At 38.7% G+C, this 144,179-nt stretch overlaps 2 protein-coding genes across 5 annotated transcripts in view; both read left to right on the top strand.

Moving 5' to 3' along the window:
• The window catches only part of OTUD6B (OTU deubiquitinase 6B), a 10,274-nt gene extending 7,345 nt beyond the window's left edge, over positions 1-2,929 (top strand). For all 4 annotated transcript variants that reach the window (XM_075704567.1, XM_075704566.1, XM_075704568.1 and 1 more), the window contains exons 5-7: positions 841-902; positions 1,591-1,697; positions 2,226-2,929. In XM_075704567.1, the coding sequence (XP_075560682.1) occupies positions 841-902; positions 1,591-1,697; positions 2,226-2,310 (254 nt within the window). In that variant the 3' untranslated portion in view covers positions 2,311-2,929. The remainder of the gene's footprint in view (positions 1-840; positions 903-1,590; positions 1,698-2,225) is intronic.
• A 26,187-nt stretch (positions 2,930-29,116) lies between these two features.
• Positions 29,117-104,621, top strand: SLC26A7 (solute carrier family 26 member 7). The gene is made up of 18 exons (XM_075704565.1): positions 29,117-29,309; positions 44,227-44,337; positions 48,487-48,659; positions 58,261-58,425; positions 65,408-65,560; positions 66,971-67,053; positions 69,207-69,354; positions 75,872-75,985; positions 79,168-79,245; positions 80,706-80,801; positions 87,748-87,854; positions 90,081-90,171; positions 95,468-95,605; positions 97,385-97,433; positions 100,130-100,230; positions 102,117-102,171; positions 102,261-102,364; positions 104,586-104,621. Exons 1-18 carry the CDS (start codon positions 29,117-29,119, stop codon positions 104,619-104,621), a joined length of 1,995 nt encoding a protein of 664 aa, XP_075560680.1.
• The last annotated feature ends 39,558 nt before the right edge of the window (positions 104,622-144,179 follow it).

The following is a 144,179-nucleotide window of genomic DNA, read 5'->3' on the forward strand; positions in this document are numbered from 1 at the left end:
TTCATTTGGTGACCGGTGACTGTTGTGAAGTAGGAGGCATCTTTCCCATGTTGTCAGATATAATTGTCACAGGATAAATGTGTCCCAAGAGAAGACTGAATGAAGTTTGCAGAGCAGCAGGGAGTTGTGGTTTTCTTATGCCTCTTAAGTCTGTTATAAGGGGAATGTATGAAAAACAATTTTGAGCAGTCTTCAGAAAATATGTTCGTTCTTTATGAGAATCATAGGGTTTAGAAGCCTGAGGGTTTTAAAAGATTGGTTTCTGTAGAACATGATCTGCAAAAGGTTAATTTAGCTATTAACAAAGAAACTATTGGGAATAAATACTTCAGAGGGTAAAAACAAGGCTAATTTGGAAATTTAAAAAACAAAAACAACAAAAAACCCAGCTGAACTACATACAGTTAGAAGACTTTAAAAACGTACCTGGCACCTAGCAAACATAAGCATACTACTTGCTATTGTGTTCTTTTCTAGAGTCTCGAAACAACACTCTCTAAAACTTAATGGGAAGAAAAGTGTATGCAATTTCATGCTCATTGTTAACAGTTCCCTGAATAAAAAGTTTAAAATACAAACACGTACTTCTTCTTATTCCCATACTTGTTTCTATACTTGTCTTCAGTCGTAATTTTTCTTTCTGAAACAGTTAAGGGGCTTTTTTTTTGCCTCTGGTGTTTTTCTTTTCCTTTTCTTCTTTTCAGTGAACATACATATTTTCCTGTATAATGTGTTTGGACTTTTCAGATTCTAGTTCTTCATTGTACAATCACTATTTTTCCTCAGTTGCTTGTTCTCAAAAAAGAGAAGTACTGAAAGTTGTCTTTTCTTTCCCTGCAGAGGAATTTGAAAAATACTGTGATGATATAGCAAATACAGCTTCATGGGGTGGACAGCTGGAAGTAAGTATTGTATTGGTATTTTTTATTTGTGAAGTTTTGAAGTGGGTGAATATACCTTCAAAAAAGGGCTTCTTAAGAAAGAATACCTGAAGGCATAAGGGAACATAGTCATAAATAGTTTATCAAGACCTTTGTCCTATGGTTATAATTGTTTTCCCAAATTAGTAGCTTTTCTACAGCACTGCTGTTCTGATGTATTTGACGACATGCAAGTTCGCGAATTCAGTAGTTCTAAATATCGTTAGAAAGACTGACAGTCCAGGTGGGGCAAGACTTTCTAAGGAGAAAGTATTTTACTATGCAGACTTGGATGGTAGCAAAACTGACTAGAGTGGAGTAATGTTAGATTTTTGTAATGTAAACCAGAACTTGATCTTAAGAAAACACGTATTTATTTTAGTTTAGATCTTATTTATTGTTTTATGAAAGAGTAGTTACCAAATTACTGAAACTAGCCCAATGTTACCTGTGTTGTATCATCAAAACAATGATTAATTTAAGGCAACCTGTTTTCAATTAAAGTTTTAAAAATTAAAATAATTTTGCTTATTTTAATAAAGTTTATTTTCTAACAATATTTGAAATATTATGCCTAAACTCATATGTGCTAAAACTAAATGCCATGTCTTCCTCTCTCCTCCCTACATTGGCTTTAACCCTATTGTTTAATTTTTTTTATGCCTTAAAGCTAAGGGCTTTGTCGCACATTTTGCAAACACCTATTGAAGTAGTGCAGATGGATTCCCCCCCCATTATTGTTGGTGAAGAATATTCAGGCAAACCAATAATACTTGTGTAAGTATGTAGTTTTATCCCTTCTTAAAATTAATGCACTTATTTCTATATCAGAGGGCTCAGCTTTGATTTGCACCTGCTTTTTCTTTTTCCTGTTACATATCTGATGTTCAGATGCTGCTTGAGTAATGGTCTTGCAGGTCAGAAATTATGTTTGTGATTGACTTACTTAGTTTAAAGGTACTGTAATTAGAGTTCTGAAAATGCTGACCATCTGTCTGAAGTGTGATTCAGTCACTGCTTTACAGAATGCTGCAAGGTTGTTTTACCTGTTACATAATTACAAAATAATAGTGAAATTGATATAAGATACAGCAGGAAACTTTTTTCTCTTCCAAGTTTATGTCAATCTGTGCCTGGAAGTCACCAGAATTAAAAACTGTATTAAAACTCTCCTATTTAAAGACCCTATATATTTTCTGTGCTAAAACTTGAATTTACTTAAGCCATCTTGCTGTGCAGTTAATGTTTGGCATGATGTATACTTTTAGTTAAACTGAGCACTAATTCTGTAATTTTTTTTTCTAGGTATATGAGACATGCCTATGGATTAGGAGAACATTACAATTCTGTAAAACTTGTAACAGATGCTGCTACAGAAAACGGCAGCTAGCATACAAAAGTCATAAATCCACATGGATAACAGTTGCATCTTGATGTGTTAGGCTCCAGACAATTCCCAGAACGTAAAACTAAATGGAATGGATTAAAAATGAAAAAAAGATATGCAAGGTTTGACTATAAATCAGAAATAGCTCTTCATTTAAAACAAAACCAAACCAAAACCACACAATAGTGTTTTGAACTTGTTGGTGTTGATCATGTTTAGAAGATTGTCTCTAAAATGGTGGCTGTGTAGATCAGAAATTTTTTTTAACAGAGCTTCATCCCATGCTGCAGTTAAAATACCAAGTTGTAAATGTTTTGGTTAATCTGCATTTCTGCTGAAGAATTAAGGTTACCTGAAGGTTGCTGTTACATTGTTTCTGGCAGATTTTGATGATCATGGAAGACCTAAGGCATTTAAAATAATTGATTTAATTTTGATTGAAATATCCTTTATAGTGGGTTTTGGTTTTGTTTGTTTTTTTTTTTTTTAGTTCTATCAGGATCTAGCTTTAACACTGTAGTAGGGGTCCCCTTCTTTGTTTGGGCAGAGAAGAGCTGGAGGCAAATCCAGTAGTAGAATATCTTGCTTGGCTGAAGGAATTGCACAATCTTTTTATTTCAAAGACTTACATCCGAGGTATTTGCCAAGGTTCGAGGACGTAACTTTTTTTTTTTTTTGCAGTTGATAGTAGGAACTGAATGGTTGATGCTGTTCCTAGTAGTGAATCTGTAGGAAGAGCATTGTTGTTTATGACTGTCCATGATAACATTGGTACAAGTTCACTGTGCTGTTCATCCTTCATAGTCTTTTCATCTGTGCATTTTGATGATACAGAAACCTTACAAACAAAAAGTTCAATGTCCTCACTTCAGGTAGTGAAACTCGTCTGAACTCATCGTTTATGGATCTGCTGATTTAAGCACTTTCGTATGAAGTGCGATGTTTTATAATTCTTAAAACAGCTGGTTGCATACAGGTGTAAAAATAACCACCTTGGGTTTTTTCAGTAACTTTAAAGGTGATCTGCAGAAGAATTAAGTTTATTTTCATTGCTCCTTATGATGCACAGAGACTTGAAAGGTGTTGGTTTTTTTAATATGGCTTGACTTTTTACATTAGAAACATAGGTCTTTAAGTCACTGCAAATGTGACTCCAAAACTAGCTGCATACTGAAACCAAAGTTGTAATGTAATTGTTTTTTAATAATAGAAATGATTTTTTTCTTTAAAGCCTTAGTCAATAACATGATAATTGTTTGCATTTTAGTGCTGATGAGTTGGTTTGGAGAAAAGCGGTTCATGTCAAGTTTAAACACCTTTGCCCTGATTTGAGGATTATGAGCTAACAGTGTGCATCTTGTAGTCCTTCAGTAAAGCTAGCCAGCAGATTGGCATACCTGGGACTTTCCAATTAGAAAGAAAAATCTGCTCTTACTTAGAAAGGAGATAAGTGTTCACTTTATGGATCAGATTATGTCTGATTTAAAGCACTTTGAGAGAGAGGGTGGGGGGAAAAAAAAAATCAGACAGTTATAGCAGGGGGTTTTGGACAAGCAGAACTTGAATTACAACTTTTTAGACTGGTGCCTGCCAGGAAAACAAAGTATTAATCAGATCAGGAGTTTTTACATCCTTATTTACCTGATACAGTATAGCAAATACAGCTGTATTTAGAGCAGCTGGTTTACTGTAGAATTTGTTTTACTACCTTGATTGTATAAAATGTCTTTAATTTCAAACAAAAAATTGGGTACAACACTACAGAAAAAGTGTCTCCATTATACCACTATGAATTTCACTAAAAGTAATAATCAGAAATACTCTTCTCTGTGTTGTTTGGAATTGATGTGATATGAAATGCACATGCTGCATTTTATAGATAACCTTTGAAAAAAGTTCTTTGGTTTATTGGGTTTTCATGCTTGTTTGATTAGCTGACAGAGAAAAGATGCCAGAATCATGGAATGCCTGTACCAACAGTTTGTCCTGTTGAAGATGTTTACAATTTGTATAAAGCGAAATAATGTTTTAATATAGTGAGTGGAAGATCCTTGCTCATGCTGTATGGGACTCGCCAAAAAGTAATAAATTGGTTTATTTGTGGCAAATCTTGTTGTGGTCACTTTTTCTTTTGTACTTAGAGTGTTCACTTCTTAATTTCTAGTATTAATAAGTTTACTCATTTAATTTTTATGGCATTAGCGTCCTACTGTAGTATGAATTCTCCAACAACTGACTATTCCTATTCAAACAGACAAAACTTTACTCTTTATGAGTTGTTCCTAAACAAAATTTATCCTCAGTATTTTAGCAGTTAAACTTGAACTTTTCTGAAAAAAATGCATTTGAAAATACTATTGAACTTCTCCATACATAAAAAAGGAAGTGAAACTGAGAGGGGTTTTCCAGAATTTAGCTTTTAACTTCGTTGTCAGATTATGGAGCGTGTTCAGAGAAGGGCAACAAGGCTGGTGAAGGGTCTGGAGCACAGGCCTTATGAGGAGCGGCTGAGGGAACTGGGGTTGTTTAGCCTGGAGAAGAGGAGGCTGAGGGGAGACCTTATCGCTCTCTACAACTCCCTGAAAGGAGGTTGTAGTGAGGTGGGTGTTGGTCTCTTCTCCCACGTAGTTAGTGATAGGATGAGAGGAAATGGGCTCAAGCTGCACCAGGGGAGGTTTAGGTTGGAAATTAGGAAAAATTTGTTCACCGAAAGGGTTGTCAAGCATTGGAAGAGGCTGCCCAGAGAGGTGGTGGAGTCCCCATCCCTGGAAGTGTTCAAAAATCGGGTAGACGTGGCACTTGGGGACATGGTTTAGTCTAGTCTACCCTTGATTGGTTTAGTGTGGACTTGGTAGTGTAGGTTAATGGTTGGACTGGATGATCTTAAAGGTCTTTTCCAACCTAAACGATTCTATGATTCTATATTTTCTCTGCAAAATAGCACTACTTAATTTGAGTTTACATGTGTTTAAGTAGCTTTTCTTGCTTTTATCTGCAATTTGTTGACATCAGTTTCTTCAGCCACTCTTTCTTTTAAGGGCTGTTAGGTAACTTTTCGGCAAGATGAAATGAGGTTAGTTTCCAGTAGGAATGCTTGCATGAATGGGAGGGAAACTAGTGGTCTGCCATAAATTGTGTCTTAAAGGGAAGAACTTGTTTTTTGTTGACAGCACTGGGTACAGAGGTAGGCCCTGAGGAATCTCTGGGCCTCAGCAGGGCAGTGAAGAGACCGTCCTTCTCCAAGAGCCGCACGTGGCTTTTAGCGATCATCCTTGTCCCCTTCGCTTAGTCCGCACCCGGTCTCTGCTCTCCCGTGCTCCCCCAGTAGCGTGGGCTGCAGCCAGCACCAGAAAGTGGGTGGGAGGTGGGGGGCAGCGGGAGGCAGCGCAGGCCTGGCATAAATTATTTAAATATTCCATGACTTTTTTAAAAAAGAAATTAATATAAAATGCAATGAAGCAGTTATGTTCCTTGTGCGCATTTATACGATTCTCATAACCTCTTGTGTTTACATGTATTAAAATACTACACCGCTGCGAAGAGAGGAATTTCATAACCACTTGCCTTGAGGCAAAACTGTCACTAGAGGCGCTTTTTGCCTCCTGTGCTCTGTGCTACACATCTCCTCTTTTTAACAGGCAGCTCAACAGGAGCTGTGACCAGGCCCAGGAAAAAAAGCAAGGCTGAAATTGCGGGTCTGTGCAGAGCGCATCCCCTCGGCTCCTACTCTGTCTCAAGGAGTAAGAGGTGCTGGCAGGGGTGTGACTGGGCAGATGTGATGCTGTGGGATGGTGGCTCCCCCTCTGCTCTGTTAGGCTCGAGTGTAATATTGTTATGAATTACAAAAGTGAGAATTACCGTAGCTAAATGCACTGGCAGCAGATGGGGAAGAGGCACTGCCTCTTGCGGTTGGTATCAGGGCTATGGATTTTGCCCGGTTCTCCAACCATCCTCCTTCACCAGCGCTGGTTGCCTTGCAGCTTATGAATTCACTGATGTGACACTTGAGTAAGTGGATGTAGACAGTGTCTCTTTCGCAGACAATATGGGTGGTCGCAGTGCAGACAAGCCGTGGTGTATATTCCGGGAGGTCCTGATCAGACATGCTGCACAAGTGTGCTGGATAAGTGGTATTTTCAGGGGTGCAACAGCCGTCATGCCAAAACAGTGAATGCTGAATGCCCTAGAGAGACCCTGAAGGCTGTGGTGAGAGTGGCCATCAGAATGTCTCATCTGCATCATCTGGGTAGACATCACAACGCAACACTCTGGGACATCATCTTTCGTAGCCCATTTTTCATAGCCCGTATGAAAAGCCATTGGACTTTTCATAGCCCAAGTACCATTTTTTATTTTTAGTCCTCAAGATGCAACTTGCCCTTCTATCTCCCAGCTGATCTCCTGGGATGTGTTTATGAATGACAAGCAGCCTGTGTTGATTACTTAATCTATGTAAGTAGCTGAGCAGACTTAAAAATAGGATCTGAAATATAAAGGGCATTTTCTGTGCTTTCCTTGCCTCCAGTAAGAACACTAACCCACCAATTCCTTTGTTTTGAGAGACTAATAAAAGCAGCAGATGGGTAGTGATTAATCACTAGAGGCATATGCTATACATACTTTTGAATACAACTAAAATACTTAACAATTGCCTCTGTATGTTATAAATAGGTATATCGTAAAAAGAATAGTTCACACAAAAGAATGTGTGGTAAAATTCAAAATAAACTGATGTAGTCTCTATGTTCCAGATTAAATAAATACATCAAGGTGTCAACTGAAAAGCTTTATCCTCTTTATAAATTAGAAAAATTGGAGTGCATAAGCTTAAATAGGAAGAATATTTGTAGGGAGCTCCATTCTCTGCAAAGGCTCCCTGAACTTCATCAGTCCAGCAAATACTTTGTCATGATATCAGAAGAGATTAGATACACAAAGAGTCTGAAGATGCTGTGTTTGTCCAGAAACAAAAAGCCTTCCAGATGTGAGTAATGCCGTTTTATTTCTTAAAGCTTTTTTTTTTCTCCTTTTGAAGAATAATGTTGTCTTATGGAAACATTTGAGCAATGTATCTTTTTTTGAAATTATTATGTAAATCACAGATGCACTTTAATAATTGCATTCTGGAAGGTATTTGAATACTCTTTCAAGGAAGCTAAGGATGTGGGGATTTCAAACTAATAATACTTACTTATATACATACGTATCCTATAAAACTCGAAATATGATAAAACCTCAGCAGTATAAATAGGCAATAGTTTGTTGCTAAATCCTAATAAGGCTTCGTTGAGTTGGGGAAGAGTGAGGGACAAAAGATGGCATATGTAATGAAGAACCATTTGCTCTCAGCTGTATACAGAACGTTGGAGCACAAAAAGCCAGAAGCAGAATAAGGAAAGTTGGTGCTAACTGGGGATATGTGAATGAAATGCACAAAAATATCTGGGCTAAGAACAGCGAGGCGAGTGAGAATACAAACACGAGGCCTAGAACAGCTATAGGAGTAGCCAAGCAGAGAGACGGCAAACTAAGCTAGTAGCCTGTTTTCCAGAAACAAAACACAGATGGATTGTGTGTGACTCCATGGGATCTGTTCTTATGCTAAAAAATGTTTCTGAAAGGGGAAAGAAAAGAAGGTAAGCATTTGCTGCTTTTTCTAGCTCATGATTTACTTAGTAATATGAAAAATACCAATATACATCCTTACACAGGTCTTACTTGTGTGTGTCTTTACACCTCATGCTTCTGAAGAATCGCACCGTACAACCAGCAGTCTCAAATGTTCGTGGTTTGGTGAGTTCCTTGAAAGAGAGCGGTGTTTTGTAGCTTCACTGGCAGCCTTCATTGCACCTTCTTCACTGGTTGGTAGAACTACAGATTACTTCAATGGATTTTAAAAACTTGTAATTTATTTTAAGCTCTGATATATTTATCAGTATTTGACATACTGTGTTTTATGTCACTGGTTTAGTTGCAGTATTTGCTGTCTGCTTGATCTGCTGCTTGAGTGTGTTATCCATCTGCTTCTGAACATTTTATCACAATTTTTGCAGACAACTGCAGACTGAGAGTTGACACGGAGATCTTTGAGGAAACCTGCATGGGGCAAGAAGCTGGAGAATGTAATGGAAGAATGCTTTAAATCCAACTTGGAAAACTGTGCCGTTTGGTAAAAACAGTAATGCAAAGATTCTTAAGGAAAATTGCTGATATTTGAAACCTTTACGTTTTAGTTTTTATGTTTTAGTTGTGACAGTCAAGTAAAAGTTTTGTTTGTTTTTAATAGAGAAGAAACTGGATGTCACACCTCCGATAGTGTACTCAGGTTTTGCAGATTCTGTTATTTCTAAAAGAATGGTAGCTTTCCCCACCTAACAAGTGATATTCCCTCTCTAGTGTAAGGACACATTACAAAAATTATGATAAATGTCTTTTTCTAGTTAGACCATTTTGAGCTTCTAACATCTTTTGTGAAGCATCCCTGATGCTGTGTGTAAGAGTAGAGCTGTTCAGGTTTTTTAATTTTAAAAAGTGCCTTTAATAGTGGGGGTCTTGAGGGAGGACAGATTGCTTTCTTGAATTAGGTAATAATTGAACTGAGACATTTGAGCACTATGTGGGCGTACTGAGAAAACTGTATATTTAAAATCCATATACCAATATATCTCCTACATTGTAGGATATGTGCTGACTTGTCCCACATGATAGTCCCTTCAGAAAAAACTTCTTAGCTACAGAGTTTTGGCACTGGAGCCAGAAGTCCGTGGACTCTTGCAGATCTAGGACACCACTGGGAATAAAAAGAGATGTGGAACAGCTTGCACGACTGCAGTGGTGCATTGGATGGATACAGGCTCTTTAGGAAGGACAGGCTGGGACAGTGAGGGGGAGAGATTTAGCTTAGCACTCAGCTGTGGGGCAGGTGACAGGTCTGTTCATAACTTATGGGTCAGGATCAGAGGGGTGGCCTATTTGGGGTGCGTTGTGGTGGGTGCGTGCTACACAACAACCAGCATATTTTTAGTAATTTTAATAATAGTGGGGTTTTTGCACAGCTCAGGTTTCCTGGCCAACTCCAGAGCCTTAATCCAAAAATAAGACAAAGCAGGCTAAATTCGAAAACTACTGCTTAGTAAATACATTTGATTATGAAGTCTCCATTAAATCCTGTGTATGAAACTCAGTGTCTTTTCCCTTCAAGATTTATTTATGTATTTTAAGAAGGACACACGAGATAGCCTATTTGTACAACAAGTGAAACCAGGTCTCAGTAGAGGCTTTCTTGTATTCTCGCTTACTTCACACAATGTATGGTACGTATCACAGTGATGCATGTAACATCAAAGTTTGTCAGATGCACAAACTAAGGTATTACCTTCAAAGAATGGTCTTCGCAAAACTGGTAACACGCTAGTCAAAGGGACTGCACTTCTCAGAAATTCTTTAGCTGGGGATTTCCTCAGTTAGAGCTGAGCTTTACGGTTTCTTCAGGTTAGGCTCCTAGGTCACAGCGAGGGAGACATTTGTTTGGGGTTTTCTTCTCTCTTTGTCTTTGATTGATAGAGCCAGCTGACAGGCTACAACAGCTTTAAAGGTATTTCTGGTTATGCAGCCTATTTACGAAGCTGGTGTGTTGTATTCAGTAGGATTAACTCACCTGATGCTTATTCCTTTAGACAAGTCTTCCATTCCGTTCTTACCCTTAGCTGTGCATTTGTCATATAAGCTATCATACTTAGGGCTTTTCAGATAAATCTTCTTCCTGGAAAGTAGTTCAGCATTGCAGTGCTGGATTGTAGTCTCTTTCTCCTGGGGCTGGGAACTGTTGAAGTTGTTACCGAAGAACTTCACCCGCCGTTTGACCTCAGTCCTTGCTTGAGACTCCTGGAGCTCTCAGCTGTATACCGTGGCGGTTGTGAACACATCCTGTGCAATGCAAAGAGGTCTTCTTGCCACATGTGGGCGGATGGCGAGCAACGCACCCTTCATTTTCCACTTGAATTTCAGTTTGTTATTTTCCATTTGTATTTCCGATGATCTTTTCATAATTGCACCTCCCTCCAAGTTAGCTGCTGCACATCTCATTAAAGCATTTTCTACTTCTTGCACCTCATTAAATGAAGGTTATATAAGACTGGACTGGACAGCAGTAATGGACTTTGTCACACAGCATTAGCTATGTCACTCAGCGGATGTCTTGTCCTGTAATTCACCCTGAATCTATCTACGTCAGAGCACTAGTCCCAACAAGTGTGGAGTGTTTCTGGCAGACTTTGTTATGTGGCATCAAATACTTAGTTATTTGGACATAAACAACATCAACTATTACACAGAAACCACTCATTTCATATGCCTTTCACCTCTTTTGAAAGGACTTTTCCATCTCAGAGTAGGTAATGATTTCTCTGCACATGCGGTTCTTACTGCCTCTGCTGCAACTGCCAGTAGAAGTCCCAACCATATGATGATTTTTTTCAAAATCTGGACTTCACCCATGAGTATCTGGATTCAGGCCAGGGAGCTAACGTCAAATAGTTTGTAGTAACAACTCTCGATTATTACTTATAGAGTACATAATGAAAAGAGTGACTTGGAAACAGAAGGTCCTAAATTCCATTGCCATCTCGCTCAGCCATCCAGTCCTCAAGACACACTTTCATATATATATATTTACTTTCTGTAGTGCTGATAATCTTAGCTGTTCCCTAGATCCTCTTAAAGTTATGGAGTTTTGGGAATAAATGATTTGTACGTTGGATAATGAACTTTCAACCCCATATTAAATGATGTAATGCAGTTAAAAACTGCTCTTGAAAGAGACTGAAGTGGATATGCCTCACTCCAAATGTGTGTGACTTAAAGGGTCCCATTATGGAAAAATAAATGCAGCTTCATAGCCATAATTACTTTAGCTGACATGTTTAGCTGAGCAGCAATAAAACATACATCATCTTAATATGTATTGTTAATCTTGCCAATGATTTATACCATGCAAGCTAAAATTACCTCACTAGGTTAGATAGAATGAAGTCAGTGAAAAGCAGCTAAGCTTGATAATTAAGCAAGACAAAGTGGAAAGTAGGTTTTTTACTGCTTAATATATGTTACTGTAATTTATTTAAACAACATGAAATTCCTTTCTTTTAGCTATGATTGCTCCTGCTGTGGATGTGTTCAAACAAAACATATTTCAGATATTTCATAACAGTAAATACACAGTATTTTATTTCATTTGGAGAGCTGCATTGGAATGTGCTAAGATTTTAGGTTCAGAAATACCTCCAGCCTTGAAATTCCCCTGATAACTCATGGAAGCAAGGCAACAAGCAAGAGCACTTTGCTGCTTGACAGGGATTTTTTAACACTTTCTGTCTGTAGTGCTTGGGAGAGGACATTTTTGTTTAGGTATTTTTCTTGCTATCTTTTCTCATCTGAGGGAAGTCAGCATGGTGGTGACAGGAACTGGGAATCTTTTTAATAACAGAAATCAAATTGTGTATTCATCTAGCTTTTCTATTTGAAGGTAATTATTATTTAGATAAAATGCACAGCATTTATACTTATCAGGATATTTTCAAGCACTTTAGCACAAAATGAGATAATTATATTTCATCAGCCAACAATATCTTTCTTTTCAATTTGGCCTTTGGGACAGTTTTTGTAGCATCATTGTGCAAGAAGGGCTTGTCAGTTTGTTAATTTTTTTTTAAGCATTCCATAATGGAAGTCAGATGAGCAATTTAATTTAAAAAAAATAGAAGCAGTAATTCAAACCTAAAATTGGGAGGAAAAGAAAAAGTTTATGTTTTTAGGTTTTTTTTTTTTTGTCATTGTTGTTTGACATTCTGTAACAACTTGGAGCAATACCTTAGTCCAAGATTTCAAATAGAACACAGCTGGCTTTTAGTCACGGCTACACAGTCGCTTCAGGGTACTAGCACTGATGTTCTGTATGCCGGTGAATATAGGGAAAGACAAGTATCTTCAAAACAAAGGCCTGATTTGATAATCTATTTGCAGTTACTCTTAGTTTTTGTTTATGGCTGAGTTGTAAAGGATGTGCTTTTACGCAAGCCTAATTTTTATGAGGTGTTGTGAATTAATGGTTGCTCTTTCAATGCTATCAGTTGAATGCAGGTGCACCTTTGTGCTCATTATACAGGCCACCGATTTGCTATGGTAGATAAGGTCATAGAGGTTAAATGGTTTGTCCGTAATGTGATGAATCATACAACAGGAAAGAGAATTGGGTTACACGTGGATGTGGGATGAAAAGTTGAGATGGAATTGTAAATCTCTAGGAAGCATTTGGATGTGCAATACTAAGAAACAGCAAATCCTGAACATGTACTATTCAGCATGAGCATACATTTCTTTGGAAGTAAATGGATTTTAAAGTGCCTGGAGTATTTGGATGTTAAAGCTCTTTTGTTTATTTGGTTCTGGATGATCCTAGATAAGAGGACTTACAGTACTTCTAGTTGGAGGACTTAATATTTGGTTGGTTTCTTATACAGTTGTCTAATCTGCAGTTGCCTTACTCTGTTCCATAATTTATAGGTTTATAAAGGATTTTCAAGACATTAAATATGAATGCATTTTGGGTCCCAATGTAGGTGATGGAAATAAGAGTGTAAGATGGTCAACACCTTGGAAAACCGAATCTCTTGAGAACTATTTGAAAGTGGAACGGCTCCCAGCCAACAATAACAGCTGAATTTCACAACAGCTTAAACAACTTCCCAGCTGGATGTTGCTTCTGCTCCCATTTCTGTAGACACAGGTAACATTACAAAAAAAGAGTGAGAAACCTGAGGATCAGTTTATGGCATCTCTGTAGTGCTTACTTCATTATGACCAGCAAGTCATCCATTTCATGGAGCCGAAGAATCGCAAAATCTTCTCGATTGGAAGGGATCTCCTGAGATCATCCAGTGTAACCCCCTGCTCAGGCAATTGTAATCTCTTGGAATGTTAGCTATGGATAGAAATGGAGTTAGGTCTTTTAAAAATGTTAAACCGAATGTTGGATAGGGAATGATATTAACAGCATCTTGAATTTTGAAGTGAGGAGTTACTAATCTGCTGGATGCATCGCACAGCTGGACCTTGACGGGGAAAGCAGGGCAGAAGGCTGCCGCAGCCCACTGCCAGGAGTGAGGGTAGTCTTCCTCTGTTGCCACTCTGTCTGTCTGTCTGTCCTGTCTCTTCAACCTTAGGCTGTCCAGGATTGAAACTGGTTTTAGTTATATGGGCAGTCAGCCCCTGGCCCTGAAGCCAAGCGGCACAGGCTGGCTGGCGCCTGTGATGGTCTTCTCATCAACACTGTGTGGCACCGCAGCTGGCTTTGGCTCTCTGCTGCACCCTGCGTGGTGTGCCCGTGGCTATAAGAAACAGCCGCTATTCTTTGCGTACTCCTCTCATTTTAAAGTTTCTGAAATAAACTGAGGGCAGTTTGTCCAGCTCACCAGTGCAACGTTTATATAGAATGGAAGTAAAGGTATGTATGCACATTTCAGAGTGCAGCATGAGGATTTTTAGGGCTTTGTGAGGATTGAAAAACTTGTAGGATATAATATTGCAGGACTAGGTATGTAGAAAAAGACAGAACTGCTGTAACCTTATCCATACTGCCTTTTGGCCATGTTTTTTTTGGAGTGAACCCTTCTCTGAACTTTGCTCAGTTACATGGAGCAGCCCAAAAGATCCAGGGAGTGAGCAAAAAATGGAGCGGTATGAACACTAAAGGGTCCAATGCACAAGTTAATTTTCTGTACCTCATTATTTATTGGTGTGGATGCTTTCCATGAAGTCCAATCCCAGTTAGTACTGTAGTTCCATACAAATAATAAATTAATTCCTTCCTCATAAATTAAAAATAATCTAAGTTGCTTTTGTGGTCTCGGAAAACTTCTGCAGCAATATTACTGTCCGCTCCTTGCTCAGCATTGCACATAACACAGAAGATAACAGTGGTCCCTGTCCTAAAGATCTTTAAATCTAAATATTAGTCTTGAAGACAAAATTTGAGTTTAAATTGTGCCCTTGGAAGCCTTTGTCCCTTGTAAAAGGTATGAAAAAAATGACACTATTTACAGGATGTTTGAGAGAATAAGGATTCAGCAATATTTGGGGTACAAATTTGTGGAAAGTATATTTTGAAATACTGGTGTTACAGCTTTTCCTCAAAAAGTACGTGCAATATCTCTTATTTTCAGAAGTAAATGAAAACAAGCTGAAATGTACACCTGCTAGCTATAGGGATGGAGCTGTGCTCCTACCCGGTGTGGTCACGGACTGTTGCTGTTGCTGTGCCTTAGAGCAAGCAAGGAATGCACTCAGTAGATCAATCAGATTGCTCTCTTTGGTATTGTTTACAATAATTGTTAATCAGCTTCCTAGGATAGTACCTCATTTGTGGTCAAAATAAAATGTACACCAGATGGAAAGAAAATTAATTCCGAAGTAGTAATCTATTCATATACGTAATTATTCCTTGTAACTCTGTAATGCTGCTGTTTTTGGCTGCGTAAACTCCAGCAACACATACATCAAGCAGATGACATTGCCTAAACATTATTCAGGGTTTTATTGGGTAAACCATAAACAACTGATATGTGATTGCTTTTTGACTGGCTTCTTCCATGTATTTTAATCTGATATAGTGATCAACATTTTTTGTTTAGAGACTTTCAGTTCAAATTTTAAAGTTGCAGGAAATGTTTGAATGTGGATAAAGTGTTACTTCTAATATGTTTCAGCATTTTCACTATAAGTCCTACTTTTCCTAAGTTTTGAAATTAGCTTTTAAAATTTAGTGTATAGATGTCTTAACATAGAAACAGATACATTCTTAAAAATGGAAAAAAAAAGATCAGGTTTGAAATGTTTGGAGTTTTTTATTTTTTTCTGGAACAACTTTAAACTTAGACTCCTACACCTCATAGAAAACGTTGAGAAAGCAAGAATTACGTCATCTTTAGAAATTTTTTATTTATACTCTGCCTTTGTTTTTATTCCTATGGATGATATCACGTGGAAGCAAGATTATTGTTACTTTCTTTTATTCTAAGAACCTGATTATTCGTGTCATTTCTCTCTCCCCTGAAATTACAGTTGCTTGTTATTTCTCATCCTTTTGAAATGATTATGATGTTACAAAGACAAAGCTGATTCAGGAAATATATTCCCAAACATAAATACATAATTAGTCAGTAATTTCAGTGGGATTCTCAATGTGCTTGGATTTAAGGATGTGCTTAGTAAGCTTCTCCAAGTGGTCCAGAGTTACTTATTTTGAAATAATTCTACTAAATCTACGACTCCTATAGTAGATACTTGCAAGGCTTAAGAATAACTAAATAAAAGTTCCATAAAAATTTGCAGATTTTTTTTTTTCTGTAGGTTTTCTGTTTAGAATAAAGGGTTGCTGGAGTGCAAACATTACATTGGGTCCATCATGGAGCCAAAAGTCTCCAGAAGACTTTTGGCATGTTCTTTTCTCTTTGAACAATGAGAATGGTTGAGAGACAAAGAACTTCTTTTACGCAGCTGTGCAAACTGTGAGAGGTATCTCAGTAATGCTCCAAATATTCTGACACCTTTCTGAATCTGAACATTTCTGCAAGAGGGTGGTTTAAAAGCACTGAATTCTTTTCTGATTTTGAGGTAGAATAAAAATTTAAACATGGCATACTAAATTTGTATCCTTATCACATTAAGAGGATATTAAGAAGGCTATGGAAGGTGCCCAAAGGTATGGAAATGACAAAATCAAAGTTGGCCGGGGGACCTTAGTTGTGCTTTCCCTTTAAGGTCTTTAGAAAGCAATGTTTTATGTGCAATCAGAATGTATTTCCAAATACAAGACGATCAGCGTCAGACTACTTTCATAGCTTCCTAGTCTAAGATATAACATTATGCATGATATAAAAGCTAATTATTTCAAAAATTGAAGGGGAACCTATGCAGATTTTATTTTTTACATTCAACTAATTTATGTAATGTATATAGTGCTTTTCCTTTGGGTAGGGCATAAATCAAAATCCATTTATGAGGAAGAGAAAAATATATTACTGAAGTTTACACGAGTGCTGTCACAGAGCAGATGTCTGTGTGGGCACTTGCACAAACCTTGTCTATATGTAGGAAGACAACCACACCACCACACATACAGATTTATCGTTTAGAAACTTCAGGAAAATATATGTACGTAGAGAATTTTGTAGAACTTTTCAAATTCTCTGTAATTTGTATAAAAAAAAAATTCCTGTCTGGTACAGGTTTTATTCTTAAATGTAGATATTCTAATTAATGCTAAAATGTTTGTCCCATTTTCTTCTTCAAAAGTAGCTTCATTACAGCATCAAGTTTCACAGTGTTTCCTGCATGATGTTATACTGACATTGTTTTAAATTGTTGGCTCTTTAAATAACACTTTACAAATAAACACACAAATGCAAATAAGGCAACATCAACATGGCAGATATTAGTTATAGATGCAGATAAAATAAGTCTTTGATGGCAGACAGGGCCCTCATTTAGACACCAGGGTCTAAGATGGCTGGAGGCAGCAGGAGGCAAAAGAAGAGTTGGAAAATGAAGTCCCAGCGTAGGTTCCCTTTATTTCTTTTTAGTTCTTTACAGTCTGTAAAGGAAGGTCATCAGACGTCTCACTGCTTTCCCTCCTCATGAACTTCTCTGTAATGTTTCCTCCTTCCCTTTATGGGTGGCCAGAGGGCATCTGAAACGCAATAGAGGAGCACGCACAGAGCTCTTCTGTCCATGGAGACTGAAATGGGAGTTGGAAGTGACAAACTGGTGTCAGTAGAGGTAGGTGAAATTAGTCTTGCTTCTCATTCAAAGTGTATAAGCAAGCACACCAAATTTCTTTGAAGTCTGAAGAGGCACTTTGAACTAATCTGTTTCTCTCATTCTAGATACAAGATTTTCTGTAGAAATAGTCCCAAGATTTGTTTTAAAGCAAGATTTTTTTTAAAAAAAAAACTTTCTTGGAGAAAGTTTCCCCACTCTCCAGTGGAATCCTATTACAAATTCAGCTTTGGCAAAATTAACTCAAAGTAATTATAATTTGAAACAACAAAACTGTGCTATACATACCTTATTTTATGCACTGTTCTTCCTAACTTTTGACTTACAAACTTTGCAAATTTTTGAAGGTCAAGGAAAGATTCATCTGAGGGAAGTAACTCTAAACTGGGAAGGTGCAAAACTGATCTATGAGAGGAAAAAAAATCAGTAAATAATTGCATCAGTGCATCTGAGCACATGGGACAGGTTTTAATGGCGTGGAAGAGTATAAGAGTATGGAGTATGAGAGTCAGAACACACAAATCTTATATAAGAGGAGGAAAATGAATTGTAAACCAGTGGAAGAGAAGGCAAAATCAACACGAGCTAAAATGTCTAAATTTCAAAAGTGGCAATAGAAAAGGATCTATGGGGGAAAAAGGCAAAAGAAAATGGTTTGTGTCACTTGTGAAAATAAGGAACTAAACAAAAGCAACTGCTCAGCACCTGGATCAGCAAACTATCCAGCCATATGCTCAAGTGCATTTTTATTTAACAAAGCACTCCACAGTCAATTAAGCAATCACTGGGGTCGAGAGAGATATTTCCATAACTGCTATGAGAATTAGTTTAATCCCTTAGACTTTTTTTTTTTAAAAAAAACAGTAAGATGCAGGTTTTGTGTTTCCATTGTTTATGGGATTACAGAAAATGAGGCTGAGAAAATGATAAAAGATCTTTAAAGTTTATATGTAAAATTTTAAATGCATATACACTGAAAAGCACAGTCTTCGGGATTACTTTCCAAAATGTATTTGAAAAATTTGTGTATAATCGATCAATGGTTTTCTGTTTTGGCAATACATCTTAAAAATACAGGTTTAAAAGTATTTAGGAGAGAGCAGTGGCATGGAATGATTTCAGTTGTTTGTGCTCCCTCACTGTGACAAGGGAGGGGTCACAATTTCATAAGAATTGGAGCTGTCTAGGGCAGATACTGATTATTTTGGAAAACAACTGAAGTTCTGCAACAGTTGCCCAGTAGCTACGGTGTGTTTCTCTTGTCCTGACGCGCACATTTCAAAGAAACTTTTCAAGCATCTTAAAAATGTGGTTTAATTAAAGCGTGAGCAATTCAGCCATGATAACGAAGTAACCATTTCTTTTTAGTGGGCCGTGGCCGAAGTTCTCCCTTCCTCCCCGCCCCCTCAAGCAGGACCGAATGCTGTACGCCGCGGCCACGCCAAGCACATTGTCCCACCTTTACCAGCTGCTCTCCGCCCTCTAGTTGGTGCCATTTTCGTATTCCTAGGAAACACAGGACATACTGTGTGGCGTGATGTGGACCATTTCCCTAGAACCCTGGGAAAGGGACCATGTTTCAAAGCCATAAGGCCTTTACTGAGACTACCTGAGTTGCTACTATCTAATGTTAAATTGTCTAATCTGAGTAACAGCCAATACTTAAGAAAGCAGCAAAATGACAGCCTTTTCTTCATCAACGTGGTCATTAGCAATCACATAAGAAGAAAACAGGAATGTTCTCTTATTAATCTTAATTAGCATCTGAAGCAGAGTTATAGAGACAGAATGCATTGCTCAAGATCACCTAGAACAGATTTTTCTGCAGTAATTATAGACCAGTAACAATTGGGGCAAAAATGTCCAAACGATAGAGTCCAGGCCATGCAAGTCTGAATATACATGGAATTGCTTTCTTACATAATCAGTGGTATAAAATGTACACAGTTGCATAAAATGTGCAAGTAGATGCATTTTGTTGGGTTCTCATCTCAATTATTCTGAATTTTTTATGCAAATTAAAATGGACTGTGGCTTGGGAATCGGGGAATATGCATCTGTGTAGTGGAAATTTTGAATAAAATATATGGACTCGTCTGGATGGCATCTTTGAATGAGCAATCTCTTTTTTTTATGTATTTTCATGGATTCTTAAGCACCTGGAATGCGAGTCACTGTGTTCTGAGTTACTGTAGACAGATTGGGTGGTTTTTGTTCCTGACACTTTGGAAGAAAGTGCTGGAGAAGTAGCAACAAGGTTACCCATTTCAAAGCAGTTGGCAAGTATACTGGAAGATTTAGTTTGACTTATTTCTAAACTGTTAGAATTTGGAATTATTATTATTTTTTTTTAAACTGTGGATACACATATGGGGTAGTTTAAAACACTTTCTCTCAAACTGAAGTATTTTGTGTGTGTTTAGTTCACTACGTCCCAAGCAAGGCCAAGAGTTTTTATTGAAGCAAGCAAGATAGTTCAGTACAACTGTTTATTGTGTGAGTTTTCTGAGGTTTCTATCCTTTTTAGTAGTAAAGTTGTTTAGAAAAATAATGTTCTTATGCCTCTATATACCTTTCAGGCTTATTTCTGAAACCAGTAAAAGGTAGTATTACAATTCAGATTATTATTAGCACAGAAGTTTCTGCCTTCTAACTTCTTAGCCACTAGGATAGCATTGTGTACAATACACTGGATTTTCATGTGTTCTTGCTGACAATTATTAAGTCATTGTGGCAAACAATAATTTTGGGGAAGGAAAGCATTTAAGTCTTTTTGGGGTCATGTTTGAAAAGTAACCCCTTCTTTATTTAGCATGTACTGTACATTTTAAATGTGAAACTTTTTGTAAAGTACACAGACTACAAGGTAGCAGTCTCATAAGATACATTTTCAGATATTTAAAATTAAAAGGAAGAAACAGAGGATTATGTGAATTTGTTCATGCTTTTAGATTGGGGTTTTCAGGAATTAATTTAGCTGTTCCACAGGCTTCATGGAATTTGCTTGGCTGTGCCTCTGGAATTCCATCTGTTTGCCGTTTCCGAGGGCAGCAAGATGCTAGCTATTTAATTACTAAATTTTAATTATTACATTTCATAGGCTTTCCTTTTTGAATGGCTGTATTTTCTGTTGTATGTTGTAAAATCTATTACCACTGTAATTTATATTATGACAGCCTACAGATCTGGTTTAATATGCTGCCTTATAAATACACTCTTAACTTAGTTTCCTCAGTGAGGTGATTAAGTATCCATTTCAGCTGGATGAAATTAAGCCAATGAGTAAAGTATATGGACATTCTAAAATTGCAGGGCTTTGTAACTTAACACTTGCACTGAATGATGAATCTCTGTAAAATACTTAGCAGAAGCATGGTGCAGAGTAAGAGTGGGTAGAAACAAGGCGTTTAGAGGCTTTCACACAGCAAAAAAGGAGTGTGATAAGATTATCATGGGATGCAAAAGAAGGGATTTTATCTGCTGAAGGGTCTGGAGGCAAGGTATTTCTGATTATTCAGATAGTGGTATCTTCTCTCTGTAGGTGTGTTGGAACAAAAACTTACTAATGAAGGAAGGCTATGTAAACTGGGATAATCTTCTATTTAGTATCCATTCCTCTGCCATAAGACGATGTAACACTCAAGAAAGAATGTGGAAAACTTTCTACATTGCCCACAGTGTTTAATGTAGCGTATGTTTTGGGGAAGAAATGGTAACCCAGAAGATGCTACAGGAAAGTGATTCTTTCTGCACCACCTTCGAAGCAAAAGGACAGTGATATTGCATTTCAGCATTCTTTTCCTCTTACTTGAATTTGTTTTATTGATCTATTATATGACTATTAAAACTATTTTTTTTCATGTCCTGATGGTAGCTAAGGTTTTCCTGTTTTCAACATACTCACAGGCAGTAGAGTTATTGTTTCACAGGGATGACTTTCTTTTTAGTCACACATTGCTACTGGTCCACCAAAGTGAAGTTTGTTGCACTTACCCTTAATATACGTTTTGTGTCTGAAGGCTTGGAGTCAACTTATGTTGTTTATTGATAAAAAAAGACAATTACTATTATTGATTAGCTTCATGTGTGGTCATTTTTTCTCATAAGACTGTCTTATGTTTTGAGTCCACTTGAAAGTGAAGTTAACTGAAGCAAGGGACTCTTGTGTCTTAGGAAGAAGTAAAGGAAGGTAATAGAGAAAACAGAATCAGCCTGTTGTCAGAGTTGTATAGCAGAAGGCAAGAGGCAACGCTCACAAGCAGTAGCAAGGGATATTCTCATTGAATACACAGGGGCGGAAAAATACAGTGAGGGGAGGTAAGCACAAAAATAGTTTGTCCCCAGGCCTTGTGGAATCTCCATCCTTGGAGATTTGCAAAATGCTGCTCCTGAGCAAGGTCCTGAGCAACTTGATCTGGCTTTGGAGTTATCCCTTCTTTGAGGAAGTGTTTGGATGAGATGACCTTCAGAGGTCCCTCCCCTCTTAAATTATTCTATGATTCTAAGGATATCTGGAGATATTCTTCAGGAACACTTGTTTCATGATAGTTGTTCGCAAATAATTCCCTCATTAGACAAACCATAATCCGTGAGCACCTAAATGTTCTGTGGTTAACGAGAACATTGTGTTAATTCAGGTAAAAAGTAACTTGATGTACAAACCCTTTGGTGGCTTGGGAACAGTGGGTTTCCCTTTTTGAACATAGTTACATTTTAAACCTATCTGATGTTTGTCTGACTTGCAAGACAATTGCACCTGAATTGCAGGAAAAATGGAGCCCTATCATGGGAAGTCAGGTTTGGTCTTCCCAGCTGTATCAGCACCTCAGTGCCTCACGACCTGTGGTGGGCCAGGTCTCAGCACTGTTGTTTACAGATTAGGTCTCAGACACGAGGATGGATACTTCTTCAAGGTGTGTTTAAATGCTCAATACCCACTGATTTGAAGTGATGGGGATTTCTGGTGAGCGGAGGTTTTGAACCTCGTTCTCCAGCGGTTGAGGCTAGAATCAAAATCAGTGAAGAGCTGCTTCTGCAGTGCAGCTGCTCCACAGGCTGCCAAGCCCCCGCCAACCCATAAGGTACGCAAGGGAAGGGGGTCACTTGAGCTTGGATCTGTTGGTTTCCAAAGTTAAAATAGTCTCCTTTAATTGCATGGCTTACAGGCTGGTTTGTGCACTCACTAGTCAGAAAATCTGGTTTATGCACTCTGCCTTAACATTTGGATAAGCAAAATAATATGAAGAAACTGGTGCTTGTGATTTAGACATTTTATCAACAAACATTTTTGATACTGAGACCTTAAACAGCATCTGTCTTGGACAGATGAGTCTGTGTCAAGGCTAAGGGTTACCACAAAATATTTCTCTGTTAAATGTCAGTGTATGTGTGTATTTTTGCTATGAAGATGTGTTCTCAAATGTACACATTCATAAATCTCAGATTCCAGCCCATTCTGTGACACCTATCCCTCATTTAGAAAGAAAAAAGTTAACCTTTTTTTACTAATTTGAAGATAAGCTGACCTTCAAACAGCTACTAGAAAAAAATCTTAAAAAAAATGAGATTTTCTTTACAGATGTTTTCCCTAAGAGGTGGACACTGTTAGGTTTCTCATGCTTATTTTAGGTGTCCTAAAATAATTTAGTATAATTTCCCAATAATTTTAATTTTTTTTTATTCATTAGCAACTGTGTGGCAATTTATTAGCAGACAGCTGTAAGTATCACAACAGGAATGGCATTCAAGAGGATGGTTGCATTATAGTGTGCTGGTTTTTTTTTTTTTTTTTTTGTCTGTTCTGCACTTATTTCTCATTCATTAGATGAGCTGAGAGCAGACTGTACCTGAGCATTAGGACCTCCTATAGTTCAGTACCTTGCTAATCTATCAGTCGACTTTCTGTCTTGAATTTCTGACCAGTAAATACATTTGAAATGTAGCAAATAAAGCTTTTATTGATGCTACAGATCTTTGATTTTTAACATACTGTGTTATTAAACTCTGTAGTTAACATTAACCAGTTCAAAAACCATCATGTGATGAGGCAGTAGCAGATCTAGACAGTGCTCTTGGACCCTGCAATAACTGAAGAAAAATACCAAGTGAAGCCACTCGATGTCAGTGTTGCTTCACACAGTTTTGGGCAGCACAGCATCGTCAACGGTGCTGAAAACCCCATTTACAAAGATGTTAAAGTTGACCCCAAGCCATCGGAGTCAGGGTCTGAGTTCTGTGTTGCCTGGATTTTCACCTTTATCTTGTGATAATTCTGATTACTCTGTGGCAGAGGAGGTATTAGTGTCAAGCCATAGTGGCTCTTAAACGTCCTGTATGATGAAGGGATGGAGATTTTAGCTTAATCTGTTTTGCAAAGGGCAAAAATCATATCTTTTTCAATTTAGGTCCACATTTAAGTATTTGATTATTGAAATCAGGGTAATTTTAGAGTTAGGTATTACTGAAAATAAATGCATTGCATCCAACTTTGGAAGGTGTATTGGGAAGCTTCAGAGTTTGTGAGTTATCATAGAATCATAGAATGCTTTGGGTTGGAAGGGACCTTGAGAGATCATTGAGCCCAACCCCCATGCAAGTAAGCAGGGATTGAACCTGTGAACTTGGCGTTATTAGCACCACGCTCTAACCAACTGAACTAACCCAGCTGGTCGTGTTTGGTTTTGTTGCACCAGAATTTCAGAGGTGGAAGTTCCTTTGATTTCAGTAGTAAATAATTTCCATACTTAAATGTATGCAGCTTCTGTGTCTGAGTTGAATATTTTATGTAATATATATGATCGATAACTTATTTTTTTACAAATTCTCAAAATGCAGGAATGCTTTGTTGAAGGTGTGGATTTTTGTCACTGTTTTCATGTTGTTCCATTTTTTGTCACACTCTTATCTTTCCAGTAGCTTGTATAATATTCTCATGTGCTGTGTTCTGTGATGTATGGACTGCACAGATTGGTCTGTTTGTAGTAGTATCTAGTTCAGCCTGACTTTCTTTCCCACCCAGCTGCATTTTGTCAAACATACTTGGACTTTTTCATATGATTTCTCTTGGAATTTTAGCCATCTTTCCTAAAGGCACAATCTTTGTGTGACCAAGGTTTTTGCCTGTCTTTTTTTCTCGAGTCTTTCATCTAGTATGATCTGAATTTTTTAGCCATTTTTATCTGCATTTGGCAGAAAGATGGCAGTATCAAAACTGAGTTCATAGAAATCATTGGTCAGGATAGAGGACAAGGATGAATGGAAATTTGTTACACTGCTGAAGTAAAGTTGGGGAGAGGACAATCATTATATATTCAGCTGGGCAGCGGCCAGCCAGCCAGAAAGATACACATAACTTTGGATTAATGATAGCAGGTACTTTCCCTTGCCCAGCGAGGATAGATGAGAGAACATGGGGAAGTGACTTGGATGAACTGGATGTTCTTGGGGAACAAATGATGTAAATCAGCAGGAATACAGCAGGATGACACCAAGCTGAGTGGCGTGGTTGATACTCTAGAGGGATGCCATCAAGAAGTGCAATAAGGCCAAGTGCAAGGTCCTGCACATGGGCTGGGGCAATCCCAAATATTGATACAGGCTGGGAGATTGGTGGATTGAGAGCAGCCCTACAGAGAAGGACTTGGGGGTACCAGTGGATGAAAAACTGAATATGAGCCAGCAATGTGCTTTAGCAGCCCAGAAAGCCCATCATATCCTGGGCTACCTAAAAAAAAGCATGGCCAGCAAGTCAAGGGAGGTGATTCTGCCCTTCTACTCTGCTCTCGTGACACCCCACCTGGAGTACTGCATCCAGCTCTGGGGCCCCAAGCATAAGAAAGCCATGGACCTGCTTGAGTGGGTCCAGAGGAGGGCCATGAAGACATTGAGGGCCTGGAGCACCTCCCCTATGAGGCCAGGCTGTGAGAGTTGCGGTTGTTTAGCCTAGAGAAGAGAAGGCTCCAGGGAGACATTATTGTGGCCTTCCAGTACTTAAAGGGGGCCTACAGGAAAGATGGGGAGGGACTCATTATCAGGGAGTGTAGTGATAGGATGAAGGGTAATGATTTTAAATTGAAAGAGAGTAGATTTAGGTTAGATATTAGGAAGAAATTCTTTACTGTGAGCATGGCGAGACACTGGAACAAGTTGCCCAGAGAAGTTGTGGATGCCCCATCCCTGGAAGTGTTCAAGGCCAGGCTGCATGGGGCTTTGAGCAACCTGGTCTAGTGGAAGGTGTCCCTGCCCACAGCAGGGGGTTTGGAACTAGATGACCTTTAAAGGTCCCTTCCAACCCAAACCATTCCATGATTTTGTGATTCTATGATTCTATGAATACAGGTTTAGTTAGTCCAAATTGGTTTAATATTGGATGTTTGCAGATATTTAATAAGTGATCTGTCTTCTTGAGAAAAATTACAAAGAACAAGTCACGTTATTTCCATCATGGCATTTATGTCTGCCTAAGATATGAATAACTTCATTTAACTGTAACTGTGAGCATATGTAAACGTAATTATTGTTCTTGAACTTTCCTGTCAATTTATGTGAAGACTAAAAGTTCTGGTGCAAAAGTGCAGTGATTTCCTGCAAAAGCTGCTTCCATATGAAGAGGGGATTAGGACTTCTATCCCAGAGTTTGCCAAAAATTTTTCTTTTTGAGGTCTAGGTTGGAGTAAAATATTAGATTTTTTTTTTTTATCCTTTGAGGCCAGCGCCAGAGAATCAAACCTCATAACTGCATGTATCCACCATGTATGCAAATATCCAATGTTTTTAAATGTTAGAGGAGCTGATGAAAATATAGACTGTCCCTCACCTGATTTTTCAGTGAACCTATTATAAACAAAGTTTGAAAAGCCCACCAGATCTGACCTATGATGCTATTTTTTTTCCTTTTATGTACTGTCTGTATTCTAAATTTTGACTTATGGTAGTTATCTTTTTAGCAGTGTACATATGTACACTGTTAGAGTCATACTATTGGGTATTTTCTAGAAAAAAAAAAAAGGTTTTACTTATATAAGCTCTTCAAAAGAGCTAATTGTAAATGATCTAAGTTTACAACTGTGTGTGTGTGAATTCAGTGACTTAAATGTGTAAAACCAGAGGTTCCTCACACCTATCCTTTGTTGTTCCAGAAAACTAAGTTTTATACACCTGCTTCAGGAAAGGAGAGGGTCTGACAGTCCTGGTAGCTCATGTACATCATGATACAGTTTGAAGGATGACAAGCCTGCATAGTTTAGGGGGTTTATAGATTGTAGGTTTATAGGTTAATGAAAGCCACCTGATGGGAAAAAGTTTAAACATCATGTGTGTGATACAGTATGTGTTTCAGTTAAGGATATTAATGTGTTTTAGGAAAATGTTTTTTGATGTTTCTTTAAGATTCAAATGTTGGACTACTGTGTAGTGAGATTTAGGTTTGCTGTTATGCAAACCTGTACATCTGTTTTCCCTTAAAAATTTTGATGTCTTATCTGGGGGGTTGTAAATGGTATGTTCTTTTGTGTCATTGTTAACTAAGAGTACTTTATTAATTTCAAAGTTACAACAAGTAACGATGCTTTTCAAGACTAGTGATGATGTTTATCAACTCCAGATTTAATGATGATTCATCAAAATAATAGTTGGAGTAAGACAATATTTCCGCACAAATTCCATACCAGCACGAACATCCCAAAGACTTTGCATGTGCAGTTCTGTCTAACTAGCAGGGCTTATTTTCAAGTATTAGTTGTAAGATGTTTGCACTCATGCATGCACAAACCCACAGAGAGAAACCATCCCTTGTTATTGGTGATGGACAAAAGTCTGTTGATATGGCTAATCCTAGGAGTTCAGATACTAATCTGAGGTTGATGAAAACTGTCCAAACTTACTGACTCTGCAAATATGAGGTGGGAAAATCTCAATTACAGGCTTTTTCAAACAGCTTCAGCATTTTGATGTGAAAAGTTTGAAGAAAGAAGAGTATGTTCCTGTGTGTTTAGTGACGGTTCTTTGGTTTCAAATTTTTTTTGTTTTTAACTTTTCCAGAACATTCAGAGCTTCTAGTGAGCATTGATTTTTTAAAAAATATTTGGGTTAGTCTCTATTACACAAGTACCTGAAGTTGGGTACATTTATACATACATATCTATCTGTAGAAATGTATTTTGATATTTTTTTACCCAGTAAATGCTATTAAAGTTAGAGGCACTGAACATTTTATCGAAACTAAGCAGCCCCTGACAGCTGAGTAACTCTCACTGTAGCTCAAAGGACTCCTGTCCACTTCTGATCATTGAAAGTAGGGAAAGTTCTGTGTTGTGAAACACTTGGCAGTCATAAAGGCTTTGATTATGAAGTCCTTGAACTGCACCTTCAAGCTAAAAGCAGGGACACACACACACACAAATACCCCCAAAACACACACACACACACAAAAAAAAAAAAAAAAAAAAGAAAGAAAAAAGGAATCAATGCTTAGAGGTTTATTCCAGTGAACAGAACTAAGGTAAACATGTCTTGTGTGTTTCTTCTGTTCTTTAAAAGGTGTACATGGTTAAAGGATGGGCAGGGCATAGAGTAAGTATGCCTGGAATAGTTAAAAGTGTCTGTCTGAAGCAACCTTTTCCTGCTATTTCTTTTTTACTTTTTTCCCTTTGCACTTCTAAGGGACACAACAGTGGACAGCACCGGAATGTCACTCTCTAGAATGAACTGTGGTGCATTTGCCCTTGTGCTTTTCTCCCTGTTGCATTTGGAAACAAAGACTCACTTTTCTAAAGTTGTTTTGCATGGACAATGCTTCAGTTTTGTTCCTCTTAATCTAAACAATAAAATGTAAACTAATTTATATAAATGAAATGGAAATATTTAAAAAATATATTTATTTTTATTGCCTACTGCAGAACAGTGATTGGGAAGACACTTCACCCATGTGATGGATCTTACACATTAACTTAAATTTTTTTGCCTTCCAGAGATAAAAAAAAAAATTAGAAGAATGCCACTGTGTCCTTGCTCCGTATCAGACAAGGCATTTAAATGTCTTGACTTTTAAACCTCTTCCATGCTCTTATCACTTTGTATCTGAACACTTTGTATCATGCACAAGGTGCATGAAGTTATTACAGGATCCATAGTTGCTCGGTGAACTGTCTTCACTGAGAGTGCCTTTGCTGGGTGGACTACTCAGAGCAGAAAGGGGTAGTTTTGGGGAAGAACGATCATCACAGGTGTTTTCAGCACTTGACACGTGGAGCTGACACCTTGCAGTCCTCCACTGCACTTCGAGCTTGCTACACTTTGGTCTGAGACTTCAGCCTCCAGAGAGAATCTATCTATGTTTTCAGCAGGACTTATTGCTAAGTGATTCTGAATTTTCTACGTAAATAAGCTTTTTACTGTCATTTAGAAGACGAAACAGGGATGGAGTAAAACAAGTTTGCTAGCACCAGCGTTACTGAGGACTTCATGCCCTCCGACCGCAGCCAGAAAAGCTCCCCCCAGGAGAGCCAAGGCTGCTCTCCTGGGCTTGGCAGGGAGATGCCTGCTCCGCTGGGCACTTCCCACTCATATTAGCATAGCCCAGCCTATATCGTACACACACCCAGTAATACCTCATTTTGCCACTGGACTGAGGCCAAAAGCACAAGCATTGCAGGGAATATAAAGCGGGATGTTACTGCAAAGAATCACAAACTAATGTGAGACTAGACCAAATTTTTGCAAAGAGCGGAAAATACGATCTTTGCTATAAACAGTTCTTGCATTCCATGTAGCTGTTTATATGATTGAAACATTTAATAAGTGTTTTTATTAAGTATAGTCAGAGAGCAGCTGCAGAAATCTTAAGTGCTTCTGTGCATTTTTTTTTCTCTGTAGTTTTGAAACTGCAAAATCTCAGAAGAAAACTGGAGACTGACACAAATCAGGGTGATTCCTCAACTGTTTGCTCTTCTGAAAGAGGAACTGCTTTTGAGGGGTAGGAATGATGACAGGGGCAAAAAGGAAAAGAAGTGCAGTCTGGAGGAAGATCCAGGCTGTTCGCTTTGAAGATATCAAAGTCTGGTGTATGAGAAGGCTGCCCATCTTGAAATGGGTGCCTGTCTATAATTGGAAGGAAAATTTGATTCCTGATACGGTTTCTGGGATGATGCTAGCCATCCAACAGGTGACTCAAGGTACAGTTAACTCATTTCAGATTCATATTTTGAAATCTGGTCGTACTGAATTGGTCTGGTCATTTTTTTTTTTTTCTTTCTTTCTTGTTAATATTACCTTTATATTAGCTTTGGTTAAAACAAAGACATGCTTATAGATCTAATGTTGGTTTAATCTAAATAAAAATATATCAGGAAAAAAATGCATAGTCTTAGCTCTTATGGGTGTATAGTGGATGTACAAGTATGGATAGAAATGCCTTGGGTTATTGTAGCTAATTTCTGTGAGCTGGAACTTTACTATATATCCCACCCCTTTGACAATTTTTCAAAGACTTAATACAGAAGGTAAGAGAGCAGTAACTCTATCCACACAGCGTATGGATATATACAATGTTTTATGAGTTAAATGACCACCTTTTTCCCTATTTCATATGGAATACAAAATATACCTACATGAAAATTGTATTGTAAGAGATGCTGTTCTGGAAGAAACATTATACTGTTACCTGTGGAAGCCCAGAGCACAGCAGGAAAAATTAACAACTTTCTGTGCATAAAGGGTGCTCCTGCCAGAGACATTACCCACGGAGAGGATCTTCCTGCTACCACAGCTTGCGTACTTCAGCTTCTGCATTGATTTAATGCTGTATTACATTACCTACCATGTCTCTTTTCAAGCAGCAATGCAAAGTAGGGGTGGAGCTGGACTCCATTTGGCAGCTTAAAAAAAAAAAAGAAAAAGAAAAAGAAAAAGGAAAAACTCCCAAACCCAAAAGCCTGCACAATGACCTGCAGAAACATAAAGTCCCAGTAATCTGGGTCTGTAAAGTGATTGCTACTGGGAAATAAATACTTTTGTCAGTTTTTGATGTGTCCTTGATAGTGTCACCTTCTTTTGGTGATATTTTATATTCGTCTCGGGCAAATCACAGCTTCTTATCTGCCTCAGATGGACTTTAATGCCTTCCCTTATGTAAACTATATGTATTATTTCTTAACGATTTCCCATATTAGCTATGCCTAACTATCATTCATGTTGTTAAATTATAAGCACTCTTCTAATTGAAATATGCTGGAGCTGGAAACAACCGATTTGTGTAAGTATTTGTGCTTTCAAAGTAACTAGGAACATCTGCATTGGCATGACTTAACTTTAAGAACCTTAATACCATAACACTCCAAAGTATCTAATTTCACTGGTATGTGTGTATACAACAATTGTAATTAAAATGTTGCTAATAACAGTATGTTGAAATTAATCAAAAATACTAAGTTAAACAGCAGTTCTGCAATGCTGGTAGTTTTAGCCAGGATTTTTCTTGTTTGAGTCTTGTACCAAGAAGTAATTTAATGTAACAGATAAATTTAAGAAGATCTAGTGAAGACAGAAAATATTGGGTTTGTTTTTCTAGATTATTTTTAAGTACTCTAGAAATAATTTTATCCTCATTTTATGCTGTTTAAAAACAAATACATTGAAACTCTTCCCTCCTGCTGACCTGTTTTTCCTTTCTCTCTCCGCACTGCTTCTCAAGATTTCAGACAGACTTTAGGGGATGGAAAAGGAGGATAATTAGATACCAAAGTTTTTTATCATGTTTGTGATGCTTTAATTTGAACACAACATATTTATTTAATCCCTGTTTGCATTAGCTCTTTTCCTAGTGTTGTAAACCTTCCAGTTACCAGGACTATCCTTTAATGCTTTCACAGAGAGGGTTATGCAAGAAAAAAAGTTCCATTTGTTATATAGCATGAAGAGAAAAGACCCCAGATTTTGAGAGGTCTTGTTGTGTCCGTTTCCTTCCACCCCCAAAATAAAAAAAAAAAGAAATTTTGTAATGAAATGAAAGGCAGCAATCCTAACAATGGTAGGAAAAAATTAGTAACCAGTGATAACTGACATGCAGAGCATAGTGTCATTTGGTGTTGCAGGAACATGTTTAAGTAAATTCAAGTATATGGAAATAAGCTTGAGTTATGGAAGTATATGGAAAAATCTGCAGTTGTATTCATATACAACAGTTTTCTGAGTGATGAAAGTTGCATACTCCAGGGCAGAGAGCAGTCCAGTAGCTTGAGAATGATTAAGAAAGACCTTCCAACTGAGCTGTGCTTTTCACAATTTCTTACTATGGGATTTCTCACTTATCTGGCATTGGCTGTGTTCAGACTATTCAGGTTGGCAGCTGCTCTGATCTGGTGTAATGTGTCCATGTTCCAACTTCTAATCTAAATTCTAGATGATATGGCTGACTTTCCTTTGTAAAGGAAGCAAGGAGAGAGAAAAGTCACTGTCCTTAGTGTGTTGTGGTGAATGCAACAAAGATAAAGCTCATAACCGCTCCTCACAGCATTTTCAGAAATTGTTTCTGGAGAATGCCTATGCAATAGCAGGTTTTGGTGTCTGCCTTATAAGTAAGAAAAACAAAAGAGCGAATTAATAGAAATATCAGCAATCAATGTATACAGATAACGCTTGCTCCCCAAAAGTCTTTTATAAAGATACAGGATAGTTCAGAATATGCCATCTTTTGTTTTGGATAAAGTTTTAAAGAGCTACTACTATTCATCTTCTGATTTTCAGGGTCAAAATTTTTAGTTTGTAAATGTGACTTAAGTCTTCAAGCTCCCGTAAGATACCTTCAAGTCAGCTACTTGAAAACTGAAACACTTGAGCTCATATATCAGTTTAGGTTTAAATGTCTTCCATCATGGCACACATAAACTAGAAACTACATCTTATGGTGACAGAGTCTAGAAATGATGTACAAGAAAGGCGTGCTACCTGAGTATTTAATTGTCTTTACTTCCGTGTACAGTGTGGAAGAAATGGATCTTTAGAAGGTAAGGTGTTACCTAGCCTAACACTGAGCTAAGGTAAAACCATATACCTCTGTCCCTAAGGTATTATATTATCCTTACTCTCTCACAATGTTATCCAATAAAGTATATAATTATCAAAGAATCCATAAGAAATTCTGTAACAATTTCTGCAGAGAGTGAATCTGCTGACACTATGTTTCAAATGCTTTTGAAACCTGTTTAAAACATGCCCAAATCATATTTGACCATTCAGAGGGAATCCATTGATCAGTGGCATTCAGTACAATGAATGGATCCAGTACTGCAGTGGGGGAGAGGAGATGGGAAGGAAAGGCATGGGATTATCATGATGTGCTGCTTGGCATTTGTGATGAAAGAGTCATTGCTGAAACAAGCAGTCATTCTCCAGGTGTTCCTATAGTTGTTTCGTTGTCTGCTAAAAATACCAAGTTAATCTTAATTCATAAGTCCCAAAATTCACTGCTGAACTCTTCTGTCCTATTCACCTATTGAGAAAATACTCTGTGTATGTCCTCTAATTTCAGAGTCCTTTAGCTAATTCCACAGAAGATGGAGAAAGAAATGTCAAAGATAATTATGTTTCTACAAATTTTATGAAAATGAGCAGTGGAAACAGACCCTCCAAGTTCTACAAAATGATAATTAGAAACTCATACCTTGATACCTTGTTAGGCATTACAGAACCTGTGTAGAAAAAAAAAAAAAAAAAAGAAAAAAAGCCCTTTCAAATGCACCAATTACTGGAAAGATTCATTTGGAGCTTGCACTGTCTCAGACTGTAAAGTCAGTCAGCCACCAGTCAAAACCAGTAAAAGAATCTGGCTTCATTAGTTCCAGCTATTATTTAATACTAGTTCCAACTATCATTTAATAATACAGAGCTCAACACCTTATTTTTCAGACATAGAATCCTTATTCTTACTCTGATTCCTAAGGTTGAAAGATAACCTTTGAATCTAAAGTGATCTTTGTCATCCAGTCTTGAAGTTTACTATATCCTTTCACAGACAATTAAGAAATTTGAGCTTTCATGTTTTGCTAATCACTATGTTTCTCAAAAATCTGTTATTGATAGACTAGAGCAAGATATCTTTAAATTAACAAATAAACACTTAATTTACTTCTCAGACTAGCACTTCATTGCTCTCTCCCCTTTCCCTTTCCAACTTATTAATACCCCATCAACAGTCAGTATATGAGATTTTTCTTTCCATTTCATTCCATGTTCCTCACCCATACACACAAATTCAATTGCTAGGTCCATGTAGATGTCTCATAAGTGCCTAACTGTTTGTTTTTTTTCCTCCAAATTGAAATTATGCTAATAAAACAAAGGTTCTGCAGTGTAGGTATCTAGTTCTCAGCAAGCCACTCTTGCATTTCTTACTAGTCAATGGAGATCTAGTTGGTAAGTCAGTGAAATTTATGGTGTTCAATCTGCTTGTGGCAGGTGGTGAATGACTGCCTCTACATTACTTTTTTTTTCCTTTTTTTTCCATTCACTTATTAAACTGTCTTTATCTTGACCCACAAGTTTTCTCACTTTTGCTTTTCTGATTGTCTCCCCCATCCTTTGAGGGGGAGTGAGTGAGTGGCTGGGAGGGTGCTTAGCTGCTGGCCAGGATCAGCCCACCACAGGCGTGACTCATCTGACTAATAATCTGCTTTGTTAAGGTTGATTGATTATATTGGTAAGATTTTCCATTGAGTGTAACAGGGGACTGGCTCAGGTGTAGATGCTGATGATGTAGACATCAAAATTTATGTGAGATGTGTCTCAGCCGTTATATCTGTGGCATTGTGAGTAATAAACAGTTCATGTTCAACATGGTTAAAGGCAGGTCTTACTGTTTTCTTTCCTGTAACTCATCCATTGACCCGTCACAATAATACCAGAATTCTTTTTGTGGCTTTTTCATGTGACCTGGACACCACCTACTTGTATGAGAAGCACACTTTGATCAAGCTGTGTCTGTATTTTTCTCAGTTTCCTTGCATGATAATAAGATGCATTATGATGCAGTCTTTGCATGTAGCTAAATCTCATAAAGCTGTCATTGTGGTTTTTTTTCTGTAGCCTTCTGAACATGTGCTATAGTCCCTTCATATCTCTTCAGAATGCAGCTGCTTTCATAGTCTTGTGGTGACTTTTTATTGCACCAAGCAAATTATTCATCAAGGTCTTTCATAAGTGATCTTTCCTGGCATCATTTATTCATTACCAAGCTGTTGATCCATCTCTCAATGTGTTTTACTAGTCTTCTTCATCCAATGTTGTCTTTTCAAACAAATAGCTTTGTGCCTTCTCTCAGGGTTTAAATTATACAATGTATGTTGGTTGGTACCCAACCAGTACTTGCTTTTGGATTATTATTTAGAATGTGTTTCTTTGGTTTTTGGGGTTTTTTTTTGTTTGGTTGTTTTTTGGGGTTTTTTTTGTTTATTTGTCTGTTTGTTTTGGTGGTTTTTTTTTCTGGGCAGAACTGTGGATGCTGTCCACAAAGTCTGGCATCTAGAAGCCATCTAGGTAATACTGCAACCCATCAGTAAGCTTCTCTGACTGTCATGGACTGTAAAAAAAGTAAGTCTGAATTGTCTGAAAAAGTCTATACAAATATACCCTCTGTTGTGCAGCTGAGTTAATCACCAGAGAAGTTATCCCCAAAGTTAGTCTGCTTGAATATGTATATTAGTGTACCTAATTTATTTATGTACGTCAGTTCTCTGTATAGTTAGGGGACACAAATGTATCTGAAGTGTTTTGGTTAGGACATTATATAATGTGAAAATTAAGTGCTCTGCTTAACACCTGAAGTTGCCTTACTCTTTGTAACGCCTGAAGTTGCCTTACTCTGGATGTAAATTCCTAATGTAAGTACCTAACTTCAGACAATGTCAACCCTTCCCCCCAAGCTTCTTCCAAGATCTCACTTGAGGTTTTGATAATTATAATCCTCCTCTGCAAGCTGTTAATGACAAGAGAGATTCCTGCTTAGACAAATACATGACTTAATTTCTGTTTTGTCATTCACTGGGTGATGATAATAGTTGCACCCTGCACTTTTCATTATAGCATCTTGAAGTTCTTTACGCTGTCCAGTAATAGAGAAGTATATGGGGAGGAAAATTAGAAACACAAAAGTGCTTTTGCTTGAAACACAGAAGTGACTCATGCAATACTGTATTGACAGTTTATGGTACAAAGAATACAGGTTTCAATTGTTTGCTACTAATATGAATGTCCAACATCACAACTGAGTTAGACCCTTCCAAAAAAACACAAACCCACAAATGTTTTTTCAGCCTTAGGAAAAAAGAGGACAAAACAAAGGCATGGTACTTTCTGCTTAATATTTGGTCTAAACTGAAGCCTTAGAACAAAATTAGTACTTTGTTTCAGTTTTCCTGAAGGTGATGACTTTGCCCATGTGGGAAATGGTCATGCACATGGATATGTAACTGAGATCAAACACAGAAAATGAAACACACTCAGATCAAGGGCTGAGATGAGTAATCATCATTTCAGAATTCTGAAAGAATAGGTAAGTGACATTGCAGATCCAGTAAGAAGTACCTTTGATTCTATCAAATTTAGAATGATATTCTGTGATTGGATCATAGTGAGTATAGTGTTGTATCCAAGTTACATGCCTGCATTGCAGATGAGGGGCTGGACCAGATGCAAACAATAGGGGTGTATTTCCCTTTAGCGATAATAAAATAATATTTTCACGTATAGCAATAAAGGATACCAGAGTGATTGATTCTGCTACCCAATTCTGAAGCAACGATCTAGGCCAGCTAGTGGGGTTTGCTTCAGATTTATATATGCATTCTAAAGACAACTCTGCTGATGCTCTCAGTTAGGGGTAGTTTTAATGATCTGCTGGAAAATAATTAGCCTATTTGAAGAAAAAAAAAAAAAAAAAAAAAAAAGGGTTGTTAGGTGGGTTAGGAGCTGCAAAGAAGCAGATGACCACAGGTAGTGCTGACTGTTGATCCATTATCTGAAATATAGTGTGTAATTTTGGTTGCCTCTGTTCATGGAAGAAGATTTCAAAATTCAGTAGGAGAAGAAAAGGCTAGGAGAAGGATCACAAAAACAAAGATCATATTTGGGAGAAGACTTAAATGGCTTGGACAGGTTAATTAAACCTGAAAAAGGTTTTCCTTATCAGGAAAGGCATTCAAAGTAAAAGACAGTTGCAGCCCATGAACAAATGAGTATAAAGTAGCATGAATATGTTTAGACTTAAAATTGGAAGTAGTTGTAAAAATAGTCCATTAAAATATTGGGATAAGAAGATGTATCTCCTTATCATATAATTCCATTCATAGATGTACTAAATTACATATTTGCCTGTCATAGGAGGGAACAGAACACAGGGCACAAGGGGGTTCCCTCACAAGTTTATGTTTCCTTTCAATATCTGCTGCTGGTCAAAAAAACTGGGAAGTTTTGAACTGAGGTGCATTTATTCATAAGTTAAGACAAATGTGTGGGTTTTTTCAAACTAAAATACTGTCACTGTATTTCTGGATTCAATCTTTATCTTGCTAAGTTCCTGGTATTTGGCTCGATTCGTAAACATTGTGCTATTTGTTTTGAAATAAACATCTGTCCATGTGCTCTACTGCATATACTCAGAAGTTGCCCAGGTGGAAGCATGAGGGTACAAGATTTGGACTTTCAAACTTATCAGATTTGGGACTATGGCGGTGTTTGTAATTTTTTTAAAAAAATATTTTTTGTAGTCAGTTAGCACATGGATATACTTCATATAGAATTTATATGTAGTGTTACACATTTGCTGCCTTTCCTATGACATATGAACAAGAAATGCGTTGGCTCAAGTGGGTTTTGGTGGGCTGGTTTTTGCAGGGGTGGAGGGCCCTTGAGACATGTTTCCTCTAAAAGTGAAATATGTAGATGGCATCTGATGAAATCAGTATTGTTATTCCTGCCAACTACTTTTTTCATTCTGCAAGCCCAGTAATAAGTCACTGAGGATTGGTGTGTTTTGTATGTTTTAATTAAAGTTAATTTAATCTCAAGCTGGATTTATTGCTGAACAACTAATTGCTTAACACTGGCTGGAGACTTTGCCATTAAAAAAATGAACTATACTGCCTTCATGCATTCCAGAACTGGTGCCCAGTGTTTTGGAAGGCATGATGCCAAAAACTTTTTTTATTTTTTTTCCCCCTAGCTTTTCATGGAGGAACCCCAGCTGTGTCTTCTCAAGGGTGATGGTTGCCGGGGTTTTTTTTCAGGCTCTGACCATAAATGTAGACATAAATATACTCTGAGCAGACTAACTGGAGCTAATAATTTTATTGAGGGGTAGAGTTGTCTTGTAAATATACATCTGGCATACAAATAGCATGTGTAGATGAAATTGAATAAGCACATTTGGAAACAGAGCCAGAAAAATCTCCTAGAGAATGCATTGGAGAATCCATGTAGATCATGAATGATTTGTGGAAGAGAGTGTCCAGCTGAACTCTGTTATAGTTCTCCCATACAAAGAATAATGATGTAAGCTGATCATGAAATGTAACATTTTAGTAAGTAAATGTAGGGCGATGTTTCATATTTATACAACTTTCCAGCAGAGGAGAAAGGCACTGATGCTGCTGTGCATGTAATATTTCATTTCTAATGTCTATTAAAATTCTTCCAAGTTACACATGTGCTAATACAGACCTGTCTGACAGACTACTAGAAATGTGAAATCAGCTTCTGAATGACCTCTGAGTCCTTTGGAGCCTAATGTCCAGGTACACTTGTTTTAGTATGACCAGATAAGCTATGCAGATGTCCGATCCCTGTGCCTGGGGGCACCTGAGCACCATGGACAGAGACTGACAAACCCAGGAATGTTGATTCCCTGAAGGAAGAAGAAGAAATTACTTCACTTATAATCTCCCAGGTCAGAGAGATCAGGAAAACTCTAAGTGCTAAGATCCTTGGCCAGCAATTTGTCAAAATGGATGTCTTTTTCATGGATTTCAAAAAGTCCAGTTCATCTTGATTAGGGCCTGTCATCAGTCATGATTGGTCTTTGTTTCTGCACAGCATTGATGCTTCTCAAAAGACTACCTCATAGTTATCTGCTTGCCAGAAACTTCTTATGGGTTTCATTCTCTGTTTATTCTCTACTGAGATGCAGAAGAATTTCCCTATAATCCACTTTCAAAATGCCTCTTTAATTTTATTTTGGAGATGGCCAGATTCTTCAGGTATTATGGCTGACCAGTGTATAATAGTTCATAGAATTCTCTGTGTAATGGATTATAAAATCTCTGTGGTGTTCACATATTGTGTCAAATTCATCCTAAAGAGGTCTAAACATTTAATCTCTGATTATCTCTCAATAGTCATAGATTTTTTCCAGGATATCCATTAAAAGAAAAGAAAATACTAGAATTTTTTTTCTGTCTGTTTTTGGGTGTATCCAAGCTTTTTTATGTACAGAAGCATCAAGCTATCTTGAATGGAGAATTCATAAGAGGGTCAGGCAGTCCGCTTGTTTCTTGTACCATAATACTTGCATATCCTTTCTTTTGAACATCAAGATACAAGTGTCAGTATCTGGAAATCTGCAGAGTGGTGGAATAGAACAGTGCTTTCTCAAATATACCTTTGCTGTAGTTGTCAGATGGTACACTGGGAGAGCTGCATTTCAGGTACTGTATGACTAATACAGCTGAGATGCTTAACTCTCACCAGGCTGAAGGAGACAGTTGCATGGGAAGAAACTACACTGAAGTATCCTTCAAAAAATGAGAGAATGGTTGCTAACTCAACATTGTGTGGTCTCTGAAAGATTTATGGTACATTTTATATAATCGTTCATCTTGCTTTTACATTCTTTATTTGCCTCAGGCTTTGAATGACAGAAGAACTAAGGAATGATTTTAAACTCTTTGTACTTTGTCTTTAAATAAGCCAGACAGAAGGTACAATCCACATGTGTAGCCCCAGCAAATGGTGCCATTAGGAAACAGAGATCTTGCAAGCACAAGCTGTATGTGTGCACCATTGAGAGAAACGATACTGAGCTTTCCAGGTTTTGGAGATAAATGACATTATGTCCAGAGGATCATTTTGTGTTAAAAGCTCTTACCAAGCCTGTGTCAAAGAATCTTCCAGAACTGTAGGGTTGTGTAGGAAAATTGTTATGAAATATAGTATTAGAAATGTTTTCTGTGGTGTTTCATTTTTCTTTAGTAAAAGTTAGCTATCCTGGAGTTAGAAAATAAAGCCTGTGATATGAATCATTGGGTGTCTGATTTGTTGGTTCTCCAAGAGGGATTGACAGGAGACTCATTAAATATGTGTTAATTCTACATTTTAGGGGATCTACAGGAAATACTTTTATTATTATATAATTCAGCTTTGTGAACAAAGGGAGACATTTTTCTGAAGCATCAGAGTGATCACAACTGCAGACAACATTTTGAGTGGGATAAGACGTATTACTGTCATTTTGGGTTCCCTAAACTTGGAGTTTGACCATCTTAATATAGTCACATTTAAGAATAAAACGTTACAGTAACAAAAACGTATTTGAATATATGTACTACCAAAAAAACTTTGAAATTTATAGCTTTTCAGAGTAAATAATAAATTATCCAAATTTTGAAACTCCTCAGATCAATTATAAGACTTACTACGTTTCCTGCTTCTTCATTTAAATTTCTGTTTGGGTATCATATTTCCAAAGGACATGGTATAGCTTTCCTCAGAACATATGTATGTATCATAAGCTTATTTCCAGATGCAGAAAATTGTTAACTAGTTGACCATACTCTGATGATTCATAGCTCTTTCTATGGAAAATATTTTTTTATTGCCGTAGTTTTTGCACTAGCCTCACTAGCAGAAACTATCAACTTAACGAACTGAGACCTTTCTCCTGTGGTAGGACACAGCCTTATTTCTATTTCTATCAAGCTTGTTATTTTGTAGTTACCTGCATTTGACATTTACCAACAGTGGTACAACATCTCTTGCTTTTCAGTGTGGTGTGCCGGAGGATTGTTATGCATCTGGTGCTGGTCAGAGAGCATGGTTTTCAATGAAACTGTGTTGCACAATGTTATCTTGTGATAAGGAGGTAGTTAAAACAAAGAACCACAATATTAATGTACTGTATCTGAACTTACTGTTCATTCTTTGTTTGTATTTCTTTCCATGGAATTTATATTCTTATTTGAAAACTTAATGTCACTGCCATGGAGGTTTCTCCATATTACCAGTGAATATTATGTGGGATCCTTATTTTATGATCTATTTCTTTTGAGTATTGTTACTCTTTGGAATTAAAAAAAATTAAAATCATGTTTCCTGTCTTTCAACTAGTTATTGAGCATATGGAATGCATTGAACAAAAGTTTAATATGAAAATTAATGAAGTGAGCTGAAATATACTACTGATTATATCTCTAAAAGTATTTGAACTTTTGAACATTATACGCCTAATCAGAAAGCCTGAAGTCTTTACTAATTCTGTTTTATAATGCCCCTCTGCTCTTGCACAGGATTGACACGCTTCAGTCATGGGAACAAAAAGCTAACAAACAGAGCCAGGACTAGAGTCAAAGGCTGGTAGTTTTAGCTCTGTCCTGACTGCCACGACCTCACCATGAAAAGAACAAGACACTGCTTCTAGAAACTTAATACAGTAAAACCATGAAAGGGAAAAAAAACAAGGGCCGGATTTATGTTTAGATTATCTGCCTGTAAACAAGAGATATTTCTCAGCGGCAAGTCTGTGAGCAAAGCACAATTCCTGTTGGATGCTGGGGGTTTGCTGGGCAAGGTAACCCCTTTTCCACGGTTTAACAGGACTCATGCCAGATTTCTGTCGGCCAGTTCTTTTGGCTCTAAGGGTTCATTCAGGTTGTGCCTCTCTCTTCCCCTCAGCCCCGTTCAGAGAGCTGAACTGAGATGTTGACACAGTTTCTGTGTGCGTGATCTAGGGCTGGGTTGAGCTTCGTGTGCTCTATCCACATGTATATTTTACATTGGATCAAACAGTCTGCCCGTAATTGCAAAATGTTTCAGATTCAGAAGGTCTTAGGAAACACAAAAACAAAATAAACCCATGTAGATAAGTGAGAACTGGCTTTTACAGCCAAATGGTGACAAAATATTTTGTGGTAGCTGAACCTTTGTTTTCCTTGTAAATGTTGAGAGGAAAGAACAATGTATACTATTCTTAAACATGGATTAATTGGAAATACTGGGTAGTAAAAGAGCTAGTAGTCCCTCTTCTGGAAATATTTTAGCTTAGCCTGCAGTGTATTACTGTACCCTTTGGTTTTGTTTTGTACAACTTCTAAGCTAATCTCCTCTTGAACTGAGTGATAAAGTTACTTAGGGTGAAAATCTATTAAAAGTGAACCATGTAGATTTTCTAAGGAAAACTTCGAGGCCCAAAATTAACACAGTTGAAACATAAACTTAAAAATGTTATGAACAGAATGTGTTTTCTGCAAAATGAACTTGACATTTTAAAACATATCTTTCAAAATTGTTAACCTTTCCTAGCTAAGAAGGAGTTTTTGTGCTTCCCTTGTAATAAACGCAAGGAGAAGAGCATGCAAAGGAACTCAGTGAGGTGAGTTGTCTATGCATTGTGTAGCTGTTCTGTAGTGTGTGAATAGGAATGTTTGGAAATAGGAATGTTTTCAGATGAAAGTGTTTTATATTTGTAATCCTCTGGTTTAGTGTTAGCAAATTCCTTTCATTTAATGAGTATCTTAGAAATAGAGAATTTTGCAGATCGTCTTAGCCAGGATTTATAGACCTCTTCCCAATTGTGCTTGTAAAGTACGTACCTGGCTCAGCATTCAGTCCTGAATCTTGTGTATTTCCTTTACGCTTGTCCACACAGAGCGGTCACTTCATTTCAATTATGTTGTTATAATTAAAGTGTGGCTGAAGTTATACTCATTTTGCTGGTTCCTTTAATTTTTGGAGAGTAAAATAAATCAGCCTTGCATAATGCTTTTTTGCATGACTGGGGGATCTGTGTGAGTGATATTCTACCAGAGACTTAATTACAAAGTTTTTGCTTTTGGTTTAGTTCATAAAATGGTTATAATGGAAGAGCTCTTCAATGTTGAACAAACCTTAAAAATCTCTTTCTCTTTTTCTCTATTTCCCCCCCCCCCCCCATGCTCACTTCTTTCTGGATAGCATCATGCAATTCTCTCCTGTGATATTTTTATTCTCCTCAGGCACATCCTTCTGTGTTGCTCTTGGTCAGAATCTTCTTTTATGCCTATTGATCATGTGAACATGGATGTAGAACTATAATGTCAAAGATATTTCTGGTTCATGATAATGGTGTGCTAAGAGAAAAAAAAGCAGAAATGATGATCAGTAGATACACTAATTAAAAGGCAAAAGAGCAATGAAGTCCATTTCTGTTTAAAAGAAGGCATCAAAGTTTTAAAACAGACATGTTTTAAAATATCTCCTCTCCTCTCCAAGTCATAATTGATAGTGCTACTTTGCTGAGTGCAGTGTGGATGAAGATGATCCATGTAAGCTCCATCTCAGCAAAATCTTCACCGTGATGTTTTTCTAAGAACAGGTGAACTGCTAGGCCTTGTCTCCTTCACAGGGAACTTGACACTTCTGGCCTTTTGGCATTTTATTGCCTCCCCCAACCATGTGCTCTTTGTTACAGACTCAAATGCAAATTCAAGAAGAGACCTCTTGAATCAAAATGTTTGGAATTGCCACTGAAAGCCTATAAGCAAAGATACTCTTTGGCACCCTCCATATTATTAAAACCCCATACACCAATGTTTCAGGTAAAAAATGCTCTCTGGAGCAGTCAGGAAAGTTTGGTGAGAACAATTGTCCTACACGTTTAATTTTCTTTGGAGACTTCAAATGTACACAGAAGGCAACTCTATTTCATAGATCTGAATCACTTCTGTCACAGACCATACATGGTCATTCTCCCAATACACACACACACACACACTAGCTTAGGCTGGTCACTCAGGTTGAAGGTGGACTTCAGAAAAGTAACTTGTGTGTTACACAGGCCAATCCTGTTTTCCCTACTGCACAACAAGTTATTCACCAAGATTTACGGAGCAACTCTGCCAGGCAATTTCTCCTACTTGTAGTTTCTAGGAGAAAAAACTGTGAAATGACAGTAGAGGCTGCTGGTATGAAGCGTAGTCTGGGGAGTCTCTTTTTCTGCTTACTTGTAAGAAGTCAATGCAGACTTAGGTATCTAAAGTTGAAGAGCAACCAAAGCTCTGCTTTGCAGGAATGTCTCTGTTAAAAGATGATTTCTTGGCATATTCTGCAACTTTCTAAGAACAAGATGGATACTGTCCTCTGTAGTTAAACAATGAAGGTAACAAGTAAGTTTGTAAAGTTAAATCCTAACCAATTCAGTTCATTCTCCATCTTAACGTGAAAGTCAAATACTTTCTGTTTCTGGACTGACAGCTTTACATACACACACACACACACAAAAAGAAGTTAATGTCTAAAGATTTAAAAAAACCAGGCGCTTAAAGACAGTGAACTCTGGAGTATTTTTTTGTTTAAGAAATTAGAAGAAAGCAGACTGAAAGGGCTCCATCCAAACCAAAATTATAGGTTTTGAACTGTTTGTAAGAAATAACCATCTGACCGCCTGGAGCCCTGGCAGTCTCAAACTCTTGTCTGTGAGGGTGGGGGTTAAATGGTGCTGTCTCCTCCTGTGAGGTTTTTCTATTAAAAAAATATTTGGAACCACTGATGGAGAGAACCTGGAAACACGGTAGCTGATAGCATAGATTGTATCTGTGACCCATTTGTTTCTGCTGATGACCAAGACTCAGAAGAAAGTGTGAAGAGTTTCATGACAGACAATAGATGAAAAGCCTTCCACAATTCTTCCTGATCCTCATTGTAGAGTAGTTGGCTTATACTCTAGGTTTTTGTAAATGAAGGTGGGTTTTATTCTGCTCTTAAAATTGTAGACGTTTCCTCATTAAAAAAAAAAAAAAAAGCAGAACAGTTTTATCTTCATATAATGAAGTAATTCCATGTAACTTTCTATAGGGCTGGCCTTTGCGGTTCTGTCTTCAGTCCATCCAGTTTTTGGTTTATATGGCTCTTTCTTCCCTGTCATTATTTATGCCATATTTGGAATGGGACATCATGTCGTGACAGGTAAGTGTTTATTTGCTAAAAACATTTTCAGAAATAAGGAATTGGAAACTGAACATTTTTTGTTGTTGTTATAAGATCAATGGAAGGAAAATTGTCTAAGACTAAACAGAAATAAGATGGTTTTGTGCTTCTTTTTACAACTACTTTTTGCCAGTTTAAGTACTTTAAAGAGCCTCATTAAGAATATATTGGAGTTACTCCTGCCTTTATAATTTAGTATTGCACTGACACTTCCTTTGTAAATGTAGTTCACTAAGGCCTTTTGTATTTTAACTCTACTTTAGAAATCTGCTTCAGGCTAAGATTTTAACAAAGGGCTCAGCTAACAACGTATATGCAAACAGGAATGAAAAAGGCTTGACTGCTTCTTAAACCATAGAAAACACAAATTAGTTCTCACCTGTCTAAAACACAAACCCTGCGTTTCTGAGAAAAAAAACTTTCTGTGCCTATTACCTGCTTTAGTATTAGAGCTACAGAGTCTCCCAATGACTTCAGTACAACTCCTACCCACTTGCAGAGTACTTAGGTAAGCACAGAAAGGTGCTATCTGGCTACTATGCTAGTAGTTATGAGTTACTTGTTTACCCTCAGCAGAGCCAACAGCAGCTGCAAGAGTTGAATGACTTTGATCTCCTAATAGGTTGGTAAATGCTCTGTTTCTGACTCCAAAGAACCCAAGTTATGGACCAAAGTTGGAAATAATACTCATGAGATTGAACCACAAGTTCTTTGTTGTGCAGAAGTGGGCACTCGGTGGCCTCTGAAGTTTGCAGGAAGGATGAGACAGGCCCAGTAGTAAAGGACAGTAGGACTGGGTAAAGGGAAGCAGCCTCTGTGGTCATCAGAAGATTTAAGCAAGGAGGAATTATGTTTTCCTTGTGGAGGAGAAAAACTCCTGAAAGGAGGAAAGATGGTTTGGGGTAATCACACACAAAATCAACTCTGCAGAATCTGATTGCTTGAGTGTATGCACTGACAAGTGTTTTAGTAAGAAGTTATCCACATATTTTGAGCACTGTTTTTGTTCAAAAATATTCAGTTAAGTTATTAAAAGTTGCTGAACAGTTTTAAAGTGTTTTTACAGTAAAAGGAAAGCTGAAAGTTTGTTTTCCCTAAAGGCACAGAAAGTATTGGAGCCTTTTGATGTCTGAGAAAGATCTGTGTATGCTGTTAGTGACTTGATGATGTAATGAGTGATGGCATGTAGTCAGCTCATGTAAGAAAGAGAAGCACTAAAAAAAATTTTAGAATTTGAAAAATAATTTTGACACGAGTAGACATAGATTAGTTTACTTTTCTGAACTTTTTTTCATTAAATATATTAAAACATGAACGTATATTAAACATTAATAATTTAGCAGTGTATTGTCAGCAGTTCATTGGTGTAAGATTATTAGGAAGACAAGAATCTGTCATATGATCATATGTAGGAAAGTAAATAAATAAGTATCTGGCTGACATAAACTCCAATAATGAAAACATGATAAAATGGGTAAGTACAAGCAGCGAAGTCTGATATTTTGTCCTTGAAAGGGAATACTGTTCAGAGAATGACTTGCTGAGAGTTCCACACCTCCATGGCTTCAGATTCCTTCACAGTCCCTGCTGTGGAAACCTGTTTCTTTTACAGGTGTCTATTCCAGAATTTAATCTTAAGAAAAAAAGGAATCTTGCTATTGTGAAGATTTTTTAAAATAAATGTGTGTGACATATGCTGTTGATCCTTTCAGTAGAAATGTCTCATGCACTCATCTCAGCAGCCTCGGTTAAGGTGTTAAGGTGTGCAGGCTGCACTGGAGCTATACTGCCTGCCTCAGATCCCCAAATGCTCCGTAATTCCTCACATGCATTGGTGACAATCTCTTCTTCTACCAGCATTTTCTGTAAGATCAATGAGGCTCTCCATATGTATACAGGCTATAAAAGTGCCCTTTGTTAGTAAAGTTAGTTATGTTAATATGAAAAGGAAAATTCGTCGATGGCCAAGTTCTGTCAACTTTTACTCACTTGAAATGTCTCTTCTGTGGCACAGCTGATCTAATTTGAAAGTATACTCACCTAAGCAACCAACATACACCTTTTTCTTTACTACTTTTGATATAATTGATCTTGGAGGGTCCTCTGAGGCAGCTTCATCTGTCATAATACCACACATAGACCTTTGATTTCAGATAGAACTTTATGTAAACTGTTTTCAAATCGAATTTTATGTGAGAGAAAAAAAGTAAAAAGGAGGGACAGGTTTAAAAGAAAAAGGAGCAATGTGGAAAGCGAGATGTCTACAAGTATCCTGAATGTTGCTTGAAAAAACTATATTTTAGCCCAGGTAAGATGTGTATCATGATTCAAAAAAGAAAATACGATACAAAAAACCCCTTCATGGCTCAACAGGAAAATTACAAGGACTGCCACAGGGAAGAGTTTGGCACTTGAAAAATGGAAAGCTTGACCAAATGAGGTGAGCAGGAAAGCCATGGTCAAACGCATGCGGGAAGTTTAGAAGACTGAAAAAAGGAATTTGAAGAGTGCCATGGAGAGGATGATCAAACTGTTAGTTAAAGGTTCTTTAAATACATCAAAATCAAGAAGCCAGGAAAGAAACTGGTGGGACACCTTTCTGACAAGGCCACAGGACTGTCAAGTTACCAGTGTAATTTCACCTGTCAGTAGGGCTCTGGAGGGAATCCTGGGAACTGCAGACCTGTCTTGCACCTGTATTGTTATAGACTATAATAAAAACCAAGATCACTGAAAGATATGTATAATCAGAGTCTGTTAATGTGAGTATAATCAGAGAAGTTAATGTGACTCCTGTAAAGAAAAATCCTACCTCACCTAACCTCTTAGAGTACTGTATGAGTGTCAGTAAGCACATGGAAAAAGGAAATACTTTGAATAAGATATCAGAATGGTCAAACAGCTACTGATAAAGTTCCACACCAAATGTTACTAAAGAAACTAAGTTGCCCTTGTGATAGAATAAAAGTTCTTTTATTAATTATTAGCAGGTTAAAGGATAAGAAGCAAAAGGTAGGACTTAGTGGTCATTTTTCAGGGTGGAGGTGTCCCTGGTAGGTCCCCAAGGAATTCATGCTGGGAGGTTTACTCTATGAAGGCCAAGGTGAATGTAGAACTGTGTTCACCAGGTCCTGCAACAGTAGGGTCTTGAAGATCCTAGAAATAAAGAGACCTCAGTGAAACTGGTGAGACATGACTTTAAAAGAGTTTTAAAGTATAGATTAGAGAAAATATGGCAGCAGATGGTAAACTTCTGGAACCTGCTCCCAGAGGACATTGTAGAGGCAGAAAACACAAGCAGGTTCAAACAGAGATTCAACAAATTCATGAATGCTAGTCCATAAACAAAATCTAAAAGGGCCAGATAAGGATGTGCTTCCCTAACACAAGAGCTGTGGATGCTGGGGGATTATGAGGGGAATGGCCTGCAGAAAGTGGCCAGGCTTGTGTGCTTTCCCTGGGTAACACCTCTGATTGCCACAGCTGCAGGCAGAGTACTGTTCAAGATGGACCATTGGTCTGATATAGTAGGGCTTTTCTTATGGTCTTAGAGCTCTGCATAATGTGTTTGTGCTTTTTAATATTGAATTATCATCCTTTTTTTATCTGTGTGTCATTAAACTTGCTTTAACTTTCTCAGCAAATAAATGTTTCTTTCATAATCTGCATCCATTTATTAGAGTGCAGATTGTTGAGTTTTCAAACATACACACCTGCTAACTATAATGGGCTAGGTACTATGTATACAGTGTGAATTAATTGCCCTAGAAATTTGAATGGTGAACATTTGGGATCCTCAGACAAAATGGTATTTCATCACACCCAAGGTGAGTTAAAAGCATTTCTGATAACTTGAAATCATTGTGAATTGCTGTGTTTGAACCTCTTTTGTTAACATGTCTAAATAAATATGCTCACAAAAAATTTGACATTTAATTCACATGTACAAATGGTACTTTACATGAAGAAATGTATGTTATGTAAAAAGATTACTTTAAAAATTGTTCTTAGCATGACAGAAATGCACAAAATGGCACTTTCACTCATAATGTCCAAGTTTTAAAAAAGAGATCATGAGTACAGCCGGATATAGAATTATTGATGACTAATGCATGGCTTTTTTTATAGGAACTTTTGCTTTAACTTCCTTAATATCTGCCAATGCAGTTGAGCGTCTTGTTCCTTCAGTCAGCGCTAATTTCACTACAAACAATAATTCAGGAGTTTTGGGCCTATCGGAGTTTGAAATGCAGAGGATTGGAGTTGCAGCAGCAGTTTCATTTCTAGGAGGAATTATTCAGGTCAGTGGTGAACACATATTCTGTATGTTACTGATGCATTGCATTTGTGACAGCTATGACTTTTGTAATACATTTTTTTTTCACTTCTCTGAGAAAACCAGACCACGGGTCTGGTCCGATGTTCATGAATGATGAAATTATTGTGTTTTAAGAATTTGCTGCCCCTTTGTTGAGATGTAGTAATTGTCTGTATACATGCTGCTGGGGTGTTGCAAGTAAAACCACATTGTCAGCTCTAATATAATACTCAGTTGCTGTTGGTGTCTCCTTCAGAGACAAAACATGAATCAGCTCCTCATAAGCATTGATATGTTCCTGAGGTTTTCTATTGCTCTTGGCTTGAAAAGAAATACTATACAATATCCAGTAATTAAAACCAGTAGGGAAAACGTCTTTAAATTCCCCTTAGAGTTCACACACCCATCATTAAAGTGAAATAAATTAGTAAAACAGATGTCTTCAAATGATTCTGCAAAGCTTATTCAAATGATCAGAGGTCTTTTAAATTTTTTCTCTTTTCTTATTCTGACCACAAGAGCTGAGTTCCTTTATCCATTGCCAGTTGCTTAGGTCTTCAAAGAAGTCTTCCCTCTTTCCTTGTAAATATTAAAATGGAAGAAATGTTCCAGCATTGGAACACCTCCTGGGTACCTGGCCTCCTGAAAGAAACTCAGACCCCTGTGCTTGGTGCTTTGGATCCCTCTACCATGCAGATGATAGCAAAGGAGCCCAGAATAGGATCTCCAGTGCCCCAAATGCTTAGCAGGCACTGGCGCATATAGTTATGTTAGTTGGTAGGAAATACCAGGAAGCATGGTCATTTCTGTTGCATTTTTTTCATTCTTTTATTGCTTACAGAATTATGACTTGGGGTAGCAGCATGAGGGAAACCCTACACAACATACGGAGTAGAGCTGATGCTGATTGTGCCCGACTGCTGCACGTACTGTCCCATTGCACCAGTGTGTGCAACACAACACTGTATCACGTGCAGGGTGCTTGTAACAGCAGAGTGCTTTGAGCGTGCACAGAGCTCTTCATCCGGGAGTGCTGTGCTCAGACTCACAATCTCTTATGCCGTCCCCAGAGAGGCCAAAATGCCTCAAGCAGGAAGCTGGTGCCTGCATTTGATCTAACTTCAAAATGCGATGCAGAAATTTTTTGCCTAGCTGCTGCAGAATCCCATTAGGTGTGTAAATCCTCTAGACCTCTTACTCCTTCATTCTGAAAAGTTCTGCTTTTTCATATGCCTTCAACTGCACCAGCTGAGTTATCTCAGCCTATGTCCTGTTTAAGTCTGATTGGAATGAGAAGAACCAGAAAATCCGCTGCCTGCATCTTCAAAGCAGGTCTGATAGGGAACTGTGCCACGTGCATGGGCTCCTCTCCCAGCTCAGTAATGTCACTTGCATTAGAGTCATACTAATACAGCTGGTGCTTGTAGTGCTGCCACTAGTCCTTTATGTGAGTTTGATGGTTAGAGACCAGATTAAAATACTTATTTCCTAGAGGAGTGCCTTGAAGCTACTGATATGCGATATGCAAGTGAAAGTCTGGATCAAAGCTGCGATTAAACTTTGCCATCATCCCAGGTGCTGTTAAGTGTGGGAATCCACGTTTCTCATCATGATTCCAGTCTCCTGGCTAACAGTTGCTGCAATTCCCAGATAAGGTGACAGGACACATCTTGCTGGTAATGGAGAGCTAAGTCAGTGACCTGCTTCTACTTACCAGATTAAACTAGAAATTAACGAATAGCCTGGAATTAGATGAGGTACTCTGGGACAAGAAGAATAACGTGATGCATTTTGAGGCAACAGTTTTCCACTGAAGACATCCTGAAATACAAAAAGAAGTGGAATTACTAGTGTAGTTGGTAGTTGGGATGGTACTTCTCTGGGAAGTGAGCAGACCTGGGTTACGCTGTCTACTGTAAGACTGTTTCTTTGTACTGAAAAAAGTCAAAATGCAGTGCTCTAACCAGCCACTAATTACACAAAACTGGCTGATGCTATGACTATTCCATACCTTGGGCAGCTTCCACATGAAGGATGAAATGTCCCTTTCCAAAACAGCAAGTTCCTTCTTAGAAATAGTAGGTAAAGACTGAACCTCCTTGGCCAGAAAAGGAATACGATACTGTTTTTCCAGTAGCCTGGCTAAGTAGTCTAATCAGCAAATAATGTTAAAGAAAAAAAAAGGAAAAAACGTACAAAATAGTCACAGATGGAAGGCAAAAGGAAGAGGTGTGTTTTTGAGCTGAACTGCTATTGGCTGCTTGTGTGTTTTGTGAAGACCGTAAGCGTGCATTTGTGTGTGAGGCAAGCTCTGAGCAGGCTTTGTGAATCTCAGTGCCAGCTAAACATGAAATAAGTTAGAACTGGTTTCTGATCATCAGGCAAGGATAGGTGAAGCTTATAAGATTTGCAATTTGGGGCTTATCTGCCTACATTTTTTTCAAGTAATAAGTTTCAGATTCCTAAACTGCTTTTTAAATCTAATGTTTGAGGGAGTGTTCATAAAAGAAGGAAGAATTTCAGTTATCTTAAGAGGCATTCTGAGGAAGATAATATAGTGTTAAAATAGAAAATAAGTAAACATAAAATAAAAACTGTAATTACTAAAAACATTTAATATAATGCATTCACAGAGACTATTTCATTTTTAAAAGCAGAATGGAAGGTATAATGCAGATTTTTTTATGTTTGTGTAAATGTTACTCTATAAAGATAAATAGGGCATTGAAAGCTAATCAAGTTAATGGAATTATTCCCTGATATTAAAAACCTCCGAGGTATTGATGGGGAGAGGAAATGATGGAACGTAACAGATGCCTATGGAAGAATTTTGTAATTAGAATTGGATGATGCCTTTATAGCATCAAAAAATCCTCAAAAAAAAGCTTTTGGGTAAGATCTTTTTCCCTATTAGTATATTGTATGTGCAAGAATGCTTGCATAAATATATGTCTGTAAAAAACCTCAACATACTAAACTGAAATTCAACATTAAAGTTGTTGAATAAATATAGGAAAGCTGCTTGCAGTTCGAAGTGAGAAAAAAGGAATTTTTATCCTAGAAAAAAAGCTTTATTCTCTTAAGGACTGCAGTGCTACCGACTTCAGTTGTGCTACTTTTCTGCAAATGAGAAATAGCTGGTTATTTCATTCCAGTCTGCTACATTTTTACTGGTAAGTTTTTCAGCTACTGTATTTTAAAAGCTTACATATAATTAGTTGCTGATGTACAGTATTGGAAATAAAAAATGTGTCTGGTTATCAGGAGAACAAATTTACATGGTCTATTACCAGTTTGCTTAATAACGAAGGAGCACTTTTGAATATGAAGTGTGTTCTTATAAGGTTAGTGTTCTTGTCCAAAGCTTTGTTTCCCTGTGGCGAAAATTATGCTGCACTATTCTGTTATACATAGTTTTTCAGGAGGTACAAACATGACTCTTTATTATACAGTGATAATCAGAAAAATAGTTAATTTTTCTTTCACGGTGGAAATAACTTCTTACAGGCTCATATTCTGTATTTTGAAAAGTACAACGAGGCTGGCTGGGAGTCCTGATTCCCACAATTATGGTACAGCATGCTACGTGTTAGTCCAGAAAGACCACGGAAAGAAGTCTTTTTCAGGTCCTGCAGTGAGGAAAGCTCACTCCGCACACCATCAGAAGCTACCAAACACTCTCAAGCCACCTGCAATGAACTTAAGAGCTGCAATTCAAAAGACCAAAACCTACCAATTACGTCTATTGAAACAGGCCTAGGAGAGTTTTAAATAGAAGACTCACTCAAAGCTGAACTGTCCGTGTCTGACTGTTGTCTCCAGACAGTCCACAGACATCTGCACTTTTGCAACCTCTGATTTTGAGATAACCAATACAACAGACTAAATTAGAGGCCCACAGTCTGTACTGTTTTCTTCCAAGAGATATTCCTCAAGGCTGACCTCATCTTCTTAGCCCATGCAGCAAATGATCAGAAAGGCTACCACAGCCTTGTGTTCGGTTTAACAGTGAAAAAAAGCTGCACATTCCAGAACGTGCAGTTTTGAGGGGTTTAAAATTCATTTTCTAAAACCAAATTCATGCAGCAGGTGACATGATATCAGCCTTTCAGTTACTGTGGACAGAAAGTTTGAGATTAGTGATTTCCAAAGAGCCGTTATGTGATAAAAATTTTTACTGGCCATAAAGTTAGATTGACTACACAGTGAGAGTGGAATTTTAACAATAATAAACTGAGCGCGTTGTCATGGGAAGAAAGTATTGAAAGTGGACAAGAACCAAAAGGCCTTGAATTAATGAATATAGAGGGCTTTGCTTTTTGCAATTACTCCTTTCTCTTTTGGCTAAATCCCCATTCTCTTCTACTTGTCAGAGTAAAAATATTGAGCAGTAAAGACAGCTGCAAGAAAAGGTTCCCTTTGCATTAGCTTCCTTCCATTCTGAACTTCAGTTTCCTTTTTTTTCTAGATTTTTTTTTTAGAAATCCCACCTTCCACAACTTCTGTCTAATCACTTGGGTTTATAAGTTGTTTCCATGATCTTTTCTCCTTTACTGCACATTAACTCAAGGCTGTTTTCCCTCACTTTCTCCTGTGGTTTTTTTTTTTTTTTTTCCTTTCTCTGACAGCTCCTTATTTCATTCACATGAATTTAATCAACAATGTATACCTGGTGAAAGCAAAATTCATCTCAAAAAGGTCACTTCTTAATCAGCCTTTTTACATGGTGTGATGTACTGAAAAAGTTGCACACAGAAACTGGAGCCATGTGCCTTTCAAACCATTTTTGTTACTGTGATTGTTGTCTCTCTGAAATATTACTTCATACCCTAAGAACTACACTTTTAAAGATGAAAAATTCTGGAGACAATCTTAAAATATGTGAAAATGTTGTTCCTTTTACAGTTTAAGAAAAGCCCAGTATTAGTACAAATAATGAAAAGAGAAACCTATTTGCCTTTAGGGGTTTTTTGTATTTTATTTTTTGCTGTTCTGACACTTCACTGTCAGTTTTGCCTGTAGTTTGTCTGCATCGAGAAGGAAGAAAAATCATAAAATGTATCTGAAAATAAGATGGGAAACCCACAAAAACGAGCATCATGAACACAGTGAAGATAAAGTAGATTATTAGAAATTTCTTTAAGAATACTGAACTTTCTACATTTTTGGTTGTTGCTTAGTGGGTGAAAGTTTTTATGACATAATGCAACATGATGCAATTGTGTGCTGTCAGCTCAGCTTAGTTTCAAATGGTATTTATCCAGAAAGCAGCCAAGCTATATGCTTGTTGCCCAGCACAGAGGGTTAACTGGAGAGTTGATCTGGGACTATATAAATGCTAAAATTTTTAAGTATATCTGTCAAGAAAACTCACATGCAACTAGATTTAGGAGGCTTGTTTCAAAATAACTTTTCGCCCCCTCTTGATCTAAGCAGTTTCTGTACATTACGCATAGAATCATAGAATCGTTTAGGTTGGAAAAGACCTTTAAGATCATCCAGTCCAACCATTAACCTACACTACCAAGTCCATACTAAGGCAGTCAAGGGTAGACTAGACTAAACCATGTCCCGAAGTGCCACATCTACCCGTTTTTTGAACACTTCCAGGGATGGCGACTCCACCACCCCTCTGGGCAGCCTCTTCCAATGCTTGACCACCCTCTCCATAAAGAAATTTTTCCTAATTTCCAACCTAAACCTCCCCTGGCGCAGCTTGAGACCATTTCCTCTCGTCCTATTGCTAACTACATGGGAGAAGAGACCAACACCCACCTCACTACAACCTCCTTTCAGGGAGTTGTAGAGAGCAATAAGGTCTCCCCTCAGCCTCCTCTTCTCCAGGCTAAACAACCCCAGTTCCCTCAGCCGCTCCTCATAAGGCCTGTGCTCCAGACCCTTCACCAGCCTTGTTGCCCTTCTCTGAACACGCTCCAGCACCTCAATGTCTTTCTTGTATTGAGGGGCCCAGAACTGGACACAGTATTCCAGGTGTGGCCTCACCAGCGCCGAGTACAGGGGAACAATCACCTCCCTGCTCCTGCTGGCCACACTATTCCTGATACAAGCCAGGATGCTGTTGGCCTTCTTGGCCACCTGGGCACACTGCTGGCTCATGTTCAGCCGGCTGTCGACCAACACCCCCAGGTCCTTTTCCGCCAGGCAGCTTTCCAGCCACTCTTCCCCAAGCCTGTAGCGCTGCATGGGGTTGTTGTGACCCAAGTGCAGGACCCGGCACTTGGTCTTGTTGAACCTCATACAGCTGGCCTCGGCCCATCGGTCCAGCCTGTCCAGGTCCCTCTGCAGGGCCATCCTATCCTCCAGCAGATCGACACTCCCACCCAGTTTGGTGACATCTGCAAACTTACTGAGGGTGCACTCAATCCCCTCATACAGATCATCGATAAAGATATTAAACAAGACTGGTCCCAAAACAGAGCCCTGGGGAACACTGCTCGTGACCAGCCACCAATTGGACTTAGCTCCATTTACCACAACTCTCTGGGCTCCGCCACCCAACCAGTTTTTTACCCAGTGAAGACTACGCCCGTCCAAGCCATGAGCTGCCAGCTTCCCAAGGAGAATATTATGGGAGATGGTGTCAAAAGCTTTGCTGAAGTCCATGTAAATGACATCCACAGCGTTTCCATCATCTACCAGGCGGGTCACCAGGTCATAGAAGGAGATCAGGTTGGTCAAGCAGGACAGCAGGAGTTTCCGATACCAGCTTATATTGAAAATTACACCCTCCTCCCTGGATGTTTTCTGTTCTGGTTGCTTCGTTGTTAGATCTTCACCATGGAAGATATATGGATGAACATGACATCTATTTAACTCTAATGTAAATAAACAGTAAGTTGTACATGCTGATGAAGTATTGACTTTGCTTCTGGAAATCCTGAGCTACCTTTTGCAGTAAGAGACAGGGGACCCAGTGTAGGCTGCTGCTTGTTTAACTGAGCCACTGCAAAAATTGTCTACCTGAAACCATACTCTTGGTTTGGATCTATTTTACATAACACAGTTATAAACAAACAATAAAAACTATGTTTGAAATGTGACCTTTTAGTTACTACCTGTGAAGCATCCCTCTAAAATGCTGAAGATTTAAAGTAAAAGCATTAAAGTAAAAAAAAAAAAAAGTAAATATGAGAGTGATGCTGAAGATGCTAAGTTCCGTACTCATGACACCATTTCCCTGTTCACTGTAATGAATTTCTCTGAAATGCTAAATTTCTCTGTGATGTCATGTAGTTTACAGAATTGTCTCTGTGGTTTTGATTCCACAGCTAAATAAACATCCATCTTATTCTCTGGAAACTGAGCTATTACACAGTTAGAAATTTCACATCCATACAATAGAAACTGATCTTAGAAAACAAACAAACATTCATTAGGGAAGGGAGAACTTAATTCTTATTGAACTTTGCTACTGTGAACAATGTTTTAAATATATGAATAGGCACACTGTTAGAACAAACAGCTGAATAAAATATCTGAAGTAGGTAATTATCGGTTTTAGGCTTGACTAACTAAATTACTACTCACTGAGGATATAACAGTAATTATCATTATTGGGGTCCAATCTTGAATGGCAATCAATGTTCTGATTGTTCATAGTACAGAGCTGTCCGCATGCTATTAATGGGAAACAGAAAAAAATTCTCAGATTTAATCTCCCAGATGGAAAAGGAAATTGCTCACTAGAGGTTTTTGTGGTAAATTAAAAGCCACTGACTTTGGTATTTTTGTTTCTTTTGTGCTATTATACTTGTAGCTCACTGCATACAGGTGAGATTTATGTTGAAAAAAAAAAGTGGTGTTCAGGCATGAAGAATGATAACATTTGGATATGATTCTTTTAGCTTCAGAACAGAACAAAATAAAGCAAAGGAGGCTGTGATATATTCCAAAAGGATGATATTTAGTACGGTAAACACAAAATAATCCCCTTAGAAAGTATTGTAACAAACAACTCTATGCCAAAAGCATGTAATTTTCAGACAGAATAATAGCAAATGCAAAAGATTATAGAAGAAACTGCTTTTTTATCTAATGAATCTGCAGAACACATTGTAAGGGGAGACAATTTAAATGTAATTTACTATCTTAATACGGATCAGAAAAGGATTAAGTGTTATGCTAAACACAGTAGCACCTGTAGGTATATAACAACCTGTCCAAAGAATTAAGAGCTGTCAAATCTCATTCTTCAGAGGAAAAGAGTGACTGCAGTCTAGGATAAGGGGAGAAAACAGTAGTACACAATAATACTTTGGGTATTTTTCCTATGTTCCTACGAAGTATCTACAGTAGTTGTAGATTCAGCTGTAGTCCAGATTCCTGGATTAGGGAGGAACATTACTCTTTCATTATATGCCTATACTCCAAAATAACTTCTGTAAAAGTTGCAACAAAGCTGAAATAATCTTCAAGGTCAAATATAGCTGAGCCAAAGTCTACTCTTTTTTGTAGCAGAGAAATCCAGTTTGCATATTGGGTTGTTTTTATGAAATTGGATGTTGATTTTTTCTTCCTGTTTTAAATTTTCTGACTGTATACACATATTCCACTTTAACTTAGTTCAAGTATTTCTTCAATGCACAGGAAGTAGATTTTAGAGATCTTTAAATAGTTTACTTTTACTACAAGTTTATAAAGTTTGTTCATACAGAACACATAACTATATAAACATCCCTGTTTCTCTGTAAAAAAATAAGTATTTTTATATCCTCCATCATCTGAAGCAACTTCTGTTGCTCCCTTACCTGAATACCTGCAAAACCAGAAAACTCAACATATGAAGCTGATTTAGCTAGAGGTAGTGAACTGGCAATACTTGATGTATTTGATATTATGATATTGTATCATGAGAGCACCAAATATCATGGTATATGGACCTGTATGCACAAGGTCAGTGGGATATCGGGAAGCTAAGGGTCTGCGGGAGGAGCAAAGCAGTTGTGTGACTGCATGGAAAGGGAAATCTGATGGTGCAGCAGCCTGGGGCAGGAGAGGGCTCTGCAGGATGACAGAGCTCTCACCATGAGACTCATCTCTCTGTAGTTCTGGCACTTAATAAATTTGGTATCTGTTGAAATTACTAATGTTGGAAACCCTGATATCAACGCGTTGGCTGGTAAGTAAGCTGGACCGAGATACGGCTCTTTGCCTACTCAAGCTGAACAACAGTGGAGCAGGAATGAGTCTTAGCACCACCCTCACATTTTGAGTTGCTTTAATTCATGTTGCCGTGTCGAGCTGATGTTTTTATAGTGTTTATTGTGCTCATGTGTTTGAGTGGGAGAGAATACTAAGCATTGCATGAAGACAGTTTCTCTGAGTCTGCTTTTGTTACCAAACTAATGTTAGAGTCTGGTAAACTAGTGATGTGAGTAAGATAATGCACGTAAACCCACACAGCTTCAATGGGTTCCGTTTTCAGCTATAGCTGTCCTTCAAAGGACTTTTGCTTTTTTATCTCATTTATCTTACTGCTTATTAAAAGGGCTCTGGCTCATTGTCCTATCACCAGGAAGCTTCATTATATTGTAATTGCTGATACTCATGTCTTTGCCTTTTAGGTAGCGATGTTTATGCTGCAGTTGGGCAGTGCCACTTTCTTGTTAACAGAACCAGTGATAAGTGCAATGACAACAGGAGCAGCTACACATGTTGTGACCTCACAAGTGAAGTATCTGCTAGGAATGAAAATGCCATATATATCAGGACCACTGGGATTTTTTCATGTGAGTTCAGTAAAAGAGATGGGTTATTCCATTACCTAACATTTTCTTAAATAACTGTGCTATTTGGCTATATGTAAGTCTAAGAAATTTGTTATGTATGTGCGTAAATGAACAGAAGATGTAATACCAAAGCCTTCATTTTGCTAGTTCTGTTTGTAAGAACAGATTAGGAAAACTTGATGAAGAATTAACAGGAATGGATCTTATTTTGAAAGGATATAGTACTCAAAATATGTGTATTACAGCATCAATAATTCCATTTATTATCCTGAGCAATTACGCACTTGTACAAGGAGGGTTAACTCTTTCTGGATCAGTATGTGGGAGGGATGTACCCAAATATCATTCTAAACATATTTTCTTCATATTTTGCTGGATGAACCTGACCATCATTGTCGTAAAAGGAAAATGACCCATGATTTGTGTGTCTCCTATGCAAAAATTGCCCTAGATACGTTACTTATTTCTTTATGATTTGCCATAAACACAGCAAGTGTACAGCTTTAAGGTAATTTTTATAAAATGCATACAGCCTTTCATACAGTACCATGGTTACTCCCTTTGGAAAGTAGATCTTGTTGGCTGAAACCTTAAAGGGCAAAGTTGTATAATCTTATTGCATAAAAGATATGAGAACATATTCTTTATGGTACCTTATTCCAGCAAACCCTGAGTTTAGGTGCTGTGAACATAATCTCTTGGCAGAAGCATTAGTAATATGCCAATAGTATCTGTCAAATATTTTGCTCATAAGAAAACTTTATTTACTTGCTGAGGTGGTATTTACATTGCACTGACAGCAATAAATCAATTGATTATCAGATGAAGTTTCATCTAGTTAGCCACTAAATTTGGACGCCTTATTTAAAAACACTGACTATATTTTCTTGCACTGCTCTGCTCTTTACTTTTTCCTATTATTTTGGGAAATTTGTTAATGTGAACTCTGTGATAAGATGATGTTGCTTTTTACAATGTTATTTCATAGCTTTTCATAAATTTGCTAACATTTTGTATGGATAATCCATTGGTAAGTTTTTTACAGGACTGATTTATTCATGAGAATTAGGGGCAAGTAATAAACAGAAGTAATTTATCTTGTAGGGGCATAACTAAAACTGTCATAGCCATTTTTATGAGTAGTCAGCTGGCCTGTGAGACTATTACAAATGATTCATCATATATTAATTTATTTTTTAATTCTTTAAAAACCTTTTCATAAATGCTTCTTAATATAAAATGTGACTAGCCTCTTTTTCATGGCATTTCCATGGAGACTATATTTACATATAGGAATACTGTCATCTTGTAGAGAAGACTGGTGTTAAGTACCATAGCCAAGTCATAATCAAAACATACATTATGAGCATTAATAAAGAACAGCAGTGATACAATGAAATATTTCCACGTTAGTGTGCTGAAGATATCATAACTGAGGTCATTCAAATGCTTTGAAAGAAATCTATTCCCCTATCCCTTGTATTTTTTAATGTATCTGAAACAAGTTCTTTGCCCTTCACTTCACTTTTGAAATGAAACCCCTTTGAACATTTTCCAAGGAAAAATTTACCTGACTTCTTTAAGGTTCTGAATTGCTCTGTAGAATTGTGTGAAAATGAACAAACAAAAAGCCCCCTGTACAACTTAAAAGAATACTAAAATGTCTCCCTGTTTAGAAGGGACAGTTTTACCTTTCAAGTATTTTAAAAGGTTTCTGGTACCTGTTCAGACTTATGGATTGCTTTAAGAAGGTCCAGTATCTCAGTCAGAAGCACCAGATTTAGATTCTAAGAAAACTTTTTTTTTTCTGTGGTGGTAGTTTTATATGAAAATTATACTAATTAGATATATGTTAGTGTGCACATGTAACTAGAGAGTGAAAGGCAAATTTGACATGTCTCTCCGAACATGTTCCTTACTCCAAATTCTTGAAACCCAAAGACTTCTATTATTCCTTATATTTTTTTCTTTCTCCACTCCAAAACACCTCCCACTCACAAAGCTGATTGCTTCGCCTCAGGCAGCCTTTGGGTTGGCAAAGCAAGAATAAGAATGTTTAATAAAGTGTGATAGCAGAGTTGAAAGTAAAGCAAGCCAGTGAAATGGATTCTTTATAGCAAGTGAGATCATGATTAAATATGTAAAAATGAGCTTTGTATATGGGGAACAAATCTACTACACTGGCATTGAGCCTATGGGATTTCTGTGTTTACACATAGTTTATGTAACTTATTAAATTTCATTTTCCCTGTACATGGTTTGTAACACTGCAATAGAGCTGCACATTACAGCATCAATTGGTACTTTACAAATGGGAAAGGCAAGGTGAAGATGAAGAAAAAAATGGTGAGGGAAAACTACATGTGAGATCTAATTTTTACAAGGTACAAGAAAAGTGTCATCAAGTTTTATTTAACATCTGAAAACTGAAAAACGTATCTATGTTTGCCCTTTATCCAATTGTAGATATATTTATCCTTCCACAAGTTTCTGAGCAAATGCAGCACTGCAAAATGAACTCCTGCAGTGGAACAAACCTATTTTGCAAAATGGGGTCTTTTGTGGTTGTGTTGCAAGTTTTTTGCAAAATCCTTGTGGTGGTGTGGCAATTAGCTGAATTAACCTTCATGTTTCTGCTATCAGTCCTTTTTTGTCCTTTTTTCCCAGTTTGTTCCCTATATAGTTCACAATAGTTGCCTATAGTTTTTCCCTCAGTGTATTATATTTGTCTAACAAACATCAGAATGAAACATTTTTGAAAGTGCAATGAGGTCATCTACTGTTAAACTGTATTAAGTGTTTTAACTAATATGTTCCTTTAATTCGTTTGTTTGCTTCAGTCTCTATACTCTTTTGGAACTAATCTTTTGGGTTTTCATGTATAGATTAGAAAAAACTCAGAGGATTTCATTATTACATCAGAATACACATTCTTTCTAGAATATAAACCATTACAATGTTCATTATTACTCTATGAAAGTATGTGAAAATAGAGTGGAACTCTAAGCCATTAATTTCCCATGACACTAGGGACATTCAGTGTCTATATATATATGTGTGCAAAGTTAGAATATTGCTTTTTTCACTTATCTGCAAATTTACATCAATTGCCAAAATGTTCACTGATTCCTCAAAATATTGCCAGATCATTTCCATTAAAAATTTTTACACAAAACAAGAAATAAAAATAAAAACCAAGAAGCAAACAGCTCAACTAATATATTATGGCTGTATTTTTAAATTTTGTTAACTATATGACACAATTTCTTCGTACACTGCAATATCAAACTAAATTCTGCTACAGAATTTCTAAATTATTTCAGTAAGTGCATCATCGAAATATGTAAAATACTGAATTCATAATGACATTTGTATTGAAAACATTTATAAATATTTCTTTTGAATCACTTGTCAGTGCTATTACAAACTTGAGCTTTAGGTGTTTACATTTAGGATTTACACTTTCACCTTGGACGAGTACAGTAACTGACTGGACAGTATGATGTGTGACTTGTACAGTATAGAGAGATAGCTATAGTATATGTTAACCATGTTCATGTTCAGAGCCACATGCTCTTTTTTTTTTTCTGAAGAGCATGTGAGCGGTTTGTGAAATGGTCTCCTGGCTTTGCCGGTCGTATCATGAAATGGGTGTTTTTAGGTTTTCAGAGAATGGTCACCCAGGAACAGACTAGTCAGTGGAGCTCTTTAGTCTGATGTACTAATTGATTTAATATTTATGTATTACTGCCAGAATTATTTCAGTGTACTGCAGACACTTTGGGGATAGGGCTGTTGGTGCTATTGAACTCGTATGAGCTACGAAGCGTTGGTAGTCCCATTCTTTTTCATTTATTGGCTGAAGTAGACTACACACTGAAGGGTACGATTTGAAGAGAAACACCAAAGAGTACACTAGGCAGTTCATATAAAGTGTTTGTTGCAAAGTCTGAAAAAGCTATGACAAAGGTCTACAAGATTTGGCTATATATTTTAAAAATTAAATAGAAGCTTCTTTTTTAGTCAATTTTTAAAGAAAAACAAATTCTAAAAGCTTATGCATATTTCTGTGTAATCCTTATTTAAAATTATATTGATTCACCCAACCTTATGTCTCACTTTATCTAAGAAAATTAAATTCAACACCATAAACACAGATAGCTAATGCTGACACTTCAGTAGACACCATTAATTTCAAAACAAGCCCACATTTCTTTGACTTTGACAATTAGGAATCAATCCATTTCTTCCTTTTTCTTACCACTTCACCTTAGATCTAGCTCAGCCTTTGGTGAGTTTGTGGGCAGAGTTTGCAGTGTAGTTTTCCAGATTGCCTCCTTTTGTCTTATTTAATCACAGCTTCTGCTTGGGCACTGCGCCAAGTCCTGTGCTCTCTTGAAAATACATTCTTGGAAAATTATGGGTACAGAGACTAGTCCCAAGCCACTCAAGACACAATCTACATTGTCTGATTACAGTGGGGCAATATGTGGTTAAAAACTGTCATTACCATTCTTCAGATTTATGACATACATAGATCGTATTATTTAACAAGTTGATTTTAAAATGTTTGCCTGGGTTCAGAGAAATGTTTGTGCTGGGTTATACTGTGCATCCTTAATCAAAGGTCCAAGGGCTAAATTTCAAAGGACTGGACTAAATTTTCCTCTTTATAAGGAAAATCACATTTTGCCTTTTTTTTCTGCATCCATTTTTAGAGGATTTTTTTTTTCCCCACATACAGATTATGAAAATATTCCTAGAAAGGGTGAGAGAGAGGAAAAATCCAGAATTTATTTGTAATTTACTCATTCTTCAAAATGAGCTTCATCTCTTCAAGGAGTGACAGAATCAGAATAGTGGAAAAAAATTGTATCATCATATTGACCACCTTTCTGCTCGAACAGGGTTCTAGTACTTTTCTAGCACATTTTCCTGTCCAATATAAATATATGTATTTAAGCTCCAAACTGTCAAACCTTATTAACATTATTCATGTATTTGAGAATAGGTTCTCTGGGGCAGAAAATTATTAATCTTTATTTTGATAAAACTACGTGTCACTTTTCATTTATTTTAGTGGTCATCTTAGTTGTTGCCAGAGAAAACACCTTTTTTAATATTATTTCAAGCCTCAGTTGCTTGATTTTACTATTCTTAATGTTGTCGTTTAAAAAAAAAGTTACTTGTGATGCAGTCTAAATCTACATGCTAGATTTTAGCTTCAGTTCTCTATATGGTTTAAATTTCAGGCTACACAATAATTCCCAGAATATAAATACAGAATTCAAGGGACTGAGCCTACCTTGTTTTTTTCCCCTGCAGCTTTAGTAAGCATGTGTATTATATCCATTTTCATGCCTCTTTGTTCATCCAGGCAATAGACTATTGCTTTTATTAATGAGGCCTGGAAATAACTTGTGATAGAGATATGATTATTTATTTGTTTATTGGGACAGAAGTTCCCTCTCACTTTCTTCAGCCCTTCTAACTATTCCAGTAAACTTGTGAATTTTTTCACTACTTTCTGTTAATCTGTTATGATACTGATTTATGCCTCATTTTCTGGACCCTCAAATTCAGAGTAGAACTGAAATTACAGTTCACTGACAACTGTGTCATCTGTGCTGGTGTGAAGGCAACTGCATTCTTCTGAGTCCATTGCTTACAACATTGTATTCTTCATCAGGGATGCCTGTTATTCATCACCATTGGTCATTCTATTCCTATTCCGTATTTCTATTCCATATGTTCCTTATATGGCACCATATTTCCTTTCTTCATTATAGACCCAACTATATTGTTCTAACCATGTTTTACAGCATGTTACACCACACTTCAACCTTTGAAAAGCTGAGGGCCTCCCATTTGCTGCTCCAGTCTCGTCTTTCTCTTTTAACACTGCAGTCTGCCTCTCACGTGCAGTGATGTAGCTATTCCACAACATCCCAGAGCCCACTGCAGCAGGACTTGGAACCTCGTGGTCCAGCATGCCCCACCCCTCACAGCCTTGCACCTGCAATTCCTGCACCTTGCCATGGAGAATTTCCCCTGGAAAGCACTTGCCACTGAAGTGTGAATCACCCCTTCTTCCCCTGCTCTCTTTTTACCTCCTGGTTTTCAGCTTTTAACTTACAAGTTTACGCTAGCGAAAGAAACAGGGCTTAATAGATCAAATTAGTTATTTAACTGGCCAATAACATACATACACAAAGCTTGACAACTAATTAGTGTGTGCAGCATCCGGACCTGATCAAAGCATGCTCCATGGAGCACTGTTTGTGTAATGGGCAAGAACAACCAACAAGGAGATGAGTGCACCCTGATGAAGCTATACAGTCACTCTGGAAAAGAATTTGGATGGATCCCCTCGTGCACTGGAGAGGGTGCCCTGAAGAGGAGGATCTTCTGGGAAGATTCCCATTGTTTCTCTTTCCATCCAGCCACTACTGCATTTTTCTTTCCCTTTTCATTCTTCCTCTCTCTCCTTCTCTTCCCCCCTCCTTTCTGTCTTTTAAAATTTTTCCTCAGAAGTAACTTTTACTATTAGAGTTGATGGATGTTATGAGCTATGAACACTGAAAATAAATCTTTGTGCATGTAGGCTTCTCTCAACATTTTTGTGCAACACTCATTTATCTCACTGAATTTAATGAGACTGAATAAGAAAAAGATACATAACACATTTACTGGAATTTTCTTGCTTGTTTCTACCAATAGGAATTTGTAAATTCATATATACAAATATTTGCTGCATTTTTTGAGTTTTCAAAAGTCCATAGTATTTTAACAATAGCAAATTGGTGATTTTCTTCCTTGCAAAATCTTAAGTGTAGGCCAGTTTGTCAGATGACTCAGCTCCTGCAGTATTGATTCAGCTCCCACAGATTATTTGAGATGTCTGAAGTGTAGAATATGCCATAGCATGTGACTCAAAATGATATATTTTTGATCTGTGATTGTTATTTGCCGTTCACTGTAGATTTACGCCTACATATTTGAGAATATCAGATCAATTCAGTTGGAGGCTTTACTTCTCTCCCTGCTGAGCATTGTGGTGCTTGTTCTTGTTAAAGAACTGAATGAGAAATTTCAGAGAAACATTAAAGTTGTTCTTCCCATTGATCTAGTCTTGGTAAGTACAAAATCAAACATCAGACTTTTTGCTTTACAAAGCTTTCGGGGGTTCAACTAATCTGCTGAAGTTTACTGTGTTGTCTATAGTTACCCACAGCCACACCTGCCACTTATTAAATGGATAACTAATTTTCATGGCTGTATGTTAAATGTAAGAACAGGAAATAGTTTGGCTAAATAATTAAGAAAGAAGTGACATACGTTCCCAATTTGTATAATATTTTTCATATGTTTACTACTTTTTAAATAATCACAAGAATATGAGGCCTAGAATGCTAAAGTGTAAGAAGTTTGAAATAGAAAATGAAAAGTAATGGGCAAATTGTAACTCCAGGCAAGTCTTGTGCTCGGTAGTTGTGCCTTAGATGTTGCTTGTTATTTATCTGCAACAAAGTTAAATACCTAAGCTATTGCTTTCTGTAATTTTACTTACAGTTTTCTTTTCACATGGCATATGCTAAATTGAAATTAGCTATTGCATTGTAAACCCCTACTTTAAGGATTAAGCTATAGCCAAAGAACCAGCACTAGGACAGACGATTTCTGTGTTTCTCTAGAACTCTCAAAGAAAATTTAAAAAAAATGAAGGGCAGGTGCTTTTCAGAGTGGGTCATCACAGTTTCTCTTCTTTTGCTGGAAAAAGTTATTTACAAAAGAATGATTTTTCTTGGGCAAAATGCTGGAAAAGAAGGTAGTGTGGTTCTGGTCCCTGCTCTAAGACCTGTTTCTGTGTTGCCTTTTAAACAATACTGGATAAAAGGTATCAGCAAACTGAGGATCACAGACTACAATCTGTGCCTCTTCTATTGGGATTTGTGTGTCCATCTCATAAAAAGTACGGGAAGTGAGTTTGAACCTCCTCAGGGCCAAATTTCCACTTCTTCAGCAACATTTATACCTGGAGGAAAATAAATGTAAGAGACAGCCACATCTCCTGCTGTGTTTTGTGCTGAAGTCAACACTGCCAGTCTGGATTAGATGTGCTCCAAGAACATCAGCTGAATCAGAACACTCAGGAACACCTAAATTATGAATTATTTTAAGCTGCTCACGTGAATGGCAGTGGTCTAGGGTGTGTGCTGCATAGGGGCAGTTTGGACACTGGTTGGCAAGATTCCTGAGGCTTTACAGAGACTTGTACAGATCCCTTTCATTAACGTAGAATGTCCAGACTCCGCCACAGTCCTTCTTCAGCCATCTTTTCCAAATTCATTATTGTCCAGATCTTAGTTTCTTTTGACTCTCTTCCACACTTGCAAAAATTTTCACATACTTCCCTGTCTTACTGCATTGATCTAAGGATAAATGCATGAACAGTGTCATGTGCTTAGGTATGGCAATAATAGGGACCATGTAAGAAGCTAAAAGCAATAGAAACATAACATCTTTTTCTGTGTTGAATCAATAGATAATTGCTACATCCGTTGCCTGCTACTGTGCTGATATGGAGTACGTCTATGGGCTAGAAGTTGTGGGACATATTCCTGAGGGGTAATGTGTTTTCTATTAGCTTGTGGCTTTTAAATATGTTTATTTCTGAGAACAGACTCTGAAGAGGTCAAAGTAGTTTTCTGAAATAAGAAATGGCAAAAATCTATTATGTTCCTTTCCAGCCTCTTCAAATACTCTATCACAATTCAACTCCATGTTAACAAGGTGTATCTGTATAGATATCATCATAAAAATGCGAACTTTCTTGTACATTTTCATAGCTTTTTCATTACTTTATGGAATAAAAGGTAGGTACTAAGTACCTGATAATGGCTGATGGATGTATGACAGGAGGACAGAGCACTCTACAAGATTATTGCAGCCTGCTTTTTGAGAGTTGCCTTGGGTTATTGTAGCAGAAAGGATAAGCCTTGTAGATTACCACACTTTGCTCTTCTCCAGTCACTTATATAGTAATTTTATGAAATGTGGTTTCTGAAAAAATTTAAAGGATTTAGATATGCTTAATCTAGAAAAGAACATTCTGACTACAGATAGTGATACATTTTTCTCCATGACCTTGAAGAGAAGGGAAAAAATATATTCAGTAAAATTAGCTGGAAAGGGAAATTAGATTACATATCAGAGAGAATGTTCAAACTCTAAGGGTTGGTAAGGAATAGCACAGCTGTTGTGTAATGTCCCTTTTGGAAATCGCAAGGTGTCGTGCTTTAACCACAGTTGGCAACTAAGCACCACACAGCCGCTTGCTCACCCTCCCCACTGCTCCAGGGGGATGAGGGAGAGAATCGGAAAAAAAAAAAAAAGTAAAACCTGTGGGTTGAGGTAAAGACAGTTTAATAGGACAGCAAAGGAAGAAATAATAACAATAATAATCATAAAAGAATATACAAAGCAAGTCATGCACAATGCAATTGCTCACCACCTGATGCCCAGCCAGTTCCCATCGCTGCCCCCCAGTGCACTCCCCCCAGTTTCTACACTGAGCATGACGTCATATGGTATGGAATAGCCCTTTGGCCAGTTTGGGTCAGCTATTCTGGCTGTGCCCCCTCCCAGTTTCTTGTGTACCTGGCAGAGCATGGGAAGCTGAAAAGTCCTTGACTAGCATAAGCAGTACTCAGCAACAACTAAAAATATCAACGTGTTATCAACATTCTTCTCCTACTAAATCCAAAACACAGCACTATGCCAAGCAACTAGGAAGAAAATTAACTCTATCCCAGTTGAAACAGGCTTTTCCTAAATTTCACAAAGCACAAGTCCAAGCCAGCATGAGTGCATGTGTGGCAGTTTGCACAGATAGAAATAAAATAAGGGAAGTCACTGGGAAAGAAAATTGTTTTGAAGTATTTCGGGCATGCTATTACATGTTATGTATCTGAGATTAAACAGGGTTCTGTGCCCTTTCAACATGTGTTATGAACAGCTAAACTGTATTGGTGCAGCTTTAATCAGGACCTTATTTTCTGTCTAGCCTCGCAGGAGAAGATTCTCTAGTGCTGAAAAACACAAGCAGAAACCTGGTTCATTCCTACATACTTTTAGGCACTTACCTGAAATATCTAACTAATTGCCTTGTCAGTGGAGAGCGTTAGAAACCTTCAGAGTATGGTTTGGTTCTTAGGCAGTGTATTTTGTGCTCTGGAGAGACTGAAGCCTTTTCATGAAATACAGAGACAATCTGGGGTGGTTTGGTTCCTAACTGAGGCATTTCATTGCAGTCCCCCTTAGAAGGTCTCCATTAGATGGAATAAATGTCCATAGAGTCCATAACCTACAGGAATACTAAATTGTTTAAAAGGTTTAAACTTCACAGGAAAGCCAACTAGAAAAAGGAAAAAAATAAACAGTAGAGTTTCTTTTATTGTGCATCACAAAATTAAGGGAATTGTTGCTGATTTTATCTGTCAGTGGGGAAGCTAATTTTTAAGGATCCCTTCATAATTTATCAAATTGAAGTTTACAAATGGAATACTCCATCTGAAACTGTTTCATCTTCCTGCACAAATTCTCTCCTGCAGTTCCCCACAGATCTTATTAATCTAAAATATTGAAAAATATCACCTTACAAGTATTAAAAAAAATCAGTTGCGCATGCAAAGATTGTTTCTCTTGTTTTTTTCATGAATTGCAGGTATATCAAGGTTACGTTCAGGCTTTGCAAAGAGGACTGTTTTTATTTTTTATAGGTTACCATCACCAAAACCACCACCCATGAATGTCCTGTCTGAAGTAGTCACTGAAGCTTTTGGAGTAGCACTGGTTGGTTATGTAGCATCACTAGCTCTTGCCAAAGCCTCTGCTAAAAAGTTTAAATACACTGTGGATGATAACCAGGTAAAGCTCTTTCTCCTTATTGTCAGTAAGCCTTGAAATTACTTCACCATTCTGGAAATGTATTATAGACGAATGGCCAGTAGGAAAGGGTGAGTTCCATATGGCATCTTGAGGCCTTCCAGTGATTACAGTAAAACCCAAATCTAGTCCAAAACAGCTCTGCAGAATTCCCTGGTTGGTTGAGCTGCTCCTTTTGGGGAAATGCATCCTCCAGTATGACCTCATAACACTGCATTTGATGCAGCCAATTTGGATGTTAACAAATTTTTCCGGTGTTCTAAGACAAGACAGACTCTCCTCTGGCAGCTGAGCTCTTAAAGGCCAGCTAAGAAGTTAAATCAGCCACTGATTAAAGAAATAAAGCATTTCTAAAAATGAACTAGGTACTTATAGCCCCAGGACATAGCTGATATTACAAAATGAAGCTTATGCAAATTAGAAGTCTCATCTGAAATAAAGGTTTATTTGTCACCGAGGCGAAGGGCTCGGGAGCGGACGCTCGTGCCGGGGCACCCTGGCTGAGGCGGCAAAAAGCGCAGGGCGAGAGCGGGCAGCCCAGCCCCCCGCCTGGAGCGGGGAAGAGCGGGAAAGGGCGAGCTGCTGACGTGCGGCAGCAATGACGCAGCGTGGGCAGGGCCAGGAGTGATGGCGGCCAAACCCCCTCACCTATAAAAGCAGCCCCCAGGGAGCGCGGCAACCAGGAGCGCGGCAACCAGGGCATGGCGCGGCAGTTTGTGCGGCAGTTCGTGTGGGGAAGGCCGAGTGCCCCCGCTCCTCGTTCCAAAGGGAAACCCAGGCAGTGGCCATTGCCCTCCCAGGAGAACACCTGGCAGCTATGGTCACCACCCGCCCAAAAGCCGCCGCCAGAAGGAATGTGGGGACCCAGATGGAGCTCCCGCACAAACATGCAGCCGTCCAGGTCGCCTGCTGCAGGGAGTGCCTGAGCCTGTCGCTTGTACCGCAGGGCAGCGGAGACGGCAAATGTCTTCGGTGTGAGCAGGGAGATGATCTGCTCAGCCTGGTGGCAGAGCTGAAGGAGGAGGTGGAAAGGCTGAGGGGTATCAGGGAGTGCGAGCGGGAGACAGACTGGTGGAGCCACACCTGACCGTCCCTGGGGCCAAGGCAGCAGGCGGAGGCCCCACAAGGAGCGGAGGATCCCCTGCCCTCTTGCCGGCAAGCAGAAGGAGGGGATCCAAGAGACGGGGGGAATGGAAACAGGTCCCTGCCCGGGGAGGCAGGCGAATCCCCTCCCGGCCTCCCTCACCTCCCCAGCTGCCCCTACACAACAGATACGGGGCTCTGGGAGTTGAGGGCCAGGCAAGCGGGGAGGGAGGTGAAGGCGAAGGTCCAGCCAGGGGGTTGCCGAGGGTCAGTCAGTCAACCCCACGGATTACGACTGCCCCTGTTAAGAAAAAAAGGAGGGTAATTGTGGGTGATTCCCTCCTGCAGGGAACTGAGGGCCCGATCTGCCACCCGGACCCATCCCACAGGGAAGTCTGCTGCCTCCCTGGGGCCCGGGTTAGGGACATTACTAGGAAACTGCCTGACCTCGTGAGGCCCTCCCATTATTACCCGCTGCTGGTTGTACAGGCGGGCAGTGATGAGATTACAGAGAGAAGTCCTAAAGCAATAAAGAGGGACTTCAGGGCACTGGGGCGATTGGTCGCAGGATCGGGAGCGCAGGTAGTGTTCTCCTCAATCCCGTCACTGGCAGATAAAAGTGCTGAAAGGAATGGGAAAACTCACCTGACTAACAGGTGGCTCAGAGGCTGGTGCCATCAGTGGAATTTTGGGTTTTTCGATCACGGGGAGGTTTACACGGCACCGGGCCTGCTGGCGGCTGATGGAGATCGGCTGTCTCCAAAGGGGAAAAGGATCCTCGCCCATGAGTTGGCGGGACTCATTGAGAGGGCTTTAAACTAGGTTTGAAGGGGGAAGGGGATATAAATGGCCCCACTAGTGAGGAGCCCAGGGGCAGCGTGGCAACATTGGGGGCGAAATCGATAGCCCGGCTCAAGTGCATCTACACCAATGCACATAGCATGGGCAACAAACAGGAGGAGCTGGAAGCCCTTGTGCAGCAGGATGGCTATGACATAGTCGCCATCACAGAAACATGGTGGGACGACTCTCATGACTGGAGTGCTGCACTGGAGGGCTATAAGGTCTTCAGAAGGGATAGGCAAAGAAGGAGAGGTGGTGGGGTGGCTCTGTATGTTAGGGAGTGTTTTGACTGTATAGAGCTTGACAGTGGTGATGACAAGGTCGAGTGCTTATGGGTAAGGATGAGGGGAAAGGCCAACAAGGCGGATGTCCTGTTGGGAGTCTGCTGTAGACCACCAACCAGGATGTCGAGGTAGATGAGGCGTTCTATAAGTGGCTGGCAGAGGTCTCGCAATCGCTAGCCCTTGTTCTCGTGGGGGACTTCAACTTGCCAGACATCTGCTGGAAATACCATACAGCAGAGAGGCAGCAGTCTCGGAAGTTCCTAGAGCATGTGGGGGATAACTTTCTGACGCAGGTGGCAAGCGAGCCTACCAGGGGAGGTGCCTCCCTTGACCTGCTGTTTACTAACAGAGAAGGACTTGTGGGAAATGTCAAGGTTGGAGGCCGTCTCAGGCTTAGCAACCATGATATGATAAAGTTCTCGATTCTGGGTGATGCCAAGCGGAGGGGCAGCAAAACTGTTACGATGGACTTCTGGAGGGCAGACTTTGGCCTCTTCAGGACCCTGGTTGGGAAAGTCCCTTGGGAGGCAGTCCTGAAAGGCAAAGGGGTCCAGGAAGGCTGGGCCTTCTTCAAGAAGGAAGTCTTAAGGGAGCAGGAGTGGGCTGTCCCCATGTGCCGTAAGACCAACCGGCGGGGAAAACGACTGGCCTGGCTGAATAGGGAGATTTTGCGGGGACTCGGGGAAAAAAGGAGAGTCTACCGCTTTTGGAAGAGGGGGCGGGCAACTCAGGAGGAGTACAGGGATCTTGTTAGGTCCTGCAAGGAGGAAATTAGAAAGGCAAAAGACCAGCTAGAACTCAATCTGGCCAATGCTGTAAAAGATAATAAAAAATGCTTTTATAAGTACATTAGCAATAAAAGGAGAGCCAAGGAGGATCTCCATCCTTTGCTGGATGTGGGGGGGAACATTGTCACCGAGGACAAGGAAAAGGCTGAGGTACTTAACGCCTTCTTTGCCTCTGTGTTTAACAGCCAGACCGGTCATCCCCAGGGTATTCAGGCCCCTGAGCTAGAGGATAGGGATGGGGACCAGAATGGAGCCCTCATAATCTAGGAGGAAGCAGTTAATGACCTGCGATGCCACCTGGATGCTCACAAGTCTATGGGGCCGGATGGGATCCACCCGAGAGTACTGAGGGAGCTGGCAGAGGAGCTTGCCAAGCCACTTTCCATCATCTATCAGCAGTCCTGGTTAACAGGGGAGGTCCCTGATGACTGGAGGCTTGCCAATGTGACGCCCATCTAAAGAAGGGCCGGAAGGAGGACCTGGGAAACTACAGGCCTGTCAGCCTGACCTCGGTGCCAGGAAAGATTATGGAGAGGTTCATCTTGAGTGAACTTAACAGGCAAGTGCAGGTCAACCAGGGGATCAGGCCCAGGCAGCATGGGTTCATGAAAGGCAAGTCCTGCTTGACCAACCTGATCTCCTTTTATGACCTGGTGACCCGCCTGGTAGATGATGGAAACGCTGTGGATGTCATTTACATGGACTTTAGCAAAGCCTTTGACACCGTCTCCCATAACATTCTCCTTGGGAAGCTGGCAGCTCATGGCTTGGACAGGCGTAGTCTTCGCTGAGTAAAAAGCTGGTTGGGTGGCGGAGCCCAGAGAGTTGTGGTAAATGGAGTTAAGTCCAGATGGCGGCCAGTCACGAGTGGTGTTCCCCAGGGCTTTGGGTCCAGTCTTGTTTAATATCTTTATCGATGATCTGTATGAGGGGATTGAGTGCACCCTCAGTAAGTTTGCAGATGACACCAAACTGGGTGTGAGTGTCAATCTGCTGGAGGGTAGGATGGCCCTGCAGAGGGACCTGGACAGGCTGGATCGATGGGCCGAGGCCAGTTGTATGACGTTCAACAAGACCAAGTGCCAGGTCCTGCACTTGGGTCACAACAACCCCATGCAGCGCTACAGGCTTGGGGAAGAGTGTCTGGAAAGCTGCCTGGCTGAAAAGGACCTGGGGGTGTTGGTCGACAGCCGGCTGAACATGAGCCAGCAGTGTGCCCAGGTGGCCAAGGCGGCCAACAGCATCCTGGCTTGTATCAGGAATAGTGTGGCCAGCAGGAGCAGGGAGGTGATTGTTCCCCTGTACTCGGCGCTGGTGAGGCCGCACCTGGAATATTGTGTCCAGTTTTGGGCCCCTCAATACAAGAAAGACATTGAGGTGCTGGAGCGTGTCCAGAGAAGGGCAACAAGGCTGGTGAAGTGTCTAGAGAACAGGTCTTATGAGGAGTGGCTGAGGGAACTGGGATTGTTTAGCCTGGAGAAGAGGAGGCTGAGGGGAGACCTTATTGCTCTCTACAACTCCCTGAAAGGAGGTTGTAGTGAGGTGGGTGTTGGTCTCTTCTCCCATGTAGTTAGCAATAGGATGAGAGGAAATGGTCTCAAGCTGTGCCAGGGGAGGTTTAGGTTGGAAATTAGGAAAAATTTCTTTACGGAAAGGGTGGTCAAGCATTGGAAGAGGCTGCCCAGAGAGGTGTTGGAGTCCCCATCCCTGGAAGTGTTCAAAAATCAGGTAGATGTGGCACTTCGGGACATGGTTTAGTCTAGTCTACCCTTGACTGCCTTAGTATGGACTTGGTAGTGTAGGTTAATGGTTGGACTGGATGATCTTAAAGGTCTTTTCCAACCTAAACGATTCTATGATTCTATAAAAGACGCAGAGTGTGTTCAGACAGTGCTGCCAGATTTGAAGCCATAGGAGCTTTCTGTGCAGAGTTCCACTTTACAGTGGGCAACCTTTAGTAAGAGTGGGATGTTTACTTTCTCAGCTACCCCACTGCTGGTCATGGCAGGTGGGTAACTCCAAGACAACTGGAAATCCATGGAGACAATTAGTCAAGCACTGTGGCAAGAAACCTTCCATTTTAGATAACTGGCAATATTGCTGTTTGATGAAAATGCTGTCTCCACCTTTCTCTTAAGTGGTTTGGGGTAAATGACGATGTTGAATGAAGAACAGTTGGTTTTGCAGTGGAGGTCTATTTGAACACCTTATCTAGACAGGTCAGTCTGGCTACATCAGTGCATGTCATTTACAGTTCTTTGTGTCATTGGAAAATATGGTGGGAATGTTCTTGTCTATTCAGGTCTCTCAAAATTTTTTCAGAATCTATACATTGTTCCATGAATTTCTGTTGATGCTTCAGAGCCATGTTTTCTAGGGAGCAGAGGGAAAATGCTTTGAGCTTAATACAAGTCAGGCTTCAGGGCAATATGCTGTATTGTCTCAAGAGCACTAAATGGAGCACAGCAACCTGTATGTCTTTCTGCACCATTGGAAAACCTGTAGCTTACACAGCTTAATTACTGAGGTGTTGGAAACTATGTGTGTGTCTGCACTGAATAATGGAGAAAAAGAGCAAAATCTTCATGAGAACAGAGGCTACAGTGGCAGCATGGTGGTGTAGCTGTATTGCATTCAGGGGCCAGGCATTGGGCTCTGCATGGTGGCATGGGGGGGAAAGGATGTCTGGGGAGCTTTAAGGTGGTGCTGTCCTGTGCTGTGAAAACAAACTTACGATCAGGTGCTGCCCTGGCTGGATACAATACCATTTGTGTCCTAAGCACTTCTAGCGGTATTGAGGTCTTTCCTTACACATTGCCCTCAGGAGATGAATGAGCTCCTTATTGTCTGGGGAAGAAGACTGGTGCTGGGTAACCAAGTTGAGGTGCTTTCTTAGAAAACACTGTTCAGCTCAGGCTGCAGATACAAGGTGGCTTCCCCACTTTTTCTTCTATAAATCTTTGTTCAGACATGTCTGCATTTTGACTGTGAGTAAACACCAAATATATTTGTAATGAAAGAAAGCAGGCAGATAGTATTGCTACCATACTTCACTTTCACTAAAGCATGCTCTAAAAGAAAAAAAATCAGTGGCTCTCTTTTTCCAGTAGAGTCATAAGCCAGAAACAACCTGGACACTGTCCAGATCCCACTACTTGAGAATCTGGCCTGTTAAAAAGCAGATGTGGATCAAGATGTAAATATTTTGGCTGAATTTCATCTTCAAAACTTAGCAATACCATTTATTCTGTGAACAGAATGTGTCTTCTGCTTTTAATGAATCTGGTTCAGCAGCTCTATCATTCAAATTCGTTCTGAGTTGTGAGAAGATATATTATGTTGGGAGATCTTTTATCATGTACATATGTGATTTTTTTCCCTCAAAAATATGGCCATCCTTTGTCATTGCTAATATTTACATGGGGGACTCCTTTGTTGGCAAGAAGCATTGAAATGACAGAACAATAGGAAAAAAACATATTCTGTTTAACAACTTTGCAGGAATTTTTGGCTCATGGCCTCAGCAACGTGATTCCTTCATTTTTCTTTTGCATACCAAGTGCTGCAGCGATGGGACGGACGACACTTTTATACAGTACAGGAGCCAAAACGCAGGTAATGGGTAATAGAGTGAAGTACATAGGAGAATTAAGGTTATGATACTGGTCACTGGAACTTATACTGATTTGTCCGTTGTATTTCCCTATTCTTCCTTTTCCTCTGTCCTGGGAAATGACTCTGCCCTGTCATTTTTAAAAATCTGCATGGAATTGCATCTGATCAGCAACTGTATTACTAGAAAAGCTAATGGTTCCGCTTATTCATTTTTACCTGTTTAATTCAATATAAACTCTAAAGTCTATGGCAGTAAGGAAGTTAGAAGTTGTGTTTTCATACCGCAGGAAACTACACACAAGCCCTTTCAGTTTTATGTGAATTTGTTAGCACTGTAACAAAAGTGCCCTCTAATGGTGTTTAATGGATTTAATGGTACAGGCTAAGCTGAAGTTTTAGAAAAAACTGAAATTTAATTTAGTGCTTCTATCTGATTTTCAAAATAAAGTGAAATAACCTTAAGAGCAGCTGCTAAAAAACCAAAGCAATCTCCCAACTTCTGCCTTGTGACACGGCATACTTCTCCATCCCCCAGTATACACTGAGCCCACAGAGATGACAGATTTTTGAGGACTTTTTGGGCTATTTCCTACTGTTGGAAACCAACCCTGCAAGTTCTTACTGCAGTAGCTCAGAAAAGAGAGAACTGCAATTGATGAAAATTATAATTGTGACCCCGTAAGGCTGTTATGTGTCCAAACCATACCCATGAATAAGAGAGGAAGCAAACTGATCATCTGTGACCTTTACATATGGTGGCACCACGTGGGCCACTGCAGCTGGGACACCCCTGGGGCAGGCCCAAAGCGCTGCCCCTCCCTCCTTCCACTGAGACTCAAGGGTCCATCAGTGGCGTCCTGATATATAAATAGAATCATAGAATAATTTAGGTTGGAAAAGACCTTTAAGATCATCAAGTCCAACCGTTAACCTAGCCCTGCCAAGTCCACCTCTAAACCATGTCCCTAAGGTGTCAAAAGCTTTACTAAAGTCTAGGTAGACAACATCCACAGCCTTTCCCAATGTTATGTCCTTTGGAGTTTGTTGCTGTTGTCTTTTTCTAACTGTTGCTCTTGCCTGTGTAAATGACAATAACGACAAGGAAAAGAATAACAAGGTACAACTGACAAGGCTAAGTACAGTCTATAGGTGCTGTTTCTTCTTGACCATGTCTTGCAATTATTTCTTACGCAGATATGACAATACTAAGAAATGATACAAGTCTTTATTGCAAACCTCTGCATGTTAATTACTTGCTAATTAGGCTGCACAGTGCTCTGAACTTGATTAATCATAATGAATAATTTATCCAATAATAATAATCTTTGAAAGCATTTACATGCAAATAATTTAGCTACTGTTTTGCTATTAGCTATTTCATATGTTTGAGTTGGATTCAGTGTCATACCACATGCTCTCATCCTCACAGACAATCCTCTTCTGTTACCTGTTCACGTATTGCCTGTATAGTTTGCAGTTGTACTGCATCATGGCTTTTCCAAGGAAGCTTTAAGGTAACCTGAAGATCTATATCTGAAGACCTATAACCTGAAGGCATGTAGTGTGTCTGAGCACTTTGGCTCTGGTACATGTAGGCAAAGACGCTGATAGAAGGTTATTCAATATATGAAATGGAAAAAGAAACCACCTTAGTTTGATTTCAATGTAGGAAGCACATGGTAAAAATAACAAGTATCTGCCTGGTTTTATCCATTGGTTTCACAGTATAGCAGAGCCTGCATCCAAAAGTTAGAGCGTGGCCATACATTAGCACTATGAGAGTATTTTAATAAACATAAAATTCTCTCTCCTGCCTTCTTTTTGGAAAGTAACACATCCGCTTAATCCTCCACTTTTGGGGCTGTCTAGGCAGAATGAAGAGATGAGAACATCACTAATAAATGTTGGTCAGACCATAGACAAAAAGAAGAGTGAGGGGTTGCTTTGACTACATAGAGAGAAGTCAGTTTACTTTGGTATACGTCATGAAAGAAATGCAAAGTCTTTCAGGGGCTCAGAGCAGCCCTTTTTTCTCCAACAGCTATACCTGTGTTTCGGTGATGCCATTTATTCTTCAGTGACATATTTTCTTAGAAGAAAACAGAAGTGAGGGACTGTATCATGGGCTACAAGTGTCCTTCAAATAGAATCAGTACTTTTTTTTTTTTCTTTTTGGGAAGGCGTAGAGAGGGAAATGTTTCTTGTGACTTTACCAGCAGATTTAGTGTCCCTTTTTCTGTAAACACTCTGTCTATACTTCTTGATGGTATTTTTAAGTACACCATGGCTTTAATTTTCTAGTGTTTTAACAACTTGTCTGGTTTTGTTTTTAACAACTTGTCTCTTAAAATGAAACCTAATTATTTTAGTAAAGAAACATATTATCAATATAAAAATAAAGTGAGCATCTGTCTACTTATCGTCAAAAGCCTTCTGTGAATCTGGACGGTATCTTAATGAGACCAGAAGTACTCTACTTTGTGAGCACTCAAACTGGAGTAGGAGACCGCAATTTTACTGTAGTTTTCCATCAGATTAATCCTATATAATACTGTGAAGAAACACATAATTCTTAGACCATATATTTGTCTGGATTTTTGTCACCTGCATTAATTTTAATTTTTAATATATACAGAAAAATTGCTCCTACATTTTCTAAAGTCCACTGGTATTAATGTCAAATCATTGGTGGTTTCTGACTTAACACAATAGTTTCCTTTTAGTGTTGATCCCAGTAAAAGAGGTTAGAAATCTTCTCTTGTGCAAAAATGGTGACACAGTTCTCCATATACAATTTTTGCTCAGTGCTATGACAGATCTGTTATTTAGTGCAACACAGGGCGCATGACTATAAATATGTTACAAAATGTCAGTGGGTGCTGCGAAACTTCTGGGATGACATATGGCACGCACACACTCCATTTAATAACTGAGTGTGAGCAGGGTCAAGCACAGATGTTAAGACCTCTTACTATGTTTTCACTGTAGTTGGCTGAAGGTAATCACCAGAGATTAAAACTGAAATTATATGCATCTGCAATCCATAGATACGTTGATAGCTAACATCTTCAACATCTCATTCTTGACTTTGTCTATGATAGATTATAATTAGGCCTTTTCACACATTTTAATGTATTTTTTTATTAGTCTGAATGATCTGCTTTTCTTGTTTATTGGTTTAGGTGGCTTGCCTTATCTCTTGTGTATTAATTCTTGTGGTGATCTATGCAATTGGACCTATGCTGTACTGGCTGCCTATGGTACGGTATTTATCTTCTTTTATAAAGATTGTATCAACATTTTCTAATGACTTAGTTTCTTTCAGGAAAAGATAGTACTTCCTCTAAACCAGCTCTAATTTCAATAGAAGAAAGAATAGTAAGGGCACAGGAAGTCTCAGAATCATAAAATACAGAGGTGACAACATAATACACATAGCTTTTCACATATATAGTTGCATATATAGGCTATCATGTAAGTATATAAGAAAGCATTTCTCTTCCACTTACTTTTGGCACATAGTTTATGTAAAATATACATCCAGATTGCTAGGGATTAGTAAATTGACAAAGTGTGGTAGAAACTAATGAAGATCCACAATTTTTCTCCAGTTATGCATATGATGTATGAATTTGCCTTTCAAATAAATTCAACACAAATGATTGTAGATAGTAATCTAAGCTTAATTACAGAAAGGTTATGAGGTAGTCTTGTATCGCTGTCATGGAATACGTCTTCTACGATAAGATTCTGTAAAGCAACGTGGTGTGTTTTCACATAAGCTATATCTAACTTTTGGTATTACAAACTAATAGTTAATTTTAACTAGAGGCATGTCAAAGACGCAAAATACAGCTCCAAAATTATCCATAATTCTGCCATGTTTGTACATTAAATTTTAACTCAACTGTGTTTTAAATTTACTTGGTGCTATTGTTTACATAGTGTCACATGAAGGTTCTCACTTTTCAAACACAGATCCTTTTATAGCTTATTTTAACCATGTGAAGTAAGGACACTTGAAGAGGGGTGCACAATATGTCCTTTTTCTTACTATACTGCTTTCCTCCCTTCATTTTTTGTATGGATTATATGTTCATTTTGACTGGTTTCCTGTAGGCTTTTTTTCCCATATTTTAAAAAACTTTTTGTATGTTGCTTTCTTGATTTTTTTTTCTTTTCTATTATGCTTTTTCAGCTCTCCCCACCTATGCACTGCAAGTCTATCGCTTTGTACTCCATCCTTTTTGGCTCCAGGTGATTTCTTCATCCATCTCCTCCTCCTTTCTGATTTGGAGGACAATAAATTATTTTGTTTGCCTCAAAGTTAATGGATTTTTTTGCTCTAGAGGCCTTCTCTAGGTGGTGAAGAAGGGGAATTAATGTTCTTCACTGTGTAGAAGTTGAGTGCTGCTTTGCCTCTGAGTCCCCCAGACTATGACAGAATGTAGTTGGTCTGGGGACACAAGGAGAGTCTCAGGAAGTCCTGAAGTTTCTGTCATTTTTCTCACAATTAGACAGCCTATAGATTGCCTTCAGAAAAAAAATTGGTTTGGTACAGTTAGGTTTGTGTCACAAGGACACCTGTGCTTATCCCATTTTTGAAACACTAACTTCAAGTTTTGATAATTTAATTAAAATTTTGACTGATAAATTGAATAAAGAGCATTTGTTTTCACTACCAATTCTGCAAATGGCTTTTTTTTTATTTTCTTTGCAGTGTGTGCTGGCAAGCATTATTGTTGTGGGCTTGAAGGGAATGCTAATGCAGTTCCGTGACTTAAAAAAATATTGGAATGTGGATAAAATAGACTGGGTAAGTGAAACTTAATCTAAGGAAGTTTTCCTGAGACCCTTTAACAAATACCTGCTAAATAAACTTCAGTAGTTCTGTGGTCATAGAAGAGATAAGTTGCAAGCTATTATTATTAGGATATTTGTGTACTATAGGCTTATTTTCTATCTCAGAATAACAGCATCTGTAAAGTCAATTGTATTAAAAAAAATGGAATTTTAGCAAATGATAAAGAATCAAACCTAATTTAATGCTAAAGATGTGTATACAGACAGATCACATTAACCTGAGCAGATGTGTGTCTAATTTTGTATGCCTTCTCTAGCTGGTTAGCATGCTTTTGCTATTATCGAGGAGATTCTGGTATCTTTGTCCGCTGGGGGTATGGAATGACCATACAAGACAAACAGAACTGGAAACACTAGAGATGCAGAAAGATCCATGTCCTAGGGTGCTGCAGGTAGATTGCCTTAACTCTCAGATTTTGCAAACAGAATATTTATTGATTGATCATAATGCAAGATTCTGCAGTATGAGAGGAGGACAGGACAAGGAATAATGGATTTAAACTAAAGAAGAACAGATTTAGACTAGACATTAGAAAGACATTTTTTACAATGAGGGTGGTGAAGCACTGGAACAGGTTGCCCAGAGAGGTAGTGGAGGCCCCATCCCTGGCAACATTGAAGGTCAGGCTGGCTGGGGCTCTGAGCAACCTGATCTGGTTAAAGCTGTCCCTGCTGACTGCAGGGGGGTTGGGCTAGATGACCTCTAAAGGTCCCTTCCAACCCAAAGCATTCTATGATTCTATGATTATGAATACATCAGAAAGAGCAGATAGATGGAAAGAGACATAGTACGAAAACCTAGTTTAATGCAGTGTCTGAATAGTCTGACATACATTTGCACAGAATTCCTAGCAAATATTAAAGATGAGTCCATGTTTAGGAAGACTCCTAGATTTCTCTTCTGTGGGAGTTTTTGAATGTATTGGCCAATTAGTGGAACCAAAACCTCTAACCACTTACATAAATACATATTGACATCCCATAAAGCTTTTGGAACTTCTGTTTATGCAGTGTCAGTTAACAAGAATTCTTGCTACTAATAAGGTATTAAGGTAATAAGTAGTTAAGTTTTCCAGCAGGATATTCTGGAAGGTCACTAGTCTTGATGTGTCTTCATAGATAGACTAGCCTGATGGATTTTTGGTTTTGTGGTTTTGGCAGAAAAGGAGGGGTAAGTAGTTATTACATCTCTGACATCTGTCATTATTTCTAAGAAAGGTTATAGAGAGGGAGAGTTTGCTGGGCTTATCTTTTTGACTGGACATACTTGAACAATGATTTATGTTCAAGTAGTTGCACTATCAGTCCTTAGCCTGACAGGGTAAATCAACTTGCTTTAAATAGCATCATATAAAGTAAGGCTATAAATGTTGATCTTACATTGCTGCCTGGTTTGAGGAGCTCCACCAAGCCCAGTGATTTGAGTAACTGGTGTTGAGTTTGGCCTGAAAAGATTCACCCCAGCAATTGACAGCACATTGGAAATGAATCAGTTCCATTACAGAGGTTATCCAAAGTGTTTTGAAGACAGAAACTCTAAAAAAACCATTTGGAAATAATTAGCAGCTGTTCTTTCTGGAACTCCTTCTTTGAAGGGCGTGTGTCATGTAACATAGAAGTCAGGTTTGTTATGCTCATCGGTCTGGCAAATGAGAGTGCGTGAAAACAGAATATTATGGCTTTTGTTAACTTGTTCCTTTGTACTTCTTTAAGCTTCTCACTGAACACAAACAGGATGAGTAATATTTATTTGTTCATTAGTTCTTTATAAAACATAATCCTGTTAAATGTAAAAGGTACAGCTTGAAAGGTACAGCTCAGGAGTTGAACTCAATGATCCTCGTGAGTCCCTTCCAACTCATGATATACTGTGAGTCGATGAAATCTCTCCTTTAAGCCACGGATTGCTTTTTCTTGCAGATTTAATGTTTAGAAGCAGCTGAGTTCAAAGGAGCAGCTAGGCTGACAGACCTAAGCAGCTAATGCTAAATATTATCAGCTGAATATTATTATGTATATTTGTTTCAGTTTTCTTTCAACTTGTTTTTTATCAGCCCTCGGGAATGTCCTCTTTTTACATCCCACCTCAAATCACATTCAATTTCTTTCCAGCTAGAACCCCACTGCCCTTACTCAACAGAGTAACTAACTCCAAAGAGTAACTTTCCTGCCATTCGCAGCACTCATATGAACTTCAAAGGTCTCTTGCTTCAGTTAAGGTCTTCTGTCAGTCCCTACACCTTCTTGGATGACTTCAATAATTTCGGATCAATAATTTCTCTATTCCACTATATATGTTAAATACATAACTGATTGCATAACAGTATTCGTCCTCCCTCTGCTGTCTTCATCTTTTGGCTATTTCCAAGGTGTTGATTCCTGTGTTATCTGTGTTTTTTGCATTAACCTGAGAACGATTTGTCTTGAATTTTTGCCTGTTTTGGGGGAACTACCAGGAAGTTGATCTGGAATTCTTCTGTAAGTGTATCTCACTTTTCAGGTCCTCAGATCAAAAGTGGATTTCCATATCCTTCCTGCAAGCCTAATTTCTTATGCAGGCCTACTTCGTGACTAACTTCCCTTTTTTATTCTCCAGCTTGACAGTGCACTTTCCTAGTATAAACAAAAAGGCCAGTGCACTTTCCTAGTATCAACAAAATGCCAGTTAACTCTTGTTTTTAAGGTTGAGCATCCCAGATGAGCTGCAGCCATATAAACTAGGCAAAGACTACTGCCTCGTAATGGACTGCTGAAGAAAAATATTCTTTTTGCTGCTAACAGTTGGACTTGAAAGTGACAAAAGATGGGGAAAAAGTATTTCAGAAGGTGACCCTCTAAGTGAAAAATGACAATACAATAAAGATTATTTTCATGAGTTACTTATATAACAGGGATTTGGGGTATTCAACAGAGAAATACTATGGCATTTAAAGAGGAAAAAAAAAAAAGTTAGAATTGTACAAATGACTTCTCCAGAAAATGACCACAGCTGAGGCAGAGCTAAGTTGTACGCCTGACTTTTAAAAATTACACATTTCCTGCATGGTGTAGTGATGGGAGAGGTAGCTATGGATCTATGAATTGTATGTAAGCACATATGTTAATATATAAGGATGTAAAGAATACTACTAATTCAGAAATTAAAGCAGATCCAACAAGGAGGTTCTCACTTTCTACAAGTGTCCTCCAAGATCTTGCCAGTGTGAGTTTCTAAGACATGGAGCCACCAACTTGTCAATCTCTTTTGTCAAAATAGACTGGAGTAGGGGGCCCAGGGAGTGTCTTCCATGGAATGTTGGAGCTCACTGGTGGAATTTCACGTATTTTTAGAACTTTTTAGCATATTATCCTCAGGAAGGAGATGAGCTTTTAGATTTGTTCAGGTATTCATCACATAGGGGCCCTGATTCATGAGAGAACACTGAGGGCTTTGCTATTTAAACAATTTTCCAAAGAGTAGGAAGCCACCTCTTCTGTGATAATAATTTTACATGACTGCTTCCAGTTTATGACACCCTAGGGAGATTTTCTATCCTTCCCTCATTAGTGAATACACTACCCTGAGTTATATTAGTTTTGCTGCAGTTACTCTCAGTGGGGTGGGAAGGAATTTACAAATGCTTAATCCATTGAAAGTGTGATTGCCACATAAATTCTTTTTAAAGAATAATATTTATATCAGTCCATCTGTCTCCAGGGCAGTCTGTGCAAACAAATACCTTCTCAACCATTGTGTATGGAATGCTTGTGAGAAATTATACTAAAGAACTACCATACCACTTTCCTATTAAGCAGTTCGTGTTTCATGCCTGTAGTGGTTTCCACTTCAGCACTTGAATCATAAGTTTTGATGAAGGGTGCCCTGAGGACATATGCACACATCAGTCATTTGTCTGCAGAAGGACATGGGAGTATGGGCATGCTATACAGCCTCCCTGGAGCCAGAGCCTCCTCCTGGACTCCAGCATCTTCTCTGCCAAGGCATCCCCTGAATGAATGGGACTTTACTAGTATTCTTCTTCCGGCTACGTGCTGGTGACTGCAGCAAGGGCCACTGTATCTGAACAAGTCATCACAGCCTCACATTATAGACAGTACAGAGCTGGTCAATCAAGTGATCTTAGGGTATGATTCATCTCTTCCTGAAGTAGGCAGCAGCATAATCAGGTAGGAGTCAGGTGAACTGTATCCTAAATTCCCCTCACTCTGATAACCAGGTCTCTATTGATTATGGTGGGAATCTAGACAGCTCACCCAGGTGTAAACATCTGTGCAGTGGATAGCTAATCCCAAGTGAAATGAACCCTGCCCATACAGACAATAGCTGATCATCTCCTCAGTTTGCAACAAAAAGGGAAGCTTATAATCTGTTTTCAAAGTGGTACAGAAACATTTAGTATCACAGTATCTTAGTATTGAATTTTTTAGCCATTGGCTCAGAGAGTATTCTCCCACTTTATCTATTTATATGCTTTTTTTTCCACCAAGTTCCCATTTTACACTCCCCTCAATGGCGGATGGGTAGACCTTATGAAATGAAAAGGTCTACATGGAAACACACTGTCCACAGTGTTTCGGAGGCAGCTGCTATACATACAGTCACAGTATCTCTCAATGCTTCCTACACTTTCTGATATATGCAGAATTCAACATAAATCCATCTCTCCTACTTGTTTCTTTTCTCCCTCTTCAGAATTTTTAAAAAATTAATACTGTACAAGCATATTTTGAAGTTGGGTTTTGTTTTGACTTTTAAGAATAACACGTGCCTGTAATAAATTATTGCTAAGATTTGAAGAATCACTAGATTCTATCTGTCCTGGAATATACAATAACCATCTTGAAGTAAGTTGCCAAAGAAAACTTTGATATTGTTACGACTTCTTTGTTGAACCTTGTGACAATCCATGAATTAAAAAAATGCCTATGAGATCAACATAACTTCTTTCTACAAGTTTGATGCTACCCTACCTAAAAAGTACTGACTCCAGGCCAATACAAAGGACTGAAAGGGTGATTGATAGATGAGAATATGATTGTTTTGGCTCATCCTCTACAACAATGGCAGAGTCTCTGGTTACAGTTAAGATGTGAGATACTAGGCTGCTTAGTACTCAGCAGTACTTAAACATTTTTGGCTTTGATTCTTCCTATGAAGATTTTGTATTGGGTTTTCATGCTTTCCGTTTTCTTCTGAGACAGAAGAATTTTGCAGGTCTTGCAGCAGTGATTTAGCTAGATGTGATGAGGCTCAGGTACACAGCTGAAGTGGATTACGTGATCTCAGGTGTTGTCAGGGGTTCAGCCTTATCAGGATGGGCTAATTCTTGATCCTGCCTGAATTTCAGATTTGTAGTTCTGTTAGCCCTTTCATGTCCAGGGAGCTCCTTCATAAATATATATTGGATTTGTAAATCTCAGAATTACTTTCTCATTGATTAATCAGAACTCAATGTTTGTTGCTCATAAAGATATTCTTTGCAAACATATACACAACATCTTGTGTAAGATGTCATAAAATAGAACTAGAGGTTGAGCATTGTTTCAAAGAATGAACTATCTCTTTACTTAGCAGCCATGTCGTTGAAGAGACTGCAAAACCTTTTGCAGTAGTTTAAAATTTTGAAGATGAGGGAGGAAAAGGTTTCTCAGTAGAGTCAGGTAACACTCTGTCCTCTGTGAAGCACAAATTAGTACCGTATGACTTACATTTTATAATTCATAAAATAACAGTTCTGAAATCTGCTTGAGCAAAATTCCTGTGGTTAGGCTGAAAGTATTCTATTGTCTCTGGCTTTTCTGAGCTAAGTGAAAGCATCAGAAAGGATAATTTTAACACTGATTATGCCATTGTAATGTGATCTTTCCTTCTGCAAACATTAACAAGCGGCACTGTAATTGTTGCAACAGGCACCTGTGGAGATCAGTATATCCAGAGGAATGAAAATCTTTCCATTCTTCTTTAACACTTTTCATATAAAGATTAGGTAGCAGACTTTGCTTAAGGCCCCCTCAAGGAAAGAAATATATGCTGACATTTAGTTGGTATAAGAAATCAAGTAATTTGTACTTTTCTCGTTTTAACTGTAAAATCTGGATATCTCTGCCATACACATCATTGTAGTATGGAAATATGAATGACCGTTTCTATTTAGAAAATAATTAAAGAAAAAATTTTAAATGTTAAAATCTTTTGGGCTTTTAATATTTTAATTTCCTTTTCAATGTGACTTTTGTTTCAGATATGCTTCTTTGTGTTTTTTTTTAAAGGGTATTTAAAATGAATCTGAAGTTTTATTAACCGAATATTGAAAGATAGGGAAGTAATCTGAAATCTCACAATTTCCATGTGAAGAAATTCATTCCCCAGTAATTTTTATTTGTGATAAAATTGGCTTAGTCAGTGGTACTCTGATAAATGCCACTTTTAATTAACCTCCTTGCAAATTAGAATTCCCACTTACACAATTAGTGGGAGAATAGCTCTCTGTATATGACCTTTAGGGTACCTCATTGTGTAAAAGGAAAGAGGGATTTTAAATGTGTGCAGTGAAGAAGGTTACAAAAACTTGCAATGTGAAAAATAAAAAATAGGTTTTACAAAACAACTGAGTTAATTCTGATTTATGTTGTTAGTGCAACTACGTATGCTATTTTAAGTAACTCTGAAAGGAACCTCTGTGAGCATTGGGATGAGTAGTGCCATGTCATATGTGTTGTCCCATGGGGAGGCATTATTTTAATCACTAATTCAGTCTTCTATATTTGCCAGTTCAAAGATCTGAATGTTCAGCTCCCTGAAGCTGTCTTCATTTTAAAAATCTTTATTTCTCATTTGTAAACTGCACATTATTACAAAAATTGAAACTAATCACCTTTTTCTGTTTCTCTCCTTAAAGAGCATATGGGTTAGTACCTATGTGCTTACAATATGCTTTGCTGCTAACGTGGGACTGTTGTATGGCATTGTCTGCACTATAGTAATTGTGATTTTCCGCTTTCCCAGGTGAGAAATAAATTTATTGAAATGTTCTATTAGCACATTGTTATATTTTCTTTCTGGCACATTGCTTCACTGTTGGGGTAGACATACAGTACACTAAATTTAACACCAAAACTTCATTTTTCTAGTTGCAGAAAATTACTAGATAAGACAATTCAAAAGGAAAAGTCACACCTGTGCATTTACTGTGAGCTAAGGATCTCTAAAACATTTCATACTATGGCATTATTTTGTGATTTCTCTTAGTAATACACATCTCTATAACTCATTAGGTGAAGGTAGCATAAGATCAACAGAAAGATCAATAATCTAAATGTTTTTCCATTAGATATGTATTTGCTCTTTAAGGAGAAAGTATGTCTGGCAAGCCTTAGTAACTAAGCACCCTTATAAACTCCTAGATATTATGTTGCACAGGAGTTGATGGCTGACATTGGCACTGCTAATATATATTAATGAAACATAACTGTACAACTATTCTGATGTATAATGAAAGTACATTATAAATTCTATATATGAATTAGAAAATCCAGGACAAAGAAACTAGAGCTAATACAAATTTGTATATTCTTTTTCATATATTACAGTTGCTACTCTGGATCACGAGTAAAGGAAAATACCAGTTGAGGTTCATGATCATTTTGTGCTATAAATTTAATCCATAGCTTACCAGTTTTGAAAATGACTGCTGCTTGCAGGCAGTTGTTTGCAGAAACACTGAATCCCACTGAAATTAAGTACGGTATAGACAGCTTGATTTCATGCTTGTTAAAGCTAATGGTGTTAAGCATTAGTGCATAGCTCTGTTTTCATAGAATAAGTTGCAGAACCAGCATGAAAATAGCTCAAAATTGCAAGGCAATTACAAATTATGGAAGATGGTTTCTGCTTGAATCAATCAGTACCTTTTCGGTAACCTTCTCCTACTCAGCAAACTAAAATTTTGGTAAATTTCGCTAATAAAGGAAAAGGTAAGTTTTCATGTTGTTTACACCCTGCGCTTGGATGTCTGAGGTTCTGTCACAGGAGAAAGGGAGATATATTTGACATAAAATAGCATGATCTTCTGTTATCTGATCTAAGGGACCTCAGTCTCAGCCTGCACTGATTAAAGTAAGTAACACTCTTTCCAGTGACTTCTGTGGTCTTCATTCACATTGCACATGATTGTCCATGCAATCTAAAGGCACCAAACAAGCTAACAGCCTTAAAAACTGTACTGAACAGGTGAGGTTAGCAACAGAACATGCAGTAAAGCCATCCAGTCAATGGCAAAAGTGCCGGCAAAAAAATGTCGGCAAAAGTGTCAGCAAAAGCGAAGCAAGAAAAATACCATAGATGATTTACTGTGAAGTTTCTGTATAGATGCCTGAGTATTGGACGTGGTGCATGTTATGTATCAGAATGTATTAAAACCAGCAGCAGCTACAGCTCAATTTATGCAATCAGGAGAGAACAGCTGACTTTTGCAAGCCTCATTTAGCCAACCCCAGTACCTACAAATACTCCTTGCACATTGATGCATCTATTAAATATTTTTATTTCGGGATTATTCCCGTTGCCTAGTTTTAGGCACAGAGCTCAGATGATAGCTAGTTTCATAGTCTTCTTGTTCTGCAGTTAAATGTGTTCCTGCAAATGATGTATTGAAGCAGAAGGTCCTACACTGAGCTGCCTTTTCAAGGCAACTTTCTTTTCATTGTCTATGTAGACAGCATAGGGATACTGGTTTTTCCAGTTAAGTCCCCTACTCCAATAGCCAAAGTGCAATGTTCTCCTTCATCATACAAAGATGTGTCGATTTTAATGACACATAAAACATCCTTAGTTTTCATAACCCATAGCTGTTCTATATCTTTTTTTCCTTTTACAATATGATTTTGCAGGTAAAAAACATTAACTAAACGTCTGTACTTTTGAAGCTGTAGATTATATATTAGCTACTTTGACTTGAGAATAGCTCTCTGGCCAGCTACAAAACAGTAATGAAGCTTAAAATTAAGATTTTTATTTACCAGAAATTTCCATTATTCATATTTTCGAAGTGATATATTATAATTTTTAAATGTGCTTTTTACCCTTTAACTGGGTCATTATCACAAAAAATAAGCTCTATATGCATGAAAATATGTACGGAATGCATCATCACAACTTTAAACTTCTATGCTGTAGTTTTGGGGTGTGTGTCTTCCTGCTTCTGTTCAAGACCACTAACGATTTGGCTTACAGATTTTCTCTGTGTATTGATTACAGAGCAAAGACACTGAATTTGAAAAATGTGAAAGAAGTGGAATATAAATACAAAACAGAAGATAATTGTGTAAGTTAAATTATCCTTCTTTTTGTGTGTGTGTGTGTGTGTTCCACTAATTCAGATTTGTTTATTTTCTCTAGTTGGTTAGAGATTGTAATCAGTGAGTCAAGGGAACATTTTTATGAAATGACCACTTGAAATCTAAAGCCAGTATGATGTCGTAAATACAAAACTAGTCTGGGCATCAGAAATTGGAATATTTTCCTGGTTCTGCTGCTGGTCTGCAAAATAAAGTTAGGCAAGTCCCCTCAGAACTGTCTGTCTTAGTTTATTTGTTACTTTTAAGTTAGGAATTGCTCTTTGTATGTTTCCTAATTGCTAAGTCTAAGGAAATCTGTTGGCAGCAAGGGCAAGGTCCATCTGAGCAGACAATAGCTGTCTCTATATTCTTATCAAATTTCCTCATTTCCTGAAAGTCCTTTGATACTCTCATTATCCACAATCTCTTTTCTGACCCTATTTCTGCCACCAGCCCCTTATGATTGGACTGTCCCAGAGGACACCGTGTGCGGCTGGGGAAGGAGGGACAGCATCATGAAGTTGTCACAGACTACTTCACACATCTCACCACCCTGTACTCAAACAAGTGTACCCTCATGTGAAAAATGGATGGAAGAATATGTCCAAAAGACTGTGCTTTTAAAATTTGGCTTCTTACAAACTTAAACCTACCAGTCAGAGATTTTAAATTCTTTCAGTTATTTTTGTTGCAATTGTCATCAAAGTTACTTGTGGTCAGGCCTATGGTAAGAAGAGAAGGGTAATGACCCAGAGAGGTGAACTCCCTCCTCTGAGATGAAACAGTAGGTCAGCAGCCAAGAGAGAAATAGAACCATGTGTCCTTTCAGCATGGAGTCCTGTCACTAGGACATCCCGCCTTCTCTACCGTGGCAGTATCTACCAGGTCCTCTTTCCTTTCCTAATGCTTATGAAGGGTCTTATGTATCAGTAACATGCTCAGCAGTTATTATCTCACCATTAAGATGCTCTCCTCTAAAGATATTATTTTTTCTGGCAAATGTTTTACATCAGAGCTATCTTGGGCTCAAAATGTGAACTTGGCTCAGGGGGGTTTACTGTTTTGGCATGCTGAACAATGCTGGAATGCAAAAGGTACATGAGAATGGGGAGGACTCTGAAATGTGAATTAAAAACACAGTTGTTGAGACTAGCCCAGTTGTCAATTATTATATCACTTTTCATTCTTAAGAAAAATGTTGGAGTAACTTTGCCAGAGATGGGTAACCAAAATTTGATTTGTTTGCTTTTTTTCATATCAGTTCCTAAAATATTTTGTACAAATCCCTATGCATCTTTTTTTAAGCTGACTGCTCTCCTGCCTTTTTTCCTTAATCATTAAGATTAATGCCACTAACCAAGCAATAACAAACCAGTTTCTGCAGACAGTGAGGAAAATAATACTTTGTTAAGAAAGCAAATTTCTCAAGAGCTTATTACACAAAACAAAGAAGGAAAATATTTTTAAGATTTAGAAAAATGCCTTTAATTGAATTTAGAGTCACTGGGTTGCAGCAGGCATTTAGGTTAATTTTTAATGTATGAATGTTAGACTGATCCAAGTTCCCCTGGTAAATAACAGCTTAGACATAAAACCCAGGACTTTTAAACATGAAAATATGTAAGCTTAATGATCTACCCTGCCATTAAGTTCTGTGGATTTATAGAGTTTATTTCATCAATAGGAGAAAAGACACTTTAATATGGAAAAAATCAAAAGGATATTTAGAAGCTTATGTGAAACACATTGCATCACAGGCATTCCCTGAACTGAATTCTTACCCAGGGATAACCAGTGCTGTGCAGAGTGCCCGGGCAGTTACCAGTGTCCTAAGTGACAGCGGGGATAGGCCACCTGAGATAATTTTCTTTTTTTCTTGGCAAGGACACAACAAAGAAGTCCATTTTTCTCAGAACAGTTCTTATTAAGGAAGGAGCTAGAACCAAACCAGAGCCAGGAATAACTGAGCCAAATTTGGCACAGTTGTCCTTGCCCATCCTAGAAAAAAGATTGTACCTAAGTCTGCCATCTGCTTCATTCGGCCTTATGATTTGAGCCTTTCAAATTTTCCACCCTGTATTTTTGGAAGATTATCAGCTTGTTGATCATCACAGGCTTTGATCTTTGGATATCAGTCTTCCTTTTTCTTAGTTTTCATCTTCCACTTTTTCATTCTGGTATGGCATCAAAGTGCTCACTTGTCTCCACAACAAGCTGTGTATAGCATCTTTTTTAAAGGAATCTGTGGGATGTCGGAGTATTTCTCCATTCGAGTGTATATTGCCCTCTGTTTTGCCCTTATTTCAGAGTTTTCTTTCGTACAATCTTAGCCATTTTAATTGCCAGTTAGGCTTTGCCACTTGACTGACCAAGGTATGTTGGTGCTGTGATATTTACCACAATCGCATTCATAGGTAAATTGCGTGAAGTCCCTATGCATAGTCTGGGGTTCATTGCCTCAGTTCTGGATGTTTGAGATGTTTCCTGAATGTAGTCTATATGATGGTGTCGCTATGGTGGTGTCCAAGAGATCATCTGGTTCCCAGAAGTCTGAATAGCAGTCTACAATAAGGAGGTAGTTTGTGTGGTTTGTGGTGAAGATTTCCATTCCTGTTGTGCTTGAAGGTCTGTTGGGAAAACTGTGTATCTTCAATGCAATCCCATGCTTTTCTGAACTATGTAAAAAATGGGCTGTGTTTCAGCTCCACTTACATGTGTTTGAGTGTGTCCTTGTTACAAGTCTCTAACTTTTGTTAGGAAGAACAGAGACTTTTTGAACCTATATTCTCTTGCGAATTCTTGGGGTTTACTTCCTGTTACCCATTGTCACAAGTGGTTCATTTTTGAGAGCTGACACTCACATAAATCAGATATTTTATTTCAGTAGTAAATTGATATTTTCTGTATCCAGACCTCTTATTGCACTTAGTGACAGCATACTTTATTGCATATAGCACTTTTGTGGACTGACATCCTTTTGAAGAACTTGGAATCAGATATGTTGATCTGCCTTCATGGTCTGCTGCTGTCCTGCTGAGGTGTCGTGTCCTGGTTTCAGCTGGGATAGAGTTAATTTTCTTCCTAGTAGCTGGCATAGTGCTTTGGTTTGGATTTAGTATGAGAATAAAGTTGATAACTCACTGATGTTTTAGTTGTTGCTAAGTACTGCCTATGCTAGTCAAAGACTTTTCAGCTTCCCCTGCTCTGCCAGGTGCACAAGAAGCTGGGAGGGGGCACAGCCAGAATAGTTGATGCAAACTGCCTAAAGGGCTATTCCATACCATATGACGTCATGCTCAGTATATAAGCTGGGGGAGCGGGCTGGGGGGGACAGCAATTGCTGCTCAGGGACTGTCTGAGTATCAGTTGGCAGGTGGTGAGCAATTACATCATTCATCACTTGTTTTGTATATTCTTATTCTTATTATTATCTTACTTTATTTTATTTCAATTATTAAAGAGTTCTGTTCTCAACCCAGGAGTCTTCTCACTTTTACTCTTCTGATTCTCTCCCCCATCCCACCGGGAGACAGGGGAGTGAGCGAGCGGCTGTGTGGTGCTTAGCTGCTGGCTGGGGTTAAACCACAACATGTTGTCAGGTGCAGTGTTTGCTCATTAAAATCTCATCCTGTTTTCATTCTTCCAAAGTGGACAAAGTTTTTTATGAGGCTGTTGAAGCTGACACCCAGTGGTACCATGTTTTGCATGTGAAAATAACTTGTTGTGTAATGTTCAGGTTATGCATTCCAAGGATCCTTTTTTTGTCTCACCTGCAAGGAGAATGCTCTGAACTTGCACATGTAACCTAGAGATCCCCAGCTTCCATAAAAGACATACCTGAAAGGCAAATTAGTGCTATTGCTTTGCTGGCAACTTGCACTTATGAGCAGTGTTACTGTAGCTATTTAAGAATCTCTAGTTGCATGCTTGCCTGTCAGGTAGAAAATTATATTGAAAATATTGGTAAGTTTTACAGGCCACACATGATCCTGCTTATTCCTGTTTACAGCACTAGATGCATAAAAGTTTAATACAGTTATTTACTGGAATATACATAAAGAACTTTATAAGTACATGTAATATCTTTTACTAGACCAAATAGTACAGCTGGAAAAGGTGGAAGACCCTAAAGGCCATCAGACTTTTCCTCAAGTCTGAAATAGAAGCAGCAGAAACCAAAGGAGCAGAGGGGACTTGCTCCACATTGAATTTGGTCTGTCTCAGACCTAATTTTCCTAAGAAGAGACACATGGTTCATAACCTGGGAAAAAAGAGAGCTTGATAGTATTGACTTTACCTACCTACAAAATAAATATATTTGTATATAAATATTGATTTTATAAAAAATTATTTTAATATAAATTTAAATTAATTTATATAATAAATTATCTAAAATGTAAATCTAAATTATTTAAATAAATTTATATTAAATATAAATATAATTTTTCTTGCTGGCTTTTGAAGTTGTTTTAAGTCCACCTTGAGAATGACAGAAAAAGTGCTGGTTTTGTGGGAAATGTTCCACACTGGTACCTGGGGGTTTCCTGACCTTTATCTGATGTCCTTCAAGAATTCATTCTGGTGTGTAATGTCTGTGTTTTGGGCTACACTGTTTCATTGAAGGTATCTGGTGAACTGGATGAAACTTATTCAAGGAAGTGCAGAGACAGGAACTGGGGGCGGCTGATGGTTCTCGTGTAGATTATCTATTGTGTTCGTTGTAGATATGTGCTGGCAAAGTTTTAAATGTGTCGCTCAAGCTTGGTCTGGATTCACTAAGTATTTCCATGGAGAAATATCTCTGTTGCACTAAATTCATCTTCAGATAACTGAGATGAACAATTTCAGCGTTCCCCAAACCACCTGCAGTGTTTGCCCCAAAACCTCGTGTGCTTTTTCCAATACATATGTTTGTCTAATAAAAGATATTCCCTGTCTGCAAACCTTGTCTTTCCTATGTTTGGGGATCATACCAACTGAAACAGTGCTACTGGTATTTGCCAGATAATAGTCCTTAGTATTATGTATCATAATGAATATGATTTTCTTTTCATGTTAGCTTGAATTAAGGATAATTTTCCTTATAGGTTACTTATTTCCTTTTTTACTTCAGTTGTGTGTGAAGACTGATCAAGACATTTATCTGTTAAATCATTATCACAACCCAAAGCTCCTTCTAGGTTGATTTACAGGAATTTTCAGGATTTTTAAAGAAATTACTTTGGTTTTCAGTCTCCAAACACAAGATAACCTTCTCAGTATTTTCTTTATTTCATTCTGCAGGAATCATTAAAACAGGTAAAGATAGTTTCAGTCAACAACCCATTAGTCTTTCTGAATGCCAGGAAATTTCATGCTGACCTGATAAAGATAATCCAGGAGGATAGCACGAGCAGCCCAGCATGTGAAGATGTAAATAAGGTAGGATGTGCTATATGCTTCAATAACCATGGTGACGGTGTTGAAGATCATGATTGCTTTCCTTGCATTTCTTAGAGAACGCAATCAGATATTAAAACAGATATAATAAGGTAATATTTCAAATTATTAATTTGGGATAGAATAAAGTTAATCTTAATCAGATTCAATATGGATTGTTTTCTTATTATTACTTGAAAAGAATATCTCTACTTTTTCTATATATGATCCTGTAAAAGACATTAAAACACTGATCCAAAGCTCCTCAAAATTTCTTGCAGAACGTACATAACCTCAGCTAATATAAGGTTGTGATTTTAAAAAGACAATGAGTAGCTACAAATCTACTTGAATAAAATGTGAGTTTTTTGGCTGGATGTGAGTCCATGAGAGATAGACACTTCATTTCTGTTTCTAACTATAAATACTTCCAGGAGAATTAGGAAGAAGGTACAAACTGGCTAAAGTTTTTCTCAAAGGTAGCGTTTCTTTTGCATTTCCAGTACTGATTGTATTGGAAAAATAACCAGTATAAAAATTATGTATAACTTGGTTTTGGAGAATATCTCCATAAGTATAGTATTGTTTGTGTTTATCTGCACATAACTACTGCAACTTCCTGCAACGCTTCCTAAAAGGGAAAAAAAGTCTTCTTATTTTTCTATCATTACAATGAAGACATTCCAATACTGTACAATGCTTACTATAGGCAATTTCATGCAGTTTGCAAACTGGGCTCAGAAAATCACATAAATTTCCTAGACGAGTTGTCAAGATAGCATTCAGCAATGTGTGTCCATCACCTCTCCTGTCTTTTGCCAAAGAGCTGTGCTACCCATACCGACTTTGATGGGTGGCTTCTCCTCATTGTGCAGAAATTCAGCTCAGAAATTGGGCTGCTTTTATTCCTTGGTTGTGCTAGGCTAAGTGATTTGGATTAGTATGATAACAAACCCCCAAACAGAGAGAAATTACCTAGGATTTGCATGGAATTAATTTATGGGTCAATTTAATAAGTGTAATAAGTTAAGAAGTTAATTTAATAAGTTAATTTATAAGTTACTTAGGAGAGACATTTTACCTTTGTCTGTCCTGTAAGGTACTCGGCAGTGCAGCTGCCCGAAATACTATGCATACATTTTTTTTTTTTTTAATAAAGGTCTTTCTGTAGCACATAATGGGAATGAAAAAAAAAATGCACTTTGGATTTTGTTTCTGTGCTGTATTTTTGGTTTTAGTTCATATTTCTACTGAGAACTTAACATTCATATTGAAATAATTATAAAAAAAATTCTCCAGATCAACGTAATTCTTTAATAAATTTACATGTCAAAAATGTTTTCACTAAAATATTAGCATAACAGATGAGATTGCAGTGAGTAGAAAATGAATCAAAAGTTAATCTTATAAAATCACTGACTAGAATTTATCTTTTCAAGAACATCTTTCACATCTTTTGACCACTTCTTAACCAACCCCTGCTTCCCCAAAAGCATCATTTTTATAATATGCTTTCTAGTGGATCCAAACACGACAGAGGCTGAGTCAGCTAGAAAGAAAAGTGAGATATCACTTTGGTATAACTTTAGAAGAATACTGAGAGACATACTCAGCAAATACTATATATCCAATAGGCTGTTGCATACAATATGATTTTGGAGAGAAGGAGTTAACTTTGACATTGAGAAACAGAATTCTTATGTATTGCATTGATTTTCTCTGGTTGCTGTGTATTGGACTAGTTTTCCTTGGTATGTTAATAGTTTGTTGCTTTTATTTCAGTGTGAGCAGAACACATTGCTCTGTTCATTTTCCAATGGAAGTTGTCATGGTGAGTGAGTTTATGATCTATAAATGATATTAAAACCAAGATGGATATGAATGTGCAAAAATGGGTCCATGCTTTTCCATTTATTTTTGTGTGAACTCAAGTTGTCTGGAGACTAATATTTTCAGTTAGACCAAACATTCAACGAAGCATGAGTGCTAAACAGTGTTAAACTCTGTTAACCTTGGCCTAACAGGTCCTAATTTTATTCTGTTCTTGACTGACTTTTTAAGATTTCAAAAGCAGGGAAGCCATGAAAATACCTTTTCTGCAGGAGTCCCTGCTTATTTCTAATGAACCACTGTGTGCATACTGAGACAGGTACGCAGTGGGGGGGACCACTTCCCGCATTACTGCCTGGATTGATCTTCAGACAAAGGCCTAAGAGGCTGTTTCGCTAAGCTCTGGTCTTGTTTTTTTGCATTCACAGTGGGACTTGAATATTAGTATGCAAAAGTAAAAATAGGATAAGATTCGAGTCACGTTAAATCTTTGTGATCTTTAAAGCTACTTAGGAGAAAATCTCAGAAAACATCAATTGAATTATCAGTGACACTATGGTCACCAATATTGTCCTGTATATCAGTAGAGGAGAGAATAAAGAAAAAACCTAACGGTTTGCTTTCAATTAGGGATTAAGCTGGATAATTCCACTCTTCGCACACTTTGTAACACTTAAATCAAACCAGAGCACATACATTCCCATGGGAGAGCTGCAGCAACCTTTTGCAGAAGATACTTTATACAGATGACTTCATTGTGGATAGAATTAAAATACTGTGTTTATTTAAAATGCTTATAAGCATTAAGGCCACAGTAGAGAATCTGATTTGGGGGCTGTTGTCTGAATGTTTACATTCACTAACTAGATTCATGACATTTTTATGATACTAGAGTGTTTAGTTTACTTGGGGGTGACAGAGTGCTTTGCCGTAACACACAGCAATGCAGTAATAATGGCTACTGAAGACTATACAGGGCTATACTGTAAAATGCTAAAAGAGTGCAAAGCACTTTATATGTGAGGAGATTTTTGGAAGGTCTTGGCAGTACATATTTCAGTCTTCTTTTGGATGAACTCGTTTCTCATGTTACAGACAGCACAAGACCTCTTTTCTGGTTGCTTAAGTCCTGCTTAAGTCCCTGAGGACTTAAATGCTCTGTTGTTCCTTATACCAACCAGTCTATGGTGACTCTTCATGGGAGCTTCCAAATAAAAACCAGAGAGAAAAAAAGAAAAATCCCTATGAAAAGGAAAACAAAATGTGGGGCTTAAATTGTAAGGAAGGAGGGGAGCAGGAAGACATAAACCTCAATCCTTACGGCAGTTGGAAGGTGCGGCAATGTACATCTTTGTTAAAATCTTCCTTTCTCTCTCTGGGGAATACCAATTTGCCATCGGTGTGTATCAGCACCAAATTAAACAGGTGCTGTTGCCTTTGCCGCTGGTTCAGAGAGGGAGCAGGTCTGTAGCTACCCCCCCATTCAGAAGCCAGGCAGCCTCTACTGCAGGATGCCAACGGGGTGGGAAGGTGGCACGAGTGAGGAATAGGGAGAAAGACTAAGTTCTTTTGTTTCAGAGGCAGAGGGGGTGTGTAGAAAAGATTACAGTGAGCAGCCTAGCAGATCTCATAAGTCCTTTCTTCATTTCCATCACAGTAATGTCAGGCAGGAGGTTTCCTTTGAAATTCTGTGGGTTTGTTCTGTATGTATAATGTACGTTGGACATTACAAAGACAGTAAATCTCTGGAGGTGCAAGTCCAAAAGTCTCTGGCTCTCAGGCTACTGTCAGAAAGGAATTAGCACTATTATAAATCTACACCATGGGGAAATTCTAAGTCCCTTCAAGAGTTTAAAGTCTTTTCCTCTGCTCCGTCAAAACCATTTAGCTTAACCAATCTTTATATTCAGAATTCCTTCCTGGTTTTTTTTTTTTTTGTTTTGTGCATTATGATAACTAATATTTGTTCACAAAGCAATGTAAATAAGATGTGCATTATTTGCTAGTTTTCCCTTTATAAAAGCCAGGAATCATTTATCTCCCTGCTAGTTCAGGGCACATGTAGGAGTTCAGAAGTATGCTTAGTTTAAGCACAAGATGGCCTGAGGTTGAAGAATGAGTATAAAACCCATGCAAATCTTACCAACATCTTTTTTTTTCTCCAGCATCAATACGTGATAGTGTATGTAAAAAATTAACCTAACAAAAACCAGCATAGTAAAACCTTAGGAAAATGAAATATTCCACTTCACATATTTTTCTTCCTTATTGGAGGATATTAGTTAAGCCATAGGCAGGCATTTGGGCACTACAGAAATGAATGTCATATCAGAACTTGAGAGAGATATATTCTCTGTGTATCCCATGTAAACTTTTCCAAACAAGCCAAGATATTATCCCGACTCATTTAGAAATTCAAATCTGAAGAAGCAATTCTTCAGTTCTTGAGATACTATTCCTGTCTAAAACATCTCTACTAATAATACGTTCTGCCCATCATCACTTCATCCCATTGCTCTGAAGGTCCTTCATTTGTGCTTCTAAAATGTGCCATTTGCTTGACTGATACCCCGGTACATAACAGTAAAATTTTTATTGTGATAGTCTGGATTTATTTTGTGAACTATCATTATTCCTATATGCATTTCTTGACTATTCTCCCTTTTAATTAAAGTTTTTCATTTATCAAATGTGTAGGTGAGTCGTTGCAGTCATGTCACAGTGAGCGATGTGTTTTGATATTAGACTGCAGTGGACTGAATTTCTTTGACTACACCGGAGTCTCAGTGCTGCTTCAGGTATTCATGACATCAGACAAATTCTGTACATAGAAATATAATTACACATACAAGTTTTTGTGGCCAGCTACTAGTCACTTCACCCATATCAATGGATAAACATGTCACTCATGGAAAAGATGAACACAGATTTGGTATTAAACTGCACTGTGTTTATATATAAAATTATATAAAAAATAATTCTAAAGATTTTGGGTGTTATTCATTGCAAATGTAAGTATTGTATATAACAGAGATTAGTTTCTGAACTTTTCTTTGTTTTTAACATTTTAAAGCTCTTTTAGGTCATATTTGACCCTGCCATGTCAGTTATATCAGTTGCAGTGGAGCCATGTGTGGATTTACCCCTTTAAAATTTCAGCTTTTAATTCTGTGATTTTATCTGTATGTCCTGCTTTCTGCTAAGCCAGAGGTCTTAATGTTGTCCATGTTTTCTTCTGTGGGTTACATACCTAGCAGGCTGGGTTCCTCAGGCATTGCAGGAGCTCCAAGAAGCTCCCAGAAGACCAAAACCAGTAACCACATAATAAGCAGTTCTACATAGTGAATGAAAAATTATGTTCAAAAGCTATTTCTTACATTTCCATTGGGTCTGGCATTTAATAGATGTGTAGTGGGTACAGATTTAAGTGGGTATGCAAGGTTTTGTTCATATAATTTTTCTTAGTAAGATAGAAGACCAGATTTGAACTTGGCTCTCAGCCCAGGCCTTTTCTTATCCTAACCATTTTCTCAGTTTACTGCAGTGATTAAGCAGTAAAGTAAGTACTGCCTTAAAAATGTTAAATTAAAACTATGTATAGGTGGGGATATAATAAAATATAAAACTGGAAAAATTAAATAAGGTGAGTGGAGTTACTCCTTATTATGTCTCACCTCAAAATGTAGGGCATTCAATAAAATTATTAGACAAAGCATTGATTAAAAAAAAAAAAAAAATTTGTGAAACTGATTTCCAAAAGATCTTAGAGACCCAGAAGTACAAATTATATTAAAGAAGTGTTAGACAAATTTGTGAGAGGTAAGTCCATCATTGGCTGTGAAATGCACAGGTAGGGAGTGCAGCCTCTGAATGAATGACTGGTCCAAAACTGAGTTACCCAGAGGAGGAACACGCTCAATGTGTCTTCATTGTTACACTCCTTCCCAAAGTATCATTACTGCTGCTACAGTTGGAGGAATTTTTAGACTGAGTCAGGCTTCTGGTTTATTTTTAAAAATAGGGTATTCTGTTGTGGTCCTCATTGAATCTCTTCTCTCAGAATTGTTCCACTTTACATGGATTATTTAAACATTTTTTGAAGCAGGGACCGCTTTGGATGTCCTCATCTGCTGGAAAGGCCCTACTCTGTTTCTAGAGTTATTTTCATAATTTTTTTTTACTTTCTAGCTTATTGAATATTTAGTCTCTGTGAAATTGAACGTCTTAAAAGAAAGAATAAATAACAACTTACTGCAGAATGTATCATGGTGCTTTTCTGACAGACTACTGGAAGTTTCAAAGTTTCCTAGGTCCGATTAATGCCTTTGTGGACTGGTAGGTAAGCGTGTGGAGAGGAGATGGGGAAACTTGCTGCACAAGGAAAACCACAGGAAAAAAACCCCGAAAAAATATAATTGAAAAATACTAAATTGTTGCTCTAATTCAGATTTAATTCATTTTATCACCGGTAGAGCTGTAGAGTACTTTGAGGAGGGGGAAGAAATTAGTGCAGGTTTGTGGTGTTTGCGTTATAGAAGGGCTCGCTCTGGTGGCTGCTGGCAGTATAGCGTCAACAGCAGCACCTCATCCTTTCCGCCTGCTTTGAATATAGTCTTTTTGGGTATTTTGGTCTCTGTTGGTATTTTAAACAGTTTTTTTGAATTTCATGTTTTCACACATATAGATTTACATGGACTGTAAAAACAGACACATCGATGTGTTGCTCGCACACTGCAAAGGCAAGTATCAGCTTACAGCAAAATTTTTAACATGATGGTTTATATATCCTCACTACTTTATCAGTGCTCATATGTTTGTTTTATTGCAGACTCCTTGATAAAAGCAATGCAGTACGGTGGAAATCTGGAATCTGAAAATCCTGTCTTCTTTGAATCTATTTCTTCGGCAGTCGATGCCATTCAAATTCACAGGGTGAGACTTACAGCAGGGGTAGGTGAAGTCTGGAGGGCTTCTTGAATGCTCACAGCAACTTGTTAAAGTCTGGGGGAATCTTATTTACCCAGTGAACCTTTTGTGTAGAAATCTTTTATCTGTCTGTTCTCTATAACTGGTCCTCAGCCTCTGGACTGCAGTTACCAAGTTTTTCCTCCTAGCACTCTCTTCCCATCTTTCCTTCAGCAACAACCTCTTGGTCTTCTATGCTAGATCCAGAGGTGCTGTGTTGTGGTGCATTAATCTGGGTGCATTCTCCACTGGGAAGTGTAATGTCATCTAGAAACACCTAGTGTAGCCTCTTGGTGAGGCAAATTAGCTCGCACTCGGTTCTGCATTACTGAAACCACTCCTTCGTTCCTCAGCCTGGGTTGCTTAAAGCTGCTTCATGTAGCACCACTCTGTTCTGACTGAAACACTTCTGGATCCTTAGCAAGTTTGTTTCAAGCTAATAAGCTTGTCTCTACCCTGCACAGCAGTGTGCTGTGTTGGCTCACTGGTGGAAAGAGGGGAGAGGAATCACACGAGGTGGAAGAGAGCTAGACAGAGAAGGAAGGCTTGGCTTAGAAACTGAGGCTTGAGGCTTGAATGCATTTGCTTGAGCATGTGTTTACTCACACAGTAATTCTTGCATTCCTTGTTGAAGGACTGTAAACCTGGGCTTTCCTCATAAACCATGTGAGCCTTTTCCATTGTAATCCCAGCATAACTGAGTGTGCATTACAAGTGGTGTGTTTTCCCATGGTTTTATTTATGATTCCCAACATGGCTAGAGCTTAGCTCAGGGTCTTCTCCAAGAGACATTAAACTCATCATGGTCTGTTGTTTTGAGTTTGGTTTTTTTTTTTCTCCACTTTATATTTTACTAATTAAGTTAGAGTTGCCTATGGACAAAATCACTTTCCATTGATTTATCCAGATAAGGCGAGTTGGCACAGCTGGTCTAGTGAATTGACCAGAAGAACATGTTCTCTTCAGAGCTTTTCAATAGTTTTTATTTTGTTGCCCTGAAAAAAAAAAAAAAAAAAAAAAAAATTACTAAATGGTAACTGCAGGGCAAAAATAATGGGGATGACTATTGTGTATTTTGTCTGGGTCCAATTAGATGAATTAGGATCATTGTTGTGTTATAAAATGTCTGCATTCTTCATAGACATTAATTAACCTTCCTAACATTCTTGTAAGATAGTTATATAGTGTTCCCATTTTATGGAAATGGGACATGGAAAGACCAGGACAAATGTCCAAAGTGAAAAGGGGGAGTTAGAGCTCAGAAGCCCACTTTTCTAGGAACTGATCCCATATTTCTACCAGAGCTGCTAAGCAAAAAAAAACTCTGAATAGTGGCTTAGCAGATTAGTCTGAAAGTCTTGCAGGCAACCTCAAATTTTAAATGTAATTATGAACAGTGTATATATGTTACTGATGCCTCTTCAGAGTGTTCAAAGTATGTGGGTTGCTTTTTTTTTTATATGTGTTCCTTGCATTTAACACCTGAAGATAAGATGAACAGGAGTAAAAAGACAGGGTGAGTGCAATAGCAGCACCACACTGGAACTTACACAGTCTGTCTATGTACTCTTTTTGTGCCTTTTTGTGCCTTTTAAAGATGCTGACATCAGCAGGAATTTTGAGTGTTTACATGATGGAAAAAAGGGAGGAGAGGAGAGGAGAGGGGAGGGGAGGAGAGGAGAGGGGAGGGGAGGGGAGGGGAGGGGAGGGGAGAGGAGAGGAGAGGAGAGGAGAGGAGAGGAGAGGAGAGGAGAGGAGAGGAGAGGAGAGGAGAGGAGAGGAGAGGAGAGGAGAGGAGAGGAGAGGAGAGGAGTTGGAGATTTATGGAAAGTGATTTGTTCCAATTTACGTTATCAGCTTCCCCCCACAGCAGGAAATAGTCTTTCAATGGCAGAAAGGTAGAGGCAAGAGGGCTTCATGGTTGTTCCTGTTCATCTCTGCTGCTGTTTGGAAGTGCAAAGGTGCTCTTATCTACATCCTCCAAGGATAATGTCATGTAATTCTCATTTTTATGTTGATGAGTTTGTAACAGACTCTTCATGCAGTTCATCCTCAACATAAATAACTTTTTGATTTATTAGTCTTTATAATGGTGGTATTTTCAAACTAGCACTGCTTCATCTGCTAATTTTACATGATATTCTAGGAAAATATTATAATATATTTTTTTCTGTTTCTCCCAATTTAGAATTACAGAAAGTTCAGTGAACAGAGTGAAGTGTGATGTCAACCCGTTGAATATGGCTAGTTCGATCTGCTTATATTCAGAATGAACTACACCATGGTTTCTCCTCAGCTTTTTTCTCCAGGGGATCTCATAGATGATCTTTTGTATGCCACATATATTTACTACATTCAGTAATGACAGATCTGCCATTCAGAAAAAAATCTTTCAGCTGCCATCACTCAGAGAATGTTCATACAATTGTTCTATATTGGTTTTATATAATATTTTTATATACATTTAGATACAAATTATTAGAAAGCAGACATGAGGTACTGACTCTTTACCAGTAAGGTATATTCTTTTAGATATCTTCTATTGTAACATTAGTTGTAATACGCATCTGTAGTTTTGTGCATAGAATAATAAGGCATTTTGAATTCTTAAAACCAGTGTGTTATAATTGATGCGCTACATGCAGGAAGCCATATACCAGTGCATAACTGTTTCTAATGGCTTTACTTCTCCTTTTTTCTGTTCAAGACAGCCATTTGCAATAACAGCATCATATCACAGCTAACATATTCTTCCATTTCTTGTACGTGGTTTTGTATGCTTTTTAATGCCTGCCAAGGTAAGGTAAGTGGAAGCACTGTATATTCAGAGAAGGCAGATGTATGTTGACTAAGTGCACTGGATTGTCTCCCCCTCTAGTAGCTGTCATGAGTTATTATTACAGTTTGCTACGTTTTCGAAGCCACAGGTATTCTTTAGCTCGGATTGAAGAGGAAAAACTGGTAATATTTTTCCAAAACTTGTTCTTGTTTCCAGCACAGAGTAGTCTGCATTTCCAGTTTACGCTGTGATTTCTTTGGTGGTGAAATCTTCAGCTGTGGCAACTGAGAAATGACAGTAGAGAGGCACATAAGGTGTGTGCCACATTTCAGCCCCAATTCTGGTGTGCAGTACTAGTACAAACACATAAATGGGGTGGAGAAATTAATGGGTTGAGTATTTGGCTTGTAATTACGGATTGCCAGCAATCATATTAGTTTATCCTATCATATCAGTACCATATTATGAGGCAACATGTATGACTTCTTTCCTCTTGCCTTTGTTGCTATACATGAACACTAGCAGTAAAATGTAAGAGTCAAGCAAAAAACAATAAAAAAAAAGAAAGGATGAGGAGTAGGATTTTTCCTCACAGACTTAAAAAACCTGTGGAAGCTAAAAGGTAAATGAATGTGGTACAGCTGTAATGTCCATCTTACATCATCATACAGAGAAGAGAGTTGTCCAAGGGTGCTTTGTGCAGCTGGCGTGTATAGGCAAAATCTAATGCTAGGCATCCTGTTTTCAGCAGCAGTTAGAGTTGTATGCTTGTCTGGACCCTCCTTGCTCTCTCTGCCCAAAGCAGCTGCCTGCAGTAGATGAGGTGGCTCACGGAGTGATTTTTGCACCTCTGCATACTTGTGTTAAGGTGTCGATAGGCTTTTCTTCTGGTCTTGGTGATTCCACACTACTAGAAGACAACAGGAGAGAGCCTTTCAGTTAAAGGTGACTCTTGGAGTTTTTCCCCACTTTGTCCCACAGACAACCAGAAGTGTTCTATACATGTTCTGCTGGGACTGCTTTCATAAATAGTATGTAGAAGGTTGATCAGTAACTGTGAGAAGCTTGTTATACACAGGAGAAATAAGTTCTGTACGTTGTCCCAAGCGCATTCATTTCAGATGCTGTAGTTGATTGCAGATGACTCATTACATCCTCTGACTCAGTAACAGGCTATAACATTTGAATAATAATTTCCTCAAACAGTTTTAGTAATTTATTAACAATTTAGACACTATTTTCATTGTACTTTAATTGTAGAAGCATCAATTGTATGTCACAGCCAAATGGAGATCTCAACTGCAAACTGAATAAATGCATAAATGAATAAATGGTATCTTTTCTACTAAGTTCAGTATTTATTCTTTGATGGCTAAGTGTTTTTTTCGGAAAATTTACAGATAAGTTCATTAATGAAGTTGTTAAAAATACGGCCTTTAGCAAAGATAGCATCTACCAGGAGACTTTCAGTTTTGTTCTGAATGATCTTGTAAATGGAACAACACAGACGCTTTTAAAACTCTTTGTAGTGTTAGCCCTTGATGAAATCCTCTGCATCTCTGCATCAAATTAACAATTTTGTAGTGCTAATCAATATGGCTTCCGCTTTCCACTGTTTCAATAAGAATAACTTTTCCACAGCGAAATGGCTGTTTTGAGATGGACATTTACCTCCCATTAGCTCAAAGACCTTCAGTCTCATTTTAAAAAGTGTTTCATTAGTGTAAGACTTCAAATTCAAAATGTCTTAATGCTGTGATTACTGCTTGATTATCTCTCAGGGCAGAATCAGGGATGAAACACGTTTCTTCCCTTAAAACATTTAATCATAACTCTGAATTTCCCAACCTTCCAACACTGGGCTTTGGGATACTTGTAATATTCCTGTAATGTATTTTACCTTATGTAATTAGCCTAAATTTCTTTCTGTTTTTGAGAATATACATTGTTAATTAGATTGCCTTTCCAGCAAGTGGCACTACTTGGGATAGTTGTTTCTCAGCAGAAGAGAGCATGTAAGGGACCCATGAAGATAGCTGCCCTTTCAATTACTTCTAGAACACCTGTACTGAGTTTAAGCTCTGTCAGACCAGAAGTGCTGCTTTACAGAACCACGGTTAGTGGGTGAGGGAGGGCCTTTCTTTTTTACCATTGGCCTAGGAGGGCAAATTACTCCACTACTGACGCAGCTGCTGTTTCTCTACCACCACCCCTCTGAGCTATTGACCTTTACTAAAACTGATGATTGCACTTTGTCTTCTAGAGATTGTGATGACATGCCATCAGATTTCATACACCAGCAACTGACTGCCAGGAGATCATTGTTTGCTCTGCTGGTGGGCTGGGATTTGCTTAGCGTCTCGCCCAAGTTGCTCTCTGCAAATCTCTGGTGGTGGTGTGTTTGCTTCACTTGCAGAGTCCGCTGACAAGCAACTGCTCAATTCTTTGGTGGAGATTTAAAGAAACACCCTAAAATTTCTAGATTGTTTTGGAGTTTACTATCAATTTCAACCCTTTCCTCAATGCTTCTTTGTATAGACTGTCCACTGGCTTCTCTCTGTCTCTCAGGAAGAATTACTATGTAAATATACAGGACCTTAACCCAAAACATTCCCATTAGCTTCAGCAGAATAGAATAGAATAGAATAGAATAGAATAGAATAGAATAGAATAGAATAGAATAGAATAGAATAGAATAGAATAGAATAGAATAGTTCAGTTGAAAGGGACCTACAACCATCATCTAGTCCAACTACCGTTATTATAAAATAATAGAATATTACAGACTAGAATAGAATAAACCATATTTATTCTTCTGATTCAGAAGGGTGAAGTGAGCCAAACTAACCCTGTAGCAAAGAGACTGCATAAAGCCTGTGTCTCCTTATGGCAGTGCAGGCCCTGGTCTCACTATCCACATGGATGTGACTTACAGCCAGGAAGAATAAGGGGTTTAGTTATTGTGCCCTCCTGAGGCAGACATTCATCTTAGTAACCTTCCGGCCTTATTTACCTGAACAACCCTAGGGAGTTTTCAGAGTAATGCAACGTTTTATTAACTGTGCTTGCATATATAAGCTTGTGCAGTGTTAGCAATAAGGGCAGAGTCCTGCAAAGTGCGGCGGTCTCTCCGTTCTTACACATTTCTAAAGGTGTGAGAGCTACTCCACACCCTGCAGCAGAGGCTCAAGGAAGTGTCTCATTTACTAACAATTAATGAAACCAATGAGTTTGCTGCTCTGAGTAGTAAGCAATTCTGAAAGTCTAACCATTCACTTTGATTCCTATATGTATACTTAGATGCTCAGATTTTACATTCCTAAATTCAAAATGTACAAAGCATCTATCTTACGAAAATCAATGCTTCAATTTTGCACATTTTAGTGTATTCTACACTTCATAGGAAAACATTAATACAAGATTGTTTTCAAGAGAGATATGGCCCAATATTTTCAGAGCTGTTGTATTTGCTTGATGTGTTTAGGATTTTTTAGCTATTTTTAGGAATTATTTCTAAATGTTAGATAGTACATTATGTGAATGAGGAGTTTTCTGCAAAATTTAAAATGTGCTAATCAGCATATGTTAAAATGGGGATCTGATCATATGCTTCTTACAGAATTTGTGTTTCACACATTCCAAAACAAAGCGAGCAATGAGGAAAAAAAATAGAGTGCAAACTGATGTTAAGAAATGAATATAGTGACAATTATAAATTAGGCATAAAATATGTAATAAGGAAAAGACTGTTAACATTATATTTATGCAAATTAAATGTTTCTAATTCTCATCATATGTCTTTCATTTTAAAGGTTATTTGCCCTGATTCTATGATTCAAGTGTCACAAGGTCTGACTTTAGCTGCTTTGACATAATTAATTTGACAGCTCTGTGTGTCATAAATATATAATGTAACAAGGAAAGGTATCTTCACTGTTGAATGAAAACATTAATGCGTCTATACTGTGTATGAATACTGTTTGACATTTACTAGTTACAAAAATAAAATATACAGTATGCCTTGAAAATATGGCACTCCTATTTTTGGAAAATACTTTCTTTGTCTACAGAAAGTAGTGTCTCATAAATAAATGAAGGAATGCAGTTCCAGAGTGGATGCTAAATGGTGCTTTCATCATTAAGATTGATTTTTAGTAAAGATCACATAATCTGTATGTTTCCATATGTTTTACAATGTATTTAATTTTTTTTTCTTGTTTCAATTCTGTGTATTAGCATATGCAACAATAAATTTATATGGAAATAAATTGGTAGTAAATTGGTGGTAAATTACAGGTAGGAGGAGGAAAATGCCCTCATTATTTCAATACTTAGCAACATTTTTTTTTACATTCTCTACTAACCAGTCTGTAATGAGATACCACGCCTTCTCCAACCTCAAAATGTATTAAATCTTAATAATGAAAGAGGAGAAATTGCATCACATTCAGATGTTTGACTTCCTCACAGTTCTTAGGGTGGTATGGCGTCTAACAGATGTTTTTACCTCTGTAAGAGATATAGAAATCTTGGGCCAATTTTTCCAATACTGCTTCTATGCATGCACAGTCATTTGAATACATCTTTTTTGATTGTCATTTGCATCTACAGATGGTGCACCTCGTATCAAATTTGCACATACTGATGGTATTGCTTATATAAAGTCTGTGGCTTACCCCAGTAGAGAGGAAATATGGGTAAACCCTCCCATCCCCCCAATAACTGTGATGACATTAATGGAAAATAGATTGTCATGTCTTTAAAAATTTGTCTTTGAAAATAGCAGCCTAATTTTTCAAGCCTGGTAATTTATGAAACCATTTGCCTCTATGAAAATTAATGCAACCTCTACATTTTTTATTTTACAGTGGTTTGCAAAAGTATAAAAATTTGCAGTGCCATAAACCCCGAGTTGCTGTACAGCTAAATATTCTTAATGATATTCTTAATGATAAAGGCTATTTTGTAGAGCTATGCTTCTCAATTACACTCACACAATGGCAAGAAAACCACTTTGGAGTGAGATGGCTGAGCAACCTCATTCTTTTCCTTCCGTGATCTGGAGCATAGAAGTCCAAGATCAGCTCTCACCACAGATTTGAAAAGTAGCTTGGGGAGCAACTCCTTCCCTAAAGGGAATCCTCTAGCTCCATGGGATTTCAGGAGAGCATGACATGCAAAAACAGACAAATGGCTGTTTGGTTAATGTTTTTCTAATGTGCTTTCCATCAGTAAAGAGACCTTTTGTGTTGGATACATTCAGGTGATTAAGGATTGAGGATAACCAAGGGAGTGGCTCATAGTGCTGCACAGGTTGTCAAAAAAGTCCGTGCTGTTGCTTTGAGTGACTTGGTGATCGTAAAAACTTTTTATCCCCATTGTGCTTTGACTGTGATGCTGTCACAGGTTAAAAATGCAGCCAAATCTTAGGTATTCTTAAAAACTCCACAATGCTGAATTAAGCTGCACCCTGTACATTCACTTAAATACCGTAAAGTATGTCCCATTAATTGGATACACTGTCTTATATTCCATTTGAGAGACAAAATTATTTGATCCCTTAATTTTTATTTACAATTAATAGTTGTAAGGTTTTGGTGAAGGTACGTTTTGCACATTTTTTGCTTTGTTGAGCAAATCACAGACTTTATATAAACAAAGCCATCAGCAAATATGAAACTTAGGCTGCCATTTATAGACCCAGGTAGTACAGTTAAAAATGCTTGCTGCTCACCAGTTCAGGAAATGAGGTCTCTACCAGTCCACAGGCAAAGTAGTGGAGCATCACAGCCATAGGACAAGAGGAAATGGCCTCAAGTTGTGCCAGGAGCGGTTTAGATTGGATATTAGGAAAAAATTCTTCATTGAGAGGTTGTCAAGCATTGGAACTGGCTGCCCAGGGAAGTGGTTGAGTCCCCATCCCTGGAGGTATTTAAAAGATGTGTAGATGTGGTGCTTGGGGATATGGTTTAGTGGTGGACTTGGCAGTGCTAGGTTAATGGTTGGACTCGATGGTCTTAAAGGTCCTTTCCAACTTAAATGATTCTATGATTATATGGTACATAACATCCCTTGGATGGCTTCAGATTTGAACCACTTGCAGGTTCTGGGGTGACTGAACCAGTAAACTGATAGAAAAAGTATATGATTTTAGAAACAGAGGACTGGAAAGGACCTGTTCCATCACTGAGTTGTATTTTCTGTGTGATCTGCTAATTATGTTTTATGATCTCAAAGAATGATCTTTAAACCAAACTCATGACTGCCTGGGACATGACTTGCTATTTCAAACATTTGAAGCCTGAACAGTCCTTAGTAATTATAGGAACAGTTCATCTGTGGTAGTCTGCAGATGGAGAGAGTTTTCAGAAAAGGAAAGTAATATTACCCAAAGAGCAATTGTACAGCCCCACCCTGAAGTACTTCACACACCTCCACCTGCAATTGCCCGCCCTATTCCTGATGACTTTCATATATATATGTTCCTCATGCAACCTCTTCAATCTGTAAACTGCTGGGACAGACTATAAATCCCCCTGTGAGCTGGGGGGAAGAAGACCCCTGTCTATGGTTCTCCTGAATAGAAGCAGGAAGGAGCAGATGATATTTGCTAATTCAGTCTTGAGAATAAAGTAATTGGCAGATCACATTCATCCTGCATGCTCTCTATGAGAAAGGGAGAAGTGTTTTGTTAGTGCTTCAGTTTTGAGGAGGACTGTCTATTTCTATACATCACACATCGGACACTGAACATCATGTCTGCCTCAGGATCCAGCCCATCTGTGCTATCAGTGGTATTAGAGTATTTTGCTGTAACATTTAGAGCTGATTTTCCATTCTGCCTCTGTGGACCTGCTGTGTTTACATCCCTATTAAAAAAGTCCTTTTTAGAATATATTTTAAAATAGCATTATGACATTTCCTATCCAAGAGAGTTTAGTAGTCACAGTACTGGAATTGTTAGTTGATACTCCAGTGAGGTTAGTTTATACCCCAGTATAAATGTTCCTTTTTCTCTTTGCTCTCTCTGTGCCTGTTTTTAAATCTCTGGAACTTCATTCCATTCTGTTTTAGCTTCGTTCCTATAGCCAAATTCTTAATTCAGAGCGCTTCCATAAAGGAAGACATGTTTTGAAAGAATGAGAGCAATCCTAACTGATAAGAAAAAAAAAAGTGCACTTTTTTTTCTCTTGGAGTGTTTCCAGATTTGAAACAGGTTTTGGAATATTACATTTGCAATCTGCAATTTGTGATCATTTTCATTTTATTTTCAGTAGCAAAATTGTGTTTAAATCTGCCAGTCATAGCTCAGGTTCAGTGCTGGCCTGGTTCCACTGTTGCCCTCATTTCCAATGTCTCCAGTATGCCTCTTCTCTTCAGTTCCCAATCCCACGAAACAGAGATGGTGACCTGTATGGGACCAGTGATGCTCTGCAGACCAGGGGATTACTTGCTTCACTCCTTCCTATCTCTCCTGTTGGCAGACAGTCTGCTCTACAGGCTGCATAGCACAAGTGCCGGTGGCTGTGGTAGTGACCAAGCTACACGTGAGATGGTGCAGATGCAGAGCTGGAGACCGGGGCTAAGAAGCTGGCGGGCGGTGAGGCTGTGGTGTGTGGGACTGGGAGGAGAAGGGCACTGGGGTGGGCAGCAGGGCATGGGAAGAGAGTATACAGGGGAAGAAATCTCAAGGGAATGAGACCGTTTGATATTATACATGGATGAAAAAGCTGAAGAGTGCATGGTGCAGCTGGGATGTCAGGCTGCATGGGGGTGCTGGATGAAGGAGAAGTAGACCATAAAGACTTGAGCCAATTGCTGTTGTCAGGCCCTTGATCAGCATGCGAGGTTGTTTTCTTCAGAATTGCAGTTCACTTCACACAAGGATAGTTTCCCCACACTGCCATTGATCCTGCTAATGTGGTTTTAACAGCATTTCAATTACTTCATAGCAATAAAAGAAGGGGGGGGGGGGGGGGGAGTTCTAGAGTAAGACTTTTTCAGACAAAATAGAGCATTTATAGGTGTTTCATCCATATAAGCAGGAAGTACATGTATGAGCAAGCTCACATCTGCCTCTTTTCAACCTCACAAACTACACCTTTTCAGGGAGACAGGTGGTCCATAAGGAAGAACAGGTGTATCCTGAACATTACCACCTCCATGTTATGGACATTCATTGCAAACATTGCGCTCAAAGCACTTCAATCATTTCTCCATCAATGTCACCACTCAGATACTTCATCAGGAACCAGCAGGGGTAGTGGCAGCTCCGTTCATGGCATGCATCCAAGAAAATTTAGGATGGGACTAGAAGTGTGTTAACGAAAAGAGAGAAAGGTAAAGGGGAAATACTTTCAGTCGGAAGTTTAATTTGAAGGTAGGAAAATAGTTTTAGAATAACCAGTCAGTTAGGACTAGTCAACAGTTAACTATGAAGAACATTGATATAGTTGCATGGGGAGGTGGCACCCTGTGCCTTGGTGTGTGTCACCACTTTGCCCACACAGGGGAGTGCTGAACCAGGTGGTGCAGTAGAGAGACATCTTTAGCACCCTCCCTGCACCCCCACAGCTGCACTGGGGTACCCCCGGAGATGTGTGGGCACTACACAGAGGACTGCTGTGACCCACTTAGCACAGGGCAACCAGGCGTTAGTGTAGCCAGAGGCATTACTGCACCATTTATCAGGAGAGAGACATCTCTGTGGGTTTGGACAGCTGCTGATCCTCAGCTTAGAAAGGCAATACCCTGCCTGCCTGGGCTGTGTGCACTAAGGTGTGGTCTGAGAGCTTAAACTGAGCACTGACAGATCAACAAAATCTGCTGTGCGCAGGTCTGGGCTTCCCAGTAGAAGAGATATTGCCATATTGAAGTGAGTCCAGCAAAATCCATGAAGCCTGACATAGGAGGAGAGGCTGATAGACCTGTGGCTGTTCAGTATGGAGAACACAAGGCTCAGGGGGATCTTATGCATGTGTATAAATACCTGATGGGGGAAGTAAAGGAGACAGAGTTAACCCCTTCTCAATGGTGCCCAGGAACAGGAAAAGAAACAATAGGAACAAACTGAAGTACAGGAAATTCCACTCAAATGTACTTTTACTGTGAGGGTGGTCAAACACTGGAGCAGGTTGCTCAGAGAATCTGTGGAGTCTCCATCCTTGGAGGTATTCAAAACCCAACTGAACATGGCCCTGAGCAACCTGCTTAGGGAGTTTGGACCGGAGACCTCCAGAAGTATTTTCCAGCCTCAGTGAGTCTCTGAGTCTGTGTGCCTGGGGTACCACAAAGACTTTGGCCATTAAAGCGTGCCTTTCTGCTGTGTGCTGGCTGCCATCCTGCCTCTCACCAGCTCTTGTACAGGGACCTGCATGGCAACCCTCTCCCATCTGCAGCCAGGCAGCAAAGGCTGATGCACCTGATACCACCGGTCTTAAACGCTGGCTATCAGCCAGTATGGAAACAAGCACACAGGCAGTTGGGGTCTGGTCAGTCTTACTTGAATACTGCTCAAATATAAAACATATCCCGGGTTGTGGAAGCCACGGTACAATAGCTCCCATCTCCCAGGCCCAGGTTCATGGTGCTGAGGTTCTGGGGACTTTTTTGTTGAGAGTAAAAGGGGTACATTCTTTCCTTTTCAAAACACAGATGGGGAAAGGCTTGGGCTTTCTGTGCCCTTTTATATGTCATCGTGGTTCAACCAACCTCCTGAGAGCTGAGGTGTCCAGATTTAATCAGTGTTTCTGGCTGGATATTTTCAGCCACACATTTCCTCTTCCTCCCTTGGGAAGGTGCCTTAACTCTTCTATGATTTCTCTTTCCTATGGATGTTATCCTGCTGCATAGAAAAGAGGGCAACAAGATTCATTTGGGCCAAGGGCAAAGGCAACAGAGGGCATGAGCTGGCGATCTAAGATGAAGTTCCTGGGATCTGGTCTTTGTAATGGTGATTTAACATTAAATATATAAATTGTCCCGGGAGGAGGGATTGGTGCCCAGGAGCTCCACACTCATTTGACTTCCCCAGGCACTAAAACAGAGTCAGTCCTTTTCCCAGACTCCCCATTTCAGGCTTGAACCCTTTGTGGCATATCTTTGGTGGAAGGTATCCTCACCCACTGGTGGGCAGGGTATTCCCCTGAAGGTAAAACGGTAGATTTGAATCTTATCAGCCTGAGAAGGAGATTGTTTCTGGATTTCTCATCTTATATGGTAAAAACTGGGCTATTGTATTGGAAGGAGCTGCCCCAGCTTATGTCTGAAATGAGGGCCACCACTATGTTTTGTTAGCTCTCTGCTGTCAAAATGGTGGAAACACTGAAAGATCGAGGGGTAGCATCTTTACATTTCTGCAAGGAGTAAGGAAAGTGCCTCACTGCTTGGCCTGATCAGTGGTGGGATGACTCTGCTGACACCAGAGCCTGGGTACCAGCTAAAAACAGATAAAATGTTCTAATACTGCAGCACCCCCCCAAAGACAGGAGCAACTGCCAAAACCTTTACCAGGTGTTAGAGGTGCTGCGTCTGCCTGTGCATTTGTCAAAAAGGATCTTTCCACAGAAATACTATTTCCTTGAGCAAGTACCAGCAAAAAAAAAAGTGGTGTTTAATTCTGTGGTTTGTAAAGTGTGTCTGCATCAGCAGTTTCTCCCCCATGGAAAACAGCAAGTAAGTTTTGGTGAGAGTCAAGCTTAGGCTTTTTTTTTTCCCCCCTCTCCAATTTCCCGACATTTGTAAATTTAAGATAGGTCCTTAATGTTATATTAACATAGATTTTTATGTGTCAATTAACAGATAAATTCATTATGAAAACTCATTTAGGAAAGGGCTGACACCAGACAAAGCCTTGAGGCAGCTGTGGAGTGCTGGGATGCAACATCTGCTCCATCAAATTGCACTCAGATGCTCCCATTCTTCGGCTGTTTGCTGCTGCCCCACGGTGTCTCAAGCAGCTACTTACCTCCCTGGGACATACAAGTTCGGACACAGACCCACAAAGGCCAAATGTCTCCATTAATTCTCCCAGGCATAACCAACTAAAGTAAGTTGTCAAGATACACAACCCTTTGACACTGTGAAATAAAAAAATCTGAACAATCTACATGTTGATTTGTCATGTGAGATTTGCTTTTGTTGATTTATTTACTCAGCATTGAATTTGACATCCATCTGAAATATTGAATCTACCTTTGGAGCCCACCCATTTTCTGTGTTATAAACCTCATTTGGTAATTTAGCTAATGTAAAAATGCCTGCCATTACAAGCAGTGGTGCTTCTCATGACATAACAGAAACTGACTCAGAAAGTAGCATATGCTGTTATCACCCATAATAGATCAGCCACATCTCAAAGATTGGAAGCCAAAATTACCATTTGGCATGTCTGTAAATTCAAATATACCGTCTGTCCCAAGTTGAAAATTAATGGAGTTTTATCTATTTTATATATATCTCAAAGGTTTTGCTTTCACTACTGCCATAAAAGATTTTTCATTTAGTATTTGTATTATAGTAACTCTCCATGGGTGTTTAATGTTGTTGCAGAGCTCATCAGGCTGCAATTTGTAAAACACATCTCCTTCTGCCTCTCTGCAGATTGTTTCCTCCACATTAAGGTTCAGTGCTTCCAGAAACACAGAGCTGGGAGAAGGACCCTGAGAGTCTGTTCAGTTGTCTCTCTGTCCCAAGGCAGGACCTACTAAACCATTCCCAGCAGGTATTTGTTAACAAAATGAAAAGCAATATGAAAACATTATAAATATATACTTATACACATTGCTCCACATATGTGTAGTGTATGTCAAAAATTCCTCCACATGGTCTGGCATTATTTAACTTTTGTTTTAAAGGGCCTATAATTCAGAAAAGGACAATTACTGAGGAGGAACCGTATCTGCACACTTTCTGAACAAAAACCCTCCTCGACAGCAGGCAGATTTCCATGCATACACATGGCCAGATCAGACCTTTCACAGGTAGCTCATTTCTATACCTGTAGTTGTGGTGCATTTTCAGACAGCATACAAACTCCTTTTGAGGGTATGTGGTGGGGTTTTTTTCCCAATTGAATTCACAGACTTTTTTCCAGGCAGCCTCTGCCACTCAAGTGTTTTTGATGAAGGCTTCTTTTCGACAGCTACAGTTTCTAAAAGGGACAAATTATGCGTCCAGTCCTGCAAGCCTGCCTGCAACGAACGCCTTTAGAAATCAGTGGAGCTTTCGCATGGCAGATGGCTCCCTAGGATTGAGCTCTACATAATTTTGCGATATTTTAGCTGGGGATATTTTAGTGGCTTTTTCCCTATGCATGACAGCATGATTTGCTGGCTGCTAGAAAATGTCATCAGACCCTTTCTCATTCCACAGTGAAACCTTTGGATTTTTTTTTTTTGAATGAGCAAAAATGCTTTTTTTCCCTGTTGTACAGGACACTCCTATCTGGTGAAAAGTATTTCTAGATAAAAACAGTGACAGTAGAAGGGTAGAAGGGAAAAATAGTCATGCTATGTTTCAAAATAGACCTAAAGCCAAAAGAAGGGTGGAAAGGTTTTTCTAAAAGCCTTTAAACAAATGTCCTACTATTCAAAATACTTCTATCCCTTAAAATCCTTTTGGAGGACTCTCTCGTGATTTCTTTTATGGTGTCATCTGATTTCTCCTACAATGCAATAAATGCAAAAATGTGACAAATTCACCAGGTTAAGCTTTTTTACATTCACTCAAAAAGGGTAGTTGTTTAAGTGTAAATTCAATGATTACTGCAGATCAGTCCACAGCTGGCCTGCCTCCTAAAAAAACACAACAAAAGAAAAAAAATCAATGCAAACCTCTCTGCCAGCATTTGTCTCGGTCCCAGAGAGAATTAATTCATTATCCCTGGCCAGGCTTATATCTGCATGCAGAGATTGCAACAGATTACTTTGCACTAGTTTTGTTGATAGACTTTGCAGTGTAGATACTTCTCCTTGAAGCTGGTCACACAACTGGTTAGTGGTAACAAGATATATATTGACCAGCTACTATAGTGCTTAAAATGGATTTGCATGCCCAACAGATGTTTAAGTTCAAGAGACCTGTCAGTGAGTGAAGCAAAGGTTGTCTGGCTCCTTGGGCAGTCTACAGAATGACATAGGAGCCCTATTCAGTTTACATTTCCCATAGAAATGTAGAGTGTCATTCCTGTAGAATGTATACGTAACTATGACTTACCATCTCTGGCTAGTAAGATTGATTCTGCCATCAATTTTTTTGAAGGTATGTATAATTCTAAGCATCTATGTCTGTATTATAGGCCAAAATAGGTAGCCTGAATACATCTCACTCCTCCCTAGACTTAGTAGTCTTCAATATCATTTACAGCATGCACAAATACACAACCCCTTTTGTAGTTTTTTCATTCTGATTTCATGAATAATTACTCCCTTCCGATGTTTCCCCTTGTTTTCATTAGGCATTCATTCTTCTTTGACCCTTCACTATGATGGGTATTCAACAAAACTAAAATTAATGTGGCTTCCTCATTTCCTTCTTTATATAATAGCATAATCAACAACATCAACTGATTGCTGGAGACAGGAACTGTTACTTAACCTTCCTTGCCAGTCTTGGCTGAACAGTTGCCTGGTTTTGCAGGGCATAAGATATTGTAAATTACAGAAAAAATAGTGGCTATCCTTAAAAATACGGTGACACAACACAGTTGTTCACATAATAAGCACTTCAGGATTTGAGTCTGGGCTACTGAAAAGTTTTTTTTTTGTTCAAAATAATTCTTAACCATTCAACCAACAATAGTCTGATCCAGACACTAGATCAGAAAGGTCTGGAGGCTTGCTTGGGGGAGTATTCAGAATCCCACCTGAGGTCTCCAGGCAAATTTCATGTGCTGCTATGCCTGAGCCTGAAAATACAAAAAAACCCAACCCAAACCAAACTAAAACAGTACTAGACATGATATGGGATCAGTCTTTCCTTTGCAGGGTAATGCTGTATCAAAGGGACAAGAGAAAGTTATAAGAAAGGAGAATGGATAGGAAAGAATTTGCTTTGGCAGTTGAGAGTCATGAATGTTTTTTGCATCTGGTAACCAACATGGCCAGAGAGGAAGAGTGCTCATTACTACACCAGTGATGACAAGTCAGTACATGAAGAGTTAATAAGCCCACGTTTAGAAAATTAGGGAAATGGGACCTTGAGGAAGCACTCTAAGGCATAACATGCAAAGCCATTTTTGCTAATCAAAGAGGCATTGCAAACTTGGCTGACATTTGCTTTAATGAAAGACTTTCATTGTTGTCCAGCTCCTCCACAGAGTTCAAAACTGTAGCTGAACTCCAAATTGTCTAATATTTTGTGTTGAAGGACTGGACTTTTTTTGTCAACAGAGAAATCAATGGATTATGAGTTACCATTTTCCAAACTCTGTCCAGCCAGTGTGGGTGATCTCTTGCTTACATTCATAGACTTGTAGACCTAACATAGTTCATGAGGATGAAAATGGAATTAATTTTGTTATAGGATGAATACATCAAAATTAGCATTATTTGCACAAACTTACTGAACCAGACGAGTAAGTTGCTCTATACGTTTCACTTCAAAATGCCACCATTTCCTAAACACGCAAGCACTGTTCTCCATATTTTGGAGGAGCCTGGTTTTTGACATCTTAACATATGGTCATCTAAGTAGTAACTTTCACATACACATGTGCTAAGCAATACTCCAGAAAAGAGGCAGTCTCATTTTATATTCCAAAACCTAAGTTACATATCGATTATAATGTTAAAACTGATATATCCATTAAAGATACTCTCTTCTGGGGTCCTTGAAAAGTTTAGTTAGTGTAACTTACATCAAAATTCAGTCACAAAGGAGAGATAACAGGGAATATTTATTATCAGAGGTAACGTTTTTGTGGAGTCCCATCTGGAATAAATGCAATGGTGTTGTCTTCTCCAGTCTGGGATTTGGGGGGATCTAGTCTTTGCAGTGGCAGAAAAGGCAGAGGATCCCTAAGGCACCAGGGATCAGTTCATTGGTAATCAAAAAATCTCGTTGAAGAAGTGCCAGATTCATGGATTGACCCCTGAAGAAGAGTTGATGTGCCTGAGATGTTCCCTGCCCTGCCTAGAAGGTGAATTCTGACACCACCCAGCAGCATTGTAAACAGAGATGGTTAAAAGAGGATAAGTATGTCAGAACAAATTAATTCTTGTATTTTATTCTGAAAAAAACCTTTATTTTCATTATTTTAGGATGGATTGGAGAGGGGAAAGAAGCTGTTTTGATGAAAAAAGACCCTTTGTTCCATGAGTTATACTGATTATGTGCCTAAAACATGAAATTAAACTGCTTTTTGTCCACCAGTGACAAAAAATATATTTAGATTTTCCATTTGATTTTTTTTTACCATCAATTAAAAGGATGAACATTCTTGAATTCTTTTACTAAAACTTTCATGTTAATTGCCAAATCGTTTTTCACAGGGGAAAACATTTTGATAGAAAATTGCCAGTTTATCCTGATGTAAATGAGAATTAAATCCTTCCATGTTCGTGGAGAATAACAATGATGTAAATGAAATTATAATGTACTAGGGAAAAGCAAGTTTAATTTATAGGAGGCAAGAGACTCAGTGGTTGTTCAGCTAAAAGTCCTTAACATCCTTCCAAAAGCTCAGTCTGAGTTGCATCCGATGTTTTAGCTGCTTACAAGATCCAGATTGTAATTCAGAAGATGGAGATGTCTTGACCAAAACTTCTGTGATGTCGTGTTTCCAAGTTGTTACACATTCCAGGAGATGCTAACACAGGCAGATTGTGAAGGGCTGACACCTTCCAATACTTTGATGCTGTTCCATGAACATTAACTGAGCTGAGATGATTTTATTTTTATTCTTTTCTTCTTCCAACCATGATAAACAGGAAAGCCAGTTAATTAATCCTTGTATTTCATGGACTGTCACTATTGAAAAAATATGAGTTTGGGTCAATATTTGCATGTAATTCTTACTAACATTTGAACAACAGACCTGTACAGATGCTCTACTTCATTGACAGTGAGTCTGAATTACACACAGCTATGCTTGGACACTATTTCCATAAATGAAAAGAAATATAAAAATACTTTTAATCTAAGAACAGAAACAATGTAATTTGATTGGTCTATTTACACTAGATGCCTATAACAATAATATTGATTATACAATTCATGCAATATTATACGAAGAAAATTAATATTTTTTATTCCATTAATTTGTTGGTATTTAAGTAGACTCCTGCTGAAAACTGTTTCTACTTGATTCATGTTTGAAAATGTTTTAAAAAAGCAGAACTAAAACTGAATAACAAATTATATGGGAATTTCACTAACTAGACTTGTGACTTGCTATCTAAGAGTAGTACTGCTTGAAAACAATTTTATAGAACAGCGTCCTGATAAAAGTGTAGTTTCATTATTTTCAAAATACTTAATCTGTTGATTTTGAGGAAATGTACCATGAAAAAAGCAGACCCAAGATTTATTGCTTCTTTAATTGGTTTAATTTACTATCTTATTCAAATGCATTGAGTATGGTATTATATATAATGAACATTTTAATATAACATAAAATCCAAACAAAATATCTAAAATGATAACTGGAAACTCAGATTTTTTACAATTTTAAGTTGAGGGATTTTTATGATGTTAGAATGATGTTACTGAGGTCAGAATAAAATAATGCTAGATTGCTGAAATAGATTGTCTCAACAAACATGTACTAAAATTTTCTTGAATTTTTATTCCATGAGAAATTTTGGAATTTCAGCTCCCCATTTCAGTTAATTCAGAGCAGAGGAAAAGGAAAATATTACTCTAAACTGAATGGCACTGCACAACAAAGTGAATTAAAAAACTATGAAAAAAGAAGATGGAAAACCTTTGTGAGGTTGCACTTACATGCATAAGGACTGACATTAGTTATTATATTAACAAATCTGCATATGTGCATATATTAAATGAAAACAAAGATTTTGACATGACAGTTAAAATATTCAGGGGTTCATGCTCTGTATTGCTTTAGCTTGTGGGGTATATTTATTGCTTTTATGAGGACACGTAATTTATACCTACTCCTCACTTGACCCAAGCCACTAAAGCAAACGGATTACCATCAGTTCAAGTCAGTTTATACAAAGACTCTTTTCACTGACAATGCGCTGCTCCGGCACAATAACCTAACAAAGGCCCCACATAAAAGACTTTGTAGTGTATTTTTAGGATACTTTATATAATTTTGATCTACTTCAGTATACTTTGCATACCTTCTCTGTGTTGATATTATTTGAGTTTTAACTACAATGGACTTTTTGCTTAAAACTACAGAGGAACCAAACTGGGAATTAAAGAAAAAAAAAGAAGAATCCCTTCTGTGCTTTCATTTGTGGTCAGTCACCACTGTACTCCCTCTCATTTCTTTTGAGGTTTGTAGCCAAGAGCAGATCTACGGCCATCTGTTTTTAATCTGCTATTCAGGATGATAGTCTGTGGATCAATGAACTCTAGCCATAGTCTATAGAGAAACTGCAAATCTTTTTGGGATAATTTCCAGAGGATAATAATATTCACAAGAGACTTCTTTTGCCTTCCTTATCTCCAACTACAGTTTTTCATAAAAGAATGGTATCATAGCTGCCTGTTCCAACAATTGCTTCTGTCATGATGCATTATTGCCAACGAGCTAAACAATTGAAGTCATAAATCTTTGAGCTTTTAACTATGCTACCACTGCCCAAAGGAGATTTTGTGAGACAGCAGTGAGCTAAAGAGAGTCAAGCGACTAACTGCAAGAGGGTAAAATGGGACAGACAAGCTTTGCTTCTAAAATGTTGTTTAGATTTTCTTGCAAGCAGAACATAGCATGAAATAAAGTTCCTTGGCAAGCCTGAAATTAAACAGGGTGCACTTGCTTCAGTTAATGCCCAACAGACACTAACCATACTGACATAAATGAGTAATTCTACTGACTCTACATTACACTGAGAAAAACATTTCAGGAGGAAATAACAACTACTGCTTGCTGTCCTGGTGCCCATTGACTTGGCATCTGCTGAGAAGAAAATGCACAAATGCATATGCTAAAAAGTGCTAATCTCCCTGGCTATCATACAGTTCACCTGATTATCACTCCCCTACACACACACTTCTGTGCATGACCTGCAGCCATCCTGCCAAAGCCCAAAGAATACGTGGTTTAGGAAATCCCAGAGAGGTGTCTGCAAAGCTGCTGCTTCTCCCCTCCCTTTCCCATCCTGAAAAAACATTGGGAGAGTATTTTGAACTGAAGTAAGTGCAGGATCTTCATTCCCCAACTGAATTCAATACAATACTGCTGGACAACACAGTGCTCTCCCCAGAGTTGGCTGAAATCCCTCGACCCTAAAGGGTCATGCAAATATGCATTATCCATATGCATTGCCATTCCTTGCAGAGGGGCATGAGGGCGTGACAAGTCAGCCTACCAAACTGCTCCAAATAAAACAAAATAAGCAGCAGTCCTTAACTTTTAACTCTCCCAACATGCTTTACTATTTCTTTCAGAAATCTGTCTGAAATGAAATGGCATAAACTCAGGAACACTTTCTGATCTGAAATGCGGCCTCCTATCCGGACTGCATCACTGCACTTAAAAATCCCTGTTGACGTAAATACCCGTCTTTTCAAATTATTGTTACATATCCCATGTAAGCTGCAGCATCCTCATGTCTCTTGAGAAAAAATCTAAGCTGACCATTCCTTCATATTCTTGCAACATTATTTAAGTATGTTGAGATTCCACATTTTAAATATGAACAGCTGAATTCTCCCCTTAGATACATAAATGCAATTCCCATTGAAATCAATTAAAGCTGTCTTGAAATCTCACAGAGTACCCTAAGCTTTACATCCATTTATATCTTGGAAGTAATTGGAGATATATCATGTGAATTGTCTAATGGGATGATGAATCGCCCCCTTTTCACTATCTGGAAGGAGAGTTTGCATACTTGATCCACAGCTTTTTACTTGCTGTAAATTTTCAGAACCACAGCTTCTCTGCACACCTCCATTTGTATAAATTATTTCAATTTCATGGTGCTAACTCTCTTTTTTGTGAGCCTTATATGGGTTTCCTGCCAAGAAAGAAAGAACTATGAGGAAGAAATTGTATTTTAAGTTTTAACTGAGGCTACTCTTACATAAAATATTTCTACTTTATAATATTATGGAGAACATTTTACAACAAAACAGATTTTATAAGAAAACAGAAAGGCTATGGTATTAACCTGGGAAGTATTTGCCAGGGAAATTACTACAATGATCGAAATTCAAATTGTTGGAGAGTAGTGCTTGCCCCATCCAGGTCAATAGCGTTTTTGCCACTGATTTTTGTGCTGGGCACCCCCCGCTCTGCTCAAGGGGTGGGACTTCTCTCTTACCAGTGGAATCTTTAGAGCACGTGAGAAAAAAAAAGAATGGAAATTTCTTCCAAAATATTATTTCAAGAGTGCCTAGAAACACTGATAAGCATATTGCAGATTCTAAAATTACTTTTTACTTCCAAGCTGTCTCTATTTTCTATTAAAAATAGTAAGGATTCTAAGCTTATACAAAATGTTCCAAATTAATTACAAAATATTTTGTCTGAAGCAATTTCTGAGATATTACTTTCATTGTTTTAATAGAAATGTTTTCTTGGTTTTAACAGTTTTAATTTAGATTGAAGTAAAGTTAGGTTGGGGTGGAAAATCCATTTTTAAAGACATATCTGGCTGAGAGATATACGTACAGGTCAGAACCTATCTAGCCCTTCTACATAGCCAGTGCGAAACACCTACCGCCAGGGACAGGGGAAAACAGCTTTTCTGTCTTCCTTTTGTTTCTACCACAGAGTTAGTTAGCTTCAGCTTTACATAAGAAATTGCCTTCCTGACCATACTTTTAATAGAACAGCCATAAACTTTTAATTAAGAGGTAATCTGAATGAAACAGAATATTTTCATAGAGTAATAGGCTCCTGCTGTCAGGCAGGCAAGGCGTTTACTGAAATGAGATTTATCTTCAAAGCAGAAGATATTGATCATGTGTTATTACAAAACAAGTATTGTTTCATTTACCGGGTGATTGATGGTGACACAATGATTTTGATTGATGGATGTCAGTACACAGGAGAGACAGTGGTTTAATGCGGTTACTCAACAGCAGACCTCTGAATAGTTCAAATCATAATTGCCCCTCTCGGGGTCAGAAAACTAGGGAAATTTTAGAAAAGAGTGGATATTTCTTCCATAGAAAAAATTTTCCATTTAAAATACCATATGATTAGGATACTTCTTAATCAATGGGCTTATAAGTACTTCATTACAGTAATTTTAAATTCTTTCAATAGATTTTTCATAGCAATAAAACAAATTTACTAATAAATATAATAAAGAATAAAGAATAATTTTCTACATTCATCCTCAGACTTTCATCCAGGATTCATGAAGACTTTCTATGAACATGGAATGCACCTGCTGCAGTCACCCCATTGTGTATTTTTGGGTGTGACTTCATTTGTCCATGAATTTCCTACTGGGGTTTCCAGTGCCCCTCTCCCGGGGGTATGACAATCTCAACTATCTCTTAAGATCAGTGAGGAACTGTGGATCTGTGAGGTGCGGGGGAGACACTCTGCCTCCTGGTCATCACTTGGGGCACAGCACTGCCTAATCTTACTTGTGTCATCCATTTCCCCCTTAAAAACAGCCACAGTTCATCATCCTTTCTCAACATATATGGAAAGTATATGAAAATATACTCCTTTAAAGATAGGTGGGGAAAAAGCAGTTTTCTTTTATACTGGTCATTTTGTGCTGAAAGCTGTAGGCAGGATATCCTTTTCAAGAACAGTGGCAACAACTCTAGCTATGATTTCCCCTCTTTCTTTCAATGTATTTTATGTCTTGCTTCTGCGGAGTTGGTATATCTCACAAACCACTGAATCTGCCCTACATATTGTGGTTCATTACTTTTCCAAAGTTTTGGGCCTTTCTGCCCTGAACAAAACAATAAAATTATATTGGGTAAAAGTGCTTAAGCATTTTTACCTTTATTTCTACTTCTTTAAGTAAGTTACTGGGTTTTGAGCCGCTGTGGGAAAATGTTTGTTTCCTGTAGCCTGTTAGATATTATGGGTTAGGAGCCTTACAGAAAAAAATGAGAAATGGTACTCATCTCTATGTTCACAAGTTTGGTTGGTTGACTCCAAGTCCTCCTATACTTTCAGAGAAAAATAGATATAGATGTACATATGAATAAAGCATTTTTAAGTTTGAAAACAATATTTTGCAAAAGATGGGGCACAACAGGTCTGGCACTGTCTGCCAAATGTAAATCCATGCTGTGGGTACCTAATGAAACTGTCCTGCTAAACTCAGTGCTTGTATTCCCTAAACAGGTGACCAAGGGAGGTAAGGGGCTTTGAAGATCTCCAGAGGCAGATTTTCTGGCAAGTTGAGGCATCCAATGAGCAACAGCTTCCTTTTGGGGGCCTTCAAAGGAATCTAGGGTTTCCTATTGATTATATGGGATATTGCTTTAGCCAGACAGACTATGCCAAAAGTTTAGGTGCCCATCTTTGATGACACTTTTGACCAAATATTGCATCCTTCCTGCCTCTGCTGTAAGGAGGGAAGGACAAGGACAGGAACAGGGTGCATGAACTGGAGTTTTGGCTTTCACCAGGCTTTTTCTTGGTGCACATCTAGCTCTCTGTGTCTGCTCTGGTATTGACCCCAGTGAGTGTGGGCTTGTGTTGTCACATAATAGCTATGCTACAGTGAGATATAGGGATGTACTGAAGTTTGGGCATGAAATGAGTAGCTAGGATACCAGTGAGAATGAATACAGGACTTTGCTGCTATTTTTAAGCCTACCTTTGTGGTCTTGCTAGGTAGGATTGAGCAATCTTGATGTTTCAGAGCCTCAGAGAACTGCATGTTTGACCTCCCCCCTTGCCCGGCTCACCGGGCTTTCCCCCACAGCATCAGTAGGGATGCTGGTAGCCTGCGATGGGGCTCGGGCAGCTGCCTGTCTCCTGAAATCCCACAGCCATCAGCTCTGTCCTGCTCATTTCATCCTGCCGTGATTTAGCCCCAGCCAGCAACTCAGCACCACACAGCCGCTCGCTCACTCCCCCTACCCCGATGGGATGGGGGAGAGAATTGGAGGAGTAAGAGTGAGAAACACTCCTGGGTTGAGATAAGAATAGTTTAATAATTGAAATAAAGTAAAATAGTAATGCTAATAGTAACAGTATAATAATGATAATAATAATAATGATATACGAAGCAAGTGATGCACAATGCAATTTCTCACCACCCGCCGACCAATACCCAGACAGCTCCTGAGCAGCAATCGCTGCTCCCCGGCCAACTCCCCCCAGTTTATATACTGAGCATGACGTCATATGGTATGGAATAGCCCTTTGGTCAGTTTGGATCAACTCTTCTGGCTGTGCCCCCTCCCAGTTTCTTGTGCGCCTGGCAGAGCATGGGAAGCTGAAAAGTCCTTGACTAGCATAAGCAGTACTCAGTAACAACTAAAACATCAGTGTGTTATCAACATTCTTCTCCTACTAAATCCAAACCACAGCACTATGCCAGCTACTAGGAAGAAAATTAACTCTATCCCAGCCGAAACCAGGATACATCCATAGGGGAAAGGCAAAGCAGACAGCTCTGGGTCCTCAGTGGGCAGCAAAGGTGAGCCCCCTCCCCGGCCAGGAGTAGCGAGGGTGTGTGGAGGTTCTTGCCCAGTGCCTGGCAGCTACACCAGCTCTGGGGGGCCGCCGGGCTCTGCGTGGGGGCACAAATGTTTCCTGGCACCCTGCTGTTCCCGTCGCGATCGGCGACGCCACCGGGGAGGCCGCCTCTCCTCCCCAGCCTCTCCGCCGCTCCCACTGCAGGCGCAGCTTGTCCTTCATTTGAATAAAACCATCATCAAAACCATTCAGTTGAGTCAGCTATTAAACCACTTAATTCCAAAATCCATACCATGGGTGATTTAGAAAGGACAATTAAAAAGCCAGAGAACAGTCTCTATGGTTTTTTTATTGTGAACTTCATCAGCCTGGAGTGCCGCTTGCCATCCGCTCTGCTAATAAAAGTCTTGATACACAAATTGAAACAGTGTTTTATAGGTGCCTGCTTTGCTTCCCCTCCTCTACGCTAGTCTGTCAGAAAACGCTTTCTTGGATATAAATCACTATTTTATTTTATCTTACTCTGTTCTGACTGCAGATTTAGGGCTAGAACAAGACTGGTCAAGACATAACCAACAGAGAGAGAAAGGCAATGAAACAATCACCCAGTGGGAGTTGTGTGGCTCTTTGCAGCTGGATGCAAGACCAGCCCTGGCTGTGTTGGGAGCTTAATACCCTTCTCCTGGTCAAAGGAAAGCTGCAGCAGGGCTTGGGAATGAGCCAGCTCCATCACAGCTCTGCTACCATGACAGCAAATGCTGAACACAACCCCTCCTCAGGACCGGGACCAAGGGTTGCATCTCACCCTTGCCAGTCAAAGGCAAAGAAGATAGGACTTACATCTGCAATTAGACTCAACAAAATTCTGCTTTAATATCTATTTATTCCAGTGTAACAAAGCTGAGAGGAGAGTGACTAAAACAAGAAAGTCGGAGCAGGATTAATCTGAAGTTAATTTTTTGTTCTCATGTTGTCGTCCTGTCTCCTCAAAAAAAAGCTAATATCACGCTAATGTTCCTTTTCATAGACACTGCACGAAACCTGCCTGTTCGCATCTTGCAGTGTCTGAATGAGAACCTGGCCCAGATCGTACGTTCTGCGTCTCCATCTGTGCTGGTGGGTCAAACTGCTCTGTGAAAAGAGCTCTCCCAGAGCTCCTCATATTCAGCTAAAGCGTCGAGAATCTGAAGTGCCAGGAATTTGGATTGAACTCAGCTTTCCTTTTGATTAAAAATATCCAGACAAACACACAACTGAAAACCATCCCCTCTTTCCCCAGGTGAAAAGGAGGGCAACCTGGAGCGGTAAGTGGGAAGGACTTTGCCCTTGCTGCCGGAGCAGAGCAGCGGGACAGTGCTAGAGCAGCAGGAGTGGGAGCTGCCTCTCATGCCCGGAGTGAAACTTAGCAGACAGAAGTCCCCAGAAAGAGCTAATCTAGCCCACAGCAGAGATCCCTGACTGAGGGCCTTTGTGAAGACACTTTCTCTCCTGTTCTTCTCCTTGATGGTTTGCCATCCCAGACAATTGCCAAGGCAGCGCTCCTCGCTGGGTAGCATTAGTGGAGGTGTGTTTCCTTGCAGTTTCTACAACCGTCTGTTTTTCTACTTCTCTCCCCCTTTCCGTTTCCTGTTGGCACTGCATCCTAAACTCCTAACCTCTTACACACATGCACATTTTTTTTTCACTTGCTGGGAGGTGCTGCACAATGAGATCCATGTAGCGAGAGTTCAGTTGCTATATGTTGGAGCACCGCATATGCTAGCCAGTTCTCTCACCCACACCCCTCTCCGTGGGATTTCTCAGCACACTTGCTTCCCAGCTCCTGCACTCAACATGTGGTGCAAAGTGTAGCGGAATATCCGGGTCTGAGGCCCTGCAGTGTACAGGAGGGCTATTCCTGACTTGTATTAATATTGCTGCCAGTGAAATCTGTGGCATTTTGATTGCTTTGGATCTCCAGTGCCGAAATGCATTTCTGTCTGCTTACCCATATGACTCTCCTTTCAGCTTTTTGTCTTCACATGAAAGAGAGGGCAAAAAAATTCTTTTGATGTTTTTGAGAATATTGCAAGATATTCTGAAGAAAACACCATTTCATTTGCTCAGGCTCTTGTTCATACAGGCTTTCATGACTTCCAGGATTGACTATTTTAATTTGTTCCTGGTGGTGTTCCAGATTGTTTGCTAAACTGGCTGCAGATGGTTTTGAATGTTGCTGCTGCCAGAATTGTTACTAGGACTTGATCTACAGATCATATTTCTCCAGTCTCACGTTCCCTCTACCCTGGTGCCTGTTAAGCAGCATATGGCTTTAAAATTCTTTTACTGACTTATAAAGCTTGCAGTGGCCCTGATTCTCTTTACCTTCCTGACCTTTTAACTCTTTAGACTTTGGCTTAGGCTCATGGCTTATCTGATGTAATGTCCACTGACAGTTCAGAGGCAGCATCCAGAAACTGGGGTTGAGTATGGCTTTGGGTTTTGCTCCTTGTCATGCTTTTCTGTAACTTCAGTGAAGTGAAGGGAGTGGGTAGGTTTTTTTTGCTTCTGTTGCCTAATATTCAAATGGTTATCCCAAGCTTTACACTAAGCTTTTCGACATAGATTTACATACAGACACAGGCACACATAAAGTCAACATACAAACAGCACACTGCTCCTTTAAAATTCAAAACTCCAAACAAAAGCACTTTGATTCCCAACTGATGTACAAAAGAACTGGTCTAATAAATTCTGGAGAGCCACTTCCCCACTACACTGAGTGAAGAGGGAGAGCTCCTTATGTGTGCATGGCATGAAAAAATCGGGAACACCACCTTCTTTTATTTGCATGCCCTTCAAATATTTGGATTACTGAAAGTTCAGAAGTGTCACTCTTAGCTTTCTGTCAACTTTGTGTCACAAAGCAGGTATGAAAAAACACTACCTTGCCTGGGTACATTTAGTCACACAGTATTTGGTTCCCCCTTAACTAGTCAGACCCTGTTGCTGGTTTTCATCCCTGTCAGATGCAGAATGAGGGACAACCGAAGGGAACTGGGTTGTTTTCACCTGTAACTGGATGTGCTTATAGAACTTTTATTAGCAGTGGTACAGCACAAATGCACAGTGGGTGAAATTTTGTATTTACTGAAATCTATGGGAATTTTGTCAGTGGCTTTGTTACAACCAACGCTTTAAGGAGTGAGGCTTAGAAGCATCTTGGATTGCTAAGGTTGGCAAGTGAATGGAAAGAGTTCTTGCTGTCAGCAACCTAAGTCAGGATTGCTCTGGGGGCCACTGAGATGTAATCAGGGGGTGTCATAATTTTAGAGCTCTCTTCCAGAGAAGAGTCACTCTGCAAGCCTAACTTCTGGCATTTATTTTTCAAGGGTTAGTCCAGGGTGGATTCCAGTCCTCCTGCTACCCTTGAGCCCCCTGGAACAACTGAGATGTTTGTCTCCATCTGGAAGGAATTCAAAGTGCTCCCTTCTGCTCCCACCTCAATCCGAAAAACCAGACCAGGAACCCCAGTGCATTCCACTGCTCTGCCTTCACTGACTGCAATGCAGTTATTTCTGAGAAGATACATGAGATTTTCTTTCACCTGAGTAGCTCTGACTTTACAGATCTCTTTTTCTTCTTAGTCTCCCACATCTGATTCTCTTGGTGAGCTCCTATATCTTTTGTACTTATTCCTTTTTAGTCCGTCTTTCTACAAGATTTCTTCTGTTCTACTTTCCCTATGGAAAACCATCCCAGCCTTTTTTGTTTCTCTTGCTTCTTCCAGAGTTGATCATAGTTGCATATTATATCATTCTGTAGAAATTAAAAGAAAAAAAAAAAAGAGGAAAAATTCAACTAGGAAAAAAAGGGGGAAAAAAGAAAAAAAAGGAAAAAGTAGAGAAATTTGAAAATGTATCTCCACTGCCCTTTAACCTGACTGCATTCTGGATGTTGCATTCTGGCTGTTTTGCTTTTGTATTGTTCTGTCAAAAAAAAAAAAATGGGGAGGAGGGGGAAGAAAGAATGGAAACATCAGCACTTCTTCATAAAAATCCCTCTCTCAAGGGAATTATATATTTTATGGAAAAAGAAGTCTAAGTTCAGATTACTTTTTGGGGCATAGAATATACTAATTTTATTCCTGTGTGGTAAATTCATCAAGGGAGAATTGTAGTGCTCTATAAAAAGTTAGAGTGCCCTAGTAGAGTTTATGAAGTATATGGAAAGGAACTGTAGCTATAGGGAACATAAGACATAGGACATGGAAATTCATTAAAGTTCATGACAATTTACAGCTGTGATGTTGAGGCCAAATGGCTTATGAAGTCCTCAGGTATACAAGCAGGTCAGTGATAAGTAGGAATTAGGAGATACCTTTCTCCTGTGTGTGCACTGGTAAGATTAGTCAGAGAACATGGCACATGGGTCTATAGTCAGCTTTTTAAACAAGATGTTGAGCAATTGGAAAAAAAGAGTAAAGAAAAATGAGGGAAAAGTTTAAACAAAATTGTCTGAGATCTAGAGAAGTTATTTTGCCTTCACAAACTTGAAGCTCAGTGTGTTTATTCAAGTGAAAAGATAGATGTTGAAGTAATCTTTGATCAAACAGATATGGCTGCAACAAGAGTTATAGCTGGAAGCTCTGACCAGATGAAGAGAGAAGAAAACATGAAACATACTCTGAGCAGCAAGGGCAAGTAACTGCTGAAACACAATACCAAAAAAAAATGGTGGTATTGCCTAAACAAGTCTGAATGTTTTTCTGGAAGACTTGTGTTTACTTAACACAATTTTTACTTTAGTCACACATATTACTGAGTTCACTCAGTATGTGAAGACTGGATAAAATGTACTCTGGGATGTGCAGGAGAACAGGCTAAAGAGATGTTGGTCCATCCTGGCCTTAAATTTTAGCAACCTGGGAGATGACTTACTGGGTAAGGCCAGGTTTCTGTCAACCCTTGCTTCACACATAAAGGTAGAAACCCAAACCTGAGTGATTATATTTCTTTGCTTTTAAAAGGAGGAAAACAATGAATATCAATCTTTTTACAGAACTAGTTAAAAATCATTTCAGTAGATCCTTTCAGTTCCTTTGATTGAAGTTAAATGCCTTAACATTTCCAAATAAAAATGTCTGATTTTGGTTTGTTGACTTGAAAATTTTAGTTCAGGAGTCAGAGGGACTCTTGATTCCTTGTGGGAACTGTAGTTCAAATGCAGTGTTCCCATTTTTCCACTGTGTTTTGGGGTCTCCAGCTGAACTGGATCTTGTCTGATGTTTCAGCTTCAGGAACATCTATGGTGTAGCTCAGTAAAGGAAGCTTTTGCAAAAAGAAAACTGGGGCATGCATTATCTGAACTAAATTCCTGTGATGCATTGCTATGACTTTTGTGACCATGAAGTAAAGTTTAAGTGATGTGGTCTGAAGTGTTTTAACTAACTAAAATGTTTCCCTTGGAGTCAGTGTTGCTCAGTGAAGACTCAGAAACTTCAAGGAATATTATTAATATTTCCTCACAGTAAAGTTCAGTTTTGCAGAAAATACGTTTTCTATGAGAAAGCATTCATGGAAATTTCCTGACTAGTTTTATTTAAGAACTAGAGAACCAGCTCCTAATTGAAAGGGGGAGAGTGCCAAATATTAACACCCCCAGGGACAGCAAAACTGATTAAATACGTGTCTAATGTTCTGTTTTTAATCCAAGGGAAACTGCATCAACGGCATACATGTTGTTTTAAGGTTTTTTTATTTTTATGAAAAAATGTCTAAGTAAAACAACATGTTCTTTATGCTGGGGTCCCATTCCCTCGGGTTACTCCCATCATGCTCACAATGCATAAGCGCTGCTCTTTTCTCTGAGCAAGTAGACATGCCAGCAATGTGAGGGCTAGAGGCAACAATGAAGAAAACACTGAAGTGGTCCTTGTGTGCGCCTGACTAACTGCTAGGTCACGAGCCTTGGTGATCTAGAGACCTGAGCTCTCTTACACAGGCACGGTTATAGTTTCCACTGACTTTCCACACGGTACTCACTTTTACCCTCTTACAGTGCTGGCTGTGGCAGTGAAACAATCAGGCCATGCTGAGGCCACAGAAAGACAGTTGTCCTCAGTGACTTGTCCTTTCTTGAAGTTACAGCTGTTATGAACAGCCCCACTTGATAACTAAAATGGACGGTGTGGGATACTAAAAATGGCAAAGTTTTGCTGTTGAAAAATCCAGCTTTTTTCAGAATCACAGACTGGCTGAAGTTGGCAGGGAACTCTAGACATCATCTGGTCCAACCCACCTGCTCAAGCAGGGCCACCTAGGGCCAGTTGCCCAGGACCATGTCTAGACGGCTTTTGAATATCTCCAAAGATGGAGACTTCACAACCTCTCTGGGCAACCTGTGCCAGTGCTTAGTCACCCTCACAGTAAAAAAGTGTTTCCTGCTGTTCAGAAGGAACCTCCTGTGTTTCACTTTGTGCCTATTGACTCTGGTCCTGTCACTGGGCACCACTGAACAAAGCCTGGCTCCATCCTCTTTGCACCCTCCTTTCAGGTATTTGTACACATTGATAAGATCCCCCCTGCACCTTCTCTTCTCCAGGCTAAACAGTCTCAGCACTCTCAGCCTTTCCTCATAGGAAAGATACTCCAGTCCTTTAACCATCTTCGTGGCCTATTGTTGGACTCTCCAGCATGTCCATGTCTCTCTTGTACTGGGGAGCCCAGAACTGGACACAGCACTCCAGGTGTGGCCTCACCAGTGCTGAGTAGAGGGGAAAGATCACCCCACTTTGACATGTTGGTAATGGTTTGCCTAATACAGTCCAGGATACCATTAGCCTTCTTCGCTACAGGGGCACATTGTTTGGTCATGTTCAAGTTGGTGTCCACTAGGATCCCCAGGTCCCTTTTTGCAACACTGTTTTCTAGCTGGGTGTCTCCTGGTGTATAGTGGTGCATGGGGTTATTCCTCCCCAGATGCAGGACTTCACACTTGTCCTTGCTGAACTTCATGAAGACTTCCTTATAAAACTAGGTGTTACCAGATAATAATCTTTGCTGGACAGACACAAATTACATTAAAATATAGTAGATAATTTAAAGAAAATCATTCTGATCTTCTATCAACACTTAATGCTTATGTATCCACAACAGCACTATTAGAGTCATTAAAATATCTTATCTCCTGCTGTACCAGATCTACCTTTTCCAGAAAATGTGCATGTCATTGATCAATATACTCTAGCAATGATGAAAATCTAAAGATGTGGAGCTATTAAGACAACCCTTAACACTGAAATAACATTACCAAATCTTTCAAATCTCTGCTGCCAACAGGAGAAAGCAAGCATCTTGGGTTTTATCCTTTGACTTACTACCGTTGCTGCACATGCTGAGAGGCACAATGTACGATCTCTGAAAGCAAATCCACATCTCTGTAGTACAGACCTTTAACTTACTGACAGTGATCAGATGGTCTATTGCAATACAGCCGGGTGACTTAAGGAGATAGGGATGAGAGTCCAAATTGCCTTAGCAGCTCTAGCTTCTCAACGGTTTTAAATCTGTAGGATTAGTTATAGCAATGTTATTATAATAACTGTAATATCAGCTGTCTTAGTGCTCATTAAGTTTTACCAAACTACATGATTTTTCTTGAAATATATTGCACATTTATATGTATGTGTGTACATATACAGTTTTTAAAAATTAAATTCATAAGATGGCCAGCTGACATAAATCTCAGTACAGTGCCACACACTCTTCACTGGTACTTATTTCCTGGAAAGGCTGATGGATAATTGTAACTCTGGCAAATATATTTGCTTAGGTGACTCTAAGGCTGAAAGCCATCTTCATAATCTGAAGTGTTAAATACCTTTTAAGAAAAAAATGTCTCATCCAAAAGTTAAATGTAAATGTAGGCAAAGGTTAGATCAAATCCAAACCTCCTTTACAGTACAGAAACGCAGAGCTGAGGTCACATTAAAACCACAATTCAGTTCTGTAGACAACATCCTGAGAAAAGCAGGCGTTCTGAGAAAAACTCAGAGAAAAACTCATCCATCCATAACAAGCAGGTTCTTCTCATCAGTGAACACAAAATCAGAGGAGCAGAAAAGACCAGCGAAGCATTAGTTTACTTGTACCACTAATTTGTGGATGACTAATTGGAGAGCACTGTGTGACAGCAAGCAACAAATGCTCAGTGTTGATATCAAGTAATGCAGTGAAATGGTCAAAGACAAGCCAAATCATTTACAGGAGGCTTTCAGTGTGGCAAAGGGTTTCAGACCGGGTTTGCCAATATACAAGTAAGCTCTGTTGGAGACGCTGTACATAACTGATTCTCGGAGACTGATCCTGGTCTCAGCATACAAGAGTAGTGACCATGTCTATCTGCATAAAAGCATTAGGCTTCTGGCTGCTGTTCTCTCTCGAATGGTTAGGAACACAGAGTTGGAAAAGCCTCCTGGAAATGCCAAATACAGTCTCTAGCAACTAAATGCATAAAGTATTTCCCTTCATAAAGACACCTTTTACTTAAGATATAAAGCTAATAAATCTTGAAGTGACTACAAATTAAAAAATAGGAAAAGGAGGAAAACGTCTTGAATAGCAACATTAGAAGAAAGATAAACATAACAGTTCAGTGTGATGTGGACAGGTAGTGAGTCTCTGATCTGCAGTGCCGAAGACATGCCTAAGGGAGGAAGCGGAAGAGCTGCAGTGATTGGCACTTGTTTCCAGATCTGCTCCTGGATTAGATTAGGACTGCGGTATTTGTGACAAGGGTTTCCTGGCCAGAAATATTGTGCATGCACCACCCAGATGGCGTGCACATGGACTGGATGTGCATCCCAACCTCAGCATGTCTGATGTATCGTGCATGTGCTATGCAGCTGTGCACGCACAGTCAGTCAGATGGATCCAGTACACACTGCATTTACAGTGTCATCTGTACAGTTTATAAACTACCGGAGGAATCAGGCATATGGCACGTGTACACAATGTAGGATTTCTGGTTGCTTTTGGACTTCCTACATCTTAAGATTCAGCATGGGGGTAAAAAGAGGACATGCCTGGGACAACCCAGACAGATGGGGAACATTCTTTCCTACATATGATTTACCCAAAAGGTGATTTTGTAGAAGTTGGAAGATACCTGTTGTGCATTTACGGACTGGGACACAGACAGTGTGAGCAAAACCAATGCTTTGTTCATCCAGGGAAGGAAAGTAAATGTTTAATACATGACTCCTGGGCCAAGCTGAGAATGAAATCATATCAAAGCAAAAATGCACCGTTCAAGCAATGCAACATAGCTCCCAGATGCAAAAACCTTTGGAGTAAAATAAAACCACATGATCCCCATTCATAAACGCAGCCTTTGGTGGCATTTGCTCTGCCTTTGACTTGCAAACATTCAAGTGTGAAAGCTTTTGTTCATGAGGATATCTGCAGGACTGTGAATACTCCTACATGTACACAACTGGTATTAAAAAGTATATATGTATGCAAACCTCTGTGTAAATAGGCATCTACTATAGTGACTATCTTGAATGCTTCTCTTCATTTTGGGAGTCAGGAAACAGACAGTGTGTGTTTTTGATGAGCAAATGCAGAGCTGAAAGAACAGAGCAGATAAACAGTTCATATAAACTGCTATTATACAGAATTATTTGAAGAAACGTGTGAAAATCAATTCTGTATTTTGGTAAGGCACTGTCTAGGAAAGAGAATATAAAGGAGATGGTACATTGCTTGTAGTGATAGGTGTGCACAGTTTTCAGCTGTGTGTAAGTTAAAATTTTATTGTGCAAAAGGAGAGACGCTTGAAAGATTTACAGAAAGGAAATTCACAATAAAAATGCAGCGAGCATTTTTGCCAATAACAGAACCTCTTGCAGAACGTTTCTTTCCCTTGTCATTTCAATTCAAGACCTAAATGTTATTCACTGACACGCAAACTAGCAATGACATTTTAAAGCTTGCACAGTGCACACGCATCCAGCTCCCCTAGGAAAAGTCAGGCAAACACCTGACGCCTGCTGGGAATTTCGCTGTGGGTGCCAGACAGCTGCTGCCCATCAGTGTTTCCAGGTGTGCTTATTCGGTTGGGAGGTCGCTCCAGCTGCAGACACAATCATAGCAGGGACCCAGGCAGGCTGGAGAGACAGAGGACATGCTCAGATTTTGCTGCTTGGGCTGCCTTGGTTTTGCCCTGATTTAGAGCACCTGGCTTGTTGCAGGATGCAGATGTTTGCTCTGTTGCCCAAGAACCAGCACTTCATTCCCTTTATAATGAGCACTGTGACCTGGGGGAGTTATTAAATCTCTGGTTCAAAAGAGTCTAGTTTTCCTCTCTTTTTGTTTCTCAGCTGACAGTCTAAAGTTCACAAACAGATTAGTGGAAGGAGTATATAGAAATTAAAAACTTAATTTTCAAACTCCTCTGAGTCAAATCTAATTGACAATTTGAATTATAGCCTGCGCTGTTCTTTGTTTCATTTTTCTTCGGGGAAATCCCTGGTTATAGTTTTGCTTTGTCCTTTACTATAATTTTACAAGCCTATATTTAAAAATTATTCTGAAGCAACTTCTGGAGTCTGAAGCAATTTTAGGACTACTGCAGTGCTGGTGTGAGACCAGACAATATTCAAAATTGAAGAGATTATACCTTACTCAGGAGAATAGGTACCTTTTTTAAGACCATCAATTTAATTAAAAAACACAGGCACTATATTAGCAGCAAGCTTATGGATCACCATATGCCAGTCAAACATAATGAAATACATGTAAATGTTAGATGGCATATTCTTTTGTCTCTGAAATTAGCTTAGTGAACACTCTCCACGCCGTGTGGGGGGATTTACTTATTTATTTAGTTTTATATTAAAAAAAAGTGCCTATCCAAGTGTGTAGCTTTTGAATGATAAGAAAGGTTATAAATAATCCATTGGCAACAATGCTGTCTTTATAGCTTATGGTTTGGCATTCACACCTTCCATCAGGAGCGTCTGCATCGTGCACAACATTGACATTGTTCAGATGCCCCCTTTACTATAAACATGCTTTTGCCTTTGGAGTTTATTTATTTGCATTGAAGGAGAAAAAAGTCATGAAATTGAAGCCCTGGAGAAAATCACTTATGCTCAAGAAACACATTTCAACCTTTCTGTCTGAACAGGTTTGTTTTCTTTTCCAACTTCATTCTTCATCATTGTCACTCATCCACTCGGCCATTTGTATTTGGAAGTCAGGAGACAAGAGAACATTTGCTCTTTGTATTGCTGCCACTGTCAAGAGCTGTAGCAGAAACTGGAGAGCCATGATGCAATAGTTCCTATAATGATGTGTCTCTGGGAATCTTAATAAAAGCAAACTAAATTTAAGTAAGGGACAGCCTCACAATTGAGAAATATGCAAAAAGCACAAAATATATTGGGAAAAAAAGCCAGACAGTGAATCTGATGTGAGGAAAACTGCAGAAATTATCTTTCCTATTTATACATCTGAAAAGAAAATAGAGTCTTAAGACAAGTTCTTAAGGATGTCACCAGTATATGATATTAAGTTTATGCCAAGGGGAAGGAATTCTGCAGTTCTTTTCTCCTACAGAAATATGATTTTGATTCTATTGCAAGGTCTTTGTGAAGTTCTGTTGGCATCATTTTTGGTAAATTATCTTAAATTGCTACAGCACTGTCTAAAGATACTGTTTCTATCAGTACAGGATCATCAGAAGTTCCATAATGACCAAAGTAATATAGTTTAAAAGGCTCTCATGTGAGGAAATTACCTTTTAAATCAATATATCAGAATAATTTCTTTCTTCATGAATATGACCATTCTTCCCTCAATTATTACTTTTGTAGTGCTCTCAGCTTGCCCTGGAGATATGCCATCATATTCTGATTAAGGTCTATTCCTTCAGATACATTCTGGTAATCAAAGTATTTCCAAAAATGGTAAGTCCTAAAGGCATTTATGACAGAAAGGGATAGATTCCAGGCCTGATGTGACTTTGCTTTTCAAAGGCCACTTTTCACATCTATTTAAAAATTATTATCTACATTGTTTTCTATTATTATTATCATCTATTTTAAAATAGCCGTAGTCTATTTTGATTAACATGCAACTAAAATTAAAATGTCACATTTATTAAATGTCTTCAGTCTCCTGACACCTGTAATCCTACATGTACAGAAAGCTTATTACACTTGTAAAGTGCTGTTTGGGACTATCTAATCAATATATTTTTTCATAGCCAAAATTTGGATTGTTCTTGTTAACCTATATAGAAAAAGAGAAATTACATCCAGGAAAGGGTAATGACAAAAATATACACTTTTCCTATGGTTGAACCACAGGATGTCACTGTTTCTCTTTCACAAGAAGCAAGCTTCAGATGTGAAAGTAGACCAGATTCTTCTTAAAATGACAGAAATGCACAGAAATGACATAAAAAGCACAGAAATTAAGTCAGACATTTCCTTTTGTATGTGTGAGTCAACCTAGGCAATGTGTTGCCTATGTAGAATAACAATTTAATATTCAATTCAGTCTCATAATGTACCAAGATTGATATATTTTTGGTACATCCCTCCAGACAGAACTGACACATATCAATATGTCCCATATTGCATAAAGAGTCAGGCAGAGCTGAATAGAGTTCAAGAGAAAGTTAATGTAAGACATTAAAACTTCTTGTAGCCTTCCTTATTTAGCACTGAATTTCTAAAATTTAGCACCCTTCACTACCACAAAGCTGGATCTTGACAAACACATGCTGCTGCTTGAGATTTAATATGATCCCTCTACAAGATCCTTGGTTGCCTTCATATGTAGGGTTGCCCATCCCAGGCGCCCCAGTAGGATGCTGGAAACTAACTTAGAGAGGCTTTATGAGGTCGAGGTGCTTCAGGAAGTATTCTTCAGGAGTCTCTGAGGGCATTACAGAGTAAAGTCCTCTTCACACAATCATCTTGATGGTTCCTTTTACACATGAAAGTCTTTCCTCATTGCAGTACATGAGGGAACTCCTTCCAAAGTACCTTGTCCAGAACTCCAGTAATATTGATCTGCCAGTTCATACAAACCAAAATGCTCTTTATTTACTTATTGTTGGCTGTTGATTCCACTTTTAGCTTTCTTGGGCTTTCTTGGGCAGAGGTCTTGTTCTTTCTGAATTTCTTTCCTATCCTGAGCATACTGCTCGCACAGGATAATTAATGAAGGCATTGTATTAGTGTCATAGATTTTGCTCATACTGTAAGGTCTAGTGGCATAGGTTTTAAGAAATGTTGTGTGGGGAAGATGACTGCTCCCTGGTTTTTCTGGAATGGCTTGTGTATAATGGAGGCATTCTGGCACACTTTACTCACCTCTCTGATTTCTATCTTCTTCTTCTCACAGCTTCAGTAAAAGGGACTCTTCTATTTTCATTCCTTTTGTGGGATGACATGTGAAATATATGGAAAATGTGTAGGAAGATTTTTCACAATCGCCAATTTCATCCCTGCAGCCCACTGAGATCTCGAACTGAATCACACCCCATCTTCTACATGTCTGAAATAATTCCCATGCTATTCTTCAAAATGGCAGCCAGGAGTCAGTGAGAGGCGGGTGCGGTGACATGAAACAGAAGAGAGTGCAGTACCTGTGGAAATCTTTTTTCTGAAGTCAAGGACTAGATCATCTGGCATCTCTCTCTGAAATCTAAAATTTCCTATCACTGAGGAGCTCATAAAAATAATTACGCTTTTAATCTTCATTATAAACAATGAGGGTACTTTGCATGAATCAGTCTCACTAGTTCTCCTTCCAAAAAAGAGAGGAGCAAGCAGTTTGGGGTGAGGGATTGTGTGGTGGTTAGCGAGACATATGGTGTGCAGCATAAGGACCATACTGGATGCAACTGAAGGCAGTAGCAAAATTCCCACCCACATCAGCAGATCCGAACCTGGCCCATAAACGCCTTTTTTATTTGACAAACCTTAGTATAAATTACTTTCTATTTTATAAATGGACTTTAAAGAGGAATTATTAATGCCATTGAGCTCTCCCATGTCAATGGCATCCTCGTTGCCATAGGAACTAATGTACTTGAAAGGTGGGGCAAATGTATGGAGATTAAGAAGGGTTTGTAGGACAGGTACCTAAACAAAATGTGGTGACAAGCATTTCCTAGAAAAAGTTCCACTGTTTTGGGGAATATTTAGCTGAATTAGGCAGAGGTGTCCATAGGCTGGAGGATAGGGTTGTGGTATTTTATCTATTGATACAAGTTGGCTGGATGACACATTTATTCCTTGAGTTTTCTGTTTCCACAAACTGCAGTGAAAACTGCCTCCAAACACTAAATCTGTGCTCCCACTGGGTCAGCTTGTGCTACTCTTGCAGACTGTCTGGGGCTCTGACAGAGTGTGGACAGACACATCTTCAATAGCCTCAGCAAGGCTAAAACACGAAGCAGCAGAAAGGAAGATGTAGCAGCATGGATATCTGTATAGACTACCAGCTAAACACTCTTCTTGTATGACAAAATGTAACCCAATGTCTTCATTGCAGTGTTACTGGGGCTGATTAAAACATGACATCTTTGCTGCTGTCATACCTTTGGGTGCAGTAGTGAGTTGCTCTGTGGCAGCACTTTCATTGGAGTTTCTCTCCATATACACTGCTGGCAGAATATGCAAACAAACACACCAACAGCCTTAATTCACACCAGGCATTGGAGTTATGGCAAAAATATTTTTTGCCTTTTCCGGACCATGTGTCAAATTTTACTTTGGTCTGAACGAAAGGAGAATTTTCTCCAGAAGAAAAGATAGGGGAGATACTATTAGATAGAATACAGAACACCGTAGGGAGAGCAAGGGGGTTACAAAGCTCTCCAGTGTCTTCCTTCTAGCTGTATTGAATTTTTTTCTAATTTCTATTTCATTTTAAATGAATAAAAATAATTTGTAGGCTTTAGGACCCTCAGGGATACTGAAGCCTGCAGCAAATTTAAGCATACTTACCACTTCAAAGTGAGCTGGGCTTTCTCTTACAGTACACTAGTTAGCATTTCAGGGGGAAAAATTCCAGGGTATTTCTCACCAGAGATGAGTGTGGAGGAAATGTACTTGGCTTCCAGCAGAAAAAAAGGTGGTTTTGAAATGTTACCTTTTTTATATAGGGCTGTTCCCTTTAATATCTTTTCAATCCTCTGTTGTCCAGACAGTCACAGCTACATTCCATACTGAGCTGCAACATTCAAAAATCTCTCCAAATTTGGGCAGATGGACACTGAGGGCTTTCAGATCCTCTGAGTTCTGATTTTGGTAATCTTACAGACTTGTAGAAAACTGTAATATCCTGATTTGAAGGGACAATTATTATAGCTTTTTTTTACGTTACAGCTGCAATAGCAGATCCCAGCAGAGCTCTGTGCCCTGCCATGCCGTGTACTTCTCTGCGGGGTCAGATGATAGTAGATGTGAGGTCTTCATCAGCAAGGCAGTATCTGAAGCCACGTACTTAGTGCTTTCTGGTGGCAAAGAAAATTAAGAGCTGAGAATGATGACTGGAAAAAAGATTTCATGGGGTTTTTAAGTGGCAGAAATTGGAGGGCAAAACCCCCTTTTGGGCAGCTGAAGCAGTGGTACCTACCCTTGGAGGCCACAGGTGCTTGACTGCTGCCTCCTTGGGGTGTTCTGCCAGAACTTGAGACAAAATTTGTTTGGCACTGACAGCATGTCAGCAATTCCCAGTGTCAGACACTTAGTAACCTGTATACCTCAGGCACCTCCAGGATAAAGCAGCAAATGAGGGGAGAAAGTCTAAAGGAGTAGAGATAGGTGCCAAGTCCCTTCATGTCTCTACCTATAACTGAAAATTGCACGAATAATTTTTCCCAGCTTCTTTTTCTCCAGTATCAAGACTATATTGGATCGGTAAGTGAAGTCTTAAAAAAACCTGATTCCTGTTTAAATCTGTCTGAACAGCTGAAAAATGCTATTTCTATTGTGCTGAATGAGATCAATTCTAAACTGGGGACAACTAGCAACAAGAACACAGTGAACGCCTTGGTTCACTTCAAAACCCATGGTGAAGCTGCATCAACAGTTTCCCACATTTCCCTCCACTCAGAAGTACACAGGCTACATTTCAGAAGATCAGAACTTCACAGGCTTCCTGAATTAAACGGAGTGCAGAAGAGAAGGCGAGAAAAAAGGTGGCTGGAGACTAACGTCCTTCTTGCTA

This window comes from Pelecanus crispus, chromosome 2 (genome assembly GCF_030463565.1).
Source record: "Pelecanus crispus isolate bPelCri1 chromosome 2, bPelCri1.pri, whole genome shotgun sequence".
NCBI lineage: Eukaryota > Metazoa > Chordata > Aves > Pelecaniformes > Pelecanidae > Pelecanus > Pelecanus crispus.

Bases quoted from the DNA above. Each gene is read 5' to 3' on its own strand.
- SLC26A7 (XM_075704565.1), top strand. From the start codon at position 29,117: ATGATGACAGGGGCAAAAAGGAAAAGAAGTGCAGTCTGGAGGAAGATC. The intron at 44,338-48,486 runs GTAAGTGTTTAT...CTTTTTTTATAG, and splicing joins GGGACATCATGTCGTGACAG to GAACTTTTGCTTTAACTTCC. The intron at 102,365-104,585 runs GTGAGACTTACA...CTCCCAATTTAG, and splicing joins ATGCCATTCAAATTCACAGG to AATTACAGAAAGTTCAGTGA.